The sequence below is a fragment of the Bufo gargarizans genome, chromosome 2, assembly GCF_014858855.1.
Source record: "Bufo gargarizans isolate SCDJY-AF-19 chromosome 2, ASM1485885v1, whole genome shotgun sequence".
Classification (NCBI taxonomy): Eukaryota; Metazoa; Chordata; class Amphibia; order Anura; family Bufonidae; genus Bufo; species Bufo gargarizans.
This window is the reverse complement of record NC_058081.1, coordinates 536,257,189-536,401,367: the sequence shown is the minus strand read 5'-3', so window position 1 is coordinate 536,401,367 and position 144,179 is coordinate 536,257,189. Positions and strand designations below refer to the sequence as shown.

General features: G+C 45.0%; 1 protein-coding gene across 2 annotated transcripts; it reads left to right on the top strand.

Moving 5' to 3' along the window:
- The first annotated feature begins 46,927 nt into the window (after positions 1-46,927).
- Positions 46,928-138,167, top strand: LOC122926630 (toll-like receptor 13). 2 transcript variants are annotated; one of them, XM_044278062.1, is made up of 4 exons: positions 46,928-47,150; positions 72,595-72,717; positions 102,672-105,396; positions 137,886-138,167. In XM_044278062.1, exons 3-4 carry the CDS (start codon positions 102,713-102,715, stop codon positions 138,046-138,048), a joined length of 2,847 nt encoding a protein of 948 aa, XP_044133997.1. In that variant the 5' UTR covers positions 46,928-47,150; positions 72,595-72,717; positions 102,672-102,712; the 3' UTR covers positions 138,049-138,167. The 2 variants fall into 2 exon arrangements, with proteins under 2 accessions (XP_044133997.1, XP_044133999.1); XM_044278064.1 differs by lacking the exon at positions 72,595-72,717.
- Positions 138,168-144,179: the final 6,012 nt, after the last annotated feature.

Sequence of the window (144,179 nt, the reverse complement as noted above, 5' to 3'; positions counted from 1 at the left end):
TTCTATCATGTGCCTGGAGCTCTTTGCAGGATAATTCGTCTGCTTGCGGCTTTGTAATGTGGCAGGAATTTATATCTTCTGTGCTTACGATCTTCTGCTATCTTGAGGACTGACTAGCTGAGAAGGAATTTGGCTTCTCCTGGTCTCTGGACGGTACTCACAGTTGGCTTCACAGGGTATGCTTCTTCCTGGAATACTGGAGGTGGCTGCTTGCTTCTACCAGCTGAGGCTGAAAGGCTCAGGCTGGGGATGGTGATCAATGTCTCAGCTGAGACAAGATTCTGGCTTGGATCCCAATATCTGGGAGCTCCTACTCGCACAGCCTTCCCCTAGCCGGGGTGGCTGGCACACTAACTGAACTTTCTTCTTTCCCCATGAGGCAGGACATGGGTCGAGCCCACTCTGCTTAAATAGGGGGAGATAAACTGGAATAAAGTATTCCAGTCTAGAAACACTAAACTGTCTCTAAGTCTCTGCTAACACATTGCTGCCACCTGCTGGTGAACACGAAAATTGCAGCAATATATATGTAACAAGACTTTAAATGCACATTTGTGAGGAAATAAAATCACATTAGATGACAGTATAAATACACTTAACAGGTTGTAGCGGGGTAAAAGAGTTTCGTAACATAACTCTGGGATATTACAGAATGATTTGCAGCTCTTCTGTATTTTTGACCAACCCTTGGTTCTTGTGCAAGCCATGTACCGGAGTAGGCTCCCCAGGATACAGCAAATTCACGAACGAGGAAAGCAACTCTGAGATCAGTTTTACCAAAACCGTATTTTACTTAATCATGGTAATGAACGCGACCACAGAAGATGCTGGTTACACACAAATACATTTACATACACCCAGCCAGGAGGCTGAGACCCTTGTGCTATACAGCGCAGCACCCTCCAGTAAATGCTGGAGTTAAAAGTGGTGAATTTACCTACTGGCGGGCTCAAATAGACCAGTTAGGCTTTACTTGTTATTACAATAAAATCAGGAACAATTATTTTGGCATGTGATGCAGGCTAGCCTGCAGTACAGCACAAAAGCTTACAATCTTATTACATACATCAGTATTCCCCTTGGTCAAATAACACGTGCCTATAGTGTTTCTCCTGAATAAACACCAGCCTGGCTTGAATTCGTTGTAAAGCTTATTAGCTCTCCAGTGTGAACTGACACTTTAAATGTGAAGAGCAGTTAACAATACTTGTGGTGGCCAGACACAAACAGCAAACCTAACTAACTAACTACAGGCCTGGTTTGAGTCTCTAGGATCCTAGGCACCAAAACTGTGATGAAGTACGTGCACGATTAGTCTTACCGACCCGGGTCTGTTCTGTGTAAGCTGGTGACTGTGGATGGAACAAGGGTTTCTCCAACATGCGTGCGGTGCCACAGTGTCTGTGGCTTACATCTCAGCATTACTGGGAGCAATTTCCCTTCCTCTGGACAAGTTCAGGGTCATGGACACGATCAGCTCCACTTGGCTGCCGCTCTGGTCCTTGAGGGATGCTCTCACGCCTAGATATTAAGGGATTCTCCTCACATACAGCTCCTGTAGCTTCTCCCAGGCTCACTCTAAGATGGCCGCTGCTTTACTTTTCCAGGCTTGAGACCCCACCTCTCAGAGTTTTGCATACATGAATATTGTCTATATTGCAGTCTGTTAGCTGTGCTTAGGAAATAACGACCCCTTGTGTCCAAACAGCAGAATGTCAGTTAAAATAATTTAACTTCATTTAAACAAATACAATGTTCACACAATGGGAGCTGTTTCCTCATTTCACACTTGTAATATGTAAGTCAAAACCAGTAATAGAACCTACAGAAAACCGAAACATGTTCAACCTCCTCTGTGCTTTGGCTCACAAATAGTGAAGCAAAATACTGACTAAAATAACACCTTGTGAAAATGACCTTAGATGTGTTTTTGCAAAAAATGTCATCTGACCACAATTGTTAACACCCCAACACTACTTTCACACGACAGCAGTTTGGTCAGTATTTTGAAAAAAGCTCACAATTTAGGGTATTAAAATTAAATATTATATTTACAGATAATGTTATGACACTAAAATAACACAAAAAAATTTGTCTAGCATGAATGCGCTAAAAACGGGTCAGTATCACCAACTAAGGTCCAATAATAAAATATCAACCGTGAGTGAGGCAGACAGCACATTGCACCTGCACCTCTAAATGTGCCAATATTTGCAGAAGATATGAAGATATATCGCTGCCCAATCGACACGTAATCATGTCATTGCCCTGCTCCGTATTGCTGCTTCCCTAAACATTGGCTAGATGCGTTTCTTCATCAGGAGATGTGCCATCAGGAGATGTGCCATCAGGAGTAGGGTTGAGCGAACCCGAACTGTAAAGTTCGGGTTCGTACCGAACTTTATGATTTTTGGACCCTGGACCCAGACCCGAACCTGAACATTTCAGTAAAAGTTCGGGTTCGGTGACTTAATGGCAGTTTTTTAAAGGCTGCAGAGCAGCCAATCAACAAGCGTTTAACTCATGTGCCCTTAGAAGCCATCACAGCCATGCCTACTAATGGCATGGCTGTGATTGGCCAGTGCAGCATGTGACCCAGCCTCTGTATAAGCTGGAGTCACGTAGCGCTGAACGTCACTCTGCTCTGATTAGTGTAGGGATAGGATGCTGCTGCTGTGAGGGAGAGAATAGGACCGAATTTTTAATCAAAGTGCTTGTTAACTCAGCGATCTACAGTCATGTGAAAAAATTAGGACACCCTTTGAAAGCATGTGGTTTTTTGTAACATTTTTAATAAAAGGTTATTTCATCTCCGTTTCAACAATACAGAGAGATTAAAGTAATCCAACTAAACAAAGAAAACTGAAGAAAAGTCTTTTCAAGATCTTCTGTAAATGTCATTCTACAAAAATGCCTATTCTAACTGAGGAAAAAGATAGGACACCCTCACATGTATTCCCTCTTAAATTGGCTCAGATCTCACACAGGTATATCACACCAGGTGCACATAATTAGTAGATCGTTACTCTGCATGTTGAATGAGGCTTGCCCTATTTAAACCTCAGACATTTAGTTTGGTGTGCTCCTGACTGTTGAAGTGAGAGTGAGCACCATGGTGAGAGCAAAAGAGCTGTCAGAGGACTTCAGAAAAAAGATTGTAGCAGCCTATGAGTCTGGGAAGGGATTTAAAAAGATCTCAAAAGATTTTGAAATCAGCCATTCCACTGTCCGGAAGATAGTCTACAAGTGGAGGGCTTTCAAAACAACTGCCAACATGCCCAGGACAGGTCGCCCCAGCAAGTTCACCCCAAGAGCAGACCGCAAGATGCTAAAAGAGGTCTCCAAAAACCCTAAAGTGTCATCTCGAGAACTACAGCAGGCTCTGGCTACTGTTGATGTAGAAGTACATGCCTCTACAATCAGAAAGAGACTGTACAAGTTTAACTTGCATTGAATTATTTGGACACAACAGCAGAGGACATGTTTGGCGTAAACCAAACACAGCATTCCAAGAAAAGAACCTCATACCAACTGTGAAGCATGGAGGTGGAAGTGTCATGGTTTGGGGCCGCTTTGCTGCAGCAGGACCTGGTCAGCTCACCATCATAGAATCCACGATGAATTCTACTGTGTATCAGAAGGTGCTTGAAGAACATGTGAGACCATCAGTTAGAAAATTAAAGCTGAAGCGGAACTGGACCATGCAACATGACAATGACCCAAAACATACTAGTAAATCAACCAAAGATTGGCTGAAAAAGAAGAAATGGAGAGTCCTGGAATGGCCAAGTCAAAGTCCAGATTTGAATCCCATTGAGATGCTGTGGGGTGACTTGAAAAGGGCTGTACGTGCAAGAAACCCCTCAAACATCTCACAGCTGAAAAAGTTCTGCATTGAGGAGTGGGGTAAAATTTCCTCAGACCGATGTCGAAGACTGGTAGATGGCTACTTGTCCTATCTTTTTCCTCAGTTAGAATAGGCATTTTTGTAGAATGACATTTACAGAAGATCTTGAAAAGACTTTTCTTCAGTTTTCTTTGTTTAGTTGGATTACTTTAATCTCTCTGTATTGTTGAAACGGAGATGAAATAACCTTTTATTAAAAATGTTACAAAAAACCACATGCTTTCAAAGGGTGTCCTAATTTTTTCACATGACTGTACCTAGATTTTATTTTGTGGGTGCAGTGCGCAATCTTTTTACCCTGCCCTGAGCCCAGTGACCAAGAAAAATAACTTTTATCCGTCTGTTAGTTAGGTGGGCGGCGGTGGCTGCCATTTTATGCAAGTTCTGTGCAACAGCAAATAGATGCTTGAACTACTGCAATTATATTCTGGGTTAAAAAAAATCACTCATTTTTGGCAAGACCCTACAGCTGTGGCCTTTGCAGCATCTGTCAGTGTGAAATTTGAGTGTTATTTACTGCTGTAATATTCTGTTATTAAAAAAACACCCATTTTGGGCAAAGTACTTACAGTTGTGTTCAAAATTATTCAACCCCCACTGAAATTGAGTGTTTTGGCCAGTTTGACATTGATTTTGATCATTTCAGTCATCTTGTTTACAATTAAATCAAAGAGGCACTTGTAAGTCAGAGAAATATCACATAACATTTATAATGAAATAACCACAAATGTCTTTTCTGTTCTCACATCATTATCAGTTTTATTCAACCCCCAAGTGACATTCAATCTTAGTACTTAGTACAACATCCTTGTCCAGTTAAAACAGCTTTTAAACGTGAAGCATAGCTTGACACAAGTGTCTTGCAGCGATCTACGGGTATCTTCGTCCATTCTTCATGGGCAACAGCCTCCAGTTCAGTCACATTCTTGCACGCTGCAACTGCTTTCTTTAAGTCCCACCAGAGGTTCTCAATCGGATTTTAGTCTGGTGACTGTGATGGCCACTTCAAAATGTTCCAGCCTTTAATCTGCAACCATGCTCTAGTGGACTTTGAGGTATGCTTGGAATAATTGTCCTGTTGAAAGGTCCAACGTCTCCCAAGCCTCAGGTTTGTGACGGACTGTATCACATTTTCATCCAATATCTCCTGGTACTGAACAGAATTCATGGTACCTTGCACACGCTGAAGCTTCCCTGTACCTGTAGAAGCAAAACAGCCCCAGAGCATGATTGACCCCCCCGCCATGCTTCACAGTAGGCAGTGTTCTTTTCTTCATAGGCCTTGTTCTTCCTCCTCCAAACATAGCGTTGATCCATGGGCCCAAACAGTTCTAATTTTGTTTCATCAGTCCACAGAACACTATGCCAAAACTTTTGTGGTTTGTCCACATGACTTTTGGCATACTGCAGTCGACTCTTCTTATTCTTTGGAGACAGCAAGGGGGTGCGCCTGGGAGTTCTGGCATGGAGGCCTTTATTACGCAGTGTGCGCCTTATTGTCTGAGCTGAAACTTCAGTACCCACATCTGACAAATCTTTTTTCAGTTCCTCAGCAGTCACACGGGGACTTTTCTCCACTTTGCGCTTCAGGTAGCGCACAGCAGTCGAAGTCAGCATCTTCTTTCTGCCACGACCAGGTAGAGTTTCAACAGTGCCCTTTGCCTTGAATTTGCGAATGATGCTTCCTATGGTGTCTCTTGGTATGTTTAACATCTTTGCAATCTTCTTATAGCCATTGCCCTTCCTGTGAAGAGAAATCACCTCTTCTCTTGTCTTCCTGGACCATTCTCTTGACTTCACCATGTTTGTAAACACACCAATAAATGTCTAGAAAGAGCTGAGTATCACAGTCCTTTTAAATCTGCCTAATTGGTGCTTATTATGCTTGATTGCTGATCCTTGACATCCACAGGTGTTTTCAATACCTGATCGAAAACACTTGAATGAACCTCTGTTCTTAAGAGTGGTAGTGGTCGGTGTCATGCAAATGCTGCGGGGCGGTGCGGTCACTGTACTCCGGCCCCACCGCTCACTCACTGCTTTATTGCTTAAACATTTTATAATAATAGCTTTCATTGCCCGCCCTGCTCTGCCTGCTACAGGACATTTAGTAAGTACGGTAGTACAGATGGGGCTGGGGATCGCAACATCAATTAAAGCTATTATTATAAAATGTTTAGGCATTAAGGAAGTGAGTAAGCGGTGGCAGGGCCGGCGCTACCATAAGGCAGACCAAGCGGCTGCCTTAGGGAGCGCCCAGAGGAATGAATAAATGGCTTTTTTTTCACTTACTTGAACACGCCATCCCGCCCTGCGTGTGCCGTAGTCAGATCGTTGGATTGGATACCACCCACCCGCCCCGCCCCCAGCCTGCGTGTGCGGACAGTACGGCTGTGCCTAAGGGCAGGCAGATTCTTTATTAGGCTCAGCGCGCCACTCAGCTGCCTCAAGTCACCTGGCTGCACAGAGGACGTGACTGGACTGGTGTGTGAGAGCAGCGGCGGGTAGCGCGGCCGCAGGTAATGATAGGCGAGAGGCCCGCGCCAGTAAGATAATTAGATCAGATGATTCAGAGTTCAGACCCATTCAGATGATCAGATCACCAGAGACAAGTCAGACGCACACTGGCAGCCAGCAGCAGAAGGAGACATGGTCAGGACAGGTCAGGACTTGTTAGGGTAGGTCCCAATTGAATTTTGAATGTTATTTTATAATAATTAATATGATCATTTGATTTAAAATTAATTCAAAATGATGAGATGACCGCCCATGAGCGCAAAGCGCTAGGCTAGCTAGCGCACACACAAACTAGCGCCAGAGCAGAGGCGCTCAGGCTTAGCACGGCATCAATGACGTGTTTAAAATTTTTTATAACGAAACAACAATCATTAATATTGGGGGGGGAAAGGGGGTGTCACACACCCCAACCGCCTCGCCCCCCCCCCCCCCCCCCCAATATTAATTGTTGTTTTGCAATGCAATTGTTGTTTCGCCAAAATGTAGTTTCGCTTGTGTTAGCAAAAATCCTTGCACCGGCCCTGAGCGGTGGGGCCGGAGTACAGTGACCGCACCGGCCCCACCGCATTTGTATGAAACCCGCCCTCTCCCACAGGTTTAGCTATGGTATATTAGGGCATCTGTGGATGCCACTATTATAGGGTGGGAGATATATGGATGGCACTGTTATCGGGTGGGGGATCTGTGGGTGACACATATATAGCAGTGCCATCCACAAATCCACCCCCTATAACAGTGTCATCCACAGATCCCCCTCCATAACAGTGCCATCCACAGATCACCCCCCATAACAGTGCCATCCACAGATCCCCTCATAACAGTGCCATCCACAGATCCACTCAATAACAGTGTATCATCCACAGATCCCCTATAATAGTATCATGCACAGACCACCATTAGTTCAATGGGCAAATGTCGTGCCCATTCACAAGAAAGGTAGTAGGGAGGAATCGAGCAACTATAGACCAGTGAGTCTGACATCAATAGTAGGCAAATTAATGGAAACCCTATTAAAGGATAGGATTGTGGAACATCTAAAATCCCATGGATTGCAAGATGAAAAACAGCATGGGTTTACTTCAGGGAGATCATGTCAAACAAATCTTATAGATTTTTTTGACTGGGTGACTAAAATAATAGACGGTGGAGGTGCAGTAGACATCGCATATCTAGATTTTAGTAAGGCTTTTGACACTGTCCCACATAGAAGACTTATCAATAAACTGCAGTCATTGAGCATGGACTCCCATATTGTTGAGTGGATTAGGCAGTGGCTGAGTGACAGACAACAGAGGGTTGTAGTCAATGGAGAACATTCAAAACAAGGTCATGTTACCAGTGGGATTCCACAGGGATCTGTACTGGGACCAATTTTGTTTAATATCTTCATAAGTGATATTGCAAAAGGCCTCGATGGTAAGGTTTGTCTTTTTGCTGATGACACAAAGATATGTAACAGGGTTGATGTTCCTGGAGGGAAACGCCAAATGGAAAAGGATTTAGGAAAACTAGAAGAATGGTCAGAACTCTGGCAACTGAAATTTAATGTGGATAAGTGCAAGATAATGCACCTGGGGCGTAAAAACCCAAGGGCAGAATATAGAATATTTGACACAGTCCTGACCTCAGTATCTGAGGAAAGGGATTTAGGAGTAATTATTTCAGAAGACTTAAAGGTAATAAAGCAGCACGAAATGCCAGCAGAATGCTTGGATGTATAGGGAGAGGTATAAGCAGTAGAAAGAGTGAAGTGCTTATGCCGCTGTACAGATCACTGGTGAGACCTCACTTGGAGTATTGTGCGCAGTAGTGGAGGCCATATCTCCAGAAGGATATAGATACTCTAGAGAGAGTTCAGAGAAGAGCTACTAAACTAGTACATGGATTGCAGGATAAAACTTACCAGGAAAGGTTAAAAGACCTTAATATGTATAGCTTGGAAGAAAGAAGAGACCGAGGGGATATGATAGAAACTTTTAAATACATAAAGGGAATCAACTCGGTAAAGGAGGAGAGCATATTTAAAAGAAGAAAAACTACCACAAGAGGACACAGTTTTAAATTAGAGGGGCAAAGGTTTAAAAGTAATATAAGGAAGTATTACTTTACTGAGAGAGTAGTGGATGCATGGAATAGCCTTCCTGCTGAAGTGGTAGCTGCAAATACAGTGAAGGAGTTTAAGCATGCATGGGATAGGCATAAGGCTATCCTTCATATAAGATAGGGCCAGGGACTATTCATAGGATTCAGATATATTGGGCAGACTAGATGGGCCAAATGGTTCTTATCTGCCGACACATTCTATGTTTCTATGTTTCTAAGTTCAAAACCCACCAAAAGCACACCTTTTGGTTACAATTTTTTTTCTTATTTTCCTCCTCAAAAACCTAGGTGCGTCTTATGGGCTGGTGCGTTTTATTGGGGGCGAAAAATACAGTATACTACAGCGCAATTGCTTATTGTTGTATTTTGGATATTTCACACTCTTTTGAAGTGTACCCTAATAAAAAAAAAAAATAATAATAATAATAATAATAATTAAAACCAAAAACCAGTGTTGGCTACCTCGTCCTCCTCGAATGCCGCTTCCACCTACACTGCTACGTCCACCGCCTACTCAAACTCCTACTCCATATGGACCTCCAACTCATAAATCAAGTAAAAAAAAATTAATTTGTACATATTTTATTTTATATCAGTTGACTAATTTGTCTGTTACATTTTCGGGTGAAAATCACCAATTTTGGGGTGTGATATACCACTGCTATACCTAGTAGACAGGTAAAAAAAAAAAAACACAAATTTGTCTGTTACATATTTGGGTGAAATTCACCAATTTTTTGGTGTGATATACCCCGGCTGTACCTAGAAGACAGGTAAAAAATTTAAACTAATTTGTCTGTTACATATTTGGGTGAAATTCACCAATTTTTCGGTGTGATATACCACTGCTATACCTAGTAGACAGGTAAAAAAAAAAAAATCATTAATTTGCCTGTTACATATTCGGATGAAATTCACCAATTTTTGGGAGTGATATACCCCTGCTGTACCTAGTAGACAGGTAAACAAATTTCACTAATTTTTTTGTTACATTCTTGGGTGAAATTTGACCATTTTTGCCATGATTAAACCCCTGCTCTGCATAGGTGATAGGGACATAAATTTTAAAATATCGTCTGTTACATTGTCAGGTGACATTTTACCAATTTTGCCGTATACAAACCCCTGTTCTGCATAGGTGACAGGGAATTAAATTTCAAAAATTCTTCTTTAATTGATGCGCGCGCCCTCCTTTCATTCAATGCTTAAACTTTAACAACTTGTCCCACATTTGTGCTTCAATAATTTGTCCCACTTTTCCGCTCAATCATATTTAATGAAAAAAAAATTACCTCCCTTGGATGTGGTCTCTCTTTCTCACGCTCCTTCTCCAGCGTGGAACCCTGATTTGCCGATAACCGGGTAGGCTCAGAAAAGAACATCGAAAGTTGATAGTGAAGATATCCAAATGGATCGTGGATGTCACGGTGACGTGCGATCAGGCAGATGTTATCTAGAGTTAACAAAGCGTCAGCAGGGCCTCTCCTGTCTAACGTTTCCAAATCCTAAATACCCCAGTGATATTCCCTATAATTCTTTATTAATCATTCCAATAACAGGGCATCTGAAGAGTCCTGTATTGTTATTTATCGTCACTACCTCCCCGAGTTGGGAATGGGTAATTGCCGTGTGCCCCCTACATTCCTTTGATTCTTCCATTTTAATAACTTCTCCCACATTTCCGCTCGATCACAATTAAATTCCATCCATTGATCTCCCTTGAATGTACTATCCCTTTCTCACGGTTCCTCTCTGGCGTGGAACCTTGGTTCACCGCTAACCATGATTAACATGGTAGGCGCAGAAAAGAACATCGAAAGTTGATAGAGCAGATATCAAATTAGATCGTGAACATCACAACGACGTGCAACATGATGGGGCAGTATGTTTGCACACGCCTACACGAACTGACTGATGGGTCTGCCCCCTGCAACTTCTGGGTCTCCAAATTGGGCACATGGCCTGAGCTTGCCCTTTACGCCTTGGAGGTGCTGGCCTGCCCTGCAGCCAGTGTATTGTCTGAACGTGTGTTTAGCATGACTGGATGGGGTTATCACAGGTTGTATTTCCCAATGTTTTGGGGTGTACCCTAATTTAAAAAAATTAAATTAAATTAAAACCAAAAACCAATGTAAGCTACCTCCTCCTCCACCGCTGCTTCCACCTACACTGCCACATCCACTGCCTCCTCAACCTCCTACTCCATATGGACCTCGTCCTCCTAGATCAAGATTATTATTTTTTATTTTTACGTATTTTATGTTATTTGAAGTTATTTCCCTATCGACATTTGTTTGCAGATCACTTGCCATGCTCTTAACCACATTTTGCTGGCATTTGCAGCCCTCTAGCCCTTTCCATGACATTTTTAGAGCCATTTTAGTGCTCAAAAGTTTGTGTCCCCATTGACTTCAATGGGGTTCGGGTTGAGGGTCAAGTTCAGGTCAAGGTTGGGTCCCGAACTCAAATTTTTTTGTCAAGTTCGGCTGAACACGTTGTAGCGGAGAGCTGATATTCCACAGCCAATCTCCACCTAAGATCCCAGTGAGGCTCAGGAACAAGTATCATAAATCCATAGAGTAGTAATTCCAGCAGGCAAAATAGTCCAATAATATCCCAACAGCAATCCCAATGACTGGACGACACACAGCATCAGGAGCAGAACTAACTTTATTTGGACATGGCACACACTTTAAACCCCCCAACAGCCTTATTTACATACAATGGGGCACATAGATGACTATGGTACAAGGAAGGGTGGGGACAGACAATAGCAAGGGCTGATGGGAGATGGAGGAGGGACAGAACAGCTAGATTACTGGTCTCCCAGTGTCCCTGAGACCACACCCGGCTGGGAAAAGAATGGGACAGGAAAAAAAAGGGGGAGGGGAGGAGGCACAGAAAAGCAATGCATCCAACACAGTAAACATTACAGTTTACAATACATAGCCATACAATCAACCGAATGTCGTCCTACATGATCCAAACAGGCCAGGCTAAATACAATCCGCTACACTGCTCCCCCTTGCCCACAAGCCGGCATACACAGTCTGATCCAGCACGGATCGGCTTGGGGATGTCCGGGGTGCTCACGGATCATTTCTCCAAATCAGTTTGTCTCGACAACCCGTCAGCGTTTCCATTTTGTTTGCCCGGGCGGTACTGAATATTAAAGTCAAAAGGCTGCAGCGCCAAACTCCAGCGCAGCAGCCTGGCATTGTCCCCAGCCACCCGGTTCAGCCATACTAACGGGTTGTGATCCGTGAGCAGGGAAAAAGCCTGTCCATATAAATACGGCTGTAACTTCTTTAGGGCCCACACCACAGCCAGGCATTCCTTCTCGATGGCGGCGTAGCTTACTTCTCTGGGTAACAGTTTGCGACTGATGTAAGCCACGGGGTGTTCTCGGCCCCAACTTGGCTCAGCACTGCCCCCAATCCAAACATAGAAGTGTCTGTGTGAACAAGAAAACGTTTAGTTGGATTGGGAGCTGCCAAGACAGGGGCATTAATAAGTGCATTTTTCAGATGTTGGAAGGCCTGCTCACACTCCGGGGTCCAGGTTACTTGGCGGGGAAGGTTCTTACGGGTCAGGTCAGTAAGGGGTTTGGCCAGGGTGCTATAATTGGGGACAAACTTTCTGTAATATCCTGCGGTCCCTAGAAATGCCAACACCTGAGTCTTAGTCCTAGGGGTAGGCCATTGGGCTACAGCCTCTACTTTGGCTGGTTCTGGCTTCTGTTTCCCACAACCCACTCGATGGCCCAGGTACTGTACCTCGGCCATTCCTATACTGCATTTGGCCGGTTTCAACGTCAAACCGGCCTCCCTAATCCTGTCTAGAACCGCTCCTATATGGGTTAAGTGCTCCTGCCAGGTATTGCTAAAAATTGCAATATCGTCGAGGTAGGCACAGGTGTAGTCCTGGAACCTATCTAGAAGTCGGTCCACCATCCGCTGGAACGTAGCCGGAGCGTTTTTCATCCCAAATGGCATAACCTTAAAGTGGTATAGGCCGAATGGGGTGACAAAGGCTGACTTAGGGATGGCATCCGGAGCCAGGGGTATCTGCCAGTACCCCTTACACAGATCAATAGTAGTGAGGTATTGGCCTCTGGCCATCCGGTCTAGCAGTTCATCTATCCTGGGCATCGGATAAGCGTCTGATACAGTCTTTTCATTCAACCTCCGGTAGTCTACGCAGAGGCGGGTTGTACCATCCCGCTTTGGTACGAGGACTACCGGAGATGCCCATGGGCTGTCTGAGGGCTCAATCACCCCCAGCTGGAGCATCTCGTCGATCTCCTTACGCATATTCTCTCTCACCGCTTCAGGGATGCGGTACGGGGTCTGGCGCATGGGTAGTTGCCCTGGGGTTTCTACTCTGTGAGTGGCCAGAGGAGTGTACCCAGGCACATTGGAGAAGGTCTCCTGCTTCTCTCTTAGCAGCTGTTGTACCTCGGTACGTTCCTGTGGGCTCAGCCGGTCCCCCAGTACAACTTCTCCTAAATCCCCAGACAGCTGACCGTCCCCCAGTAGATCCGGCAGGGGAAGACTGTCAAACTCTTCAGAGCTGGGTGCACAAATAGCGGTCACCTCTTCTGAGCGTTCCTGGTAGGGCTTCATCATGTTCACATGGAGCATTCGTCGCCCTCCGGTCCCTGCGCAGGGGCCAATTATATAAGTGGTGTCACATCTCTGTTCCACTACTTTATAAGGGCCTTGCCAGGCGGCCTGTAACTTATCATGTCAGACAGGTTTCAAAATTAAAACTTTCTGCCCAACCTGGAAGCTACGGTCCCTGGCGCCCCGATCGTACCATGTGCGCTGGCGCGTCTGAGCCGCCTGGAGGTTTTCCTTTACCGTCTTGTTTAGAGCTTCCAAGCGATCTCAGAGCGCCAACACATATGGTACTATGGGGGTGCCGTCTGCACTCCTGTCTCCCTCCCAATGCTCCCTAATTAAGTCCAGCGGTCCCCTTACTCTCCTCCCAAACAACAATTCGAATGGGGAGAATCCTGTGGATTCCTGCGGCACCTCCCAGTAAGCAAAGAGGAGGTGAGGCAGGAATCGTTCCCAGTCTCGGTGGGTCTCAGCAAAGGTTCGGAGCATTTGTTTTAAGGTGCCATTGAACCGCTCGCAGAGCCCGTTGGTCTGAGGATGGTAGGGGGCACTGATTATAGGTCTGATTTTGCAAAATTTCCAGAGGTGCTGGGTGACCTCTGCAGTGAATTGAGTACCCTGATCCGAGATGATCTCCCTGGGTAATCCCATCCGGGAGAAAATCTGCATCAGGGCCTCTGCCACGGTTTCTGCGTGGATGTTTGTCAAGGCTACGGCCTCTGGGTAGCGAGTGGCGTAATCCACCACCGTCAAAATATACCTCTTGCCAGAGGGGGTAGGTTTCCGGAGGGGACCTAGTATATATCTACGGCTATTCTATGGAACGGTTCCTCAATTATAGGTAGCGGGTGTAACTTAGCTTTCCGCCGGTCCCCCCTCTTCCCTACCCTCTGGCACGTATCACAGGTGCTGCAATATTTGCGTACTCCCTGGCTAATTCCTGGCCAAAAGAAACTTTGGGTCAGCCGATATCTAGTACGACTGACCCCCCAAATGTCCGGATAACGGAATATCGTACGCTATCCAGAGCAGTTCGGCTCGGTACCTCTGTGGTACAACTAGCTGTCTCATAACGATCGGGTCTGACCCAGCTACCTGCTTGTCTGACTCCCTGTATAATAGCTGCCTATCCCATACAAATCTTTCCCCCTCCGCCCCCGGTTGGTCAGAGGTGACTTTGTCTCTATATACCTGTAGAGTAGGGTCAGTGATCACCTCTGCCGCAAATTCGTCAGGAGGGGCCCAAGGGACACAGTCTAGGGAAGGGGAAGGTTGTCTTACCTGGACCTCCGGCAGTGTGTTGTAGTCCTGGGTGCGGGCCTGTTGCCTGGTGACCACTGGATGTGCTTCCTCAGTGGTTGTGGTTTGTGGCTCAAATGCAGATGTGAGCTTTCCCAGGTCATTTCCCAGTATCACCTCTGCGGTTAATTGGGGCATCAACCCCACCTCCACAGTCCCTGACCCCGCACCCCAATGCAAATGAACCCTTGCTGTATTCAGCCGATATACGGCTCCCCCAGCAACCCTGACAGCCACAGTCTTATTGGTTTTAGCTTTGTCCTGCGACCAAGTGGCTTTGGACCAAGGTTATGGTTGCTCCCGAATCTCTGAGTCCCTGCAAAGGTTTCCCCTCCAGGTATACTGTTTGCCTGTGGTGCTGCCGATTATCCGCCTGTGCTTGTAGTGGGTTGGCTTCGTGGAGTACTTCCCACTGTTCTATAGTGGTGACTGGAACTGCAGAGCCATAAGCGGTGGGTGTCTCCTCCTGATAGTGGTGTGCTGCTGCTCTCGGTGGTGGTCCTGGTCGAATCCAGGTGGATCGGTCTCTAAGCTCCGGGCATTCCCGCTTGTAGTGTCCCCACCTCTGGCACTGGTGGCATTGCACAGAGGAGGGTGGGTGAAACCTCGGTTGAGCCGCTGTAGGAGCTGGTGGGAGTAGCGGTCTCAGTGGTGTGTTGGTGCTAGCTGAAAATTGGTTTCCCCCTAGATGTCGCACAGCTGGTTTAACACCCACAAGCTTGTGCTGCCTGCGGGCATCCAAATAGTCATCAGCCTTTTTAGCTGCTTCTGTGATAGACGTGGGGTTACGGTCTCTCACCCATTCCTGCAGGTCTGCGGGTATCCCATCATAGAACTGTTCTAGTAGCAGCATTTGTAATAGGTCCTCCATGGACCGTGCCTGGTTCGCCTGTACCCATCCGAGGGCTGCCCTTTGTAAACGGCAAGCCCATTCTGCATGCAAGTCTTTTTCAGTTTTTTTTTCAATTCCCTGAACCGTCTCTGGTATGCCTCTGGTGTCATAGCATATCGGGCCAGGATAACCTCTTTGACACGGCTGTAATTCCTAATTTCCGTATCTGGTATCGTACGGTAGGCTTCAGCTGCCCTCCCAGTTAACCGTCCTGCTAAGATGGGTACCCAATCTTCCATATGTATTTTATGTAACGTGCATAGTCTTTCAAAGTCTTGGAGGAATGCATCTATATCTTCCTCCGCTTCTACATACATTTTAAATGCCTGGTATGGAATTTTTGGCTTACCCTCTTGCACCATAGACACTGCTGGGCTTGGTGTTTGTGGTCTCCTTTGCCGCGTTATAAATTCTTGAACCTCTGTCATTGTCTTGGAGATAATTTCCACTGGTGGGTTCTCCCCATAAAATGACAATCTGAATAAGAGCTGCCTTTGGAACTCTGCTTGCTCTGTTCCGTCTGTCTCGTCCCTCTGTGCAGTGACCGAATCATCCTCTGTTCGGATTTCTGCCATTATTTCAGAGATAAGTGTTGCCTTTGTTTTGTTGCTGGCTGAAATACCTCTGGCTTCCAGAAGATCTTTAAGTGTGGATTGTGAGGCTCAGGAACAAGTATCATAAATCCATAGAGTAGTAATTCCAGCAGGCAAAATAGTCCAATAATATCCCAACAGCAATCTTAATGACTGGACGACACACAGCATCAGGAGCAGAACTAACTTTATTTGGACATGGCACACACTTTAAACCCCCCAACAGCCTTATTTACATACAATGGTATTTACATGACTATGGTACAAGGAAGGGTGGGGACAGACAATAGCAAGGGCTGATGGGAGATGGAGGAGGGACAGAACAGCTAGATTACTGGTCTCCCAGTGTCCCTGAGACCACACCCGGCTGGGAAAAGAATGGGACAGGAAAAAAAAGGGGGAGGGGAGGAGGCACAGAAAAGCAATGCATCCAACACAGTAAACATTACAGTTTACAATACATAGCCATACAATCAACCGAATGTCGTCCTACATGATCCAAACAGGCCAGGCTAAATACAATCCGCTACACACGTCGAACCCGAACATCCAGGTTCTGACCATCTGACAGTGCTCTCCTACTTGTATTTTGTGTTTGCCTTGGATTTGCCTGTGCTCTATCTGGTTAAGAATTATGCCATGTCTGTTTCTCTGCTGTTTTCACCAGTGTCTCTGACCACAAAAGGTCAGCTGCCAAGTACACTGGAACCATCCCAGGAGGTAGCGGTCTGGTTGCTAACCCACAGCGAAGTCCATATCTCTCTACATGGGTTAAAGAGTGAATATATAACACCCTTACGGTTTGGCCCAACATCAAACCGGTTACTTGGCACAGTGGTTCCACAACCATTGTCCATATGCATGTCTGTAACAGTGAGACACACAACCCAGTTCTCCTTCCAAAAGAAAAAGAGTACTGAGTGTGTCAAGAGAAAATTGCCCTGGTTAACTGAGTGGCTTTGGGGGCATTAGGTAGGCTTATTTTTATTTTATTTTTTATTTTTAAAGTATACAAATTAGCTTTCCTTCCAAAAAGAAAAAGAAAAGAAAGCTAAGGCTATCTGATGCCAGCAGTTGTAAGATATGCTAATGTGCATATATTTTTCCCACAAATTTAGGGCAGTGTTGGATGGAATACAATACTTCTCATGCATACTAGGTGGTCTCCCTAATTAAAAAGAGCACCCCCAAGGCCACTAAGCTAACAAGGGCAATTTTCTCTTCAGACAGTACTTTTGTTCTTTTAAAAGGAGGAGTATTACTCATGGGTATTTCTCACAGTTGAGAGAAAAAGAGTCCTAGACCTTAGAGTGTTATATACCAAATTTTAGGACGATTGGAGCATAATTGATTTAGGCCTGAATCGATTTAACAAAAAAATATTGGTGAATCAGAGACAAAACAGATTACAAGAAGAGCTTCAGATCCAAGATCCAAAATCAATTTGTTCCAAAACTTGCCTCGCGGAAACACATACATTTTAATGCTGTATGGAGGCAGGTCTCTGTACAGCATTAAATAAAGTTTCTTAACGAATTGACTTTGTAATACCTCAGAGTGGTATTACCATTCCTATACCCTGTTACTGTCTTTTTTTTTTTTTTTTTAATTTGTAATTTTTTTATTTTGAGCACATATAGCAATACATATGTCAATGCATTTAAAACAGTGTGTCTAATTACATATTATGGTGACATACATATATAAAAAACATCTATAGCCGAGGTTATCCTGACAATAATATCTTTTCCTAATCACATGTCGAGGTTCATCAACTCTATCCCCAGGATAAGAAACAGTAGAAAAGTGAAAGACCCATTCCCCCCCCCCCCCCCCCCCCCATTATCCCCCACCCGCCGATCCCATCTAGTCTGGTCTGGTGCGGCGGCCCCGCGCGGCGATGGAGCACTCCTACCCCCATCTAAGATATCTATCAAAGTTTTATAGTATCCGATCCCGTTAATGTGGGCCATGTTCAGTGACATTTTTATTCAAGAAGATCGGGTATATTTATTAATGTGGGAGTGTAGCCTCACTGATAGCACTAAAGGAGCATCAGTTCCAGTCAGGGAATTTCCTCTCCCCATATCAACTTTCTCTATATTCCCATTTCAGTAGCAAAATGCACCCCACATCGTTTCATACTCTCGAAATTTGTTATTCTTGTCATTAAGGTTTGCCATTCATTAATTGTCGGAGGTCTATCTTTCACCCACTGTCTCAGGATTATTGCCTTGGCCAATAGAAAGCCCCTCAACCAGTAAGCCTGTTCAGTTTTGGAGGTTTTCTTTTTGTATTCAAGGGGGAGAAAGCCAAGCACAGCTACTTGAATGGTTAAGGGGGGGCTGATCCTGTTTTGTGCCGTCATTATCTGAAATATACTATCCCAAAAGGTCCTAATCACAGGACAGTCCCACAGCATATGTACGATCCCGGCGGCTACAAGGGAGCATTTCAAGCAGCTAAATTCTAAACCCTTATTGCTATATACTTTGGATAAAAGGCTCGGAGTGACATATAAACGGTGTATTATTTTAAATTGTAACAATTGATGTTGTCGTGAAGAGGAGGCCTTCTTGATATTTTGATATATTTCCCGCCATTGTGAGGGATTACATTCCCCTATGTCCGCATTCCACTTATCTATACTTTTAAATTTAGTGGTAATACTTAATTCCTCAATAAATCTCTTATATATTAGTGAAATCTTAATTCTCTTCCCGACTAAATTATAACAAAATACTAAAAACCCTGGGGTGTCTTTTATGGGTATTTTTTTAAGCGTACATGTTAGTGCGTGATATAGTTGAGAGTATCTATAGTGCTCTAGTGCAGTTCTTGGTGTCAATTGATTCAGTTCCCTTATTGGTTTAATTTTCCCTTTCATATATATATGTGAAACTAGTGTGATGCCTTTTTGCGTCCAATATTCCTTTGCATTAAGTGTCGAGAATTCCATTAACGCGGGATTATCCCATATCGGGGAGAAGTCCAGAATTTTCGGAGCCAGAGTCAATTTCTTAATCTTATTCCAAACTTTCTGCAGCACAGCCCCAATGGGACAAGACTGATTTGTGCGCTGGAGAATTCCAGTTTCAAGTATATTAAATATGTTATACGTGGGTTGATGTCGTTGCCCTAGAATATGGGGCAGTAATGCTCCATCTCCGTTGTTACCACACCACTGTAGTTGTGCACACAAATAATATAGTTGAAAATGGGGCAAGCCTAAGCCTCCATTGCTAGCTGACATTCGCAAGTATTGTAGTTTAATGCGAACCCTTTTCCTGCCCCATATCAGGTCGTTTATCAATCGATCAATCAGGTTGAAAACGCTGTCCTCAATCCAAGCCGGGCAAGAGCTTACCGTATATAGTATCCATGGCAGTAAAATCATTTTAATCAACGCAATCCTATTTATCTGCGACAGTGGGAGTTTCTGCCAAATCCTTATTTTTTCTTTTATCTTCCCGACTAAGGGGATAATATTTAACTTATTATAGTCGCTGATGGTATTACTAATTTTTATCCCAAGATAATCTAAATGATCAGTTGGAGCAATGATTCTTACCCGTAGGTCGTTCGGGGGGGGCGTCCGATTAATGGGGAAGAGCACAGACTTTGCCCAATTTATCGCATAGCCGGAGACTCTACCGAATTCCTCTGTTATCCGTATGACATCGGGAACATTTCTCCATCCGTCATTCAGGTAGAGTAACACGTCGTCTGCATACAGACAGATCTTATCATTCGTACCCTTCCCCCCAAAGCCCACAATGCCAGGTTCTGCGCGTATCCTGCAAGCAAATGGTTCCATAAAGATCGAGAAGAGGAGCGGAGAGAGTGGGCACCCCTGGCGCGTCCCCCGCTTTAGGGAGACGGCAGGGGTGAGTACCCCATTGACCTTGATTCTAGCAGTGGCGCCACTGTATAGCAATTTGACCCATCCAATAAATGTCTGACCCAGGTTCATCCTATGCATAACACGCCAGAGGAAGGGCCACTCCACCCGATCAAACGCCTTAGCGGCGTCTAATGACAGGATGGAGCGGTCCTCCCCCCCCCCAATCTGGATGTTGAGAATGGTCCGACGTATATTAGTCTGTATCTGTCGCCCTGGTATAAATCCAGTCTGGTCAACATGGACCAACCGGGTCATTACTTTTTTTAGCCTATTAGAAAGAGCTTTAGCAATAATTTTATAGTCCGCATTAAGCAGTGATATAGGCCGATAGTCCTCAACCTTATTGCCGTCTTTTCCTTTCTTTAGGATCAGTGTGACTGTTGCCTCAGTCATGGACGGGGGCAGTTTTCCACATTCACTGGATCCATTCAGGACTTGTAATAACCCGGGGAGAAGTACCCCCGCGTGGCATTTATATACGCCAAACGGGAGCCCATCCGACCCGGGTACCGAGGAGCCCCGAGTCTCTTGTAAGGCCGCCTGTAGCTCCCCCAAAGAGATGGGGGAGCCCAAGGCGGCCGAGTCCAAATCCGACAGTACCGGGATCTTAACTTGTTTCAGAAATTCATCTATCTGAGGTCCTGCATCCGCCACGCCAGAGCGATATAGATTATCGAAGTATTTAAAAAACTCTCCCTCCATCTCCACTCCACCTCCCAGTCTATGCCCATCATCTGTCAATAATTGTTGGATCTTTTGGGAGGGTCTTTGATTCGCAATAATGGAGGTCAATAATCTACCCGGAGTGCCGCACTCACAAAAGTCTTTATATCCCATAAAAAACAGTTGGTTCTGAGCTTTCTCCCGCATAAAGATGGAGTATTGATCTTTAGCAGATTTTAACTTAATGCGTGTGTTAGCATCATTTTGTATGCGAATACAGCCCTCCAGGTATGCAATATTTACCTCCAACTTCCTTTGTTCCTCAAAGAAGACTTTTTTTTTCTTTTTTATTCGGGAGAAGTATATCCCGCGTATAAATGCCTTCATGGCATCCCAGACATAGTGAACATGTGTTGTACCGATGTTTTCCTGCCAAAATTGTATAAGTTCTTTATCAATCCCTACAGAGTCATTTAATATAGTTAACCAGTGTTCATTCAATCTAAACGGCCTACTACCGACTTGTTGTCCGGTCTTCATCACCAGTACAATTGGTGAATGGTCAGAGATGCCATGTATCTCATATGTCATTTTTAGAATAGATTCAAGCATCTCGCCATTAGCCAAGGCAATATCAATCCTGGACATAGCAGTATACGCTCTGCTAAAACAGGAGAACACCTGTCTATTACCATAGAGCCGTCTCCAGACATCTATTAGTCCCATCTCCTCACAGAACCCACGAAATAGGGCATACTTTTCCTGCGTATTTTTCCGGGCAGACGAAAATCTATCTAGCGCCGGATCCAGTACGCAGTTAAAGTCGCCGCATATTAATACCGGAGACCGCTCCCTACTATGCAAAAAGAGGGCAAGTTGCTTTAGAACATTCATTGTAAATGGTGGCGGGATATACAAAAAGGCCAGGACACACTTTCTACCATTCCATTGGGCGTAAAGGAAGATGAATCGCCCATCCCTATCGATCAACTGATCAAGCGGAATAAAATCAATATTCTGATGTACATACACACTGATCCCACGGGAATATGGCGAGAAGCCAGAGTGGAACTGATGCCCCGCCCATCTCTTTATTAAATATTCTGGAATGTTTGGTGTGGCATGTGTCTCCAATAGGGCCACTATTGCAGGGAGGTGACGATTAATCAAATCAAAGACCACAACCCGTTTCGTTCTATCCGCCAGCCCACGTACATTCCATATCATAACTCTATTATTAATCATCATGAATTATGAATGAGGCGTCCATCGCCCCCCGCGGGCAGCCGCACCCAGACCAGAATCCACCCCCACCTACCACCCACCCCTCCCAATTGACACCCGCCCCCCCATACCCCCATTACTGGTTCACGGATGCGAAGCATCATTGTAAACCTCTTACATTTCGCCCCTCCATCCGTGGGCCGCCCCAATTGTTCCCCCAGCCCCTACACCCGATCAGCCTCCTGCCATATCAGTCAAGACTCAACATCTAATTCCTAACAGTGTCTAACCACTCCAGGGTTTCTTCGGGCGAGTAGAAAAACATTACAGTATCTCTGTATACTACTCTTAGCTTAGCCGGGTATAGCATAGAGTATTTGATGTTTCCATCCCGTAATCTTTTTTTAATGTCATAATACTCCCTACGCTTATTCTGAGTGTCTTTCGAAAAATCAGGGTATATCCGTATCATATGGCCGTCCAGAGTTACCTCTGCCAATTCCCGCTTACGTCGAAGAACCCAATCTATATCACTAGTCGATAGTATCCTAATCAAGAGGGGGCGGGGGGGGCTCCCCGGCGGGGCCTTTTTTGCAGGGACTCTGTGCGCTCTCTCTACACAAAATCCAGGAGTATCTCCACAGGGTCCCAGCATTTCAATCAGCCATTTTTGCATAAATACCGCGGGGTTCCCCCCCTCTACTCCCTCTGGGAGACCCAATATTCTAAGATTATTTCGGCGTGCTCTATCCTCCATATCAGTCAATTTTATATTAATCCGTTTATTTTCCTTATCCAATTCATCTATTTTTTTTGACATTTGTCGCTGTTCTATTTGGACCTTGGATAGTTCGGTTTCAACTATTGAAACGCCGGCCCTGATTTTATTCATGTCTTCTCTGATATGGATAAGCTCAGTCTGTAATGTCTGTACTGTGCTGGCAACATCTAAAACCGATTGGTTGGTAGTCTGCACTGCCGATAGTATATCCACTAATTTATTCTCAATCATGTCAAATCGCGCAGACTGCTCAATCTGTGCAGGCAGATCTATTTGTGTCTCCACTGGTTCAGGTATTTTTTTTCCCCCCCTCTGTTTAGATGGAGGCGATTTTAGATATTTGTCCAATCTCGCTTGTGAACTATTCTCATCACCAGCCCTCGGGGATCCCATACCCCCAGATCTCCTATTATATTTAGCGGGCATAGTTCCAATATATGAGTCACGGATAATCCGTACAAGGAAAAAAAAGAGGTGGGATGGAAAGGAAGGAAGGCAGGCAATTCAAAAGGCAGACGCACTTATAATATCGCCCCCTGACGTGAATATCCTAGCACTGTACCCCCTTTTTTTTTTTTTTTTTTTTTTTTTTCCCTTTCCTTCCCCCTTCCCTCCCCTCTCTCTCCCTCCTCCCTCCTCCCTCCCTAAAGCATTAATTTATCAAAGACCTTTTTAGAAGGGGTATAGATATAGACTGCTATTTAGAACATATATATATGCATGTACACATAAAATAACAACAGCAATTATTAACATAGCAATAGGTCCAGTAGGTACCCAGGTCTTGCAAAAGGTCAAAAAAAAGAAAAGGGGAGAGCAGGCGGGGGGAGGGCGCCTAATTATATTAATAACACAAAAAAGAAAGAAAGGAAGGGAGGGGAGAAAAAAAGTTAGTAAATTAGTAAGGGGAAGAGGTCGCAACTCCCCTCGTCACTCTCTGCGCATGCCAAAAGTTCGCCTAGTAGTCATTTAACTGCCCAAGAGTAGAGCGATGGACCAGATGGACCAAGTCCTTCCTTCCCTCAGAATTTTCAGGGTAATTGGCAATAGTCTCCAGTAGTCACCGGAGGTTTATATCAGGGATAGTCCAGCGAATCCAATGTGTCGCCTCAGGAGGCCTCTATTGGCTTGTTGTAGGAAAAATGTCAAACATGTCCAGCAAACCGTATTAGCCCCCCGTATTCTTCTATAATACACATTTTATAGATTTTTTTTTTTTTTTTTTTTTTCCGGTGATGTAACCAGTGCACGTTCACTGTATAGGGGTGTATATATGTTACAACCCTTGAACAATGGTGTATAGGGGTATATATATATTACAACCCTTGAGCAATGATGGAATCACATGAGGCCACAGAGTACCCCTATATCCCCTGTATCCCCTATATCCAAGGAGAACGAAGGTTATGTCCGGCTCTTATTCCCAGGCCGTCAGCCTCACCGAAGGCGACCACAGAGTCCTCCCCTATCGCCAATCAGCAGAGACAAACCGGAGGCACACACCCGACCAGCGTGGCACCAGGGGCAGCGAGACGAAGGTAAGTAGGAGAGCCGGGTCGAATGGATCAAGGGGGGGGCAAATTTCTATGTGCGCAGGGTGGGTATACAAAACGCTAATTAGCTGGAGCGGATGTCAGTAGGTAAAACACACAGGGCCGATCTCACCAGGTTTTCAGCCAGCCGGCCCGTCCAAGTGTAACGTCACACTCCACCGCGTATACCTCTCCACTGCAGATTTACTTGTAGGCAGCGACCCCCTTCATTACAGCGGACGACTCCCAGTGCTCTTTCCACTCCGGCCTCGAGACAGGTAAAGCGCCCAGCGCCCAGCGCCCAGGATCACATCAAGTCCATAGGGAGGGGTACCTCTAACTGCTGTCGCCCGGTAGATTAGCAGGCATCAATGGTTCCCAGCTCGGTCGATTTATTCAACAGGCCGCGCCGAGAAGAGGCAGAGCGGGTGCAGGAACCAAACGCCGAGACGCCGGGTCAAGGCGGGCGAACAAGGGGGCGGTTCCCATACGGACGTGCAGCACGTCTACGTAGCGTCTCTGCTACGTCATGCTGTCCGGCTTTCTAATCTAATCTGTTACTGTCTTTAATTTCTAACCATAATATTATATGGAGTGTGTATCTGGCCGAGAGAGAAATCCTTAGATAGAATGGAATTTACCATTCCATTCTCACCCTTTTGGGTAGAAGTGGGCCAGTCCTGTTTCCTACCAAAGGGAGGGGTTGCAGTTCTAGTTTATCCTAGTCTAGTCTAGACAGTGGAGCTGAAAAGATGTGCCAAGATATAGCAGCGAGAGGAAAGTTCCCCCTGCTGTAGCAGGAGTCTCTCCAGAGGGAAGTATGTTCATAGAGCACCATGTGTCTTTACAGATCTACAGACAGAGTGTCACTAGGTGGTCAGCAGCCAGTGGCGCACCTACAGGGGGGGTCCAGCGGGTCTGGAACCCCCCTATATGTCCATTTTTATTTTTTTATTTTTTTTTACTTTTGCTGCTTAGCCTGCTTTCCATCCCGGCAGCATTATACTCATTTCCCCTCCCCCAGGCTCTCAGCTCAGCCTGGCACCGCCTACCGGATTTCTCCTGCTGCTTGCTGGCTCCTGGCTCCTCCCCGCCTCCTCCTTCTAACCGCCGGAAGCGCTGTTACCGGCGCCATCTTCCAGTCAGTGCATGCAGCAGCAAGGCACTGCGGCCGCCCTCACGATTTCGCGCCGTTCCGCCGTAAGATTCAATTCACATTCATTAAGAGCAATTCAGCTAGGTGGTGGATCATTCGTGGGCCATGGCTAGACTTCAGACCCCACTCCAGTATCTGCTCTCACCTCTCTCTGCACCTTAGTTTATGATGAGTATAGTGCTGTCTGACACGGTGACACCTCCTGCAGGGCAGATACTGGAGTCTGGAGGTGTCTATAGGGGTGCAGGTAGGGCAGATACTGGATGTGTCACATGTTCACATGATTCACATCATATAATGTAAGGGTGCAGGAGGAGCAGATACTGTCTGGAGGTGTCTATAGGGGTGCAGAGAAGATACTGGAGGTGTCACATTATATAATGTAAGGGTGCAGAAGCAGATACTGGTGTCTTTAGGGGTGCAGGAGCAGATACTGGGGTCTGGAGGTGTCCTTAGGGGTGCAGAGCAGATAATGGCATCTGGAGGTATCATATACTGTAGGGGTGCAGAGCCTCTGCACCCCTACAGTATATGATGTGACTGTGACACCTCCAGACCCCAGTATCTGCTCTGCATCCCTATAGTATATGATGTGACTCCCCCTGACTCTGGTATCTGCTCTGCACCTCTATAGTATATGTTGTGACTCCCCCTGACTCCGGTATCTGCTCTGCATCCCTATAGAATATCATGTGACGACTGCAGTATCTGCTCTGCACCCCTATAGTATATGATGTGACTCCCCCTGACTCCGGTATCTGCTCTGCACCCCTATAGTATATGATGTGACTTCCCCTGACTCCGGTATCTGCTCTGCACCCCTATAGTATATGATGTGACTCCCCCTGACTCCGGTATCTGCTCTGCACCCCTATAGTATATGATGTGACTCCCCCTGACTCCGGTATCTGCTCTGCACCCCTATAGTATATGATGTGACTCCCCCTGACTCCGGTATCTGCTCTGCACCCCTATAGTATATGATGTGACTCCCCCTGACTCCGGTATCTGCTCTGCACCCCTATAGTATATGATGTGACTCCCCCTGACTCCGGTATCTGCTCTGCACCCCTATAGTATATGATGTGACTCCCCCTGACTCCGGTATCTGCTCTGCACCCCTATAGTATATGATGTGACTCCCCCTGACTCCGGTATCTGCTCTGCACCCCTATAGTATATGATGTGACTCCCCCTGACTCCGGTATCTGCTCTGCACCCCTATAGTATATGATGTGACTCCCCCTGACTCCGGTATCTGCTCTGCACCCCTATAGTATATGATGTGACTCCCCCTGACTCCGGTATCTGCTCTGCACCCCTATAGTATATGATGTGACTCCCCCTGACTCCGGTATCTGCTCTGCACCCCTATAGTATATGATGTGACTCCCCCTGACTCCGGTATCTGCTCTGCACCCCTATAGTATATGATGTGACTCCCCCTGACTCCGGTATCTGCTCTGCACCCCTATAGTATACGTGACGAAGGAACCCGTAGGTTCTGAAACACATTGGATGGAAATTTGTCCCTTGGAGGCACCCAGAGTGAAGTTGTGACGTCACACAAAGATGCTCCTGAACTCATCCCTGCAGGCTCCTCCATGTGTGCGCTAGCTACCGGCCAGGGCAGCAAGCTAGGTGAGAGTTAGAGCAAGAAGCGTCTCATCAGATCTAGACAGCGCTTCCTGGAACAACAGGATAGCACCACATCACGGAACGACTATTCACCAGATACAGGTAGAGATCTCGTAATTAGTGTCCTGTATATACATGTAATAATTCTCACCCTCCCCTACCCTCTCTGTATGCCACTGCCGGTATTATATATATATATACAGTATATGCCAAAAACGACTGTGTCCAGGAGGCGGTCGATTGATTCCTCCTGGACGCATCCGGGCACACAGGCGCGCGCGTTCACAGGATCGGAAGGTAAGCGAGTGGATCTCCAGCCTGCCAGCGGCGATCGTTCGCTGGCAGGCTGGAGATGCGATTTTTTTTTTAACCCCTAACAGGTATATTAGTCGCTGTTTTGATAACAGCGTCTAATATACCTGCTACCTGGTCCTCTGGTGGTCCCTTTTGCTTGGATCGACCACCAGAGGACACAGGCAGCTCAGTAATAAGTAGCACCAAGCACCACTACACTACACCCCCCCGTCACTTATTAACCCCTTATTAACCCCTGATCACCCCATATAGACTTCCTGATCACCCCCCTGTCATTGATCACCCCCCTGTAAGGCTCTATTCAGACATCCGTATGATTTTTACGGATACACGGATACATGGATCGGATCCGCAAAACACATACGGACGTCTGAATGGAGCCTTACGGGGGGTGATCAATGACAGGGGGGTGATCACCCAATATAGACTCCCTGATCACCCCCCTGTCATTGATCACCCCCCTGTAAGGCTCCATTCAGACATTTTTTTGGCCCAAGTTAGCGGAAATTGTTTTTTTTTTCCTTACAAAGTCTCATATCCCACTAACTTGTGTCAAAAAATAAAATCTCACATGAACTCGCCATACCCCTCACGGAATCTAAATGTGTAAAATTTTTTATACATTTATCTTCTCACGCTTTAGGGCCCCTAAAATGCCAGGGCAGTATAAATACCCCACATGTGACCCCATTTCGGAAAGAAGACACCCCAAGGTATTCCGTGAGGGGCATATTGAGTCCATGAAAGATTAAATTTTTTGTCCCAAGTTAGCGGAAAGTGAGACTTTGTGAGAAAATACAAAAAAAAATCTATTTCCGCTAACTTATGCCCCAAATTTTTTTTTATATGAACTCGCCAGGCCCCTCATTGAATACCTTGGGGTGTCTTCTTTCCAAAGTGGGGTCACATGTGGGGTATTTATACTGCCCTGGCATTTGAGGGACCCGAAAGCGTGAGAAGAATTCTGGGATCCTAATGTCTAAAAATGCCCTCCTAAAAGGAATTTGGGGTGCTTTGCGCATCTAGGCTGCAAAAAAGTGTCACACATCTGGTATAGCCGTACTCAGGAGAAGTTGGGGAATGTGTTTTGGGGTGTCATTTTACATATACCCATGCTGGGTGAGAGAAATATCTTGGTCAAATGCCAACTTTGTATAAAAAAAATGGGAAAAGTTGTCTTTTGCCAAGATATTTCTCTCAACCAGCATGGGTATATGTAAAATGACAACCCAAAACACATTCCCCAACTTCTCCTGAGTACGGCGATACCAGATGTGTGACACTTTTTTGCAGCCTAGGTGGGCAAAGGGGCACACATTCCAAAGAGCACCTTTAGGATTTCACAGGTCATTTTTTACACATTTTGATTTCAAACTACTTACCACACATTAGGGCCTCTAGAATGCCAGGGCAGTATAACTACCCCACAAGTGACCCCATTTTGGAAAGAAGACACCCCAAGGTATTCCGTGAGGGGCATGGCGAGTTCCTAGAATATTTTATTTTTTGTCACAAGTTAGCGGAAAATGATGATATTTTTTTTTTTTCTTACAAAGTCTCATATTCCACTAACTTGTGACAAAAAATAAAACATTCTAGGAACTCGCCATGCCCCTCATGGAATACCTTGGGGTGTCTTCTTTCCAAAATGGGGTCACTTGTGGGGTAGTTATACTGCCCTGGCAATTTAGGGGCCCTAATGTGTGCGAAGTAGCTTGAAATTAAAATCTGTAAAAAATGGCCTGCGAAATCCGAAAGGTGCTCTTTGGAATTTGAGCCTCTTTGCCTACCTAGGCTGCAAAAAAGTGTCACACATCTGGTATCGCCGTACTCAGGAGAAGTTGGGCAATGTGTTTTGGGGTGTCATTTTACATATACCCATGCTCTAGCGCTGGCCAATCGCATTGCAGAGCTCACAGCCTGGGAGGTTATTTTCTCCCAGGCTGTGAGCTCTGCAATGCGATTGGCCAGCGCTACAGAAGAACAAGGGCAGACTCCGCCTACCATAACTTTGTGACCGGAGATACCGGAGCTGGATGCCTAGCTCATATATATAGGAGGGCATAGCAGGAGAATGGAGCGGTGCCCAGGGATAATAGTAAGTGCAGTGAGATCCCCGGGCGCCGCTCTCCATGTCTGTATTCTTAGTTCACAATGTCAGGATCGGTGAAAGGTCCTCTTTAAAGAGGCTGGAACCTGCCAAGGGAGGAGGGCTTTGTGCTATCCTTAGTTGGCTTTCCTATTTATTGCAAATGGATTATTGATGAGATTACTTTGACTATCTCCTGCTCTTGTAGGGATAGGGGAGGGGGGAGGTTACTTGTTAATGGGAGGTTTTATTGTCCATTCTAAAAGTGTTTTCATAATAAGATTGTATACTTGGATGTATCACTTGACTATGTCTATTGTGTACTACACTTATTGTATGTCTTTGACAGTGAATAATTTTTAGTTTTATTTTGTCTACAAACATGACATAATGATGTTAAAAAGACGAAAAACAATGATAAAGAAATATCTGATTCAAAAATAAAATTATCCTTACCATCCATGTACTCACTAGTCCTTGATATGCATAAGTTTCTCTCCCCCACAATCTTGTTGCCTGTAGAGAGCAGGATTATTATAATGCTGCTCTATACAGGCAGCAAGATTGTAATAATTTCCTGACAGTGTCTAGCCATAAAATACGTAACATGTTGTTCTGTTAATCCTGCTGTAAGAACAGTTTCTAATTTCAGCTATATGGTGGGAGTGGCCTAGTAAACATGGGAGTGGCTTATAATAATGGGCGTGGTCTAGTTTTTTTACCGCATCATTTTTTTCACCAGGACCCCCCCTAGACAAGATTCCTGGGTGCTCCCCTGTCAGCAGCCAAAAGTACTCCACTGCAGAGATACCAAAACAGTCCAGAACTCCAGCTACCAGGCTAAAGCAGAGTTTAGCACAGCAGAGAGAGAAAGCAGAGTTATCAAGTTTGCCTGGCAGTTTATGCCAAAGCCTGAGGGAACCAAGAGAAAGCCTGAATATTGGCTAATAGAAAAGATCCAGCACCAAGGAAATGTAAAGCTGTGCGTTCCTTTATTAGTGGTAAAATGAATGCAGCAAATCAACGACATCCAGTAACATCCATCTGTTAAGTCAACGCATTTCAAACAAAACTGTTCTTAATCATGATGATGTGCAGAGTTTACCCTTTTAAATGGAAGGGTGAAAGCTGCAAAACAATTGCATCAAATCTGCACAAAACCCCCCCCCCCCCCACAATAAATAGTGTGGAGTTATGTGTAACATAGTAACATAGTACATAAGGCCGGAAAAAAATACATTTGTCCATCCAGTTCGGCCTGTCATCCTGCAAGTTGATCCAGAGGAAGGCAAAAAAAAAACTATGAGGTAGAAGCCAATTTTCCCCACTTTAGAGGAATAAAAATTCCTTCCCGACGCCAATCAGGCAATCAGACTAACTCCCTGGATCAACGACCCCTCTCTAGTAGCTATAGCCTGTAATATTATTACTCTCCAGAAACACATCCAGGCCCCTCTTGAATTATTTTATTGTACTCACCATCACCACCTCCTCAGGCAGAGAGTTCCATAGTCTCACTGCTCTTACCGTAAAGAATCCCCTTCTATGTTTGTGTACAAACCTTCTTTCCTCCAGACGCAGAGGATGTCCCCTCATCACAGTCCTGGGGATAAATAGCTGATGGGATAGATCTCTGTACTGACCCCTGATATATTTATACATAGTTATTAGATCTCCCCTCAGTCGTCTTTTTTGTTTTGTTTAGGTGCAGATTTCATGCAGATTTTCTGCACACAAATCTGCGCTGTGCTCATTCACCCTTGCAGTGTCCCACTCAGTGATGGTCGTGGGCACATCAAACTTTTGTATATGCCTATATAATGTATTTCTGTGTAAACTGTAATTCCTTTTAGCAGGCTGGCAGTGTCATTACATTTATTCACCCCTAGGTGGTGCTGCGCCACTGATATATATATATATATATATATATATATATATATATATATATATATAGTCGGGTATAATACTACAGAGAGGAAGTGTGGATTCAGTGTGGTTGTTGAGAGGAGAAGGTAGGAAGTTAATGGAGGAGCAGAACAGGCCTTGTCCACAATATATTGCTATTTTGGCCCCTTGGCTCTGGCCAGGCTAAGGGAGTATAGCGAACAGTATTCCAGTGTCATGGAACCATGAACCAGACGTACAACAAGAGATGAGTGGAAATAAGAAGGCTTTATTGAAAATAAAGCTGTAAGGCAAAAGTCCAAACGGATGGCTAAACCGAAGCAGGGTCTTGCGAAACCAGAGATCAGGAACCAGAAGGGTAGTCAGATGAAGCCAGGATCAGGAACCAACAGGGTAGTCAGACGAAGCCAGGATCAGGAATCAGCAGGGTAGTCAGACGAAGCCAGGATCAGGAACCAGAAGCAGCAGCAGTCTTAGAAGCATGTGAGCACAGGAGGACCAAGCAGGGAACTGAAGCCACAGACCTCCTATATATATGAGCTAGGCATCCAGCTCCTCCCAGTGGGAAGGAGGAGCCGCAGGGTGGGAGGCTACAAGAAACCCAGAAACCAAGATGGCCGCCAGCACATGTCAAACGAAGGAGAACAGCAAGGAGGTAAGACCATGACATCCAGCAGCATAGCACAGACCAGTGAGTCTACGTCTGGATATAGAGAGAGTCTAGTGGAGGTTAGAGCTAAATTAGCCAATGGACTTCACAAGCAACAGTGACCAGGAGGAACCTAAAAGTACCTGGACACAAACGGATGATTAAGGTGCAAAATTACCCATTAACACATGCCTCTATGGACATAGTGGACCGTATTTCTTCAGTGAGCATCCTTTCCAAAGAATGGAGCAGAAGACTGATGCCTGCCATTAGGGAGATGCCCTGTGGATTGCTACTGATCAGTGAGAAGCTTAATATATCCAGTGCTAGAGAGTGGACAAGGGATAGACAGGAATAGAGGGAAGGAAAACTCCTCAAATTATAATTGCCAAGCCTGTTATAAGGGATACAGCCGAACCAATATTTATATTATTGCTTTACCATATAAATGAACAGACTACCTGAAGACAAGTGATTACTAAGTAAAGGTTCAACTGTTCTACTACAACCGCCTCCTCATCAGGGGCGTCGCTAGGTTAAAACATTCGGGGCCTGGGCCCCGGATGTTTTGTCCCATGCCCCGAATGTCCTGCCTGCCTGCTAGATACAACTGTATTGCCGTACACAGAACGGCAATACAATTGAATCTTACACTGTAGTGATGTCCGGATCATGAACAAATCGTTCTTTTGAACCGATTCAGTTCACTGATCCGGACGAGTCGGTTCCTCTGACTGAGCTGATCCGAATGAAACGGCTCAGTCAGATCAGCATAGAGGCAGCAGCAGGCAGTGTAATAGGAGCCGACAGTGGACGCTAGCCCCGCCCTCCAACCAATCAGAGGCAGCCAGCACTGCCTACCAGCACAGGGGGAGTCGCAGGGACTCAGAGAATCGTCTGAGAGTTTATTAGTTAAAAGAATCGAATGAGTCAGAGATTCTTTGAGTTTAAAGAACCGTGAGTCACCGAGTCCCTGCCAGGCTCCCTGCTCTGCGGCTCCCTGTAAGTCCGTCCGTCCGGGGGGAAAGGGGGGCATTAATCTAGCATGTAGCAGAGCAGGAAGTCTGGTAGGGACTCGGTGACACGATTCTTTTAACTAAAACTCTCAGACAATTATCTGAGTCCCGCAATGACTATAGCCACTACATCACAGTCTGCTTCACTGCAGCAGAGCTGTGTTTGCCAGGAGCCAGTCCCTCCTGACCTTCGGTTCACTTGAGAGCCGACTCCGCAAGTGAACCGAAGATTCGATGAGCTGAGCATGCGCATTGATCTTCAGTTCACTTGCTTCTGCCGGCTCAGGAAGTGAACCGAAGATCCGATTCATGAATCGGTTCATTTGAATGAGCTGATTCAAATGAACCAATTCATCTGAAAGATCCGAACTTCCCATCACTATTACACTGGGAAGAGGTGAAGGACCTGTAGGTGACATCACAGGTCATGTGATCAGCAAAACGGGCTGTGATAGGATGACCTGGATGATGTCACCATCATGTGACCAGTGCAGGATTGGACCGGAGTGAAGAGGAGAAGGAGCCTAAAGCTGATGTCTGTACATGAGGAGAGGTAAGTTAAGGGAGAGGCAGATGCTGGGAGTTGTAGTTATTTAACTGGGATGTATGTTAGGGCTGAAGGGAGGGATGTTATTGACATGGAACTGTGTGCTTCAGGTGGCTGGGGGAGGGAGTGATGTTATTTACATGGGACTGTATGTGGAAAGTGGATGGTGGGGGGGGAATGATGTTTATGTACATGGCAATTAATGTTTAGGCTACGTTCACACTTGCTTTTGGGGATCCGCTTGTGAGATCCGTTTCAGGTCTCGCACAAGCAGCCCCAAATGCATCAGTTTAATCCCAATGCATTGTGAATGGATGCGGATCCATTCAGAATGCATTCGTTCGGCTCCGTACGGCCCCCCGTTCCGTTTTGGAGGCGGACTCCAAAATGCTGCAAGCAGCGTTTTTGTGTCCGCATGGCCTTGCGGAGCCAAACGGATCCGTCCTGACTTACAATGTAAGTTAATGGGGACGGATCCCTTTGCATTGACACAAAATGGTGCAATTGTAAACAAATCCGTCCCCCATTGACTTTCAATGTAAGTCAGGACGGATCCGTATTGAGACTTAGAAATTCAAATCTAATACAAACGAATCGGTCCTGAACGGATGCATTTGTTTGTATTATCGTACAGGACAGATCCCCACGAACGCAAGTGTGAAAGTAGCCTTAGGGGGTGATGTTTAGATGGGATTGTGCCTTGGAGGCGGCTGGGGAGGAGGTGATGTTATTTACATGGGACTGTATGGTGGAGGGAGGATTATAACTGCAGGGGGCACTGCAGATCCAGGGGACATTATAGGCGTTCTTATTACTACTGGGGGCTCTATAGGAGGGTCTTATATCTCCGCCTTATTTCTACTAAGCGCACTATGGGGGCCTTATTACTACTGAGGGGTCTGTAGGGAGCTTTATTACCACTGGGGGAACAATAGGGGGCCTTATTTCTACTGGGGACTCTTCTAATAATGGGGGCATTGTTGAGGAGCATTATCACGGTTGGGGCAGTGTTACTAATGAGGGCATTCTAGAAGGAAATTACTATTGGTGGGACTATGAGGAGCACTATTACTATGGGGGGAAGTAATGTTTCCTCAGGATAGTATTTGGGGGTATTGGGGGGGGGCAGGGGTGTAACTAAAGGCTCATGGGCCCGGTGCAAGAGTTCAGCTTGGGCTCCCCTTCCTTGAGTGCTTTGTGTGTCTTCTTATGCGGCACAAGTGTCTTTGGGCCCCTTCAGGCTCCTGGGCCCGATAGCGACTGCTACCTCTGCACCCCCTATAGCTACACCCCTGGGGGGGGGGGGGGGGGCACAGCAAGCAGCAGGATAAGACTGTGGGGACTCCAGTTGGGGGATAATGATAGAAAGTGAGGAAGCTAAGATGTCTGTGTGTCACACTCTGCAGAGACGAGGCGGCTGAGAGAAGTGTCCGGGCCGAGTGGAGAAGATGATGAGAGAGAAGATCTACAGAGAAGATGATGACAGAGAGGAGACGTCACCTGGAGGCCCTGGATGTGACAGGTAAGTGCTGCTGTATAGCAAGTACAGCAAAGTGCAGGGGGGGGGGGGCGCAACATATTTATTGGGGCTTGTGCCCCGGATCTTTTGAGACCCTATCAACGCCCCTGCTCCTCATCTTTTCCACTACTAGTCTTTGCACCTAACGGTACTGGCGTCACAAACAACCGGGGGCCCAGCCGCAAAAGCACGCTACACACACCTATACCATCAAGGGCACCTCAACTACCATCTGGCTGGTGATCCCTGTACTGGAGAGGGCCCCAGAGGATTTAGTGCTGTCTTCCCCTTCACTGCACGCCAGCCCAGGGAGGCTCTGCTAACCGTGAGTAAAACTACTTCTACCCTCATCGGCCCACCGTGACCTCACAGATTGCCCCTGCGGTCCGGTTCGCTGCACCCTTATAATTTTTCTATGTGTACTGTAGGTTCCACTTCTGGTTTTGGTTTACAGCAGCTCATGGAAAATGCTGACCAAAGTACATGTGTAAAAGTGGCCTAGTATTTTCACTTCTTTCTTTCTAATACAGATGGGAAAAAACTGCCTGTGCTGTGTAATATGAATAACTTCTGGCACAGTAAAAATAAGGGGTTAAAATGCTGCAAATATTAAAAAGCCATGATTGAAATGCATTTATTTTACTAGTTTGGGTGTTAATCCACACTCATAGTAACAACAGGCTTAAAGTGGTTTTCTCACAAAAATATTTTTGATTTTTAAACCTTGCACCTGGATGTAAATACTTTTGTAATTGCATGTAATTAGAAATGTACTACATCCACTGAGTTATTCAATAAAATGTATCTGTATAGTGCCACCTGCTGTTTGTTCTTTTCCTTATTTCTATGTCCATCTGCTGAGGTGAACGCACATGTTTAGGAGAATATCTATAGGTGCATAACTATTGGGCAACTATTAGGGTTCGTTCTCATAACGGATTTTGAAAACGCACTAAAAAAATCTGATTTTCTATGAGGTTTTGGTGCGGTTGTTGGTGCTTTTTTCAGCTTCCCATTCATTTCAGCCTGGATTCTGATCCAAGATAGACCGTGGTGCTTTTAATGAATGGGATACTTCATAGAGCTATTTTTTTACATGGATTGCACACAGGGCCGTCTTTGCCGCAGGGCAAAAGGGGCAGTTGCCCCGGGCCCAGTTGCTCCTGGGGGCCCATAGGAGCTCCGTTTCCCGACTCCCATTCACTAGTCCAGGGGCGTCACTAGGTTAAAACATTTGGGGCCTGGGCCCCGGATGTTTTGTCCCAGGCCCCAAATATCCTGCCTGCCTGCTAGATACAACTGTATTGCCTTACACAGAATGGCAATACAATTGAATGTAATCCACTGGGAAGAGATGAAAGACCTGTGGTGACATCACAGGTCATGTGATCAGCAAAACAGGCTGTGATAGGATGACCTGGATGATGTCACCATCATGTGACCAGTGCAGGATTGGACCGGAGTGAAGAGGAGAAGGAGCCTAATGCTGATGTCTGTACACGAGGAGAGGTAAGTTAAGGGAGAGGCAGATGCTGGGAGTTTTAGTTATTTAACTGGGATGTATGTTGGGGCTGAAAGGAGGGACTGTATGTTGAAAGTGGATGGTGGGGGGGAATGATGTTTATATACATGGGACTTAATGTTTAGGCTACGTTCACACTTGCGTTTGGGGATCCGCTTGTGAGATCCGTTTCAAGGCTCTCACAAGCAGCCCCAAATGCATCAGTTTAACCCCAATGCATTCTGAATGGATGCGGATCCTTTCAGAATGCATTCGTTCGGCTCCGTACGGCCCCCCGTTCCGTTTTGGAGGCGGACCCCAAAATGCTGCAAGCAGCGTTTTTGTGTCCGCATGGCCTTGCAGAGCCAAGCGGATCCGTCCTGACTTACAATGTAAGTAAATGGGGATGGATCCCTTTGCATTGACACAAAATTGTGCAATTGTAAACGGATCCGTCCCCCATTGACTTAATGTAAGTCAGGACGGATCCGTATTGGTCCTGAACGGATGCATTTGTTTGTATTATCGGTGCGGATCCGTCCTGTACAGGACAGATCCGCACGAACGCAAGTGTGAAAGTAGCCTTAGGGGGTGATGTTTACATTGGATTGTGCGTTGGATGCGGCTGGGGAGGAGATGATGTTATTTACATGGGACTGTATGGTGGAGGGAGGATTATAACTGCAGGGGGCACTGCAGATCCAGGGGACATTATAGGCGGTCTTATTACTACAGGGGGCTCTATCTGAGGGTCTTATAGATCCGCCTTATTTCTACTAAGCGCACTATGGGGGCCTTATTACTACTGAGGGGTCTGTAGGGAGCTTTATTACCACTGGGGGAACAATAGGGGGCCTTATTTCTACTGGGGACTCTGTGGGGGTATTATTAATATGGGAGGGCTCTTCTAATAATGGGGGCATTGTTGAGGAGCATTATCACGGTTGGGGCAGTGTTACTAATGAGGGCATTCTAGAAGGGAATTACTATTGGTGGGACTATGAGGAGCACTATTACTATGGGAGGCAGTAATGTTTCTTCAGGATAGTATTTGGGGGTATTGGGGGGGGGGGCAGGGGCGTAACTAAAGGCTCATGGGCTCCGGTGCAAGAGTTCAGCTTGGGCCCCCTTCCCTCAGTTCTTTGTGTGTCTTCTTATGCGGCACAAGTGTCTTTGGGCCCCTTCAGGCTCCTGGGCTCGGTAGCAACTGCTACCTCTGCACCCCCTATAGCTACACCCCTGGGGGGGGCACAGCAAGCAGCAGGATGAGACTGTGGGGACTCCAGTTGAGGGATAATAAGAGAATGTGAGGAAGCTAAGATGTCTGTGCGTCACACTCTGCAGAGACGAGGCGGCTGAGAGAAGTGTCCGGACCGAGTGGAGAAGATGATGACAGAGAGGAGACGTCACCTGGAGGCCCTGGATGTGACAGTTAAGTGCTGCTGTATAGCAAGTACAGCAAAGTGCGGGGGGTGGGATCCAGGGGCCCAAGTAAATTCTTGCCCAGAGTCCAATCAATATTAAAGACGGCCCTGATTGCACACGGAAAATGAGTGAAAAACAGTGACAGGAAACGTGTGAATGGACCCTTAGTGTGCAGAATTAGTATGTAACTAAATGAAAAAGGGGCATTTTCCCCCATCTAGTTTCATCTGTTAAAGTGAGAATAATAAAGAAAAGACTCAAAATTTACAAAGCAGTATTTGTCCGTCCAATTCTCGGCATATTTGCAGGATTGTGGCCGGATCTCTGCCGATCCCCATTACGGTTAATGGGACTGGACGCCATCCCTGTAGCTTCCTACAATGCCGGATACAGAGGGATCCAGCAGGCTATTCCAGCAGAAAAACGCAAGTGTTAAACTAGCCTTAATCTATTGATCATTAACTTTTTGTGCAGCAGCAACCACAGCCTCCCAGAGAGATGGACTATTTTCCTTCACCGTTTAAGGCTACTTTAACACTCGCTTTTGGTGCGGATCCGTCATGGATCTGCACAAACGCATCTGTTCAGATAATACAACCGTCTGCATCCATTCAGAAAGGATCAGTTTGTATTATCTGTAACATAGCCAAAACGGATCCATCTTGAACACCTTTGAAAGTCAATGGGGGACGGATAGGATCTATTGTGCCAGATTGTGTCAGTGAAAACGGATACGTCTCCATTGACTAAGGCTACTTTCACACTAGCGTTCGGGGCTCCGCTTGTGAGTTCTGTTTGAAGGCTCTCCCAAGCGGCCCCGAACGGATCCGTCCAGCCCTAATGCATTCTGAGTGGATGCGGATCCGCTCAGAATGCCTCAGTCTGGCACCGTTTGGCCTCCGCTCCGCTCAGCAGGCGGACACCCAAACGCTGCTTGCAACGTTTGGGTGTCCGCCTGGCCGTGCGGAGGCAAACTGATCCTTCCAGACTTACAGACACAATATGGCTCAATTTCAAACGGATCCGTCCCCCATTGACTTTCAATGTAAAGTCTGGATGGATTCGTCTAACTTTCACACTTAGAATTTTTTCTGAAATATAATGCAGAAGGTTCCGTTCTGAACGGATCCCATCGTCTGCATTATAGGAGCGGATCCGTCTGTGCAGACACCAGACGGATCCGCTCCGAACGCAAGTGTGAAAGTAGCCTTACATTGTATGTCAGGACGGATCTGTTTGGCTCAGTTTCATCAGACAAGCAGCGTTTTGGTGTCCGTCTGCAAAGCGGAATGGAGGCGGAACGGAGCCAAACTGATGCATTCTGAGCGGATCCTTATCCATTCAGAATGCATTAAGGGCAAAACTGATTCGTTTTGGACCGCTTGTGAGAGCCCTGAATGGGGAAACCAAAACGCCAGTGTGAAAGTAGCATAAGAAGGGCCCACAAGTTCTCAATAGTTTTTAGATCAGGTGAGGAAGGGGGCCATGTCAGAATTCTTTCATCTTTACGGTCTTTACTGGCTAATCATGCAGTGGAGTACTTCGATGCATTGTCCTGCAAAGAAAAAAATCATGGTTTTCTTGAAAGATGCACTTTTTCAGGAACCACTACTTGAATAAAGTGTCGTCTAACAAACGGCCATAGGTTTGGGAGTTGATTCTTCAACACGTTCATCTTCAACACGAAAAGATCCAACAAGCTCATCTTTAATAATACCAGCCCAAAGCAGCTTGTAGCAAAGAAGGCAATATGGACAATCACAATACACAATGCGGAAATGCTGAAATAAGACCAGCCCCCCACACAGTAGTTTCCCCCACACTGGCCCCACACAGTAGTTTCCCCAACACTGCCCCCACACAGTAATTCCCCCCATACTACCCCATATAGTAATTTGCCCCACACAGTAGTTTCCCCCACATTGCCCAATATAGTAATTTGCCCCCCACATAGTAATCCCTCCCTTAATTATTGCCCCCACATAGTATTACCTCCCATAATAATTTGCCCCTTCATAGTAATCCTTCCCATAATAATTTGCCCCCACACAGTATCCCACCATAATATTTTGCCCCCACATGTCCTCCTGTGCCCCCCCATGCCCCCCAAAGTTGGTACATAAGATTAAAAACAAAAACAAAAAAACTAAAAGTTAAATACTCACCTACAGTCATGTGAAAAAATTAGGACACCCTTTGAAAGCATGTGGTTTTTTGTAACATTTTTAATAAAAGGTTATTTCATCTCCGTTTCAACAATACAGAGAGATTAAAGTAATCCAACTAAACAAAGAAAACTGAAGAAAAGTCTTTTCAAGATCTTCTGTAAATGTCATTCTACAAAAATGCCTATTCTAACTGAGGAAAAAGATAGGACACCCTTGCCCCTAATAGCGAGTGTTACCTCCTTTGGCTGAAATAACTGCAGTGAGACGGTTCTTGTAGCCATCTACCAGTCTTCGACATCGGTCTGAGGAAATTTTACCCCACTCCTCAATGCAGAACTTTTTCAGCTGTGAGATGTTTGAGGGGTTTCTTGCACGTACAGCCCTTTTCAAGTCACCCCACAGCATCTCAATGGGATTCAAATCTGGACTTTGACTTGGCCATTCCAGGACTCTCCATTTCTTCTTTTTCAGCCAATCTTTGGTTGATTTACTAGTATGTTTTGGGTCATTGTCATGTTGCATGGTCCAGTTCCGCTTCAGCTTTAATTTTCTAACTGATGGTCTCACATGTTCTTCAAGCACCTTCTGATACACAGTAGAATTCATCGTGGATTCTATGATGGTGAGCTGACCAGGTCCTGCTGCAGCAAAGCAGCCCCAAACCATGACACTTCCACCTCCATGCTTCACAGTTGGTATGAGGTTCTTTTCTTGGAATGCTGTGTTTGGTTTACGCCAAACATGTCCTCTGCTGTTGTGTCCAAATAATTCAATTTTGGACTCATCTGTCCAAAGAACATTATTCCAGAAGTCCTGGTCTTTGTCAACTTTATCTCTGGCAAATGTCAGTCTGGCCTCGATGTTTCTCTTGGAAAGCAAAGGTTTCCTCCTTGCACACCTCCCATGCAAGTTAAACTTGTACAGTCTCTTTCTGATTGTAGAGGCATGTACTTCTACATCAACAGTAGCCAGAGCCTGCTGTAGTTCTCGAGATGACACTTTAGGGTTTTTGGAGACCTCTTTTAGCATCTTGCGGTCTGCTCTTGGGGTGAACTTGCTGGGGCGACCAGTCCTGGGCATGTTGGCAGTTGTTTTGAAAGCCCTCCACTTGTAGACTATCTTCCGGACAGTGGAATGGCTGATTTCAAAATCTTTTGAGATCTTTTTAAATCCCTTCCCAGACTCATAGGCTGCTACAATCTTTTTTCTGAAGTCCTCTGACAGCTCTTTTGCTCTCACCATGGTGCTCACTCTCACTTCAACAGTCAGGAGCACACCAAACTAAATGTCTGAGGTTTAAATAGGGCAAGCCTCATTCAACATGCAGAGTAACGATCTACTAATTATGTGCACCTGGTGTGATATATCTGTGTGAGATCTGAGCCAATTTAAGAGGGAATACATGTGAGGGTGTCCTATCTTTTTCCTCAGTTAGAATAGGCATTTTTGTAGAATGACATTTACAGAAGATCTTGAAAAGACTTTTCTTCAGTTTTCTTTGTTTAGTTGGATTACTTTAATCTCTCTGTATTGTTGAAACGGAGATGAAATAACCTTTTATTAAAAATGTTACAAAAAACCACATGCTTTCAAAGGGTGTCCTAATTTTTTCACATGACTGTATGTTCAGGCGCTTGCACGCAGACACAGGCGCGTGCGATGACATCATCATACACGCCTGGGCCGGGATTTCACTACCGCATAGGCCTCAGGCCTACTAGGCCTGAAGCCTATGGTGGAGATCGGCGGCAGGGCAGGGAACTATGTGCTCCTGTGCCCCGCCGCAGTATGTGGGCATCAGTGCTCCAGCAATGAGCGCTTCCATCTGTATTGATGGAAGCGCTCATTGCTTCTGGCACCCCCCTAAGACCCGGCACCCAGGGTGGACAGCCCCCAACCCCTCCTAGGCATGCCACTGGTTCGTACCCAGATGTAGGATTGCCAGAGTGGTGTAGCGTGGCCTACAATGTCTCTGTAGATGTTGTATGCATACATCACAGTGCTCCTACCTAGATATCCTTGGATCCCAGACGTAGTGTAGTCCAAAGCAAGTGCAAAGGGGGGTTGTTGAACTTGGCTGATGAATAAGTAGAATAAACGGAGTCCAGACTTTGTATCAACGTAGAACACTACTTTACTTGGCATAAAACGGTAATCCAGTTTCCAAATGGTATCTTGGTCATCAGCAGGTATTAGTTTAACTTTGGCAGGCAAACACTTTTGAAACAATCTCAGCTCTGCTATGTTAGCTGGAGTAAATAGGAACTTTCCTCTTCTGCTGGAACTTAGTTTAGCTGTCTGCGGTCTGTCTCTTACTTTATCTTTAGTCCTAGGAACTTCTTCCTGGCTTCAAGATCTCTTAGATTGGCTTGTAGGCAATGTGAGCACAGGAGGGGACAAGCAACCATGTAGACTTTAGAGGCTGGGCCTCTGGGCCTAGCAGAGCAGAGAGTGCTCTGCTAGCCAACACACAACCTTTCCCCAGGAGGGGGTAGGCTAGACTGCTTCAACACAAACTAACTCCTCCCTTTCTATAGAGGGCTGGAAGGAACTAGAAGGTTCCTCTCCATGGAAACTAACACACTTCCAATGTTGCTGCCACCTGCTGGTGAACCAGGCACATTACATGTTAACATTACATATGTAAGGAAATACATACACACATTGCAGGAAATGGCAATACAGGATACAGGATCACACAATGCAGATAGTGGGGGGTACAGAAGGAGGTGGTAATGCCACTCTGGGGCATTACACATGTAAATGCACGCTTCAACCCGGCTGAATGAGCCGCCAATCTGCTCGTCATTGGTACATGTAAATAAACCTTAATGAAGGTACAACCTGTGTGCAGATTAGAGAATTAGCAACTTGATAACATGGACTAATATAAGGTCAGTATAGTGGTGCATGATTTACCGGAAAAAAAAAAATGTCTGTTTAAAGGACCAGGGGCATCCTTTATGTTCTAATCCTAACATCAGTATAGGACTGCTAATGAATAAAAATGAAATAGCAGAGGAGTTAAAATGTTCACCACAGCACTGAGCCAGCCCTACCCTCAGCATTATGCCCTCAGTATTAATAATGCCCATCATCATACCTCCAGTAGTGATAAAGCCCCCCCATAGTTCCCTCAGTAGTAGTAATAAGCAGCATAGACAATATTCGAATTCGCTATTTCGTGAATTTTTGGCCGAATATTCGCCAGAATGACTGGAGATCACAAATTCTTAAATTTGCTAATTTATGGTGAATATTCGGGCCATCACTACTACTGGGGAACTATGGGAGGAAGGGCTTTATCACTGCGGGAGATCCAAAGCAAACAAGCTCTAGCAACTCCAACAGGAAATATCAATCGCATGGTCAGCAGTGTGAGGCGCACCTAAATAGAGCTTCCTTATCTTTTGAGGCCTAGACTGTTGTCTATTTCTTTTGTGTGTATCTATTTCTTTTGTGTGTATCCTTCCCCATTACCCGTGACACTCAGGAGTCTTGTCTTTTCGGGATGCTGTGGCCAGGGCTGAGTGAAACATGTGGAGCGGAATCCATAGCACCACAGCACGTACAGTGAAAGAGCCTAGGACTGCAGCGGTGAACGGAAGAATAACCGCTAAGCACAACACCCAGGGCCAAGGTGGTAGGCGGGAAAACAGCGGCGTACAGCAGCTGCTGTTACAGTAGCTCAACTGCACTCTCCTAAATGGTGCCAAATCATTTAAAATGGAGTGTGGCAAAATGGAAGACTGTTCTGTGGTCAGACGAGTCACGATTCGAAGTTCTTTTTGGAAATCTGGGACGCCATGTCATCCGGACCAAAGAGGACAAGGACAACCCAAGTTGTTATCAACGCTCAGTTCAGAAGCCTGCATCTCTGTTGGTATGGGGTTGCATGAGTGCGTGTGGCATGGGCAGCTTGCATGTCTGGAAAGGCACCATCAATGCAGAAAAATATATTCAGGTTCTAGAACAACATATGCTCCCATCCAGACGTCACCTCTTTCAGGGAAGACCCTGCATTTTTCAACAAGATAATGCCAGACCACATTCTGCATCAATCATAACATCATGGCTGCGTAGGAGAAGGATCCGGGTACTGAAATGGCCAGTCTGCAGTCCAGATCATTCACCTATAGAGAACATTTGGCGCATCATAAAGAGGAAGGTGCAACAAAGAAGGCCCAAGACGATTGAACAGTTAGAGGCCTGTATTAGACAAGAATGGGAGAGCATTCCTATTTCTAAACTTGAGAAACTGGTCTCCTCGGTCCCCAGACGTCTGTTGAGTGTTGTAAGAAGAAGAGGAGATGCCACACAGTGGTGAAAATGGCCTTGTCCCAACTTTTTGGGGATTTGTTGACACCATGAAATTCTGATTCAACATATTTTTCCCTTAAAATGGTACATTTTCTCAGTTTAAACTTTTGTTCCGTGATTTATGTTCTATTCTGAATAAAATATTAGAAGTTGGCACCTCCACATCATTGCATTCAGTTTTTATTCACGATTTGTATCGTGTCCCAACTTTTTGGGAATCCGGTTTGTATGAACAGAATATACAACTTAGCCCATGTCCTGTATATGGAGGTCAGAGTTCACCTTCCTTACATTATGACCTCATGCACACGACTGTTGTGTGCACCCATGGCCGATGTTCCGTTTTCCGTGATTTTCTGCAGACCCATTGACTTTCAATGGGTCCGTTGAAAACTCGGAAAATGCACCGTTTGTCATCCGCCTCCGTGATCCGTGTATCCTGTCCGTCAAAAAAATATGACCTGTCCTATTTTTTTTACAGACAACGGTTCATGGACCCATTCAAGTCAATGGGTCCGTGAAAGAACACGGATGCACACAAGATTGGCATCCGTGTCCGTGATCCGTGGCCGTAGGTTGCTTTCATACAGACGGATCCGAAGATCCGTCTGCATAAAAGCTTTTTCAGAGCTGAGTTTTCACTTTGTGAAAACTCAGATCCGACAGTATATTCTAACACAGAGGCGTTCCCATAGTGATGGGGACGCTTCTAGTTAGAATATACTACGAACTGTGTACATGACTGCCCCCTGCTGCCTGGCAGCACCCGATCTCTTACAGGGGGCCGTGATCAGCACAATTAACCCCTCAAGTGCTGCACGGGCCAGGGGGGGCGCACACTGTGCCACCAATGTTATTAATACAATAGAGGGAGGGAGGGGGGGCCGCACTGGCCACCAATGATATTCAAACTGGGGAGGGAGGGGGGTCTGCCCCCTGCTGCCTGGCAGCCCTGATCTCTTACAGGGGGCTATGATACGCACAATTAACCCTTTCAGGTGCGGCACCTGAGGGGTTAATTGTGCCGATCACAGCCCCCTGTAAGAGATCGGGTGCTGCCAGGCAGCAGGGGGCAGTCATGTACACAGTTTGTAGTATATTCTAACTAGAAGCATCCCCATCACCATGGGAACGCCTCTGTGTTAAAATATACTGTCTCATATGAGTTTTCACGCTGTAACTCAAATCCGATGGTATAATCTAACATAGAGGCGTTCCCATGGTTATAGGGACGCTTCAAGTTAAACTATACCATCGGATTGGAGAAAACTCCGATCCGATGGTATAAAAGGGACTCCTGACTTTACATTGAAAGTCAATAGGGACGGATCCGTTTGCAATTGCACCATATTGTGTCAACGTCAAACGGATCCATCCCCATTGACTTGCATTGTAATTCAGGGCGGATCCGTTTGGCTCTGCACGGCCAGGCGGACACCAAATCCTCCAAAAATCAAGGAAGACCCACGGACGAAAAAACGATCACGGACCAACGGAACCCCGTTTTGCGGACAGTGAAAAAATACTGTCGTGTGCATGAGGCCTATAGCAGTGAATTAGCTGTTAATAAATTCCTTGTGATCTAAGGCAGAGAAGGAGTTACTAGTTACATTTTTGTTGGTCAAGAGCAGTGAAGTATTTAGTAGTGACTTCCCTGGTGGCCCGGTTAAAGGAATTATACAAGAATAAGTAGGGGTCATTAATTTTAATTTCTATAGACCTTTCATTTTGTAATATACTTTATTTACCTTTCTACTCTGTATCTGATGTGAACTCCGGTCACACAACCCCATCCACAAAACAAGATGTGCACTTCTCTTTCAGTTTTTTTGGTCAGGGGAGTCTCAGATTGATTCACCACTTTACTTATTTGTATGGACAGTAAGCAGGTGGTGATGGACTCCTTTCCTGTCCTATCTATGGACCATGCATGCATCATGACTGGGGAAAAGATTCTGGAACCACCTCCTGACGGCCCCCATGCAAATAAGTGGTCATGTTCTCTGAAACTCTCCAAAAAACAGAAAAGGAGACCAGTGATGTGAAGTTGGTGGAAGGACCATCTTGGTTAGTGGGTGGGATCATGTAACCAGAGTTTACATCGAGGGATACAGAGCAGAAATTTTTTAGTTTTTTTTTAAGTGTATTACAAAATGAAAGGTTTATACTGACCCCTACTTATTGTTGCCCAACAATCTTAGTGATCGCATTCTAATTTCAGGTTCCCTGCTGGTGTATGGTTTCAGGCTCTGACAATATTCAACTGTAACAGGAAACTGAACAGAACAGGCTGATTGCTTTTAGCTTCCTCTCTCGTAGTAACTGTATTTTACAAAACCCAACGGGTGAAATCCCCTAAAAAATACCCATCAAAATCTGTCGAAAATCCATATGTAAAACATGATTTTTGCCTCAGATTTCAAGTGATCTCCAAGTGCACTGACAATGATGCTATAACTACAGTTGTCTAAGAATTTGGTCACTTAATGAATATGCATTTTATGGTCAACTGAATAAAAGCAGAAGAGTGACATCATTCTTGCTTCTGGTAACTGCATGATGACTTATTGTATTAGTTATTGCAACAGGGTAATTCCGTGTTTCTTTTTTTTAAGGAAGTCTTGATTATTATACATAGATTTTAGACAGATTGGAGCTGTGGCAAACAGTTCATATTGAAGGGAGAACTCACCTGAAATCACCATTGAATCCAGGAGGAACATCATTCCCTTGCATTGCACACTGTGGAACAGCAAGTTTGTATTATATCTATACATTTACACATCGCTCCTCACCAAGCAATATCTTTCAAGTTCAAAACTGAAAGCCCAACAGCTGAGGGGAAAGAAAGACCTGCTCTTTATGGTAAGTCAGTAATCTGTATACAATTAATAGGGCTAAGCTACAGGTCTCCTTCACCCTGCTGATTTGATGGGGGTCTGAGGGGTTAGACCCACACTATTCAAACACTTATAGCCTATCCTAATAGTTGTATCCCCCTAGGTAGAACATTCTTTACTGGTGTTTTAACCACTGATAAGTGGTGTTTTAACCACTGAAAAGGGCATTTTTAGTTGCCTGTTGAAAATGAATATGGGTTGTGAAGGCACACAACATATCCCTCTTTAAAGGGTGTCCTAGCTGCCAAACCCGAACTGTTCCACATTGTAATACATGTTTGATTACAAGTCACCATTTCCTTCTGGATAAATGACAAGCATTTGTGACTTGAAGGTCACCTTGTCTCTTGGGTACTCTCTATGAGTGGCGTAGAATGCGCTTCCAAGCCAAGTAATGCATCTCCTAACCTGTGCACATGCCCCTTTTTAATAGATTCATGCACCACAATTTACCAAGACGAATATTACCAATAACAGCACTATATAAGAGACAAATATAACCACCAAAATCATGACCACGTATTACCACCTCATCGTGACTGAACATTACACCATACTGATACTGCATATAATACGCTGTGCAAAGACCAATATTACCACCATGCAGTGACCATACAGGGCTCTCTGGATCTGGCATTGCCTATATTATAATGGGGTGAGGTTTAGACATATTTGTGAGGTAGTGGCTGGATCTATACCTGGGCCCAATTGTAGCCAATGGGGCCAGTGGGCATTCCGGTAACATCTGGCAATGCCCGATCCATAGGGTTTAGACAGAACAGAGACCAGCCTGCTGAAACTTCTAAATGACAGTGTGAAACTAGCCTAACAGTTCTACACAAGTGTATACACAGTTAATACAATGCAGGTGAATCCATTTATTTTTAGGTGCTATCTACTCTACCTGGAACTGAAGTCATTCTCTTTTCTGCTCTATTCAGGCCAAACATCCATGATGATTTCTAATGACCGTACTCATTCATTTAAAATTGTGTCACGGTGCAGAGTTCCGGGAGGCGGGGACGGCCGGGGCGCGCCCGGCGTGGCCCATTCCCGTGGCAATCGCATGAGGGCTGAGCGCCGAGCGGTTCACTCGGCACTCGGCTGTATTGGAACTCAGGAGTCATGTGATGCTGGCCAAGTCACATGACTCCACTCGCGCCCTATTTAACCACTTCAACCCCCCTAGCTGAAACACCCTTAATGACCAGGCCACTTTTTACACTTCTGCACTACACTACTTTCACCGTTTATTGCTCGGTCATGCAACTTACCACCCAAATTAATTTTACCTCCTTTTCTTCTCACTAATAGAGCTTTCATTTGGTGGTATTTCATTGCTGCTGACATTTTAACTTTTTTTGTTATTAATCGAAATTGAACGATTTTTTTGCAAAAAAATGACATTTTTCACTTTCAGTTGTAAAATTTAGCAAAAAAAACGACATCCATAGTAACATAGTAACATAGTACATAAGGCCGAAAAAAGACATTTGTCCATCCAGTTCGGCTTGTCATCCTGCAAGTTGATCCAGAGGAAGGCAAAAAACCCCTGTGAGGTAGAAGACAATTTTCCTCACTTCAGGGGAATAAAAATTCCTTCCCGACTCCAATCAGGCAATCAGAATAAATCCCTGGATCAACGATCTCTCTCTAGTAGCTATAGCCTGTAATATTATTACGCTCCAGAAATACATCCAGGCCCCTCTTGAATTCCATTATTGTACTCACCATCACCACCTCCTCAGGCAGAGAGTTCCATAGTCTCACTGCTCTTACCGTAAAGAATCCTCTTCTATGTTTGTGTACAAACCTTCTTTCCTCCAGACGCAGAGGATGTCCCCTCGTCACAGTCACCGTCCTGGGAATGAATAGATGATGGGATAGATCTCTGTACTGACCCCTGATATATTTATACATATTAATTAGATCTCCTCTCAGTCGTCTTTTTTCTAAAGTGAATAACCCTAATTTTGATAATCTTTCAGGGTACTGTAGTTGCCCCATTCCAGTTATTACTTTAGTATACATTTTTCACTAAATTTATTGTTCTACATGTCTTTGATTAAAAAAAAAATGTTTGGGTAAAAAAAAAAATGGTTTGGGTAAAAGTTATAGCGTTTACACACTATGGTACAAAAATGTGAATTTCCGCTTTTTGAAGCCGCTCTGACTTTCTGAGCACCTGTCATGTTTCCTGAGGTTCTACAATGCCCAGACAGTAGAAAACCCCCACAAATGACCCCATTTCGGAAAGTAGACACCCTAAGGTATTCACTGATGGGCATAGTGAGTTCATAGAACTTTTTATTTTTTGTCACAAGTTAGCGAGAAATATCTTGGCAAAAGACAACTTTTCCCATTTTTTTATACAAAGTTGGCATTTGACCAAGATATTTATCTCAGCCAACATGGTTATATGTAAAATGACACCCCAAAACACATTGCCCAACTTCTCCTGAGTACGGCGATACCACATGTGTGCCACTTTTTTTCAGCCTAGGTGGGCAAAGGGGCCCAAATTCCAAAGAGCACCTTTAGGATTTCACCGGCCATTTTTTACAGATTTTGATTTCAAACTACTTCGCACACATTAGGGCCCCTAAATTGCCAGGGCAGTATAACTACCCCACAAGTGACCCCATTTTGGAAAGAAGACACCCCAAGGTATTCCGTGAGGGGCATGGCGAATTCCTAAAATTTCTTATTTTTTGTCACAAGTTAGTGGAATATGAGACTTTGTAAGAAAAAAAAATCATCATTTTCCGCTAACTTGTGACTTGGGGTGTCTTCTTTCCAAAATGGGGTCACTTGTGGGGTAGTTATACTGCCCTGGCATTCTAGGGGCCCTAATGTGTGGTAAGTAGTTTGAAATCAAAATGTGTGAAAAATGACCTGTGAAATCCTAAAGGTGCTCTTTGGAATGTGTGCCCCTTTGCCCACCTAGGAGGCAAAAAAGTGTCACACATGTGGTATCGCCATACTCAGGAGAAGTTGGGGAATGTGTTTTGGAGTGTCATTTTACATATACCCATGCTGGGTGAGAGAAATATCTTGGCAAAAGACAACTTTTCCCATTTTTTCATACAAAGTTGGCATTTGACCGAGATATTTATCTCACCCAGCATGGGTATATGTAAAATGACACCTCAAAACACATTCCCCAACTTCTCCTGTGTATGGTGATACCACTTTTTTGCAGCCTAGATGCGCAAAGCGGCCCAAATTCCTTTTAGGAGGGCATTTTTAGACATTTGGATCCCAGACTTCTTCTCATGCTTTCGGGCCCCTAAAATGCCAGGGCAGTATAAATACCCCACATGTGACCCCATTTTGGAAAGAAGACACCCCAAGGTATTCAATGAGGGGCATGGCGAGTTCATAGAATTATTTTTTTTTGGGCACAAGTTTTGGTATTTTATCACAAAGTCTCCCTTTCCACTAACTTGGGACAAAAATTTCAATCTTTCATGGACTCAATATGCCCCTCACGGAATATTTTGGGGTGGGGTGTCTTCTTTCCGAAATGGGGTCACATGTGGGGTATTTATACTGCCCTGGCATTTTAGGGGCCCTAAAGCGTGAGAAGAAGTCTGGAATATAAATGTCTAAAAAATTTTACTCATTTGGATTCCGTGAGGGGTATGGTGAGTTCATGCGAGATTTTATTTTTTGACACAAGTTAGTGGAATATGAGACTTAGTAAGAAAAAACAAAAACAAAAATAAAAATAAAATTTCCGCTAACTTGGGCCAAAAAAATGTCTGAATGGAGCCTTACAGGGGGGTGATCAATGACAGGGGGGTGATCAGGGAGTCTATATGGGGTGATCACCCCCCTGTAAGGCTTCATTCAGACGTCCATATGATTTTTACGGATCCACGGATACATGGATCGGATCCGCAAAACACATCCGGACGTCTGAATGGAGCCTTACAGGGGGGTGATCAATGACAGGGGGGTGATCAGGGAGTCTATATGGGGTGATCACCCCCTTGTAAGGCTCCATTCAGATGTCCGTATGTGTTTTGCGGATCCGATCCATGTATCCGTGGATCCATAAAAATCATACGGACGTCTGAATGGAGACTTACAGGGGGGGTAATCAATGACAGGGGGGTGATCAATGACAGGGGGGTGATCAGGGAGTCTATATGAAGTGATCAGGGGTTCATAAGGGGTTAATAAGTGACGGGGGGGTGTAGTGTAGTGGTGTTTGGTGCTACTTTACACAACTACCTGTATCCTCTGGTGGTCGATCCAAACAAAAGGGACCACCAGAGGACCAGGTAGCAGGTATATTAGACGCTGTTATCAAAACAGCGTCTAATATACCTGTTAGGGGTTAAAAAAATCGCATCTCCAGTCTGCCAGCGAACGATCGCCGCTGGCAGGCTGGAGATCCACTCGCTTACCTTCCGATCCTGTGAACGCGCGCGCCTGTGTGCGCGCGTTCACAGGAAATCTTGGCTCACGCGAGATGACGCGTATATGCATCGCTGAGCGCAGAGCTGCCGCCTCCGGACCGCGATCCTGCATTAGGAGGTCCGGAGGCGGTTAAACAGGCAATCTGCTGGCCACAGATTGCCTGTTATTGAGGTCCTTCCTGCGATTATACTTGGTTTGTTGGTCTACTGCTTGTGATGCTACTTCCCGTCTGTCTCATTCCTTGGTCTTGGCGTTCCCTCCTGGTTTTGACTTCGGCTTTCTCCCTGACGATCCTCTGCTTGCTCTTCTGGTAATTTGCTGCTCTCTTGGTTATTGACTCGGCTCGTTTGACTTTGCTGCTGTATGTTTGTCTGTCTTCCCTGCACTTATACTAGTTTAGGGTTTGTTGACTAGTTGTCTCTAGTCACTAGAACTTGCGAGGCAAGTAGGCAGGGACAGGGGTGCGTTCACTTCCCCACTCCCTGTGTGCGTGACAGAATAACAGGCCCATTTACCACTGTTACCATGAATCCTTTGGTTACCCTGACGGAGCATGTTTCTAATATGACTCAGAATTGGTGGAGAAACTCTGTTTACATGAGTCAGGGCAAAGTGCCTCCACTCCGCATTCACTTAGTCATCAGTTGGAGCCCCAGATAAAGCTTCCGGAACCATTTTCTGGTGACCATAAAAAGTTCTTTTCCTTCAAAGAAAACTGTATGGTTTACTTCAGGTTACGCCCCATGTCATCCGGCTCTGAGAGCTAACTAGTGCAGAGGGACCCCCAGGATTGGGCTTTTTCCTTGCCTTCCGATGCTAGTTGTCTCAGTTCCGTTGAGGGGTTCTTTCAGGCTCTGGGAAGTCTGTATGATGAATCTGACTAGGCCATGGTAGCTGAAACCGCTCTTAGAGCTTTGGTTCAGGGAGATCTACCTGCAGAAGAGTATTGCACCCAGTTCAGAAGATGGTGTTCGCCTCTGGCTGGAATGAACCAGCCCTTAAAAGCCAATTCGGGGTCAGGCTTGTCCAAGAATCTTAAAGACCTATTAGTCAACTATCAGCTTCCTGAGACATTGGAGGAGACTATGACACTCGCTGTTCGACTTGACAGACGTGTTAGGGAGAGACGGCAGGAACATTTGTTTTTCCCCAGGAGATGGTTCAGCCAGAAGTCTGTCCTATGAGCCGAGCCGATATCTCTTCAGAGGAACCCATACAGGTCGGGATGACTCGTAGAGATCAGCGTCGCCGATGTGGGGCCTTGTTTCTATTGTGGAGGAAAAAAAGACGTGCTGATACTGAGCCATTCTATATTTTAGTCCCAGAATATCATTGCCCTGTGATTTGTTAGTAAACGTGCCCTAATTTAGAAGTTAGATCACCAAATATCCATTGTCTACTTTCTGGCCACTTTGTTCTATTTGGTCACTGTGGCTGCACCATTAACCAAGAGACTAAGGGGGAGATTTATCAAACGGGTGTAAAGTAGAACTGGCTTAGTTGCCCATAGCAACCAATCAGATTCCACCTTTCATTTTTCAAAGGAGCTGTGATAAATAAAAGTGGAATCTGATTGGTTGCTATTAGAGATAAGCGAATCGAAGTTGACGAAGTGGAATTTGATCCGAATTTCAGGAAAATTTTTATTTGCACCAAAGTCACCAAATTTTATTTGCACCAAATTTCCTCATGCTTCGTGGTAATGAATCATCTTTTTTCCTAAAATGGCTGCTGCACATGTTAGGCAATGGAGCAAAGAACTCTGGGAACGAGGGATAAACCACAATGCCTTGCATACAGCCAATCAGCAGCCAGCCAGCCCCTGTGATGTCACAGCCCCATAAATAGCCTCAGCCATCTTGGTTGCTGCCATTTTCCAGTGTACTTAGTGCAGGGAGAGAAGTACAGGCGCTAGGGACAGTGTTAGAAAAAACTTTGTTGTGCTGAAAAAACGATTTATAAGTTCAGGGAAAGATTATTCATAGTGTAGGGAAAGGATAGGGACTAGGGAGGCCTCATCCACACTATAAAAGAAGAACAGGGTTCAAGAGGGGAGTGTACAGCCAGGGTAATAGGAGCGATTCTATTACATTTTGCTGCACTAATTGGGGATCCAAATTGCTGTTATACTGCTGCTTTTAGGTTTGCACTATATGATAGCTTAGTAATTCCAGCAAACCTTGCTTGTTATTGGAGTGTAAGTGCTGTTCGATACAGTCATTTATGGGTTGTATTAATAGAAACTATACGTACATCTTATTAGCCGTTCTGCAATGAACGTACAGGGTTTTACACCCATTCTTGTGTTGTATTAATAGGAAAAAAAAGTATGTGTTATTAGCCATTCTGCGGTGAACGTACATTGTTTTACAGACATTTTTCCGGTGTATCAATAAGAAAAAAAGTATGTGTTATTGTCACGGCTGTAAGTGAGCAACACACAGTAAATAGCAACTGACCGGACCCAACCTAGGGAGGATAAAGGATGACCCCTGTCAGACCCTAAAAGCTCTCCCTAAGCTGCTATGCACATGTCCAGATCCATATGGTGGATCGAGACATGCCCGCGTGCCTCAGGCTGATGACCACTGAAACCCCTACAATAGTGGAAGGGGCACGGCCACCGGTGCCCTGCTCAGTATATGGACGGAACCGGGGTCGCCTCGGATGCAGTCAGCAAAGAAATAGAAACAGAAACACACAATGTCTGAACACTTATCTGAAGGAGCTGCGGCTGCAGTGAAAACAGATCCAAAGTCAGCAGACAATATCCGAAGTACTTGCTTCAGCAGAACACAGATCCAGAGAAAAGATATCACACAGGTGAAGCTACTCAAGCAAGAGATACAGCTCAAATGAAAAGTATAATCCGCACCTCTACAAAGGAGGAGGGGTGATTTAAAGGCAGCAAAATCAAACACAGGAGAGACAGCTGGGAGGAAGGAAACCGAAAGTAAAGACCTCATCACAGGGGCGGAGAAACAGGGCAGAGGGAACTCCTCCAAGCTCTAGTAGTGACATCATCACAGGGGTGGAGAAACAGAGCTGTGAGAACGTCTCAAAGCTCTGGTAGTGACAGTACCCCCCCCCCCCCCCTCTACGGGTGGACTCTGGACACCCAGGACCCACCTTCTCAGGATGAAAATGCCCTGATGAGGCGAGTGGCTTTAATGTCCGACACCGGAACCCACATCCTCTCCTCAGGACCATAACCCTTCCAATGAACGAGGTACTGAAGAGAACCGCGGACAATGCGAGAGTCCACAATTCTGGAAACCTCAAACTCCAGATTGCCATCAACCAAAATCGGAGGAGGCAAAGAGGAGGGTACAGTGGGCTGGACATATGGTTTTAAAAGAGCCCTGTGAAATACATTATGTATCTTCCAAACCCGTGGAAGATCAAGACGGGAGGCAACAGGATTGATGACTGACAAGATTTTATAAGGCCCGATAAACTTGGGACCCAATTTCCAGGAGGGAACCTTCAGTTTAATATTTCTTGTAGACAACCACACCAGATCACCCACATTCAGGTCCGGACCAGGCACACGTCTCTTATCAGCCACACGCTTATATTTCTCACTCATCTTTCTAAGATTACTCTGAATCTTTTGCCAAATGGTAGACAAAGACGAGGAAAATCTCTCCTCCTCAGGCAAACCAGAGGGAGCCCCTCCCGAGAATGTCCCAAACTGCGGATGGAACCCATATGCACCAAAGAATGGTGATTTATCAGAAGATTCCTGACGACGGTTGTTCAGAGCAAACTCTGCAAGAGGGAGAAATGAACACCAATCCTCCTGGTTCTCTGCCACAAAACAGCGCAAATATGTCTCCAGATTCTGGTTGACGCGTTCAGTCTGACCATTCGACTGCGGGTGAAAAGCAGAAGAGAAGGACAGCTGAACCCCCAGGCGAGAACAGAAGGCCTTCCAGAATCTGGACACAAACTGCGTGCCTCTATCGGAAACAATATCCGAGGGAATGCCATGCAATTTAACAATATGGCCGACAAAAGCTGGGTAAACCAGGGAAGGGTACGAAATTAGCCATCTTGCTAAAACGGTCCACCACCACCAGGATCACCGACTTCCCTGAGGAACGAGGAAGATCCGTGATAAAGTCCATGGAGAGGTGTGTCCAAGGACGGGAAGGTATGGGTAACGGGAGAAGGGAACCTGAAGGCCGTGAACGAGGGACCTTAGCGCGAGCGCACGTCTCACAACCTCCACCGACTTACGAAGAGCCGGCCACCAAAATCTCCGAGCAATGAGATCTACCGTGGCTCTACTCCCGGGGTGACCAGCAAGAACAGTATCATGATGCTCCTTGAAGAGTTTGTGACGTAACTCAGGAGGCACAAACAACTTCCCAGGAGGACAACGGGCAGATACGTCAGTCTGGGCAGCCTGGACCTCGGCCTCCAAATCAGAATACAGAGCAGAAACAACCACCCCCTCCGCCAAAATGGGACCCGGGTCCTCGGAGTTTCCTTCTCCCGGAAAACAGCGAGAGAGAGCATCAGCCTTCACATTTTTGATCCCAGGGCGGAATGTAACGACAAAATTGAATCTGGAGAAGAACAGAGACCATCTGGCCTGTCTCGGATTCATACGCCTGGCCGACTCCAAGTACGCCAGATTCTTATGGTCGGTAAAAACAGTGACAGGGTGCCTGGCCCCCTCCAACCAATGGCGCCATTCCTCGAAAGCCAACTTGATGGCCAACAACTCTCTATCTCCCACATCATAGTTTCTCTCTGCCGGGGAGAGTTTTTTTAGAGAAAAAGGCACAGGGTCACCACTTGGCAGGAGAAGGGCCCTGGGACAAAACCGCACCCACACCCACCTCGGAAGCATAAACCTCAATGTTAAAAGGTAAGGAAACATCGGGATGCACCAAGACGGGAGCAGACGCAAAACTCTCTTTAATCTTAGAAAAAGCTGCAAGCGCCTCCTCCGACCAAGAGGAAAAATCCGCCCCCTTTTTTGTCATGTCAGTGAGGGGTTTGACAACAGAGGAATAATTCAAAATGAACTTTCTGTAATAGTTCGCAAAACCCAGAAAGCGCATCAATGCCTTCTGATTCTCAGGAAGCTCCCACTCCAGCACAGCACGGACCTTCTCCGGATCCATGCGAAAACCAGAAGCAGAGAGGAGAAAACCCAGAAATTGAATCCCCAACAATTTGTTTGAAGAGGTCCGGGATCAGAGGAAGGGGATAGGGATCGCGAATCGTGATACGGTTGAGCTCCCTAAAATCTAGGCAAGGTCTCAGAGAGCCATCTTTCTTTTTAACAAAAAAAAAAAAACAGCGGCAACAGGTGATTTTGAGGGACGAATATGCCCCTTATCGAGACTCTCAGAGATATAAGTTCGCATTGCGATTCTTTCCGGTTGTGAAAGGTTGTAGAGGCGTGCTTTTGGCAGCTTGGCGCAGGGAATGAGGTTAATGGGACAGTCAAACTCCCGGTGAGGAGGTAGCTCCTGAACACCGCTCTCGGAAAACACGTCCGAGAAATAAGAGAAATGATGGCACCGTTTTAGTAGACACCTCTGCAAAAATTGCTGTGAGACAATTCTCTCTACAAAACTTACTCCACTCATTTATTTGCCTTCCATGCCAATCAATAGTGGGGTTATGTCTAGTGAGCCAGGGTAACCCCAAAACTAGAGGAGAAGGCAATCCGTTAAGGACAAAACAAGATATATCCTCCACATGAGTGTCACCTACCGCTAACCGGATATTGTGAACAATGCCCTTCAGGGATCTCTGTGAGAGTGGAGCAGAGTCAATAGTAAAAACAGGTATATCCTTTTCTAATATGCAAACCTGAAAACCATGCATGGCTACAAATTGAGTATCAATAAGATTGACGGCCGCTCCACTATCGACAAAAATTTCACAAGAAATGACTTTGCTCCCTAGCGCTACCCTGGCAGAAAGGAGAAAACGGGAACTGCAGGTCAGAGGAAAAGCATCAATTCCTACATTAACTTTGCCCAAAGTAGCAGATGAAGCAGAGTTTGATGATTTACCTTTTGAGGTTTTTCTCTTATTATAACTCTTAGTACAGTTCAAGAATTTCCTAGACGGACAAACATTTGCCAAATGACCTATGCCCCCACAACAAAAACACACCATTCTCTGAGGACTAAATCCTCTTTTATCAGGGGCAAGTCGACCTAGCTGCATGGGCTCCTCCACAGAGGGAACCGAGAGAGGATGAGGCCCCTGCACACTGAATGAGTCCGCACCACTGCCCCTAGACTGAAAATGGCTGGACAGAGAGGTCTCGTTTCTTTCTCTTAGACGCCTGTCAAGGCGTACCGCCAATGACATGGCAGACTCTAAGGACGTTGGTCTCTCATGGAAAGCAAACACATCTTTAAATCTCTCTGAGAGACCATGAGAGAACTGACTCCGGAGAGCAGCATCATTCCAACCTGAATCAGCTGCCCATCTCCGAAATTCAGAACAATAAAGCTCCGCAGACAGTTTGTTCTGGCATAAAAAACGTAAGTTAGATTCGGCCAGAGCAACACGATCCGGGTCATCATATATCTGCCCCAGGGCCACAAAAAATCTTTTCACGGATCGAAGGGAGGGATCCCCCGATGGCAACGAAAAAGCCCAAGTCTGAGCATTACCCCTGAGCAGGGAGATGACAATCCTCACCCTCTGTTCCTCATTACGAGAGGAATGGGGACACAAGCAAAAATGGAGTTTGCATGCCTCTCTGAAACGAACAAAATTCTCACTGCCCCCGGAGAACGTTTCCGGAAGTGAGACCTTTGGCTCGCAACAGACTCCATGGGCCGGAGCAGAGCCCAATGCTTGAAGCTGAGTCATAGATTGACGGAGATCCGCTACCTCCAAAGAAAGAAACTGCATGCGGTCAACCAGGTCAGAAAGCGGATCCATGTCAAAAAAGGACGGTTTGGCTGATTATAATGTCATGGCTGTAAGTGAGCAACACACAGTAAATAGCAACTGACCGGACCCAAACTAGGGAGGATAAAGGGTGACCCCTGTCAGACCCTAAAAGCTCTCCCTAAGCTGCTATGCACATGTCCAGATCCATATGGTGGATCGAGACATGCCCGCGTCCCTCAGGCTGATGACCACTGAAACCCCTACAATAGTGGAAGGGGCACGGCCACCGGTGCCCTGCTCAGTATATGGACGGAACCGGGGTCGCCTCGGATCCAGTCAGCAAAGAAACAGAAACACACAATGTCTGAACACTTATCTGAAGGAGCTGCAGCTGCAGTGAAAACAGATCCAAAGTCAGCAGACAATATCCGAAGTACTTGCTTCAGCAGAACACAGATCCAGAGAAAAGATATCACACAGGTGAATCTACTCAAGCGAGAGATACAGCTCAAATGAAAAGTATAATCCGCACCTCTACAAAGGAGGAGGGGTGATTTAAAGGCAGCGAAATCAAACACAGGAGAGACAGCTGGGAGGAAGGAAACCGAAAGTAAAGACCTCATCACAGGGGCGGAGAAACAGGGCAGAGGGAACTCCTCCAAGCTCTAGTAGTGACATCATCACAGGGGTGGAGAAACAGAGCTGTGAGAACGTCTCAAAGCTCTGGTAGTGACAGTTATTAGCCGTTCACCGGTGATGGTAGCGCCAATGTGTGGAGCTGTAACTATGGTCAAGGACACTACATGTACTTTATGGCCCATTGGGTAAATGTGGTTCCTGCCCAGCAACTTGGCCAGGTGACGCCGTTGCCAGCTCCATGTTCTCACGCCGTTGGTCCTCCAAAAATGTCTGCCTCTGCCTCCTCATCCTCCACCATGTCCTCAGCCTCCACTGCAGGGACTATTAGCAGTGCTCCTCCAGCATTCCACATGTGCAGGGCACAGCGGTGTCACACTGTCCTGCACCTAGTTTGCCTGGGAGAACGGAGTCACACTGAGGAGGAACTGCTCCGCGTCCTTCATCAAGGAATCGAATACTGGCTTTCTCCTCGACAACTCAAAATCAGAACCATGGTCACCAACAATGAGAAGAACATGGTGTCGGCGCTGCATCAAGGAGGTCTGAGCACATGTTCAATCTGATTGTAAAGAGGTTCCTGAAGTCTTCCGACCATCTGCAAGACATCCTGAAAATGGCCAGTAAACTGTGCATGCACTTCAAACACTCTTACACTACAACGCACACCCTTCTTGAGCTGCAAAGGCAGAATGGGGTTCCCCAACATCAGCTGATATGCGATGTTTCCATCCGTTGGAACTCCACCCTCCATATGTTGCACAGACTATATGAACAGAGAAAGGCCATAAACGATTTCTTGATGATACAAGCGAACAGAGGTACTCCCATGTGTAACTTCGATGTTAGGCAATGGCAGCTCATGCGTGACTCCAGTCTGTCCTGGAACAGATGCTGCTAAATCTGGCTGGCCAGGGGACAGGAGACGTGGCGACTACAAATCACGGCCACATGAGCTTTGTGGAGGCTGAACTGGAGGAGGAGGAGGAGGAAGAAATTCGAGCTCAAGCAATACGTAGAGAAATGGGTCGCTTTCTACACAGGTGACAAAGGAGAAGGAGCAGGAGCAGCCAGAGGAGCTACAGGGCGATAAGGAAGACGAGGCAGATGACCCAGACACACCGAGGCAGTATGCAGTGGAGATGGAGGCAGGAAGTCACTTGCGCAAATGGATGCCACTTCGCCACTTCGCCACTCTGTGGTTTCCTCAAGCTGCTGACACCTCAACACTCTGTGGTCTCCTCAGGCTGCTGCCACCTCAACACTACTCATGCTGCTGCTACCTCACCACTCTGTCACTGGGCCACTCTGTGGTCTCCTCATGCTGCTGCCACCTCAACATTCTGTGGTCTCCTCATGCTGCTGCCACCTCAACACTCTGTGGTCTCCTCGTGCTGCTGCCACCTCACCACTCTGTGGTCTCCTCCTGCTGCTGCCACCTCAACACTCTGTGGTCTCCTCTTGCTGCTGCCACCTCAACACGTGGTTCCTCATGCGATTCCTAACTCAACACTCTGTGGTCTCCTATTGCTGCTGCCACTTCATCCCTTTGTGGTCTCCTCATCCTGCTGCCACCTCACTGCTCTGTGTTCTCTTCATGCTTCTGACACCTCAACACTCTGTTGTCTTTACTCAACACTCTGTGGTCTCCTCATGCTGCTGCCACTTCACCACTCTGTCACTAGGCCACTCTGTGGTCTCCTCATGCTGTGGTCTCATCAGATAAAGTACAATAATGCCATAGTCACAAAAAATATTATAGTGCTAATGCTACGCTTATTTATAAAGTGAGATGCTTGGCAAATGCATTTTGTACAAAACCATCTAAGGCCCGTCTGCCATACGTCAAGGCTATCTCTGTAAGATGGGTCCTAACACTAAATACTACCTGTTATGCGCCATAATGGCCACCACAAAGTTCAGGAAGTGTTGGATCCACATGCATGCTGGGTCCACTCTGCCTTTAATGGCACCAAAAATGGTAAAAGGCAAAGTGGACCCAGCATGCATGTGGATCCAACACTTTCTGGCGGCCATTATGGCACATAACAGGTAGTATTTAGTGTTAGAACCCGTCTTACAGAGATCGCCTTGTCGTACGACAGACGGGCTCAGATGGTTTTGTACGAAATGCATTTGCCAAGCATCTCACTTTATAAATAAGCGTAGCATTAGCACTATCATATTTTTTTGTGAGTATGGCATTATTGTACTTTATCTGATTTGCAGGGTGCTGTTGCATTGTCTTTTTTTCACTAGGTTTGTGCCATGGCAGCGTGCACCTGCGCACTGGGAAGTGCTGACTAACTTCCTTTTCTTTGCTGCTTCCACCTCAACACTCTGTGGTCTCCTCATGCTGCTGCCACCTCAACACGCGATTCCTCATGCGATTCCTAACCTAACACTTTGTGGTCTCCTATTGCTGCTGCTACTTCACCACTTTGTGGTCTCCTCATCCTGCTGCCACCTGACCGGTCTGTGGTCTTCTCATGCTGTTGCCACCTCAACACTCTGTGGTCTTCTCATGCTGCTGCCACCTCCACCTCAACACTCTGTCACTTGGCCACTTTGTGGTTTCCTCATGCTGCTGCCACTTCACCACTCTGTGGTCTCCTTATGCTGCTGCCAACTCAACACCCCTCATGCTGCTACTACCTCACCACTCTTTCACTGGGTCACTCTGTAGTCTCCTCATGCTGCTGCCACTTCACCACTTTGTGGTCTCCGCATTCTTCTGCCACCTCAACACTCCTCATGCTGCTGCTATCTTTCCACTCTGTCACTGGGCCACTCTGTGGTCTTCTCATGCTGCTGCCACCTCAACATTCTGTGGTCTCCTCACGCTGTTGCCAACTCAACACTCGTCATGCTGCTGCTACCTCACCACTCTGTCACTGGGCAACTCTGTGGTCTCCTAATGCTTATAGCACCTCACCACTCTGTGGTCTCCTCATGCTGCTGCCACCTCACCACTCTGTGGTCTCATCATGCTGCTGCCACCTGAACACTCTGTGGTCTCCTCATGGTGCTGCCAACTCACCATTATGTGGTCTTCTGATGCTGCTGCTACTGTTCCACTCTGTTACTGGGCCACTTTGTGGTCTCCTCATACTGCTGCTACCTCACCACTCTGTCACTGGGCAACTCTGTGGTCTCCTAATGCTTACAGCACCTCACCACTCTGTGGTCTCCTCATGCTGCTGCCACCTCACCACTCTGTGGTCTCCTCATGCTGCTGCCACTTTATCACTCTGTGTTCTCCTCATGCTGCTGACACCTCAACACTCTGTTGTCTTTACTCAACACTCTGTGGTCTCCTCATGCTGCTGCCACTTCAACACTTTGTGCTCTCCTTATGATGCTGCCACCTCACCACTCTGTCACTGGTCCACTCTGTGGTCTCCTCATGCTGCTAACACCTCAACACTCTGTAGTCTCCTCATGCTGTTGCCACCTGAACACTCCTCATGCTACTGCTACCTCAGCACTCTGTCGCAGGACCACTCTGTGGTCTCCTTATGCTGCTGCCACCTCAACACTCTGTGGTCTTCTCATGCTGCTTCCACCTCACCACTCTTTCACTGGGCAATTCAGTGGTCTCCTCATGCGGCTGCCACCTCACCTCTCTGTCACTGGGCCACTCTGTGGTCTCCTCATGCTGCTGCCACCTCATCATCTGTGGTTTCCTAATGCTGCTGCCACCTAAACACTCTGTGGTCTCCTCATTCTGCTGCCACCTCAACACTCTATCACTGTGCAACTCTGCGATCTCCTCATGCTGCTTAGTCCTCAACACTCTGTGGTCTCCTCATGCTGTTGCCACTTTTACACTCTGTGGTCTCCTCATGCTGCTGTTACCTCAACACTCTGTGTTCTCCTCATGCTGCTGACACCTCAACACTCAGTGGTCTCCTCATGCTGCTGCCACCTCAACACTCTGTGGTCTCCTCATGCTGCTGCCACCTCAACATTCTGTCACTGGGCAACTCTGTAATCTCCTCATACTACTGCCACCTCAACACTCTGTGGTCTACTCATACTGCTGCCACCTTTACACTCTGTGGTCTTCTCATGCTGCTGCCACCTAAACACTCTGTCACTGGGCAACTTTGTGGTCTCCTCATGCTGCTGCCACCTCAACACTCTGTCACTGGGCAACTCTGTTGTCTCCTCATGCTGCTGCCAACTCAACACTCTGTGACTGGGCTACTGTGTTGACGACTCATGCGATTCCTCATGCGATTTACACCCTCACCACTCTGACTGGGCCACTGTGTTGACGACTCATGCGATTCCTAATGTGATTCCCACCCTCACCACTCTGTGATTGGCCACTATGTTGATGACTCATGCAATTCCTGATGCAATTCATCATGTGATTACTCATGCAATTCCCACCCTCACCACTCTGTGACTGGCCAACTGTGTTGACGACACATGCGATTCCCACCTTCGTAACTCTGACTGGGCCACTGTGTTGACGACTCAAGCAATTCCTCATGAGATTCCCAACCTCACCACTCTGAGACTGAGCCACTGTGTTTACTCCTCATGCTGTTGCCACCTCACCACTCTGTCATGGTGGCATTACTTGTTTCAGCGTGTAACAGAACAGGTTCTGTGGAAATCTATGTGGAATCAGCTCATGACGGTGTAAAAGGAGTGCGCTTGTTCTTGACGCTAACACTGAACTGTAAAGCCAAGTTCACACTTATGTTTTTTGGTCAGTTTTGGCCCTGTAACTGACAAAATAAGTGAAGTGATTCTAACAGTAACGCCTATCATCTGCATTTCATACTGACTCACAGTACTGTTTCACTAGCACAGCAGGCTACCTATGCATGTTTCTGTAATGCACAGTGTTCTACACTAATATGCGGGCTCTCAGCAGCCAGGAAATAGCTGTTTGTTTAACATTCAACGAACCGGCCAAATCAAATTTTTTAGAAATTTGCTCATCTCTAGTTGCTATGGGCAACTAAGCCAGTTATACTTTACGCCAGCTTGATAAATCTCACCCTAATGCCTTACATGAGTGAAAAAATATTTGTATTTTGGTCACTTAAGATCGATGTTACCCTGCTTTGAGATTCTGTCACCAGATAGACATTGGTCACCTTATTGAAAGTAGAAACTGCTAAGAATCTCAGAGCTTTGGGAAGGCCCACCTAGAAACTGCACCATATACCTTTATATGTGCAACCTTTTTTTATTTCCAAATGTTGGAGAGAAATTTCTATGGGTGCACTGTATTTGTGGGCACTTGGCTGACACTGCTGTAAATGGGTTGGTTATCTCATGAATCAGTTTTAAAGTAAGTGTCGCAGTGCTGCTAACATAAATCATTTTTATAATAATAATAATTTTAACTAGATGGTGTCGTTTCTGAAGAAACCACAGGATGTTGTCTTGAAAATGCTAGAGTTATAAGCAAAGTCTGTTTGGTTTATTAAAATTTTAATTCAAGTCACCCAATGACTGACTGTGTCAAATTTGAGGACCCTGACATTAACAGTCTAAGAGTGGCGGCAATTTAAATTTTCCCATATAAAACGAATGGCTGAAATGTGATTGGCCTCTGGCTTTAAAACTGTAAGAATGGCAGTATTTGAAAGTTTTACATTGAAGTCAATAGGTGAAATCTGATTGGCTGTTTTAGGATCCACCAACTTTTCCAAAATTTTGACCGCAGTCACCCAGTGAGTAATTGTGCTAAGTTTGGGACACTTGGCATTTAAACTGTGATAATAGCAGCAGTTTATCAGTTTTTCATTAAGGTCAATGGCTGAAATCTGATTTGCTACTGTTGCCCACCCCCTTTTTTTCCTAATTGGGAACCACAGTCACCCAGTGACTAACACTTTAAGGTTTGGGAATTATGGCATTTAACGTGTAAAAATGGCAACAGTTTTTTTTTTTTTCTATTGATAATCAATGAGTGAAATTTGATTGGTTGTTAATGGCTCCACCCACTTTTTCTAACCTTGAAGTGGAAACACCCAATGACCACATTTATGATATTTGAGGTCCATGACATCAATAATGTGAGAATGGCAGCATTTTCAATTTTTCCTATTTAAATCAATGAAATAAATCTGGTTGTTTTTGGCCAGCCCACTTTTCTGAATTTTAATCCCGGTCCTCCAGTGACCATCTGTGCCAAGTTTGAGGACCCTGCCATTAACAGTCTAAGAGCAGCGGCAGTTTTACATTTTCCCATTTAAACAAATGGCTAAAATTTGATTGCCTGTTGTAGACTTCACCCACTTTTTATAAATTTTAACCCCAGTCACCCAGTGACCCACAGTGCCACGTTTGGGTACTCTGGCTTGAATACTGTGAGAATGATAGCTTTTTACATTTTCTCATTGAAGTCAATAGGGAAAATCTGATTGGTTGTTTGTGGCTCCATCCACTTTTTAGAGTCCCCGAAATGTGACAGAAACAATACGTGGTCCGAGTTTGGGGAGTGTAGCTTCAAAACTGTGCGAGTGGGAGCGATTTGAAAATTTTCCCTGTCAAAGTCAATAGCAAAAAAGGGGTCTTCGGTGTTCCGCCGCAGGGGCCCAGAGGGTGGGATCACTTATTAAAGCACAAGCAACTTACCTCACTCTAGGTAGAAGAAGTGTGGAAAGTTTGGCGTTTCTAACCCCAAAACTGTAGGAGGAGTAGCGTACAGAAAAGGGGGGGGGGGGGGGCGTAGAAGAATAATAAAACTGAATATTTAGCTGAAACTAGATGGTGTTGTTTCTGAAGAAACCACAGGATGTTGGCTTGAAATCTGATTGGCTGTTTGTGGCTCCACCTACTTTTGAAATTTGAACCCAAGTCACCCAATGACTGACTGTGCCAAATTTGAGGACCCTGCCATTAACAGTCAAAGAGCGGCAGTAATTTTAATTTTCCCATATAAAACAAATGGCTGAAATGTGATTGGCTGTTAAAGGATCCACCTACTTTTCCTAAATTCTATCCACACTCACCCAGTAACCCATGGTGCCAGTTTGGGGACTCTGGCTTTCATATTGTAAGAATAACATAATTTTACATTTTCTCATTGAAGTCCATAGATAAAATCTGATTGGTTGTTTGTGGCTCCGCCCACTTTTAAAATTTAAATTCCCATCACCCAGTAACCGAATGTACCAAGTTTGAAGACCCTGCCAGTGTAAGAATGACAGCATTTTAAATATTCCCATTGAATATCACTAGGTAATATTTGATTGGCTGTTTTAAGCTCTGCCCAGTTTTCCAAATTTTAAGCCCAGTCACCCAGACATGGTCTGTGCCAAGAATGGGGCCTCTGGCTTTAAAACTGTGAGAATGGCAGTATCTGAAAGTTTTACATTGAAGTCAATAGGTGAAATCTAATTGGCTGTTTTAGGCTCCACCTATTTTTCCTAAATTTTGAGTCACCCAGTGAGTAATTGTGCTAAGTTTGGGACACTTGGCATTTAAACTGTGATAATACACTACGTGCAGAATTATTAGGCAAATGAGTATTTTGACCACATCATCCTCTTTATGCATGTTGTCTTACTCCAAGCTGTATAGGCTCGAAAGCCTACTACCAATTAAGCATATTAGGTGATGTGCATCTCTGTAATGAGAAGGGGTGTGGTCTAATGACATCAACACCCTATATCAGGTGTGCATAATTATTAGGCAACTTCCTTTCCTTTGGCAAAATGGGTCAAAAGAAGGACTTGACATGCTCAGAAAAGTCAAAAATAGTGAGATATCTTGCAGAGGGATGCAGCACTCTTAAAATTGCAAAGCTTCTGAAGCGTGATCATCGAACAATCAAGCGTTTCATTCAAAATAGTCAACAAGGTCGCAAGAAGCGTGTGGAAAAACCAAGGCGCAAGATAACTGCCCATGAACTGAGAAAAGTCAAGCGTGCAGCTGCCAAGATGCCACTTGCCACCAGTTTGGCCATATTTCAGAGCTGCAACATCACTGGAGTGCCCAAAAGCACAAGGTGTGCAATACTCAGAGACATGGCCAAGGTAAGAAAGGCTGAAAGACGACCACCACTGAACAAGACACACAAGCTAAAAAGTCAATACTGGGCCAAGAAATATCTCAAGACTGATTTTTCTAAGGTTTTATGGACTGATGAAATGAGAGTGAGTCTTTATGGGCCAGATGGCTGGATTGGTAAAGGGCAGAGAGCTCCAGTCCGACTCAGACGCCAGCAAGGTGGAGGTGGAGTACTGGTTTGGGCTGGTATCATCAAAGATGAGCTTGTGGGGCCTTTTTGGGTTGAGGATGGAGTCAAGCTCAACTCCCAGTCCTACTGCCAGTTTCTAGAAGACACCTTCTTCAAGCAGTGGTACAGGAAGAAGTCTGCAAGGTAAGAAAAACATGATTTTCATGCAGGACAATGCTCCATCACACGCGTCCAAGTACTCCACAACGTGGCTGGCAAGAAAGGGTATAAAAGAAGAAAATCTAATGACATGGCCTCCTTGTTCACCTGATCTGAACCCCATTGAGAACCTGTGGTCCATCATCAAATGTGAGATTTACAAGGAGGGAAAACAGTACACCTCTCTGAACAGTGTCTGGGAGGCTGTGGTTGCTGCTGCACGCAATGTTGATGGTGAACAGATCAAAACACTGACAGAATCCATGGATGGCAGGCTTTTGAGTGTCCTTGCAAAGAAAGGTGGCTATATTGGTCACTGATTTGTTTTTGTTTTGTTTTTGAATGTCAGAAATGTATATTTGTGAATGTTGAGATGTTATATTGGTTTCACTGGTAAAAATAAATAATTGAAATGGGTATATATTTGTTTTTTGTTAAGTTGCCTAATAATTATGTACAGTAATAGTCACCTGCACACACAGATATCCCCCTAAAATAGCTAAAACTAAAAACAAACTAAAAACTACTTCCAAAAATATTCAGCTTTGATATTAATGAGTTTTTTGGGTTAATTGAGAACATGGTTGTTGTTCAATAATAAAATTAATCCTCAAAAATACAACTTGCCTAATAATTCTGCACTCCCTGTAGAAACAGTTAATCTGCTTTTCATTAATGTCAAAGGCTGAAATCTGACTGACTGTTGTTGCACCGTCCCTTTTTTATCTAATTGTGAACCATAGTCACCCAGTGACTAACACTTTAAGGTTTGGGAATTATGGCATTTAACGTGTAAAAATGGCAGCAGTTTTATTGTTTTCTATTGAAAATCAATGAGTGAAATTTGATTAGTTGTCGATGGCTCTGCCCACTTTTTATAACTTTGAAGTGGAAACACTCAATGACCACGTTTGTGATATTTGAGGTCCATGACATCAATAATGTGAGAATGGCAGCATTTTTAGTTTTTCACATTTAAATCAATTAAATAAATCTGGTTGTTTTTGGCCCCGCCCACTCTTCAGAATTTCAATTCCAGTCCTCCGGTGACTAACTGTGCCAAGTTTGAGGACCCTGCCATTAATAGTCTAAGAGCAGCGGTAGTTTTGAATTTTCCCATTTAAGCAAATAGCTGAAATTTGATTGGCCCATGTAGACTCCGCCCTCCGCGTGCGGCGTGCTATATCAGGCGGCCATGATGGAGGAACAGCGGTGGAAAGTATCGCAAGAGGCCCATCACAGGATGCGTCTGTGATGTGGGAAATAGAGGTGGAAGTCGCCTCCTCAGCACTCCCTCAGTGCGCCTGCGCCGATGACGTCTTCTCTTTCGGTGACGTCATCGGCGCAGGCGCATTAAGGGAGTGCTGAGGAGGCGAGCCTCCTTCTCTCAGAGCACCTGCGCCAAATTAAGACAGGCGTGGGATTTGAAATGCTGACAGGGCCAGCCGGAGGAGGAGAGTGTTCGCTGGCCCTGTCAATCAACAGGAGGAGGGGGCGTTTTTTTGCGGCGGCTACCAGCAAGTAGACGCCCTACTTGCTGGTAGTGAAGTGATTTGCATATTTTAAAAGATCGATTTTTAAGGAAAAGTAGCCACAGACAAAGGTAAGTAAATAAATAAGGATTTTAACAAGCCCCTCCAAAAATTTGTGTTTTGGGGGTGACAGAAGCCCTTTAAGGAAAGTCAAACTGGAGCATAAAAAGGTGAAGCTGCAGGAGGGCTCATTGCCAAAATGCAGACAATCTATTCTCTCTGCTAAGATAGAAAAGTTAGAAGAAGAGATAATGTTTCTAGAATAGGAAAAACTGGCCATAGAGAAAAACAGTGGCCCCTTCATGGAGAAATTTAATAACGACAAACTGTTTGAAAGCATGTCTGGAACTGAGTCTGGTTCTCCTGGGCTGTCAGGGCCACAGATCAGGAGTGAGGGTAAAATAGAGGTAATAGAGGAATCTGGGGAGGACTCCTTGCCAGCAGGGCAGGGAGAACCTTCCTGGAGCCAGGAAACAGTATCTGGAGAAGAAAGTGGATCTGGTGGAGGGCTGATTCTAAAAAAAAATAAAACAGTTGGAATCCCCAATGGGGAAATTTTACTTTTGTAATGAAGAGATTCCTGAAGATGAGACAGTAAAGGGAAAAAAAATAAAAGCAAGATTGTGGAGAGGGAGCTCCTGGTATATGAGCCTCTAAAACCCGCTGCTGGGCCCAGCCTTGTAGTGTAGCTAGGCCATACAGAGCGGGAGAGTCGCGGTAAGGGCGGACAAGGGAGCTCCTTCTGCGGTAGAAGGGGTGGTGGTGCCTGCAAAGGCACCACTGAGGTGTGGGGAGAACCTGGCCAGTCTAGGGGGAGTGAGTGGTGGTTCCCGGGAAAAAAGTGATAAACATGCGGTGAAAAGTGGAGTGGACAATGCAAAAAGAGATGTGAAAGGTAGTATGAAAGGGGAGAATGGAGTCGGTAATGCAGGACCAAGTGAGGATGCAGGTGTGGATGCATGTGGGAATGCAAATGTAAGTGAAAATACGGAAGTGAGTGGAAATGATGTAATGTGGATATGGAAGTGAGTGAAAATGTGGATATGGAAGAATATGATGAAAGGATTTTAAATGCTGAGGATATGGAGAAATTGAGAAAAGAGGAGGAGGAGGAAGAAAAGTAGAAATAGGGAAAAAAGGCAAAACGTACTGTTTCAAATATTGTTCAGCGGGGAACAAGGGACTCTTTGCCCACAGGATCTGGCAAGGGTAACTTGCAACGGCGCCTCTTGGGGGCCTTGAAAGAGGGTGCAGAGACCTCCATACAAGTAGAGGGTGAATCGGTTGACCTGTCTTTCTGGACGGAGAGACACGGGCTGAGAGCCTTCCGAGAGCAAAAGGGGGGTGAGACCGTCTGGTCAGTACCCGGGGGGACCGTAGGAATGTGGCCCGTCTGTTTTGGAAAGGTAAGGAAGCAACACCTTCCAGAAAGACTGTTGTGGAGCTTTTCCTGCAGATGGGTTTTGAGGCGAAAGACATCTATGCCCTCATCCATCTCTACGGGACCAAGTTCTTTGACGTTAGCTTTGTCCGACCAGAGGGGCTTGAGCTCTTCTGGTCCAGATATGAGCTGATAAAGAGCACCCCGGAGTGGCAGGGTTTTGCCGTCCAGGCTTTCACCCGTCAGAACAAGGTTAAGAACGTGACTGTGTTAACTTGTAGTGAGTCTCTTTCTAGTGTAGACATAGCGACCTGGCTGAGTCGCTACGGTGAAGTGGGCTACCCAGCCAAGGTCCTGGACGAGCACAGTATTTGGTCAGGGGCCTGGACCTTTAACGTGATGTTGAGGGCCCAGGGAAATTCTGTTACCCATATCCCCTCCTCGGCCTTCATAGGGAGGGATCGGATAATGTTTTTTTACCAGGGGCAGCCAAAGGTCTGCCACAGGTGCGGCAACCCCACACACTTCAGTGCACAGTGTAAGACGAGAGGTGCGTGAGGTGTGGAGGGAGTGACCATCTTGCCGCAACCTGTCGGAAGATCAGGTGTAACCTGTGTGGAGACCTGGGTCACCCGTTTAGTCGCTGTCCGCTTGCCTTTGCCAACCAGGCTCAGGGACAGGCTCAGAACCAGGCAGATACTAGCCGCAAGGCTGGGCCTGCAGTTGGTGAAGAGTCTGCTGCCAGGACTTGGCAGGCTGGTGAGTGGACAAGTGCCAGGGATCCCAGCACTAGAGGAAGCAAAAAGGATTCCGATAAGGTAAAAAGAAATTACAGTGGCTAGGGCCAGGCGGCAGGAACAACGCCGCAAACAGAGGGAGCAGGAGGCAGCTAATCCCTCAACTGGTACCCTAGTTGAGAATCCGGCCAATAGTGGCCAAGATGACAGTGATGATGATGGGAACCCCGGAGTTCATACCGAAGAGGCCAACCTCTCCGCTGTCTCTGTCTACTCAGGTGGGGATAGTGTGGATGAGGAGGACAGTGAATGGTTGGTGAGGAGGAGGAACAAGCAGGGTAAGAAGAGAAACAGCAAGAGAGAGGGCAGGAAGGCCTCTCTTGAGTGGGATCCGTCCATCCCACTCTCCCTTGACCAGATACCAAGGAAGGTTTCGGCTGGTGCCCCTCTTGTGGAGGTCTCGAACCGGTATGGCGTCCTAAGCGATACCTCCGAGGCTGGCTTGGCTGAGGGGGAAGCAAGGGATGCAGTGCCGGAGGGTGAGAAGGCCTCCTCGCGGGTTGCCGGGCCCTGCCCTTCAAAGAGGAAACCTTCTGGAGGGGGGGGCCAAGTCAGATCCTGTGGGCAAAGAGAAATGTGATATGGATGTCTCCAAATGCCTGAAAATGCAGAAAGAAAGTGAGGAGTCAGATGGTTGTGATGGTGAGTGTGGCGGTGGGGTTAAGAAGAAAGCTATCTAGTTCAATCACTCATTATGGCGGAACTCACCCTGTTGACGCTAGCAAGCATTAACGTTGCTAGAATTAAGTCAGACATGGCTCGTTATGCGGCCTTTGATTTTTTTCAGCCATCTTGATGCTGATATTTTATTTTTGCACGAGACCTGGTTGACTTCCATGGAGTTGATGGAGAAAGCAAAGAGAGAGTGGAGGCATGGTCCATCTTTCTGGTCTCTTGCGGCCGAGCCACGTAGCGGGGTAGCGGTACTTTTTAAAACTGCTGGAAGAGTGGAATGCAGGAAAGTAATTGAACTAGAAATGGGAAGGTGCCTGATCCTGGATGTGCTCATGGGAGGACAAGAGGACAAACCAAGTGGGACCGTAAATGTCTTCTCACGAGGATTAAACCTTACCTTTTTTCCAGCCGTCCCGTGATCTTTGGTGGGGACTTCAACAATGTGACAAGAGTCTGTGATAGGGGAGGCTCCAAAGTCAGGCTGGATACCGATAGCGTCGTATTGAGTAAGATAGTTGAGGAAGCTCGTCTGGTGGATGCTCACTTAAAGCATCAGCCAGACCACGTGGACTTCACCTTTCATCGAGGTAGCCAAAGGTCTAGGATACATAGGTTTTATTTGAAGGGGGAAGCTGTTTTCTCGGTCTTAAAAACTGAGGAAGTGGTTTTCTCCGATCACTGTTTAATTCGTTTTTCTTTGAATGTTGCAGAGACCCCCTGTATGGGCAAAGGTTTGTGGAAGTTGAATTAATCTCTCCTGGAAGATGCGACAATAAGACAATCCTTCGAGGAGTTCTTTCAGGGCCAGGAACCGTTAGTGGACCTCTGCAACAGTAAGTCTGAGTGGTGGGAGATGTTTAAAACAAGGACGGCAAGGTTTTTCCAAGAGCTTTCGTACCTCAGGTGCCAGGACAGAAATCATCTGTACCAGGAACTGAGGAAGAAACTTGAAAGTCTGGTCTCGACGGGAGGTAGCCGTGAGAATATCTCTCGTGTGAAGTCCTTACTTAAGAGGTGTCAGTACGATAGGTACGCATCTTTGGTTGTCGAGAGGGATTTCGGGAAGTACCGCTAACCCAACCCTTACGGCAACTGTAAGATGTCAGTAAAACGTAAGCTGGTGACAGTACAGGATCCCTGAATAGGTCCAAATCACGGATCCTGGAGGTGGTCAGGTCTTTATACCCTCATTCTTGGGTAGGAAAGAACTAGATTGGGACAAGTTTTCAGCTTTCTTGGCTGAAGCTGTTCCCAAGGCAGAAATGGACCCCTCTCTTGACGTTTTGTCTGAACCAATCAGGGAAAAGGAAGTGAGACTGGTCATTGAAGGGCTTAGGCCCAAGAAATCGCCAGGTCCAGATGGCTTAACATCTGAGTTGTATAGGACTTTCAAGGAACAGTTAGTTCCTCCATTGACTGAGGTGTTTAATGAGTGTCTTTCCTCGGGCACTTTACCAAAGTCAATGGGTAAGTCAGCCCTGATTATTCTGTCAAAGGGCAAAAATCCATCCCGTATTGAGAATTGGAGACCCATATCGCTTCTCAATAGGGACAGAAAGATCCTGGCAAAAATACTTTTTAATAGATTATTGAAGTTTGCACGAGACTTCTTTTTCTTTCAGGGGCTCAGCACTGCACAGTTCCCGGTCGGAGCACTTTTAGCACCGTTCTCAGTGTCCGAGAAGCTGTGGAGCGAGGCAGGACGGGCCTTTGGAAAGGGTTTCTTTTGAATTTGGATCAGGCTAAAGCTTTTGACCGGGTGAACCACGAGTACCTGTGGTCTGTCCTTTTGTGGTACGGTCTGCCGGAGAGGTTTGTAAATTGGCTAAAGGCTTTGTACAAAGGGGCTGAGAGTTTCCCGTTGTTCAATGGTTGGTCAGGACAGCCCTTCGAGGTGACTTCCGGGGTCCGTCAAGGATGTCCCTTAAGCCCCTTGCTGTATGTTTGCTATCTATCCCTTCATTAGAAGGGTAGATTGTGGACCGTTAGCAGGAGTAGGGATGGAACTGGCGGGGACAAGGGGGCCGTCTTTGAGGGTGGTAGCGTATGTGGATGATGTCACCATTTTTGCCTTTTCTGGTGAGGAGGTGGGGTGGGTGATGTCGGAAGTGGATCACTATTCAGAGGTTTCTGGGTCTCAGATCAACCGTGATAAATGCGAAACTCTCTGGTTGGGAGAAGGAGATCCTGCTTTTGATCTCCAGGGCACTCTCCCAGAGCCTCAGAAAACTATCAAAGTTCTCGGCATCAATTTTGACCAGGATGAGGACTATCATCAGAAAAATTGGGAAGGCAGACTGAAAGATGTCGGTCAAAAGGTGGACCGCTGGAAGGGTTGGTCTTTGACCCTCAGGGAAAGGGTTCACCTGTGCAAGGCTTATCTGATCCCGGTACTATTGTACTTGGGCACTGTCTGTGTCCTGCCAGGCTCTCTCTGGGCAACGGTCTACAGCCTGTTTTTCCAGATGTTATGGGGAAACAGGCTGAACCTAGTCAAGAGAGATGTCACTTACCGACCAAGGAGACTAGGTGGATTGGATATGGTCAACCCAGTGGTATTCCTAACAAATACAATCTTAAAAGCTAACATTGCAATCCTCTGGATGGAGAGGGCTCCTTGGTGGGTGAATTCCTGTAGGGAATGGTTTCGGCCCTTCTTCCAGGAATGGGAGACAGGAGGGCGTGTGAAAGACCTACGCTCGTCAAGGCAGAGATATCTCCCGGCTTATGTTGCCCCGGTCCTGAGAATTATAAAGCGATGGGGACTCGGGAGGGGAGAGATAGACACCAAGTCGAGGTTCGACCTTGATTTTAAGGTCCTGTCTACCTTCTTCCAGCCTCCGTTGGCCTTGAGGGATTGCCCAAGTCGGGATCTAGAGGGCGGGTTGACTTTATTAAATTCGGTGAGGATCCCCTTGAAAGTTTGGGATGTGGCTTGGCGCTGCTTCCATGGTAAGCTATATGTAAGGGATATTGTGAAGTGTAGAAACTCTGAGGAAAGGGGTTGTCCCTGGGAGAAGTGTGGTGCTGTGCTGGAAAGTATGGACCATTGCTTCACTGTCCTTTTAAAATAGAGGTCTACAAAAGGGTGGGGATTTCCATCGGCTGGCCTAGGCTGGCTGCCCTATTCTATGCAGAGTGGGCCTATGGTGCGTTCAAAGATCTGGGTGAACGGGACTGTTGCCACTTTATTCCTAGTTAGCGCAGTGGTCAGGTATCACATTTGGTGCGCAAGGTGTCTAGTGTCAATGGGTTCTAAAGCCCTCCCAGTGGAGACGGTATATAGGAGCATCATGAGTGACCTGGATAAAGTGCGCTCTCTTGAGAACAAAAGGTTGGGTGGCCCTAAAGTCTCTCATCTGTGGAGGGGCTTTTGTTTCAGGGTACACTAACCGAGTAACTCTCAGCCCTGGTGGTGGGCTGGCATGACACTATTAGATTTTTGTTTTGTTTTATGATAAAGCAGGATGGTTTGGTTTACAGGCACTGAACCATAGCTGAAAAGTTGGATTTTGTGTCATGTATTATATGATAAGTATATTGTATATGTATAAGTTGACTATATAGGGACTTAATGTTTTGGTGTTAGTCACGTTGGGAGGGAGGTTTTGGGGGGGTTATGTATATATATTTATATATATATGTGTGTGTGTATAATCAAATAAAAAAAATGAAAAAAAATTTGAGGAAAACCGGTCAGCCCCAGTCCGACTGGGGAGAACTATGGAACTGGAGAAGCTCGGGGTTATCCTCTTAAACTTCTGTGGGAGACCGGTTTGGTGTGTTATGTGGGGACGGGTGATGGGTTATAAGTTAGATTTAGGGTTATGGATAGGTCCTGTATATATTGTTGTCTTTTAATTTATTTATTCTTTTAGTTTTGTCTTAGTTATCTAAATATGTTGATATGTAAATATGTAAATAGTGTATGGATGTGCATGAATGGGTACTATGAATGTAGAAGGGGGGTGTGGGGTGGGAGACTGGCCGGGTTAAGTCCTTTATTGGGAATGGTTATTGTATTGTTTTGTTATGATTTAAAATAAAAAGTTCTGGCTTAAATACTGTGAGAATGACAGCAATTTAAATTTTCTTATTGAAGTCAATAGGGAAAATCTGATTTGATTGGTTGTTTGTGGCTCCGCCCACTTTTTAGAGTCCCCAAAATGTGACAGAAATTTTCAGGTTGACCCCATGACTAAATGACCCAAGTTTGGTGAGTTTAACTTCAAAGCTGTACGAGTGGCAAAAGTTTACAATTTTCCAATGACAGTCTATGACAAAAAGTAGGGTCTTTGGGGGAATGCCCCAGGGGCCCGGAGGGTGGGATTCGTTAACAAAGCACAAGCAACCTATTCGGGTAGGTGCCGAACAAGTGTGCAAAGTTTGGTAATTGTACTCCTAAAACTGTGGGAGGAGTTGCGTATAGAAAATAGCAAAATTTTCATTGGCCTTTGCTAGCTCTGCCCATTTTGGGGTGTCACCTCAAAATTTACCCTTTTATTCGGGTTGACACTAACAATATGTGGTCCGAGTTTGGGTAGTGTAGCTTCAAAACTGTGCGAGTAGGAGCGATTTTAATTTTCCCTGTCAAAGTCAATAGCAAAAAAGGGGTCTTCGGTGGTCTGCCGCAGGGGCCCGGAGGGTGGGATCGCTTATTAAAGCACAAGCAACTTACCTCACTATAGGTCGAAGAAGTGTGGAAAGTTTGGCGTTTGTAACCCCAAAACTGTAGAAGTAGTGGGGGGGGGGCGGAGAAGAAGAATTAAACGGAATAATAAGCTGAAACAATCGAACAACAGGATGTTACAGGCTTTTTCAAGCCAACATAACTGGATGGTGTCATTTCTGAAGAAACCACAGGATGTTGGCTTGAAATCTAATTGGCTGTTTGTGGCTCCACCCACTTTTTAAAACATGAACCCAAGTCGCCCAATGACTGACTGTGCCAAATTTGAGGACCCTGCCATTAACAGTCAAAGAGCGGCAGTAATTGGAGATTTTACTAGATATTGTGCTGGAAAATATAGATTTTATTAAGTACACGAGGCGAGCATTATGCGTAACTTTCTTTTACTGAATCTGCAGCTAAAGAGTTAAATATCAATACATAAAGAAAAAAATTGTTTAGGTACAACCTAGCATGCTTGAACATATAGTAACCAATGAAGATGTATCAGAGAACATATAAGCAATATGAAGATAAACTCCACCCTCTTTCTTTAGTAGTATAACATGGATAAACAGTTAGATAATGAAAATCACAGGAACAGGAATTTCTCTGCATCAGATAACAGTAGAAGTCCGGGTATGGAGAGTCTAAGGAAGGAAGTCAGAAGATTTTTTTACAGTACACGAGGCTCCCATTATGCGAGTTCAAAGCTTGCTATATATCATATACATAATAATGTCTATTACAAATTAAAAATAGCATAATAAATAAGCAATTAGAATAACAATGACTATGAAACTATTCTAGTAAGGCCTCATGCACACGACAGTTTTTTTGGGCGGTCCGCAAAAACGGGTTCCGTAGTTCCGTGATCCGTGTCCGTTTTTCCTTCCGTGGGTCTTCCTTGATTTCTGGAGGATCCACGGACATGAAGGAAAAAGTCGTTTTGGTGTCCGCCTGGCAGTGCGGAGCCAAATGGATCCGTCCTGACTTACAATGCAAGTCAATGGGGACGGATCCGTTTGACGTTGACACAATATGGTGCAATTGCAAACGGATCCCTCCCACATTGACTTTCAATGTAAAGTCAGGAGTCCCTATTATACCATCGGATCTGAGTTTTCTCCAATCCGATGGTATATTTTAACCTGAAGCGTCCCCATCACCATGGGAACGCCTCTATGTTAGAATATACCATCGGATTTGAGTTACATCGTGAAAACTCATATCCGACAGTATATTCTAACACAAAGGCATTCCCATGGTGATGGGGACGCTTCAAGTTAGAATATACTACGAACTGTGTACATGACTGCCACCTGCTGCCTGGCAGCACCCGATCTCTTACAGGGGGCTGTGATCCGCACAATTAACCCTTCAGGTGCCACACCTGAGGGGTTAATTGTGCGTATCATAGCCTCCTGTAAGATATCAGGGGCTGCCAGGCAGCAGGGGGCAGACCCCCCTCCCCCAATTGTATTAATTTCATTGGTGGCCAGTGCGGCCCCCCCTCCCTCTATTGTATTAATTTCATTGGTGGCCAGTGCGGTCCTCCCCCGGCCCCCCCTCCCTCTATTGTATTAATTTCATTGGTGGCCAGTGCGCCCCCCCCCCCCCCGGCTACTGCATTCCTGGTTGCCATGGTTACTTAGCAATATCATACTTACCTGCTGCGCTGTCTATGACCAGCCGGGAGCTCATCCTACTGGTAAGTGACAGGTCTGTGTGGCGCATTGCTTAATGATCTGTCACTTACCAGTAGGAGGAGCGCCCGAAAAGCTTTTATGCAGACGGATCTTTGGATCCGTCTGTATGAAAGTAGCGTACGGACATGGACACGGATGCCAATCTTGTGTGCATCAGTGTTTTTTCACTGGCCCATTGACTTGAATGGGTCCGTGAACCGTTGTCCGTCAAAAAAATAGGAATGTAGACATTCATAAGAATGTAGACATTTGACCACACATAGGTGCTCATTGTGTGGAAAGGCTGGGTAGAAGATGGAATTAACGTTGGTCTTATTTCATCTAGTTACAGTAAAATGTATGCTGTTAGGGGAATAGGATCTGTAAGAGATATCCAGGGTTTTTAATGGATATAAGACATAATAAGACAGTTTGAGAGAGAAAAGTTTTAGAGATAAAGAGTCATTATCTCCCCAAGATGATATAAGGTCCAGGACAACGTTAATGTCCCAAGTCCATAGGTATTTTGGCAAGGGGGGACGTTCGAAACGGATACCCTTAAGTAATCTACAGACGAGGGGGTGTTTCCCTATGGGCAAAGATTGAATGGAAACAAGAGATGCAGATATAGCCGAACGGTAAAGGTTTATTTTGCGGTATGCTTTACCGGCCTCAAAAGAGGCAGAAAGAAAATTTAAGATGTGGGATAGAGAGGCATGTGCGGGATCCAAGTCCCGTTGACTGCACCAATCAGCCCAAATTTTCCAGGCTGATCTGTAAGCCTTTCTGGTACCCAGAGCCCAAGCTTCAGAAAGGAGATCTTTAGTTGATTGAGAAAGGTTTGGGACACTTTCGGAAGGCCGAAAATGAGCCAGGCTACTAGAGGCAGTTGGTGGGACAGTATTAGCCGGTGTTGTTCGCCGAAAGGGTTCAACAGAAGATTTAGAGAATAAGGGAGGATTTTCGGGAAATCTATAGACATCCCCAGAATTTGGGGAAACTACTATTGCGTCGGCCACCAAGGGGTAATGAGAACAATTTTTTTTATAGAAACCTGAAGGAGAACTCTGGGAATCAGAGCGAAAGGAGGAAAATCATAGTTTTTGTCTCGAGGCCAAATCTGGAGAAAAGCATCCACTCCCGAAGTTTCAGGGTCAGGACGCCAATTGAAGAACCTGGGTACTTGCCGTTTGAGGCTAAAAGCAAATAGATCTAGGTGAAGAGGCCCCTAAAGAGTATTGAGGAGATGGAAATGGCCGGATTCAATGCCAATCACTCACATCTATGAGATACCAAGAATTCCAATCCGCTATGGAATTGGATAAACCTGGAAGATACTCCGCCTTGAGGACAACATTCCGGATCAGACAAAAGTGGCAAAATTATTTTGCGATACTGTCCAGCATTTCTGATCTTGTGCCGCCCAGACAGTTGATGTATTGGACGGCAGAAATGTTGTCCATCCGGAGGAGTATACAACAATGAGACCTGTTGGCTGCGAAGCTCTTGAAAGCAAAGAACCCGGCTAGAAGTTCTAAGCAGTTGATGTGTAAAAAAGCTTCCGAATGAGACCATTTGCCTCCTCTGGAATTGGATCCGCATCTGGCGCCCCAGCCAGAAAGACTGGCGTCCGACTCTATGACAAGGTCTGGAACGGAAAAAAGATCGTTTTCCCGTTCCACTCTTGAATTTGAAATTCTTCTCTGGCGTCTGAGGAGAGGGGAACCTTGTCTGAATAAACTAGACCGTTCCGAAAGTGCTGAATTTTCAGCCACTTAAGCGCCCTGTAGTGTAAATGGGCTGAAAATATGGCTTGTATGGAGGCCGATAAGAGGCCAACTATACGATCAATGGTCCGAAGGGAAATGATATGTTTGTTGAGAATCAAACAAATCTCTTTCTGGATTACCTTCAACTTCTTGGAAGGGAGGCTCATGGCCGATTGGGTATTGATCATAAAACCCAAAAATTCAACCTCTTGAGAGCGGGTTAATACTGATTTCCTCGTAATTGATGAGAAATCCAAGGTCCATCAAAAGAGATAAGGTCCAATTCATATAAAGATGTGCCAGTGATATGGATTCTGCTAGAATCAGTATATCGTCCAGGTATATAATGAGGCGCACTCCATGGGAACGTAGGGAGGCTACTACCGGTTTCATTAACTTGGTGAAGCACCAAGGGGCTGAAGAAAGGCGAATGCGGGCAGGTAAACTGCTATCTCTGACCTTCCCAAACTAATTGGAGAAATGGCTGAGAAGAAGGATGGACTGGTACCATCAGGTAGGCATCCCTTAGGCCTATTTTTACCAACCAATCGTTTTTTAATAAAAGGTCCCAAAGTAAGTGAATCCATTCCATTTTGAAGTGTCTGTTTTGTATGAAATTGTTCAATAGACGTAAGTTTATTACTGGGCGAAATCCTCCGTCTATCTTCTTGACCAGAAACAAGTTGCTCAGAAACCCGGAAGAATGGGAGGGAACTTGAATTATTGCCTGTTTGAAACATAATTTCTTGATTTCTAGGTCTAATAATAGTCGATCTTCGGTCGACAATTGTATGGGATGAGGGAGATGTGATTGTATTGGACAGGACATGAAGTCTATTTAGAAGCCCTGAACCATATTGAGGATCCAGCAGTCTGCAGAAATCAAAGCCCAATGATGGGTAAAATGTCGGAGTCTGCCTCCTAGGGGTATCAGAGAAGAATGAAGGGAGTGTGGACTTACCGCCAGATACTCTCGGACATTTGTGAAACCGCGTTGTCCTTGGCCACGCCAGGATCATCCCTGATAGGGGAAGAAAATAGGCTAGGTCAGTGGTCGGCAAAGTGCGGCTCGCGAGCCACAAACGGCTCTTTAGACCCTTCAATCTTTGGTGCAGGCTCCCACGCCAAAACCAACCCATCCTGCACTACAGAGGAATCTTGCCTGTGGGACGCATTTGCGTTCCACAAAGCAAGAGAGGGCGTGTTCGCTAACTAGTATTAGCGCATGCGCATCATGACAGTAAGCAGTACGCACCTCCTTCCAGACGCACCTCCTTCGGAACGAGGAGGAAGTGACGAGGGGTAGTGAAAACTTCCCGGGCAGTGAAATCTGCCAGAGACAGAACACCGCTGCAGGTGCTTTCTTTGAACGTGACTACAAGTCAGAGTCAGTGTACCTCCTTCTACAGGTGATTTAATTATTTGGCATCAGCATTTACTTGGCATCTGTTTAAACAGCAAAAGTAATGTCTGCAGACAAGTTTAATAGAAGTAAAAAATGATAAAGATAAAATGAAATAATAATCAAGATCCAAATAAAAGAAAGTACATATAAAAGTATGTAAAAACACACTCTGGGCTCATGCCCACGAATGTAAGGGCACCGTGACAGTGCTACGGACCGCAAATAGCGGTCCGCAATGCACGGACACAGACCATGGGGCAGCTGCATGAGGATCGCGGACCCATTCACTTGAATGGGGTTCGCGATCTGCATTGACTGCCCGTACCCTGCTTAAAATATCCATTACATCCTAGGTGTGAGCCCCACTAATTTTATATTACTTTATATTACTATTTACACAGACACTGTCATGGGGAGGGGAATCTGTGGATGACACAAATATAGCATAAGATGCTATATATGTGTCATCCAGAGATCCCCCCCCATAACAGTGTTATCCACAGATGCCCCCATAACAGTACGTCATCCACAGAAGCTTTACAGTGGGTCATCCACAGATGCTTAGCAGTGGGTCATCCACAGATGCTTAACAGTGCATCATCCACAGAAGCTGAACAGTGGGTCATCCACAGATGCTTAACAGTGCTCTATCCACAGATACATGACAGTGCGTCATCCACAGATACATAACAGTGCGTCATCCACAGAAGCTTAACAGTGCGTCATCCACAGATACATAACAGTGCGTCATCCACAGATACATAACAGTGGGTCATCCACAGAAGCTTAACAGTGCGTCATCCACAAATACATAACAGTGCGTCATCCACAAATACATAACAGTGGGTCATCCACAGAAGCTTAACAGTGCGTCATCCACAGGTGCTTAACAGTTCATCATCCACAGATGCTTAACAGTGCGTCATCCACAGAAGCTGAACAGTGCTCCATCCACAGAAGCTGAACAGTGCGTCATCCACAGATGCTTAACAGTGCATCATCCACAGAAGCTTAACAGTGCGTCATCCACAGATACATAACAGTGCCTCATCCACAGAAGCTTAAAAGTGCGTCATCCACAGATGCTTAACAGTGCATCATCCACAGAAGCTAAACAGTGCTCCATCCACAGATACATAACAGTGCCTCATCCACAGAAGCTTAACAGTTAAAGACAGAAACATGCAATGCAACAATAAACTGCAATATAGAGTACAAAATTGCATAATAATAACAACAAGTGCTACACTATAAGTGCGAGATACTTGGCAAATCGTTTTGTACAAAATTATTTGAGCCCGTCTGCTGAGCGTCAAGGCGATCTCTGACGCTCGGCAGACGGGCTCAAATAATTTTGTACAAAACGATTTGCCAAGTATCTCGCACTTATAGTGTAGCACTTGTTGTTATTATTATGCAATTTTGTACTCTATATTGCAGTTTATTGTCGCATTGCATGTTTCTGTCTTTAAATGTTGTTACCTGCCATAGCAATGTGCTACTGCGGTTTGGTATGTGCTGACTGACCCCCTTTTTGGGTTTTTCTTTGCAGTTTGTACTGGAGGTGTGGTTGCCTCCTCAGTCATGCACTCCTGACCATCCTGTCTGCCCTATAGGCTGATTTTAATTAGTGTTAGTACATAGTCAGGCCTGCTCCCCCTCACTCACTGAAGCCATGGCACCAGGAGTGAGATAGTTTGTGGACGCTCACTGCAATCCTTGGTAGCCATTTGGCGCCGGTGGTGTTGTGGAGTGGGCCTGCTGTGTAACCTGCACTCCCTGAAGTGTATGGTAGCCGTCATGGCACCTAACAGGTAGTATTCAATGCAGGAACGTGGAACCTACACTCCCTGAAGTGTATGGTAGCCGTCATGGCACCTAACAGGTAGAATTTAGCGTAGGAACCCGTCTAACAGAGATGCTTAACAGTGCGTCATCCACAGAAGCTTAACAGTGCGTCATCCACAGATACATAACAGTGCCTCATCCACAGAAGCTTAAAAGTGCGTCATCCACAGATGCTTAACAGTGCGTCATCCACAGATACATAACAGTGGGTCATCCACAGAAGCTTAACAGTGGGTCATCCACAGAAGCTTAACAGTGGGTCATCCACAGAAGCTTAACAGTGCGTCATCCACAGAAGCTTAACAGTGGGTCATCCACAGATGCTTAACAATGCATCATCCACAGAAGCTTAACAGTGCGTCATCCACAGATTTCCCCATAACAGTGCGTCATCCACAGATGCTTAACAGTGCGTCATCCACAGATGTCCCCATAACAGTGCGTCATCCAATATTATTTGTTTTATGTGAGTAAGGGTGCTGGTTTGGTGTTTGGTGTTGGTGGCTTTTTTAAAAAATGAAGCATTTTTATAGGTGCCCTGTTTGACATGGCTACAAAGAAAAAACTACAAAAAACGGAAGACAAAAACTGTGAATTTAAAGTGGAATGGACCGAGACCTTCGCGTTTATTCAAAACGTAAAATGGCCTTCCGACCTGTCTTATTTGTAAGGAAAAATTTGCGCATAACAAGAAATCAAATTTGGAGAGACACTTTACAACTAAACACTTGTCATTTAGTAATAAATATCCTGTCGGTGATGCAAGGAAAAAAGCAGTTGAGGAACTTCTGAAGAGTCAACAAAAATCAAGTTCTGTGTTTAATCACTGGGTGTAATCTTCCAACTATGTTAATTTTGCAAGTTTTGCGGTTAGTCAAGAGATTGCTAAGAGAGGCAAACCATATACAGATGGCGAATACATAAAATGTTGTTTTATAAATGCATCGGAAGAGTTATTTAGGGATTGTAAGAACAAAGAAGAAATTCAAAAAAAAAATTAAGAGTTGTCATTGTCTGCTAAAACAAGTGAAAGCTAGAACAGCCAAAATGTCTTCCAATATAACCAACCAACAAGTTGTTGATCTTAAAGGGGTTTCAGCTTTATCAATAGCAGTGGACGAGTCTTGTGACATAAATGATACCGCGCAAGTTTCACTTTTTGTAAGATGCGCAAGTTTCACTTTTTGTAAGATTTATCTCAACTACAGGTCCTAAAGAAGAACTTTTAGGATTATTGCCACTGAAAGGTCAAACACGTGGAGAGGATATAGCAAATGCTGTAATTGATTGCATTGAAAAACATCATATTCCACTCGATAAAAACGTCTCAATTGCAACAGACGGGGCAAAAAGTATGACCGGCGTAAAAAAAGGTTTTGTTGCTATTATGAAAGAAAAAACGAGATACTTACATACCATTGCATCATACATCAAGAAGCACTTTGTGCGCAGACATTTCCAGAAGAAATGTGCAAAGTTATGGAATTGGTGATTAAGATAATCAACTCCATTATAGCTAATGCTCTTAATCATCGCCAATTTAAATAATTTTTAGTTGAAATGGAGAGTGAGTACGCAGATCTTCTGCTGCATAACAATGTACGTTGGTTATCAAGAGGAAACGTTTTGAAACGTTTTGCTTCCTTATTAACAGAAATGAAAGCATTTTTCCTTGAGAAGGGCGTTCACAATCCAGAATGAACAAACGACCAGTGGATCCAAAAACTGTATTTAATGGTAGATGTTACGTCCCATCTAAATCAGCTTAATCATAAACTACAGGGGAAAGGAAACATCATTTTTTCGATGTTAGAAGTTATTTTGTTTGAAAACAAATTATCTGTTTTTGCTCAAGATTTTGACAGAGAAACTTTGATTCACTTTCCAAGCCTGTCAAAACATTGCTGTAACGGATCTCCTGGCACCCCGACCGGGTACCTCTGTCGATAGATGCTCCTAGTGCTTCCCGAGGACTCCAAGCACTCCGCTTGATACCGTAAGCACTGCAGACCCCACGAACCGCCGAAGCTTGGTTGAGGTCTCGCCGTCTCCTACCCACCCTGGACCTACGACAAGGCTCTAGGCTCCAGTGGGTGAACCTCTCTTCCTTCAGAGAGCGATGCAGGAACAAGTAACTGGAACAAGCTCTTACAAGAGCTAGTAGTTATAACCAGGGGTTCAAAGTTAGTGAAAGTCCTTTGTGAACAAAGGAAGCCTGGCTGATGAGAGGGCCCATAATCCTGGGGCAAGGGGCTGGTAGCCAGGCTTCTCCACCACCCAGTGTGCTCCCAATTCCTTGTAGATCACATGGCCGCTGGGGAATGGAGACTGGGCTCCCAATTCCCTGTAGATCACACGGCCGCTGGGGAATGGAGACTGGGCTCCCAATTCCCTGTAGATCACACGGCCGCTGGGGAATGGCGACTGGGCTCCCAATTCCCTGTACATCACACGGCCGCTGGGGAATGGAGACTGGGCTCCCAATTCCCTGTACATCACACGGCCGCTGGGGGATGGAGACGATGCTCTCCTCTCCCTGCCGCTGGGGAGCAGGACCGACTGTCCCTACTCCCTGAAACTCCGGCTGCCGTTGGGGATCTGGGCCGACTGCCCAGCATCCCTGTAGGGCCGGTGGAGAGACCTTGGTCCCATCTCCACCTGCCATATGGGGTTCCCCCCAGGACCAGTCTATGAGGTCCCCTACCTGTGTAGCTGGTACTGAAGCAGGGGATACTTCAGTCGGGTTTTCCCAGTAAACCTCCACACTATCCTCCCAGCTGAAGGGCTCTGGACCTGGGTCTGACACTCTGCTCTCTCGCTGAGCCCTCTCAATGGAGTAGAAGAGATCTCGGTAGTCCTGCTCCAGTTCCCACTCCAGGGTTGCTAGGTGAGCCAGGTCTTTCTCTACCTCGTGGGGGTCATCCCAATCCTGCCTAGCTTCCCTCTCGTAGAAAATGTTCGGAAGTCTGGACTGTGCAGTGCTCCCGAAGTCAGGCTCTGCAAAGGACTCCCATAGCAAGCCAGGACCATCAAACTCCTCTCCCTCTGGCTTGTCATGCTCAGCTGTCCAGGGTATATACTGTGCCATATACAACCAGAGTGCCTGGTAGGCCTCCTCCAAACATAGCTCCTGCCATACCCGGTGCTCTAGTTCCTTCACCCATTCCTCCAGGGGCTGCTCTCCCAGGAAGGGCATCCGCAGAGCCACTTGCTTCTGCAATCGCTGCTCTCCACTGGGGAGACTCTCACCTCCCTGGTATTGTACATTACCCAGGGCCTGGTACCAGATGCCTTTACTTAATGCATCCCGGCCATCCAGGCCATCTTTCTCATCGTATGCCACTGCTGGTTCCATCTTGCTGCTGTAGCCAGGGGTGCTGTATGGATACTAGTGTCGCCCTCAATTTTGTCAATCAACAAACGCTGTCTCCGAGCTCCTTCTCCTCTCACTAGGACGCCGTCTCCTACCCACCCTGGACCTACGACAAGGCTCCAGGCTCCTGTGGGTGAACCTGTCTTCCTTCAGAGAGCGATGCAGGAACAAGTAACAGGAACAAGCTCTTACAAGAGCTAGTAGTTAGAACCAGGGGATCAAAGTTAGTAAAAGTCCTTTGTGAACAAAGGAAGCCTGGCTGATGAGAGGGCCCATAATCCTGGGGCAAGAGGCTGGTAGCCAGGCTTTTCCACCACCCAGTGGCGAGGTTGGTTTTGTCACAATCGCCAAGAAAATAATTCTGATATTGACATTTGCTATTTTAAAACAGCACTTTTAAATATGAGGGAAGCTTTTCTCAAGAGGTTTCAGGAATTCAGAAACAGCAAAGCGACGTTGGCCTTTGTTAAAAAACCTCTGGATGCAACTGTAACAGAATAAAAATTTTCTCCCTTTAATATCGACATTGGCAACTTTGAAATGCAATTGCTGGATTTAAAAAACAAAGAACTGTGGAGCTCGAAATTTGAACGTCTTTGTGCTGATTTAGAAATATTGGAGAAAAACAAATGTGAACTTAGTTCACAGCACAAGTGGTCTGCTTTGAAAGACCTGGAGAAGGAAGATATGTTGATTTTTAACACCTGGAATAATATTCCTGACTCATATAATCAACTGAAAAAACGTTTACTGTTCTTTCCTTATTTGGGTCTACATATATATGCGAACAATTATTTTCAAGCATGAACCTTATCAAGAGTGAATTGAGAAATCGTCTCAATGATGAGAACCTCGAATCGTGCCTAAAATTAAAAACAACAACATACAAACCTGACTTACTCAAACCTTCCAAAGAGATGCAAGGCCATTGTTCACATTAGTGTTTGTGACTTTGTCAGTCATTGTCAGGATGTAATTTTCTCTACATTGTAAGGCAAATTTTACGGAATTTAACGCTATCGATAAATAATATCTTTCTAAAGTCTTTGTTTTATTAGTTGTGTTATTTGTATTCTCCATGTGGATACTTACATGCAGAATATTCTCAAAAAATACTTATTGAAACTAAAAACAATGTACCTTCCGATATATTTTAGGTTTTAAAAATGTGGCTCTCAAAAGAAATTTCAATCGTGGTTTTGGCGATATTTGGCTCAGTTGACAAAAAAGTTTGCCCACCACTGGGCTAGGTGGAGCAGCGAAGCTGTTCTCTCAGGTTGGTAGGAACCTCTGTTTCTATAATTTTGGTATGTCCGGCTGGGAAAGCGGCTCCTAATTCCTTTTCCCGAGATGGCTAAAAACCTTGTTCAGAAATACTTTCTTTTAAATTGGTCTGTGCCTGGCCTAGAGAGGAAAATAATCCCACATATTAATTCATTTCTTTTATAAACGGTTCACCAAAGAGAGCCGTCCGTGGGAAGATTCGTTTCTGAGGTAGCCGATTGGGTCAGTTGGGGGTCTAAGCGCATCAGCACTGAACGGCGTTGTTCCGCACAGAGAGCGGCATTAGCGTTGCATAATAATACATGGCTCTTTGATACCAACCTTTCATGGTAGGTATATCAATAGCAGTTCCAGAGACTGCTGCCTCTTCTGTCAAGTCAAGTATTCTGGTAAGAGGTCCTAAAACATCCATGAGCTTTATCTTGACACACTCGAAACAAGCGGTCTATCCCCTTCTTGGTTTTTTTTTCCCGATTTTAACAGGTACTTTATAAGGATACCATCTATGTCGGGAGTAGCAGCCGCATTTCTCGGTAATGTAGGTCACGGGCATTCAGCCCTTAATTTGTTTCTAGAGGCACAATCTAGCCCTTTTTTGATCCATAGGGAAATAAACTGTTGGACCTGTGGATTGGGGACCCACTCTCCGGAACAGGGATGCTTAATTAAGGAGGGGTCAAAGTAAGGAGTCCCCATGCCATCTAAAATTAAGGACTCTGACGAGGGAGGATCTTGAGAGACACCTTCCTCAAATTCTGATTCTTCCTATAGGTCAAAATAGCCCTCATTGTCTGAAATATCGGACTGATCTAGAGAAGACCTGTCTGAAGACTCCATATAGGACTCTAGTTTAAGTCTTTTAAGGGCAGTCCAAGCCCGTCTATTTGTATCGTCCTCACGGGCGCAGGGTCTTGGATGCATAGCATGAGCATCAGTATGGGTACTGCATGATAGCTGTGAGTCGTCATGAATTGCTTGACCTTTCCCGGTATGAGCAGACTTAGTCTGTGTGTTGGGAGTATTGTCATCATTCATTAAATGCCGTTTGAGGGCAGGTTTATGTGATATTTTTTAAAACCTTTTGCCAAATTGGTTGTAGAGTCAGTCGCCGACCAAAACACCTCAGATGGATTTTGTAGTGTAGCCTGAGGGGATTTTGGAGGTGCCGACTGGGCAATCGCCCTAGTGACCGACCTGGAAATTGTCCTGTACAGAGTGTGACACAGACTGGTCAATTAAATTTCATGATTTTCCTATTCCATGACGTAAAGTCATGATTTTATAAAGGACACGGAGGCGAGTATTGCTTTCTGTCTCTTTACTGATTCCATAGCAGCAAAGAAAAAACACTTTAAACATGCAGTAACCATGGCAACAAGCCCAACCCTCTCCCTCCCAGTGTCCATATAACCCACGGTCACACTGGGACAGTCCTCTTTCTTTGTGGTCAGTAAAACTCCAACCTGGTGTTCGCCCAAACATGAAGGAAGATCAACTTCTGAAAGGTCTCCCGACTACTAGAACCGACAACTGGAACGTAGGACCGGATCCAACTTGTCAACAAAACTTTGCATACTCCGGACATCCGGTCTGGAACATCAACCTAGGGAAACAAGCAAACAAGGACGGTAGCATTCAAATCAGAAGTGAAGGCACATAACATTTGATTCACATCAAGGAAAACAAACCAAAATAACAAAGTGTCAGATATAAAACAACTAACACAGTAGGGAGGGAAAACTTGGGTGTGCAATATTCGCCTCCGTGTCCTTTATAAAATCATGACTTTACGTCATGGAATAGGAAAATCATGAAATTTGATCCCAGGACACGGAGGCTCATATTGCAAGTTTAAAGCTGGGCCACCACAGAAGAGAAGGCGTGAGATGGTGGCCTAAAGTAAATCTCGCGGAAGGTAGATGCCCTGGACCAGTCCGCTAATCTCATAACGTCCTCTAAACGGGTTCCGGAAACTGTCAGAGGTGGCAGAGGCGCTCCAAACCGAATGAGCTGTAAAAATCAAGGTATTAATACCCGCGAGGGACAAAACCCATTTGACCCATCGCGAGAGGGTAACACTAGTTACCGGATGAAAGGGTCTGCGAAAGGAAATAAAGAGATGAGGGAAATCAGGAGCACGCAAATCATTGGTGCGCCGTTCGTATTCCTGCAGACAATTACCAGGACAAAGCTGCGGAGACGCCGGGAAATACGGATACGGCACTGAGCGGATGTTCGTCTTCGTGCGCCGGGAGATATTAAACGTCACTCCCTCCGGCGAAAAGTTGCCGTAACGACAAGGCATCATTAGAAGGCCGACCCTGAAGAAAAGACAAAACGATGGAAACATCCCAGGTAGCGGAGAAACGTGGTCTCGGAGGACGGGACACGGAGGAGCGCATGCCGCCCATATAGTTGATGTATCTGACCGTCGACACATTGTCCATGCGGAGCCTGACACAAACCCTGACCGTGTTGTTGACAAAGCTGCGGATCGCCAGGGATCCCTCCAGCAGTTCCAGTGAATTGATGTGGAGTCGGGACTCGCTCTGGGACCATGGACCCCCGGTGGAGACGCCGTTGCAATGTGCGCCCCACCCGTGGAGACTGGCATCCGACTCGATGATAAGATCTGGCTAAGGACCAAAAATGGTTCTGCCGTTCCACATCGAGAGGTTGTGAATCCACCAACTCAACTTGTGCCTGGTCTCTGTATCCAGAGCGATGGTATCGGCGTAAGATGCACCCTCCCGAAGGTGAGCAATCTTGAGGCACTGAAGTGCTCTGTAATGGAGCGGTGCTGGAAAAATCGCTTGGATAGAGGAAGCAAGGAGTCCTATTATCCGGGGCAGATGTCTGAGGGATAATCGAGGTAACGATAGAGCGCGCCTCAGCTCTTTTCGAATACTCCGTACCTTCAATTGCGGCAGACTGAGAGATTGTGAAACGGAATCGATCTGGAAACCCAAAAACTCCATCGTGGTGGAAGGAATCAAGCAAGATTTCTCCTGATTGATGACAAACCCCAGATCGTAAATGAGGGAGGTGGCCAACCAAAGATGGGACAGAAGGGAAACCGGACTCGACTCCATGAAGAGTATGTTGTCCAGGTATATCACCAAACGTACCCCACGACTGCGCAACCAGGCCACCACCGGGCACATCAGCTTGGTGAAGCACCATGGGGCGGACGAGAGGCCGAAGGGAAGGCAAGTAAAACGCCACACTTGACCTTTCCAGGCAGGGAATGGATGACTCACCGTATGGTTTCCTGGAGCTAGGATGTCCACGGAATCCTCTGCCGCGGTTCTAACCGCCACGGGTGGGGAAGAAGGCGGGCTGATGTTGCTGATCCTGCAACGAAGGTCTGTGGACGAAAGAGCCTCTGCCCGAACCACGGGCATAAGAGCATTGACGCCTGTGCCTTATCAAGGGCGGTAAAAGCCCCAACGTATTTACCAAGCTCTTTTATAAAGGGCTCTCTGAAGAGGAGCCCCTGGGCATCCTTGCCCGCCTCGGAAATAGCCAGATTTGCCAGTTTTGTCTCAATCTTCATCAGGAGCGCCTTGCGCCGTTCAATAGCCAACGAAGTGTTAGCATTGCCCGTAAGGCAAATAGCTCTCTGAGCCCAGCCACTTAACTCTTCTGGGTCGACCTGATTACCAGCCGCCCTGGCCGATTCGGCCATATCCAATATTTTAGCCAGTGGCCCCATGATGTCTAAAACCTTATCCTGGCATGCTCAAAGGGCTTTTGCGGGGATTGAACCCGGTCTTAGTTAAGAACTGGACCATTTTGGGGTCCACCACCGGTGTCTAACAAACTTTATAAGGGATCAAGAGCCTAGGGCACATCAGCACGCAACTTAGTACATGCCTCCTTGGTGAGGGGCTTGCGGGTCATCGACTCAATGTACTGAGCTATATGCGTGGCGGGAAGCCACTCAGAGGACCGCAGGTGGTGCAGCGCATTGGGATCAAATATAGGATCCCCCAACGGATCCACAAGAGGATCAGTGGACCCAGAAGGGGCCTCAGGGTATGCATCAGTAGGAGGTGGTGGCAGATCCTGCTCAATAGGGTCAACAATAACAACCATCAGATCCTCCTCTGAACCATGCAGGGAGTAGTGCTGCGCCTCCTCATCAGACTCTCTATCAGAGTCGGAAACATGTTCGGGCTGTGACCGCACCGATTTCCAACCTCGCGCACGTTCCGCCTGGCGCGGGCAGGCTCTTTTACGCGACCTTAGCGCGTTGTCCGTGGATGGGACAAAACCATCATTCTCTGTTGTTCTGGAGGCAGGAGGGGACTGTATGGCTAGCGCTTGGGTGACTGACTGGGAAATAGCCGAGGACATGGAGCCCATGGCTGACATAATAGCGCTAGATATGGAGCGCTGAATAGCCAAGGTCTGGGTGTCCAGAGCGGGAGGATCCCTGGAAGGGTCACTAGACTTCCTGGAGGAGGGGGAAACATGGCCCCTGGACTCCAGGTACTGAGGGGGGCCGACATTGGGAGATCGGAAACGTGACTGACGAGACATACTGAGGGTTAGTCACCCTGGAGGAGCAGAACGCCGTAGACACACAGTACAGGAGAAAAAAATCCCAAACAGACCGAGGGCACAGGACCGGCGCTGCAGGAAACGAGCCCGTGAGACGGAGGAAGCCCGCGCCGGAAGCAGTCACAAGCAGGCGAAGTCCCGCGAGATCTCGGCGGTAAGCGCCAACTCCCGAGATCTCGCGAGAAAAAGGAGGGGGGAACGAAGAAGACGGAGAAAAGTGGCGCGCAAAATGGCACCGCCTCCCCCTCAGCAGCGCGGAACGAGACCGTGCGCAGGACTGGAGACAACAGAAAAAGGGTAGGAAAAAACTCCTAATCCCCACCGGAGACTAGGGAAGGAAGCGACCACCCCACTCCTCTCCCGCCAGAGCCAGAGAGCCGCAATGGCAGGAAAGAGGCAGGTAGAAAAAAAAAAATTATATATATATATATATATATATATATATATAGTAAGGAGGGAACCGCAAACCCAACCAAATAATGGGGAACCACAAGGCAACCCAAAATAAAATAGTACCACAATACAATGCCCCAAGGAACACCCAAGGGGAACACCTCAGGGCATACAGAAATAAGCTGCTAAGGACAGGTGTATACTTAACTGGAGCAGCAAAGAAAGAGGACTGTCCCAATGTGACCGTGGGTTATATGGACACTGGGAGGGAGAGGGTTGGGCTTGTTGCCATGGTTACTGCATGTTTAAAGTGTTTTTTCTTTGCTGCTATGAAATCAGTAAAGAGAGAGAAAGCAATATGAGCCTCCATGTCCTGGGATAAAATTTTGGATTTGGTCCCCTGACAAAGTCTGTATCCTCATCTTGATTTGGGGCAGACATGACCTATATATATATATATATATATATATATATATATATAGTGTAATAACAGAAATTCACAGTTTATATTGAGGCCTTTAAGAGTAGATAATTAACTACCGGTAAAATAATATAATATATGTGTATATATTAAAAGGATAGAGATAGAGATAGAGCAGTCACTAATATGGCCACAGAGAGTAAATTATGAGGAAACCTGTGAGGTAAAAATCTTTCTACATAGCAGATTGCGTCCGTCCAGTCTGAGAGCAGCCCTAGCACTGACCGGAACGGGCGGGAGACGAAGGCTGACGACCAACCAACGTCTGAAAGAAAAATTAGGACACATATGTTAAAGTAAGAAAGATGAAAAAAGATTAATAAAACCACAAGTTCATTCTGGAGGAGCTAAGAAACAAGGAGGGAATATAGAAAATAAGGACAATAATGAGCAAATATGATAGAATGATATCATTAATATAACAAGAACATTTTCACTCAGCTGTTATCACTGCGGACGCAGCTAAAGAAAGAGGGCAGAGTTTAGTCTCATATTGCTTATATGTTATCTGATATATCCTCATTCGTTTTGCTCAATGCCAACGATTTACAGAAGACCGCAGAAACCACCAATTAATTTAATACTGGGGAGGGAGGGAGGGAGGGGGGGCCGCACTGGCCACCAATGAATTTAATACTGGGGAGGGAGGGAGGGGGGGCCGCACTGGCCACCAATGAATTTAAAAACTGGGGAGGGAGGGGGGTCTGGCCTCTGCTGCCTGGCAGCACCTGATCTCTTTCACAGGGCTATGATACGCACAATTAACCCCTCAGGTGCGGCACCTGAGGGGTTAATTGTGGTGATCACAGCCCCCTGTAAGATATCGGGTGCTGCCAGGCAGCAGGGGGCAGTTATGTACACAGTTCTTAGTATATTCTAACTTGAAGCGTCCCCATCACTATGGGAACGCCTCTGTGTTAGAATATACTGTCGGATCTGAGTTTTCACGTTCTAACTCAAATCCGATGGTATATTCTAACATAGAGAAGTTCCCATGGTGATGGGGACGCTTCAAGTTAAAATATACCTTCGGATTGAAGAAAACTCCGATCCGATGGTATATTAATAGGAACTCCTGACTTTACATTGAAAGTCAATGGGGGATGGATCCATTTGCAATTGCACCATATTGTGTCAACATCAAACGGATCCGTCCCCATTGACTTGCATTGTAGGTCTGGACGGATCCGTTTGGCTCCGCACGTATAGGCGGACACGAAAACGCTGCAAGCTGCGTTCGGGTGTCCGCCTGCTGAGCGGAACGGAGGCCAAACGGAGCCATACTGATGCATTCTAAACGGATCCGCATCCATTCAGAATGCATTGGGGCTGTACGGATCCGTTCCGTTGTGAGAGCCTTCAAACGGAACTCACAAGCGGAACCCCGAACGCAAGTGTGAAAGTAGCCTAAAAGGAGGTCCTCCGCTTTTCTCTAGATGTTGCCCCAGTCCCCTTTTCTACTCAGAAGTAGTACCTCATGTTTAATTGATTCTCATACCTCAGAAGTACCACATTATAACTGAGAAGTATCTCATATCTCACTCATACATAGTACTGCAGACAGCTACAACCCCCAATACTTTATGTACCACACACACACTGACCATAATGTATAACTGCCCACATATATCTGTACCCACAGCATCTATCATACCTTGTACCCTACATATCAGTACACTGCTGTATATACTATATTCGTGTACACACTGCATTCATTATACCTCACATACCAATACATTGCTATATCTACTATATCTCTTCACACGCTGCATCTATTATACCTTGTACCTCACATATATGTGACTGCTATATATACTATATACTTGTACACACTGCATCTATTATACCTTGTACCTCACATGGCAGTACACTATTATAGTGCTTCTATTATACGTCATACCTTACATATATGTATAGATCTGTACATACTGCATCTGCAATGAGCAGGACACTGGTACAATGCAGTGGGTCAGGATTTGTGTATATAAGTCTATAGTTTGTTTGTGACGCCAATTGCAGCTTGCGCAGGTACTGTAGCAGGGCCCTTTAAGATGTTATAACTCACGTACCAGGTGAGGAATGCCAGAGGGGGATAATGTCTCTGTATAGCAGATATGGTAGTGTCAACGGTGTCTCCTACCTTGGTACGGCTGGACTCCTGGCTCACTTGCAATAAAATGAGTGTTGTTAATAGGAGTAATTGAGGAATGATTGAGATCCAGACAGGAGATATAATCCAACTTATCTTTACTGAATGACAACAGAAATCCATACACGTTACAGCTCTAGTCTTGGGTCCCAGCAGGTATTGGCAATAATGGGCAGGAATCTATATATATTCTGCTTCTTATCATATGCCTAGTGAATCTGGCAGGTATCTATCTTCTGCTCTGTCTGTCTTCTGCTTAGTATGGGCCTGACTAGCTGAGGAGGGATTTGGCTTCTCCTGGACTCTGGATAAGTACTCACAGGACTGCTTGCAGGGAATGATGTCTTCCTGGAGATCTGTAGTTCTGGAGGTGTTGCTTGTTTGTCACCAGCTAAGGTAGATGACTCAGGCTGGGAAGAGTGATCCTTGGGCTCAGCCGAGGCTGGATCCTAAGTTGGGATCCCTGTAACTGGGAGCTCCTACTAACACAGCCTGCCCCTGGCAGGGGTGGCTGGTACACTACCTAATTTCCTTCTCCTCCTCATGAGACAGGACATGGTAACAGCCCACTTCTGCTCACACAGGGGAGACTAGATTGGAATGAACTATTCCAGTCTAGGTATACTAAACTAGCTATGGTCTGCTGAACATATTGCTGCCACCTGCTGGTGCACATGGAAATTACAGCAAAATACATCAAACAGTCCTAGAAAATGTATATACAGGGAAATGCAATGTTAGATTACACAAGATGACAATACATATACACCTGACATGTTGTAGCAGGGAAACAGTTTAGTAACATACTCTGGGATGTTACACATCTATTATACCTTGTACCTCACATATCAGTACACTGCTGTATATACTATATATCTGTACATACTGCATCTATTATACCTCGTACCTTATATATATGTATACTGCTGTATATACAATGTGTACACACAGCATCTATTATACCTTGTACCTCATATATTCGTACACTGCTGAATATGCTATTTATCTGTATACACTGCATCTACTATACCTTGTACCTCGGATATCAGTACACTGCTGTGTATACTATATATCTGTACACAGTGCATCGATTATACCTTGTACCTCACATAGCAGTACACTTCTGTATATACTATATATCTGTACACACTGCATCTATTATACCTCGTACTTTACATATATGTATACTGCTGTATATATATATATATATATATATGTACACACTGCATCTATTATACCTTGTACCTCATATATAGTACACTGTTGTATATACTGTATTCCTGTACACACTGCTTTTATTAAATCTTGTTCCTTACATATCAGTACACTGCTGTATATACTACATATCTTTACACACACTACATCTATTATACCTTGTACCTCACATATCAATACAGTACTCTGCTGTATATACTATATATCTGTACCCATGGCATCTATTTTACCTTGTACCTCACAAATCAGTACACTGCTGTATATACTATATATCTGTACACACTGCATCTATTATACCTCGTACCTAACATATCAGTACACTGCTGTATATATTATATATCTGTACACACTGCATCTATTATACATTTTACAAAGTATAATAGATGCAGTGGCTGGATATTTATTTTGTGCTGTAATGTGGTATTTATATGGTGATGTTGTGGAGGTATTTGCTTGTATCAGATGCTGCTGGGGAGGTATTTTGTCCTTTATCATGGCATGTGTTGTGGAAGGTAACGTATGTCCCTGACCATGTGGTTAGGCATGTTTGTATTCAATACTTATTTCCTTTTATGTATTGATGATTTATATAGGGCATGACCAAGTAAAGAAAAATTTACCTTCTCAGTCTAGATTGTGCACCATTATTTTTACGCAATATCATATGTGGACTGGTGGGGTTTGTTTGCCGGGGCTGTTTTGTAATCCCAGTCCAGCCCTAATGGCAAACTATATAACACATAGCATGGAGCAGGAGGAAGGGTTGGGAATGGATAGTGGGATGGGCAATGGATGGGGCATGGAGCCCCAATTCAGACAATTCAGATTCTTGCTATGGGGCTCAATGATTTCTATGTATGCCTCTGGGCGTAGGTTTCAAACTCAAAAATTTTAAAATTATAAGCCCCTACAAATCTGGCTTGGTGCAAGAAAAAAATACAATATGTACTTCACAAATTTTAAAAAATTAATATTAAAACTGTAAGTCTCCTAAATTTCACAAATATAAATGTTTTTGAAAGTGCGGCCAAAATAATTGATGTATGTATATATGTGAAATATTGCAGCTGTAAATTGTTGCAATATATGCAAATCATTTCAGTTACATTTTACCACTTAAAGGGGTTGTCCAGTTTCAGAGCTGAACCCAGATATAGCATTTCATGCTCCGATACTCTCCCTTGCCCTGAGCTGCATCGTGCAGGGCAAGGGCTTTTTTGTTTATAATTGTACACTGCTAGGCGGAAGATTTCGCCCAGCAGTGTTTCCGGGGACGTCATCTGCACTAATGGGCGGGCTTTAGCGCTGCCTTAATTAGTGCCGGTGACATCACCGGTAACACTGCTAGCACTGCTCCGCTCTAGCAGAGACCCGGTAGGTCCCCGGATCTGCAGAAAAAGCCTTGAGTGATTCCGCGCAGGGCAAGGGAGAGCATCACAGCATGAAATGCTCCGATGCTAATCTCAGAAGGGCTGCATGGGTGAAGAAGAGTATATGTCCGGGTTCAGCTCTGAACCCGGTTAACCCCTTTTAAATAAAGTACAATATGTGATGAAAAAACAATGTCAGAATTACTTGGTTGTGCAAAATTTTTATGTAGTTATTGTCTGTTAAAGTGACACATGCCAGATTTATAAAATCTGGCTTGGTCATTAAGGGATTAAAAAAGGGGCAAGCGTAGGGGGGTTAATGGAGGACTGGTTGCAGTGGGAATGCAGGGCACAGTGCAATGCAGGGGTTAATGGAGGCAGGGGCTGGTGGCAGTGGGAATGCAGGGCAATGCAGGGGTTATACTCAGCCAAGAATGCTCTGCTCCGTCCCTCTGGCTGCTCGGGGCGCAACTCTTCTGGTCTGGGAGCCTGAGCCCTGGCTGCGCTTTCACTTCTGGCTCAGCTTGCTGGAGTTCAGGGCATCGCTCCTGCGCTCTCTTCTTCTGGGAGGTGGGTGTGAGGGTCGGGGGGTCACTCCTGAGTGCCAGCTGCACTCTTCTTTCTCCTCCTGAGCAGAGCACAGCTCTGTGCAGGGAGGCAGGTAGGGATGCTGTCTATGGCACAGCCTGTCAGGGGGGGTGTCTCTTCTGTGTGCCAGCTGCGCTCTTCTCATCTTCTGAGTGCAGCACAGCGCTCTGCTTCCGGGAGGCGGGTAGGGGTTTTCTCTGTTAAACGCCACACGGCATTTAAACCCGGCCTTGCCCACTCCCGTATTCCCGCGCTCAGCCCAGTCCACGTGGGCTGGCGCGGTGATATGACGTCACCACGCCAGCCCGCACATCCTGGAGCGCACTTCCAAGCGGGGGGATCCTTTCATCCTCCTGCCTGTAAAAATAATGCATACCTCTGTCCCTATTAGGCACACCTTTGGTGACAAAGGGCAGAGGATCTTTATTGATCCTCTGTCCTTTGAAGGGGCTGAAACTGGACATAAATGTCCAGTTGTCGGTCTCTCCCCCTGCCCCCCCCCCCCTCCCCCAAGCAGGCACATTCCAGAGGGGGAGGGGGGCAACCATGGGAGCTTCTAGCCACAGTTTAACTCTACAGTACATACATATTTATAGATGCTTGGGGCACATCTATAAATATAAATATAACTACATAGATATAAAACTGGGGGTCTGAATGGGCAGCAATAAGCCCACCTACACATATATATTGTATACATAGAGATGTATGCTGACAAGGGGGCATACATACATCTCTATGCATATACAAACTTGGGCCCATACTGGCCATACAGGGCCAATATATATGTATATATTAAAAGGCATATATACATATATTATCATAATACTCCTTCCCTCTACATATACATATAAATATATATATATATATATATATATATATATATATAAAATGGAAGATGAAGACGCAGCACACTTATCGGTTCAATAAGAAGGAAGAAGCCAGCAGCACACCATTGAGATAAAAAAAAACACGTGTGGTTTATTCACCCAGTGTCATGTAGCAGCGACGTTTCAACCGCTTGTTGCGGTCTTTCTCAAACTATGTGCACATGTGTTACAACCACAATATATATAGGTGTGCCAATTCATGATACAAAAGATCCAATTAATTTTAAAAATGAACAAAATTCGTGATAAAACACATTTGGAAAAATTACAAACTCATCAGCATCAATGTGAAAATTACATAATTTGAATAAAGTGACAGTGCCTTATAAACAATACATGATATATAGTGACAATACATAATAAGGTATAATTGATGATTAAGAAATACAGGTGTTCCCAATAAATGATGTGTATTAAAAACTCACACAATCAGCTGATACACTGCGCTCGCCAAGCATAGTGGTCTCGGAGGCGTCCACATTCGGTTACTGCGCATGAGCGAGAACAATAGATCTCGCGATATCTCGGGCGCAAGAGAACTTAATGGAGACCTCATCAAAGATGGCCTAATCCAAAGGTGCCCACATGTGCGCATGCTTACGCAATAGAGGCCATCCACTCTAGAGTCATGTGATCCTTGTCACATGATCCAAACAAACACAGATAAACAAACCTATGGGGATTTAAAGGATTCAAGCGGTAGACTGCAGGTCATGACCGCGCAAACAGCCCATGATTCCCCAGTAATCGGCGGTAGAAACGCTGCCATGGAACCCCAAGGTCAAGTGTCTCACCATCAAACCGCCCATGTACCCTGTGAGACACTGACCAAGTCCACACGTGTGCCCTACATAGATAAAACCAGAGCTGGCGTGACCCCTTGTCAAAGAGGGGGCAGCACCTTTTCAGGTGTTACATGTTCCAAATGTAATCAATATATAAGTGGACCTAAAATTGCAATATGCAGCACGTCACATGTATAGCACAATACAGACACGGCCATCATACAGGTTATTAACAAGATGTGTAAAACAGAATGTGGATAGCTGATGGGGACCAAGATGCTCTTGTCTTCATGCAGAATATCAGCCAAGATCGTGATTAGTAGCTGAATCTACAAATGGTACAGAAAAAAGAGAAAATGTTATTCAATAAAAACAATTTATATTTCAGCTTGGTTGTATTATACACATGTTCACTATATCCATACCAGGGAATAAGGACAACACGGTACACGGGGAGAGACACCACTAATCCACCCTGAAGTCAACATTTAAACCATTTGGTCTTCAAGGTAAAAATCCAAAATAGTTCTTGCTTTTTGAGGAGAGCCTTCCTATCTCCACAACGTCTGCCCATCTGTATCTGCTCTAATATGCGGAACCTCAAATCTTTTTCCGAATGACCCGCCTCCCTAAAATACTTGGAGACTGGCAAATCTATTTTTTCTTTTCTAATGGAGTATCTATGCTGATTTAGGCGTGTCTTAACGTCCCACGTGGTCTCACCAACATACCACTTCTCACATGGGCATGACAGTAGGTAGACCACGGAGGACGAATCACACGTCAAATACTGAGTGATTTTGATAATTTTATTGGTCGCAGGATTATGGAACGAATCCCCCTTAAGCACAAGGCAGCAATTCACACAGTGATGACATGGGTAGCAACCAGTCCGCGTGGAGCCACATAATGACCTTACACTGGTCCTGCTGCTATCCACATCAGACTTAACCAACCTGTCACCCAGGTTCCGCCCTCTTCGGTAAGAAAAAAGTGGGGGTGTGCGAAACTCTTCAAACTGAGGAAAACTGTTCCCTATAATCTTCCAATGTTTTTTGATGACAGACGCAATTTGCGGGCTATCAGCAGAAAATTGTGAAATAAAAGGAATCCGTGGGACTCTTGTAGTATCATTGCATGGGGTTTGTGCATGATTACTATCAGCTCGCAAAATACTCCCTGCAATAAGTTTCTTGGGATATCCTCGAGCAGCAAATTTCTTGTTCATTTCCCTAAATCATAAATCCCTAGTCGGTTTATCCCTCACAATCCTCTTGACTCGGAGGAATTGACTATAAGGTAACGACTGAAACCGCTTGGATTCTTTACATCCCCATAGTTTTGTTTATCTGGCTTTGTTTGGATCATGTGACAAGGATCACATGACTCTAGAGTAGATGGCCTCTATTGCGTAAGCATGCGCACATGTGGGCACCTTTGGATTAGGCCATCTTTGATGAGGTCTCCATTAAGTTCTCTTGCGCCCGAGATATCGCGAGATCTATTGTTCTCGCTCATGCGCAGTAACCGAATGTGGACGCCTCCGAGACCGCTGTGCTTAGCGCGCGCAGTGTATCAGCTGATTGTGTGAGTTTTTAATACACATCATGTATTGGGAACACCTGTATTTCTTAATCATCAATTATACCTTATTATGTATTGTTACTATATATCATGTATTGTTTATAAGGCACTGTTACTTTATTCCAATTATGTAATTTTCACATTGATGCTGATGAGTTTGTAATTTTTCCAAATGTGATTTATCACGAATTTTGTTCATTTTTAAAGTTAATTAGATCTTTTGTATCATGAATTGGCACACCTATATATATTGTGGTTGTAACACATGTGCACATAGTTTGAGAAAGACCGCAACAAGCGGTTGAAACGTCGCTGCTACATGACAATGGGTGAATAAATTACACTTGTTTCTTTTTATCTCAATGGTGTGCTGCTGGCTTCTTCCTTCTTATATATATTAGCACATTATTGTCACAATTTATAGTGATGTTTCAATAATTGGCCAGGATCAAGGTGTTACCATTGAGGTGCATCAATCAGACACAATCGAATGTAAATGCTTCACATAATAACATTTGCACTTCCTGTCACTAGATGATAAAAATTCTTCTGCTGTGTGAAACTAGGGAAAATAAAATAAAATATATTTCATCAGTGCTGATATAGCATACAAGAATATAACTTCAAATCTCAAAGCATGTAAATATTATTAATTGACTATTGCTTTCATATGATTTGTATGCTTTTTATATACTAATTACATAATGGTATCCATTTCTATTCTTTTCAGATCACAACTGATTATTTTATTTGAGGAAAAGAAGTTCTGACATGAATTATTATTGCACATCAAAACAAATAATCTTGTTACTAATATTAATACAGATTGCCACTTCTATATCTGCCTTTGGATATGCAAAGTGTTTTTTGGCCTATGAGAACTCACAATATGCAAACTGTATAGGACAAAGAATTGTGAATTTGACCCAAGCCATTCAACATCTCCCCAATAAAACGCAATGGCTGAATGCTTCACAAAATGACATAGTCAGAGTGGAACGCAAAAGTTTTTTCCATTTGCCCAATCTTTTAGGGGTTCAGCTGAACAGAAATCAAATCAGCACAGTTCAGTCTGGGGCATTCCAGAATTTGAAGTATCTTCATTGGCTGGACCTCAGTTACAATTCAATAAAAAGTTTGGACAATTGGGACATAAGTGATTTAACAAATTTAAGGATTCTCAACATTGGTCATAACAATATCAATACAATACAAAGCGTGAGTTTAACACCCCTGCTTCATTTACAAGAACTTGACCTTTCTTTTAATTATATTACAAACTTTGCAACTGTGGCAGAAGCTGTAAACAATTTAGCTGAACTATCCACACTGAATCTGAGTTCTAATTTGGTGACCAATTTATCTAATGCTCAGAGATTGATAACTCTACAGTCACTGAATATTTTAGACTTGAGCTCTAATTCCATTGGTGTCTTAGACCTTAATTATTTCTACATGCCCAATCTGAGTGGTCTCATGGTCATGAAAAATAATATGGGTGCTATAAATGCTAGCTCCTTTTCAAATGTACCAAAATTAGCTAAGATCAACTTTGATGAAAATCCATTAAACATTTCCTTCCTTCTGGGAATCCAGCTTCCTAATCTGACAGAACTTCACTGGTCCAGCATGAGACCCAACCTTGACAATAAGTTGACTATTCCATGCCAGGTTTTCAAGTCTTTACCAAAATTACAAGTTTTGTACATAATGCACTCAAAAGTTTCACATTACAATATTGGAAAAATTGGCGAGTGCACCAATCTAACAACCCTTGTTCTTTCAACAAGTTCTTTTAAGAACCTGATTAAGGGGGATCTTCAGATGTTTAAGTACATTAAGGTTCTATATCTTAACAAGTGTAAAATAAAAGAAATAAGGAATACCACATGGATTGGTCTTAAGTTTCTCCATACCTTGATCCTAGAGAGAAACAATATTTTGTATTTAAAAGACAGATTATTTAGCCCTCTAACTGGTCTTCAGTACTTGGACCTTTCAAAAAATTCTTTAACTTACATTAACAGCAGATCATTTGAAGACTTAAACAAGCTCAAAACCCTTATTCTGAGAAGTTGCAAAATAGCAGCCATTAAGCCATTTACCTTCAAATATTTAAGGAATCTAAGCTTCCTAGACATTCGTGACAACAGTATATCAAGAATTAGAGGGAAGTCATTTGACCATCTCAAAAGACTTGAAACGCTGTTATTGTCAGAAAACAAAATACAGTCAGTACAGGGTAATAGTCTTAAAGAGCTTGTGTTATTAAAGAAACTAACATTAGCTAATAATAACATTTATAAAGTTTCAAATACCACTTTTCATTCTCTAAAAACTCTCAAAATCCTGAATATCAGTGGAAATGCACTGAGCTTTAATAAACTTGATTCTGTTAGTCCCTTTCAAAGGCTTAAGTATCTTGAATCATTAGATATAAGCTACCAAAGACAACGCTACAAGGATCCTGTTTCAGAAGCACTTTTTCAAGGCCTACGATCCCTTAAACAGCTTTATATTCAAGGTATTCCAAGCTCCTTTTTCAAAGATGTATCTTTTTCATTTTTGACCAATTTGACAGAGATTGATATGACTGGGACCTTCCAAGGAGCTGATTTGTATTCCATGGTGGAATTAATCAGAAAATGTAATCAAATAAGATATCTTTGCCTTGATGACAATGAAATCACAAATATTCCTGTAGATACCTTTGTTGGGTTTAATCTGTTGGAAAACCTTTCTCTGAAATACAACAAACTTAAGAACATTAGTGAACACCTTGTGAAACCTTTGTCTAACTTAAGAAATTTTGATCTGTTTATGAATCCTCTCTTATGTTCATGCGAAAATTACTGGTTCCAGAACTGGTCTAAATTTGACCCTCAGGTGCAGATACCATTTTTAGAATCATACATTTGTTTTGGACAAATAACCCATGAAATCAGTTTTGTGAACCAGGATTTAAGTTTTTGTGGGACTGACATATCAGTTTTTTTTTTCATTGCATCTTTTATTTTAACATTGCTCCTCTTGGTTGCAAGTCTTGTAACAGTTAAACTGAAGTGGTCCTTACTTTACTTCTACCATATGATGCAAGTTTGGCTTCGATGGAGAATAAAAAAGGAGAAGAGACTCTACACATATGATGCATACATATCCTACTGCTCAGAAGATGAAGACTGGGTCATAAAAGAACTTTTGTTCCATTTGGAAAGCAAAGGACAACGCAAGTATAAACTTTGTTTCAAATCTAGAGATTTCATTCCTGGATCCTACCATATTGATAATATCCAAGAGTCCATTAAAAACAGCCGCAAGACTTTGTGTGTAGTCAGCAGAAATTATTTGGAAAGTCAGTGGTGTAAAGTAGAAGTTGAAATCGCATGTTCAAGAGTCTTTTATGAGAAGGAGGATGTATTGCTTGTGGTGTTTTTGGAAGAAATCCCAAACTTCAGGTAAGGGTAATCATATGATATCATGGCTTTTGACTTTAGATTTCATAGGAAAAATTTGTAGTACCTAATGACCTGAATAATTTGGAAATATCATATAGCAAGATATACAAAATATCAATGTTTCATCTAGTTATTCAGACAGGAAACAATAGAACTACAGGAGTAACTTGAAGCTGCTGATCCCCAGTGAAAAATTTACAAAAGCCTACTCCCGCACCTCCAATTAACATGTTCTATGTACACTGGTGTTCTCTTATGTGGCTGAGGGGAATTTGGGCCCCCTCAGGCACTAGGTTCTGCTCCAACTGTACCTACACCCCAGACTGGAACACTAGGATCATTTTAAGCTGTAGTATGCTTAGTGGCTACCGTCATTTTAAGTAGTACACAATATGTAGTGGTTACATTTCCACTTGGTGGAAAACTTGCAGCTGAACAACAGGAAGAGCTGCAGAACACCAATTAGGTAATGGAATTATTTAGAAGTCTCTTGTTGGGGGCCCTGATAGCTCTGACTCTAACTGACTGTGCACCTATGAGTCTTAAGGAGGCTACCTCTGACATAGCCTATCCTATCTAAGCATACTTTGCAGGGTTGCACATTGAGGTACCTCAAGACTACTAGGCCATTACCTTTCTCAAAGAATTCCTCCTGATCACTGATGGCTGCAGACATACAGAGGTTCACACAACTAAACACTAGTGTTTTTTTTACTACAGAGTGGTCCCTGTCCTCACATAGTGTTGTCAACACGGTTTGAGTACAAGAATAGAGATAAGGAGAAAACAGCTTGCTTAACCTGGACCAGCAGTAACAGTTCTGTAACTATGACATCATTGAGAAATTTCTTTACAATTCAGTTTTTGTTACATTTTCAGCTGCAACCAGGGAGAATCAGATTGAGGATGGGAGTGGTAGTAGTTCTGATACACAGATCGCAGTGGCAGTCCACACACCAATCCTCTCACCAATATCTCTCTAGTGCTGTACAGCAACAGGAGGGCACACCCTTTCTTCTCCCTGGAAACACCCTGGCAGTGGGGTGCAGGGCTCCAGATGGCGACCAAAACGGTCGCCAATGCGCCTTAAAATTTGCAGATGGCGACAAGACTTTTTAGTCTTGTCGCCATTTGCGACTGTACCGCCGCGATCCTGCGCAGCCCAAGTTCTCTTCACTAGCACAGTCAGTGGAGAAGGAAGGAGTCCCTCCCCCTCCACTGTGACGCGGCCGCCACTACCACCAATGGGCAGATAGCAGGGAGGAGGAGGGGAGGAGCTGTCGCCACTGCGCCACCAATGAATGTAAAACATAAGTATAGGCAGCTGGATCACAGACCCGGCACCCGGCCTCAATAACAGGGCATGCGATACATGGCAATTAACCCCTCAGGTGCCACAGATCGCATGCCCTGTTATTGAGGCCGGGTGCCGGGTCTGTGATACTGCTGCCGACAGGAGTTAAAGAGGACCTTTCATGGGTACAAATATTAACTTATTAGTAGCAGGCTACATAGAGCAGGCTTACTATTAGTCCTGGGCGCCGCTCCGTTCACCCGCTGTGGCCCCGGTAATTTCAACATTCAGAGCAAGGAGGAGGAGACGCCAGTGTCTGTCCTTCCCCCTGACAGCAGCGCTGACCAATCACAGCGCAGAGAGAGGGAGTTGTTTTTTTCTCCCTCTCTCTGCGCTGTGATTGGTCAGCGCTGCTGTCAGGGGGAAGGACAGACACTGGCGTCTCCTCCTCCTTGCTCTGAATGTTGAAATTACCGGGGCCACAGCGGGTGAACGGAGTGGCGCCCAGGACTAATAGTAAGTGCACTTAGATCCCTGGGCGGCGCTCTATGCAGCCTGCTACTAATAAGTTAATATTTTTTTTGGACCCACGAAAGGTCCTCTTTAATTACATTCATTGCTGATGCAGTGCGCCCTCCCAAAGCCTCACCGCTCCCCCCCCCCCCATTATCACTGGCCACAAGTCTTCTCCCCCCCCCCCATTATCACTGGCCACAAGTCCCCTGCCATTGTTATATGGTGGCCACAGGGTCCCATCCCCTCCATTGGTGGCAGTGGCAGATTACACTGCTGGGGCTCAGAACATTACCATGGCAGCCAGGACGCTACTGGAGCCCTGGCTGCCATGATAAGCTCCATGCTGCTGTGTGCACAGAGCACAGGGCAGCAGGGAGATGTGTGAGATCCTATTCACCCTGATAGATCTCTATCAGGGTGAATAGCACAAGGGATGAAAAGATCCAGGTTCTAGTCCTAAGGGAAGAAATGGTTATTAAATAAAAAGTTAAACAAAAAAAACACCAAAATACTAAAAGTTTAAATGGCCCCCTTCCCAGTTTTACATATAAAATTTACAAACAATAAAGAATTAACATATTACATATCGCCACATCCCAAAAAGTGTGAGCTATTAAAATATAAAAAAATATTTCCGCTCGGTGAAGGCCGTAACAGAAAAAAAAAACTCTAAACCACGCAATTCGCTATTTTTAGTCACCTTGTCCCCCAGAAGATGTCCCTGGATGTGAGAGGTATGTGGTGTTGTATTCTCCTATATGTAGTGCTGGCTCACTACTGTGACCTGCGTCTCATCTTCTCAAAGTCCTTTTTTTTTAATTATATGCATTTTAAATTTGGCGACTAAAAAATGTAATTTGGCTCCTAAATTTTTTAGTTTAGGAGCCAATGGCTCCTGGTCATTTTTTTTTTGTCTGGAGCACTGGGGTGCCCTTGCTGTTAAGTGTTTTTTCAGGGTTGAAGGCAGGAGATGGTGCAGCAGTTGGTGAAAAGTGATAGCATCAGTAACAAAGCCAGTTTGGGCAAATAAATAGGTCTCTCTTGCAGAATAGGAGTGGTAGAACATCCAACAGGATCAAGACACAATTCCAACACCTATTCACAGTGCAATCCTTTCTCAATATCAATGTCTGGTTAGAAAGCAGCAATGAAAGGGTGTTGTGGTAATTTTTCTCTCTCTCCTTACACACATATGGTTCTCAGACCCCAGCAACACTACACACATATGGTTCTCAGACCCCAGCAACTCAGTTTTCTGGTTCCCATATTCCACATTCCAATTTCTGGTGCCATCTACACAAACAGGTGGCAACACCAGCATGTACAGCAGTTTACCAGCTCTTAACCAACATGCTAGGCAAGCTATGACTTCCATGACCTAAACTGTTCTCTAGGGCCTACTATCTTTAGTTTTCCAAGACACTGCTTGTGGCCACTGTGTGTGTGTGTGTGTGTGTACCGGCAGGCAAGGCCCAGACCCTAATGGATGAAACAGTAGCCAGAATTAGGCCCTAAATTCAGGCCCGAGTCCAGATGCTGTAACTGTCATTTATTACTTCCCTGGCCTCATTCCCCTACCTCTCCATAGCAGCAGAAGTAATACAGTGATCATCATGCCTGCTAGGCTGAGTAGCACACACGTTTAATCTCCGGTGAGTTCCTGTTCTCCGCCACCCTCTGTGGGCCCTTGGACCTTGTTTTGTACTCACTTGGTTCATTATTGACTGGTCTGCAATATATTCTTACTTTCTTTATATATATTTTTGCATACCATCTATTGCCCATTTGAGGTATATGTGGTAGCGGGAACTTCACCGGGGACCTATATACTCTATTTATGCATGGGTTTGGATTTTCCATTTTGTACTTTATTCCCATGCTGCATGTATACGATACTCCACCATTTTGATGATCCGTGTGGTTTTTTTCTCCCAGGGTGGCGCGTTTAACTTTTTTATCCTCCGCTCCTTTTTTTATCATGTTTAGGGCATCATACCTCTTGATTATTTATGTCATTTTAATCATGCTTTAATAAAAATACTTTTTGGCATTTTGAGCTCCTTTTTCCTCTGTTTCTATTGAGTAGCACAGAGGTCTGGGATCATCCTCCAGCCTGTGCGTCTACTGCTCAGCTCAGCAAGTATGATGACGTCACTACATCACGCCTGCTGCTGGGGAGAGCATGATGTTTTCCATTCATCGGCGGGACGGGGTTAGGTAAATATTTATTTTTATTTTATTAACACTACAGGGGCTTCACTATTGTAAGATGAGCACTGTGGGGCCAATACTACTGTAATGGCACTAAGGAGCCAGCACTACTGTAACTGGGGGTATAACTACTTTTTGGGGACACTAAGGAGGCATTTTACTTTGTTTGGTCAATAAGGGGGCTTGACTACTGTGTGGGGGCACTAAATGAGCATGACTACTGTGAAGGGGGAACTAATTAAGCATTCTACTGTGTGGGAGTATTAAGAGGGCATCTCAACTGTGAAGGGGCACTAAGGGAGTATTCTATTGTGATGGGGAACTAACTATTGTGTAGAAGCAATAAGGGTACTGTGGGGGATTAGCTCTTCTCCGGGGGTTATTCACACAAGTATCTTCGCCAGACACCAAGTTTCAGGTCCAAACATCGCTTTATTTGGCACCTCAGCAAAACAAACATAAATTATACTAAATAAACACCGGCCCGGCTGGGCTCTAACTAAACATAACATAACCTGACTCACCTAAAGCACCGTTCACACATGGTCATAACATGCGGCTTTCCCAGCCCAATGTCCATCAGCCTCCTGGCTGTACAGAGCACCGTTTACACACGGTCTAAAGTCCAGTGCCTTTATGGGGGAGTGTGGCCCAGTAGTCCTCCCGACTCCGGCCTTGTGACCACTTGCGCCCAAGCGTCACGGCGTCCCCCAACAATCTGGCTAGCACCTAGCCCCGTGGCCCCTCAGCCAGCCCAACTGAGACCACTCTTCCAGAGCCTTCAGCAGGACTGTGTTTCACAAAAACTCTGTCTCCTTCCCTAGACTGGAGCCACACCCAAGTCCAGTAACAGAATTAAATACCATCCCTGGACATGGGCATATTCCAAAATCCCGGACTGGAGCATGGGGAACAGGTACCCACCCAACACATAACCTGTTCCCAGTAAAAGCCCGCCCTAGGCTAGCTGGAGCCAGCTAAGTTAACTGTCTTGGTGTCCACCAACTAAATTGGTGGCCAACTATATCTAGGGCCTTTACTTCACCAAGGGCGGGCCCCTTGGTGACATACTCCTGGTACAAACAACACCCCTTTTTTATGCTTCCCGGGACTTTACTGCACCCATCACTATTCACATTGCCACAGTACATATACAGCCCAGGCCGCATATTTTCCAGTTCTGGACTTTTCCTGTCCAGCATTAGCAATCATTTTGTTTTCATATTTTTGGACTGGTGGGGGTTTATATGGTGAGCATGAGCAATCTAAACTAGCTGCAGGAGGAGGGGTTGCGGAGAATTGGCTTAGCCCGCCCTGACTATTGAACTGTGTTCAGGCTACGCTTTTTCCGTGTTCTTGGTGCTTTGCACTGGTGTCTCTGACCTGTGTGGGTCAACAGCCAACCACACCAGGACTACTCCAGGAGGTATCGGCCTGGTTGGTTCCTTGCAACGAAGTCCAGATCCCTGTACAGAGGTTAAAGGGTGAATACCAGGTAACCACCAAGACAACGCCCTTAGGTTTAGCATAAAGCCAAACTGGTTAGTTGGCACAATGGGTCCACATCTACTGTCCTTAACATCTTGAATGGCCAAAGAAAACTTTTTACCCATGGATTCGTCCATTTATATATATATATATATATATATATATTATATTATCAAATTTTGTGTTGTTCTTTTAGACTTGATAAAGGGGTCTGCGTACCCCGAAACGCGTCGTCTTTGCTAACCAAAAAATAATAAATACTTTGTATCCTCAACTGGGTTGTGAATTGCGCCTTGTGTCCATCCGCTCACCGCATGAACCAAGTGCAGACACTGCTTGTGGCCACTGTGTGTGTGTGTGTACCGGCAGGCAAGGCCCAGACCCTAATGGATGAAACAGTAGCCAGAATTAGGCCCTAAATTCAGGCCCGAGTCCAGATGCTGTAACTGTCATTTATTACTTCCCTGGCCTCATTCCCCTACCTCTCCATAGCAGCAGAAGTAATACAGTGATCATCATGCCTGCTAGGCTGAGTAGCACACACGTTTAATCTCCGGTGAGTTCCTGTTCTCCGCCACCCTCTGTGGGCCCTTGGACCTTGTTTTGTACTCACTTGGTTCATTATTGACTGGTCTGCAATATATTCTTACTTTCTTTATATATATTTTTGCATACCATCTATTGCCCATTTGAGGTATATGTGGTAGCGGGAACTTCACCGGGGACCTATATACTCTATTTATGCATGGGTTTGGATTTTCCATTTTGTACTTTATTCCCATGCTGCATGTATACGATACTCCACCATTTTGATGATCCGTGTGGTTTTTTTCTCCCAGGGTGGCGCGTTTAACTTTTTTATCCTCCGCTCCTTTTTTTATCATGTTTAGGGCATCATACCTCTTGATTATTTATGTCATTTTAATCATGCTTTAATAAAAATACTTTTTGGCATTTTGAGCTCCTTTTTCCTCTGTTTCTATTGAGTAGCACAGAGGTCTGGGATCATCCTCCAGCCTGTGCGTCTACTGCTCAGCTCAGCAAGTATGATGACGTCACTACATCACGCCTGCTGCTGGGGAGAGCATGATGTTTTCCATTCATCGGCGGGACGGGGTTAGGTAAATATTTATTTTTATTTTATTAACACTACAGGGGCTTCACTATTGTAAGATGAGCACTGTGGGGCCAATACTACTGTAATGGCACTAAGGAGCCAGCACTACTGTAACTGGGGGTATAACTACTTTTTGGGGACACTAAGGAGGCATTTTACTTTGTTTGGTCAATAAGGGGGCTTGACTACTGTGTGGGGGCACTAAATGAGCATGACTACTGTGAAGGGGGAACTAATTAAGCATTCTACTGTGTGGGAGTATTAAGAGGGCATCTCAACTGTGAAGGGGCACTAAGGGAGTATTCTATTGTGATGGGGAACTAACTATTGTGTAGAAGCAATAAGGGTACTGTGGGGGATTAGCTCTTCTCCGGGGGTTATTCACACAAGTATCTTCGCCAGACACCAAGTTTCAGGTCCAAACATCGCTTTATTTGGCACCTCAGCAAAACAAACATAAATTATACTAAATAAACACCGGCCCGGCTGGGCTCTAACTAAACATAACATAACCTGACTCACCTAAAGCACCGTTCACACATGGTCATAACATGCGGCTTTCCCAGCCCAATGTCCATCAGCCTCCTGGCTGTACAGAGCACCGTTTACACACGGTCTAAAGTCCAGTGCCTTTATGGGGGAGTGTGGCCCAGTAGTCCTCCCGACTCCGGCCTTGTGACCACTTGCGCCCAAGCGTCACGGCGTCCCCCAACAATCTGGCTAGCACCTAGCCCCGTGGCCCCTCAGCCAGCCCAGCTGAGACCACTCTTCCAGAGCCTTCAGCAGGACTGTGTTTCACAAAAACTCTGTCTCCTTCCCTAGACTGGAGCCACACCCAAGTCCAGTAACAGAATTAAATACCATCCCTGGACATGGGCATATTCCAAAATCCCGGACTGGAGCATGGGGAACAGGTACCCACCCAACACATAACCTGTTCCCAGTAAAAGCCCGCCCTAGGCTAGCTGGAGCCAGCTAAGTTAACTGTCTTGGTGTCCACCAACTAAATTGGTGGCCAACTATATCTAGGGCCTTTACTTCACCAAGGGCGGGCCCCTTGGTGACATACTCCTGGTACAAACAACACCCCTTTTTTATGCTTCCCGGGACTTTACTGCACCCATCACTATTCACATTGCCACAGTACATATACAGCCCAGGCCGCATATTTTCCAGTTCTGGACTTTTCCTGTCCAGCATTAGCAATCATTTTGTTTTCATATTTTTGGACTGGTGGGGGTTTATATGGTGAGCATGAGCAATCTAAACTAGCTGCAGGAGGAGGGGTTGCGGAGAATTGGCTTAGCCCGCCCTGACTATTGAACTGTGTTCAGGCTACGCTTTTTCCGTGTTCTTGGTGCTTTGCACTGGTGTCTCTGACCTGTGTGGGTCAACAGCCAACCACACCAGGACTACTCCAGGAGGTATCGGCCTGGTTGGTTCCTTGCAACGAAGTCCAGATCCCTGTACAGAGGTTAAAGGGTGAATACCAGGTAACCACCAAGACAACGCCCTTAGGTTTAGCATAAAGCCAAACTGGTTAGTTGGCACAATGGGTCCACATCTACTGTCCTTAACATCTTGAATGGCCAAAGAAAACTTTTTACCCATGGATTCGTCCATTTATATATATATATATATATATTATATTATCAAATTTTGTGTTGTTCTTTTAGACTTGATAAAGGGGTCTGCGTACCCCGAAACGCGTCGTCTTTGCTAACCAAAAAATAATAAATACTTTGTATCCTCAACTGGGTTGTGAATTGCGCCTTGTGTCCATCCGCTCACCGCATGAACCAAGTGCAGACGAGCCCCCCCCCCCCATATATACCTTAACATCTTGAAAGCTGGCAACAAGGAATCTGTTTCCTTTTGCCCAGTGACACCTGCAACATCTAGCGGTGCCAGCCTGTACAGTAGCCCATTGACTATTATATACATAAGGCAGCATACATTATGGAAGTTACACAGCCACAGCAGTTAGGACACACAGCAGGGTTAACAACCAGTGGAGACTTCTCCCCGCTTCACCATTCAGTCTGCAGGCACAGATGGCGCTGTCGTCGTGTGTGGGCGGAGCCTGCAGCCCAGTAATCTGCATAAGCTCTGCCCACACAGTGGTGCAGAGCGATCTGTGTCTGCAGGGAAGAGAAATATGTGAGCTTCAGGAGCTGGACAAGGTGAGTAGTTACTGTGGGTTTTTTTTAAAAGAGAGGGGGCACAGAGGGCTTTATAACTATGGAGGGGGCACAGAGGACTTTATTATTATGAAAGGGGCACACAGGACTTTATTACTATGGAGGGAGAACAGAGGGCATTACTACTATGGAGGGGGCACAGAGGGCATTACTAATGTGAAGGGGGCACAATGGGCCTTTCTACTATCGAGGGGGCACAGAGCCAGAGGGCATTACTACAATGAAGGGGGCACAGTGGGCATTATTACTGTGAAGGGGGCACAATTGGGATTTCTACTATGGAGGGGGCACAGAGGTCATTACTAGCACAGTGGGCAATACTACTATTAAGGGGGCACAATGGGCATTATTACTATAACAGGGGCACAATGGGCATTATTACTATTACGGGGGCACAATGGACATTATTACTGTAAAGGGTGCACAATGGGTATTACTATGAAGGGGGCACCGTGGGCATTATTACTGTGAGGGGAACACAGTGGGCATTATTACTGTGAAGGGGGCACAATGGGGATTTCTACTATGGAGGGGCACAGAGGGCATTACTAGCACAGTGGGCATTACAACTTTTAAGGGGACACAATGGGCATTATTACGGTGAAGGGTACTGGGCATCATAACCATAAAGGGGACACAATGGGGATTATTACTATGAACGGGGAACAATGGGGATTATTACTGTGAAGGGGGCACAAGGGGGATTATTACTGTGAAGGGGGCACAAAAAGGGTATTACAACTGTGAAAGGTGCACAGAGAGGGAATAACTACTGTGAGGGGGTGACAATGTGGGCATAACTACTGTGAGAGGGCACAATGTGGGCATAACTACTGTGAGGGGGCACACATCTGTACAAAAGTACTATGAAGGTTGTACAATGAGGGTAATACTACTGTGAGGGGGTACCATTTTTTTTAAAAGTGTTGGGGGGCGCCAGAGAAAGGACCCGCCCCGGGTGCCAAACACCCTAGGTATGCCACTGTCAATAGCAAAGAAGAACTCAAGAGTACCATAAGGGTGGAATGAGTGCTCCACTAGATTTTTTCCAGTGGTAGTATTACTTCACAAGTTCATGTCTGGTAGCTTAGTGTACCTCCCCCTGATGTTGCAGTTTAGACATCCAGTTACTGTTTTATATAGCGCTGAGTGACTTTGTGCATTACCCCCAAGTGGTTAGTTGCCTCTGGTGTGGAATAGTGTACTTGTCACCATATAATTACAAAATGTGAATTTTCATTCTATGAAGTATGTAGTGAGTCAGAATTGACGATGGACTTTCTTCTGAAGTGAAGGACATGTTCAGAAATATGCAAAGTGGTAAGAAGAACAATTACATCTAGAATAAAGCAGCAATAACGTGTAATATCCTCTAGGTGGCAATATACCTTTAGGTATATTTAACAACCAGACCTATATACAGTAGTTGAAGACAGGAAACACACCCAGGGACGTTTTTCTGTAAGTCAACCGCAGCCATAAAGCTTCTCATGGGTAAGCATCTTCTTCGCTAGCAGACACCCACATGCATTGTCAAAACTGGTACACATGATAAAATACAGAGAGAAGGATGGGGTCACTATTTTAAAAAGAATCTAAAAGAATAAATATAATAGGAAAATTCTCCCTCACAACAAAAACATATAAGAGGGTTCCTAATAAATTAAAGGGGTATTCCCATCACAATGATCACTGTTAAATCTGTTAATGATTTGACAGTGATCATTTTTGTAAATACATTTTATTACCCAATTCCCACCCTTTTTGAGAAAATAAGTCCCCTCTTACCTGATTGTTGTCTTTCGTCTCCCCTGTTTACGGCCACCTCTCGCCTGTCGCATCCTGTGGCCGTGCTTGCCCAGAAGACTGAAGATTTTCTCCTGGCCGGGCAGCGCAATGTCCTGAACGCGTACGCCGCCACACATGCGCCATGATGACTTCTTCCTGGTTAGTATAGTACAGGCCAGGAATAAGTCACCATGGCGCATGCGAGGCTGCATGCGTGTTCAGGACATTGCGTGGCCCGGCTGGGAGAAAATCTTCAGTCTTCTGCACAAGCGCGGCCCGGCCGGGAGAAGACGTCAATCAAGCTGACTGAGCCCGCCCAGCCGAATCCAGGAAGTGAACGTCGCACTCGCCGCAGGTAAGTATGAAAACTGCTGATAGGAATACCCCTTTAAAGCCACCCATACTCATGAGAGAACAGTTGGCAAAATTGCAAATCATAGCCGATCATTGCTTGAGATTGAGAACTGAAAATAAACTTTTTTTTTTCACAATAGCTGAAAATGTGAGTCAGGTTATAAAATGTTGGTCATGTTCACCCAGAACTATGTGTGCATTTGGCCAATCCTTTGCCACTTTGCACAAGCTGCAGGGGGTCTGTTCTTTTTAAAACTGACTCCCTGATCAGAGACTGATCGGCTGAATATCTTATGTGACAGCCTAAGGGGCGATCTGTACTTTTCATTGATACCATTTTGTGGTGTATATAACTTTAATTATTTTTTTTTGTGTGAAGTGACGCAATCGGCTAATCGGCCATTTTGACTTTTTTTTTCCATTTCACTGTTTAGGATAAATATTTTTATATAGTATGGGTGTTTTTGCACGAGGAGATGGCCATGATGTTTATTTTTTATTGTTGATCTATTTTGATTTTGTGGAAATTGTGGTGAACTTTAACAAGTAATTACCATATTGCTTATATCATAGACGTCAATGCATTAGCATTGGAGACTGAGGATCACACTGTGTTCCTTTGGAGCCCTGCATAGGCTGGGTCTACATAGGAACTTATGTGTGTCAGCCTCATATCATTCAGGAGGACCGAGACTGTCGCACACACTATCCGGCTCCCACGATCCCCACTAGGGGGAGCGGGTGCTGGTCATGTTTGACCACGGCATCTGAGGGGTTAAATGTATGGGATCAATGTTATCACCAATCGCATTCATTGGCCCCAGGTATCTGCTGTTTAAAACATAATACGGCGCTAGGCGGGAAGGGATTAATGGATTCTCCTATTACTTACAATTGATTTTTTTTCTGGCCAACTGCAATGAAAATCACTGTATTTGTTTTTCTGCTGCAAAAAATCTAATACTCACCCGGGTCCTGTTCTCGGGCCCTGGAGCATGCTGTAGGTCTAGGCCTGCTAGGCCCCTGCTGTTTTACTGCCTTATAGGCTCAGGCCTAATAGCCTGAGACCTATGATGGTGGACGTCAGGACATGGAGCTATGAGCTCCCGTGCTCTCCCACAGTGTTCAACTGTATCACTGTCCTGAGAATGGTGATACAGTTGAATCTAGGCGGGTACCTACAACAGCTGAGTACATAAGAATCTGAGGTTCCACTGTTAATTAAAGGGGATCTGTCACCAAGTACCTCCATCTCGAACTCTTTGCATAGACACACAGTTGTAACTCACCTGGTTTTCTTTTGTTGATCTGAGGCTCCCTTTCCGAGTTATGATACTTTTTCTTAATATGCAAATTAGGCCTTTGGCGCAACAAGGGCATCACCATTGCCCTTGTTGCACCCAAGCTTCACCATCTGTGACCAACAGCTCCATCGCTGCTTTTCCACTGCCTGGCCCTGTCAATCAAAGCCAAGTAGGGGCTGGCCACAGAAATTAGTGGAGCTTGAATGCAACAGTGATGTCCTTATTGCACCAAAGGCCCATTTTGCATATTAAGAAAAAGTATCATAACTCAGGAACAGAGCCTCGGATCAACAAAAGAAAAACAGCATTAATCAGGTGAACCACATCCATGTGTCTATGCAAACTGTTGAATAGGGAGGTCACTGGTGGCCAATTCCCTTTAAAGCTGAGAGTGTCTGAATGTAAGGTAGCCGGCCAGTGGCCATGAAGAAGGCTCAGGTGGCCCACTGGGTATCAGTTTACAGAAATCTTCCCGGTAAGGTCTATGGCCAGTTCGCTCCTGGGGCACTTAGTATCTTGCACTATTATATTTGGGGTAATATCTATTTGCCAAATTTTTTGTGAAATAGGGTTAATTATAGATATTTCTGAACTACGGTATTTGAGGACTTGAAGCCATACAGTACTGTAAATACCTTAATAGGGGAGGAATGGGCAGCAATAGGAATACAATTAGGGGTATCAGCAGGATTGGAAGTTTTTGTAGATTGGGAAAGGTAGGGCAGGTGCTAGAAAAGTGAGGAGACAGAGATGTCTGTGTTGCAAACTGTGCAGACACAAATCATAGCGAGAAAAAGTTTGTCAAGGTGGTCTGGGCTAGATGGGAAAGATCAAACTCCAATCAGAGAACACATGCATTAAATGAAGTAAGTGTGGGTCCACCTCTGGGACCTGCTCCTATTTTAAGAACAGGGTCCTGCTATGAACAGAGAGGACATTGTACATGCACAGTGTCCTCTTTATTCACTCCTGTGGGACTTCCGAAAACAGCCAAGCCAGCACATTCAGCTATTTTCCAGAAGTTCCACAGCATGGATAGCAATACCAATCGATATCAAGCCACGCATGTGTGGCTACCCCTTCAATCTGGAAATAACCAGAAGTTCATGGGAGTGAATAGATAATAATGCATGCTCCGCTTGCTTTCCATTGAAATCAGGGCCTTGTTCTTGAGATAGGGGCAGGGCTCAGCAGGACTCGCACCTATTGGACATATATGGCTTGTCTTATCAATATGCCATAAATGTCCCAGATGGGAATACCCCTTCAACGTTTTCACCCATGTTCCTCTTTTATGGTACCACATGGGTACAGTTCAGTGGTTTTAGGCATCAATGTCTGTCTTCTTTTAGGAATAGTAAAATGTTCTATTGGCTATCATTCTTTGTTTGTTTGTTGCTTGGAGTTCGTTTGCTTTGTCTCACACTTTGTTTTGAGGTGGGTTTACACCACATGGTACACCACCACATGGCAATTTCAATGCCGGTTGTGATATACTTTAGAATACTTCAAAAAAGTAAATATGTCGGCACTACCTTACTCTGCTCCAATCACTGAGATACCATCGAACTCTATGGAACTTGTCCAGGGACAGCAAGCAATGCATAAGTCGTACTCTGCATCAAATACTTCACAGTCCAAACAATGCGGCACTCACTATAAAATCTTTTCTTTATTCATGAATCCATAAAATACATAGGCTTTGAAGTACAAGATGCCAGATCCCCTCGCCCAACCCCAGTGAGGAGGGAAGAGTGAATGGCATGCTCTCCTCTGGAACCCCTCGTGCCCCTTGCTCTTCCCTGCTCACAGGGGGATCCCACGGGGGATGCGGGGTCCTTTTTCACCTCCGTTTGGCATCTTGCACTTCAAAGCCTATGTATTTTATGGATTCATGAATAAAGAAAATATTTTATGGTGAGTGCCACATTGTTTTACCTGTTGAAGATACTTTCGAATACTGCTTTGGGGTAGTCCAGTGGTGTATCTTGATTTTGTGCTGCCCTAGGCGAGACAAAACTCAGGCACCCCCCTAATATAAATTTTACCCACCCCTTCCTGTCACGGCCAAACCCCTTCCTCTTTAGGCTCTACTCTTTCCTGTTTTGCATAACAATATTAAGAAATTTATCGCGATAAATACCAGTTTAACCACCTCCCGACCGCTGTACGCACCGATGCGTCCGGGAGGTGGTTGATTTACTCCTCCTGGACGCATCGGCGCGTCATCTCGCGAGACGCGAGATTTCGGTCACAGCCGGCCCGCGCATGCGCATCGCGGGCCGGCATTTCGTCAAGGAGTATTTCGTCAGCAACCTGCCAGCCAATGATCGCGGCTGGCAGGTTGCTGATTTTTAAAAAAAACAATCAGAGTGCCAGATAGCAGATCATATTTGTAAATATGATCTGTTATATGGCTGGCCTGCACCTCTGCTGGTCCTTTTCGTCGGTTGGATCCAGCAGAGGAGCAGGCTACACAGTGAGTACACCAACACCACATACTAGCCCCAGATCACCCCCCTGAACCCCAATTAACCCTTTGATCACCCCTTTGATCGCCCCTGTCAATCACTAGTGAAAGGAAAAAAGTGATCAGTGCAAACTGTCACTTTTTTTTTCACTGGTATTGACCGTTAGGTTTTAGGTATAGTTTAGGCCCCTTGGTTAGGTAGTTTAGGGATCAGTTAGCGCCCAGCCCACCGCACCGCAGTCACTGATTCGCTGATTAGCGTATCGCTAATCAGCATTTGTACTTTTATAGTATCTGGAAGTGTTCAAAACTGATCACGGTCAGATCTATAATTGTATTAGTGTCACTTTAGGTTCGCCCTCCACCCAAAACGCAGTGTTTGCCCGATCAGGCCTGATCGGTCGCCCACACGTGCGTTCACCCACGCCCGCCCCACCGCAGTGACAAAAATATATATTTTTTGATCACTGCACATTCACTTTAAACACGCTGCGGCGATAAAAAAAATCAGTTTTGATATTTTTTATCAACCGCAGCGGCCTCCGGTACTTCGCTAGCCTCCCATTTGTAAGACAGGCTTGCTTTTTTTTCTTGGGTAGTCTCAGGGAATACCCCTAAATTTAGTTGCCCAAATGTCAAACAGGGGGTATTCTTCTGAAGAGGCCTACAGGCTTCTGACCCAGTCGGATGAGGAATGGGAACCCTCATCTGATGAATCTAGCGGGTCAGAATACGAACCTGTAGAAAGCAGTGGCAGTCTGACCCAAAGTTCGGACGAGGAGGCTGAGGTCCCTGATAGCACCAGGCGTACCCGGCCCCGTGTCGCTAGACCGCAGGTTGCGCAGGATCCGCTTCAAGAGCAGCAGAGTGGGGCTGGTGCTGTCGGATTACGTGGTGAGGCATACACCAGCAGCCCAGCCCTCCCTGGACCTAGTACCAGCACTGCCGTACAACCTGGTGAAGTAGCGAGCACCAGAAGGGCAGTTGAAGCTGGTACGGTGGCACGTGCAGTAGTGACCCCGTCGCAGCCACCGCAAAGACGTGCCCGTAGAGCCCCTAGAATCCCTGAGGTGCTGGCAAACCCTGATTGGCAGTCCCCAACTTCAGCCGCACCTGTAGTTCCCCCTTTCACCGCCCAGTCTGGAGTTCAGGTTGAGACAGCTCAGATCGGTTCGGCCCTGGGATTTTTTGACCTGTTCTTGACTGCGGAGCTCTTAGACTTAGTTGTGGCAGAGACAAACCGGTATGCCACACAATTTATAACCGCTAACCCGGGAAGCTTTTATGCCCAGCCTTTCCGGTGGAAACCAGTCCAAGTTTCCGAAATTAAAATTTTTTGGGGCCTTTTCCTCAACATGGGTCTAACTAAAAAGCATGAATTGCGGTCATATTGGTCCACGAACCCAATTCATCACATGCCCATGTTCTCTGCTGCTATGTCCAGGACATGATTTGAGACCATCCTGCGTTTCCTGCACTTTAGTGATAACAGCACCTCCCGTCCCAGAGGCCACCCTGCTTTTGACCGGCTCCACAAAATTCGGCCCCTCATAGACCATTTCAACCTGAAATTTGCAGATTTGTATACCCCAGAGCAAAACATCTGCGTAGACGAGTCCCTGATACATTTTACTGGGCGCCTTGGCTTCAAACAATACATCCCAAGCAAGCGCGCCCGGTATGGGGTCAAATTGTATAAGCTCTGTGAAAGGGCCACAGGCTATACCCACAAATTTCGTGTCTATGAGGGAAAAGATCAGACCCTGGAGCCGGTCGGTTGCCCTGACTACCTGGGGAGCAGTGGGAAGATAGTCTGGGACTTGGTGTCACCCTTATTCGGCAAGGGGTACCATCTTTATGTGGACAATTTCTACACAAGTGTGGCCCTCTTTAGGCATTTGTTTCTAGAACGGATTGGCACCTGTGGTACCGCGCGAACTAGTCGCGCGGGCTTCCCCCAACGGCTCGTTAGCACCCGTCTTGCAAGGGGGCAGAGGGCCGCACTGTGTAACGAAGAACTGCTCGCGGTGAAATGGAGAGACAAGCGTGACGTTTACATGCTCTCCTCCATTCACGCAGACACGACAATACAAATTGAGCGAGCAACCCGTGTCATTGAAAAGCCCCTCTCAGTCCACGACAAGAACCTTCACATGGGAGGGGTGGACTTCAATGACCAGATGTTGTCTACGTATTTAGTTTCCACCAGAACCAGACGCTGGTATAAGAAGGTGTCTGTATATTTAATTCAATTGGCTCTGTATAATAGTTTTGTTCTCTACAGTAAGGCTGGGAGAACTGGATCCTTCCTCAAATTTCAGGAAGAGATCATCGCGAACCTCCTGTACCCAGGAGGTTCCGTGGCCCCATCCACCAGTGTAGTTAGCCGTCTACACGAGCGACATTTCCCCAGTGTCGTTCCTGGTACCTCAAACCGACCGCCACCCCGAAAAAAATGTCGTGTCTGTAGCAGCAGTGGAATAAGGCGTGACACCCGCTATTTCTGTCCTGACTGTCCTGACCACCCTGCACTATGCTTAGGGGAGTGTTTCCGGAAGTACCACACACAGGTACACCTAGCATAGGGATCACATCTCACCAGGACAGGCACACAGGGCTATTAGGGCCCATTCACTCACACAGCTGCTGCAAACGTCTCCTTTCACCTAGGACAAAGTGCATAACGCACTTCGCCACATCTTTGGGCGATTTGCGCTTTGCACATTGACCCATGGGGAAGGAGAGGTTTGTTCTATAAAGGTAAAAAAAAACAAAAAAAAACACCAGTAAGCAAAAAGGTTAATGTTTAGTTCAAAAAGTTAAAGTTTATATGTTCTGTTCCAAAGTCAATAAAATTGTTGCGGCCTGGTTTTTTCTTTTTTCTTTTTTTACCTTCCAGGTGGACCAACCGATCAACTAGCTGCAGCACTGATGTGCATTCTGACAGAAGCATTGCGCTGCTGTCAGATTACGCGCAAGTCGGTGTATGCGGCGCTGCAAGACGAGATTTCTACTCTGCAGTAACAGATACGTTTGCCGAGGCATACGAGCTGAGTGCTTTGGCAAACACTTTGTATGTAAAAAAAAATAAAAATCCCGGCAATGATTTATTCATCCACATCGATTGATGTGAATGGAGAAATCTGGTTTGCCAGGGCATACGAGCTAAGTGGGTATGGATGTTGGGCGGAGCTCCTATGTCCTGGCAGACACCTAAGGAAAAAAATAAATAAAAAATCATCAATTTCCGCTAACTTGTGACAAAAAATAAAAAGTTCTATGAACTCACTATGCCCATCAGCGAATACCTTAGGGTGTCTACTTTCCGAAATGGGGTCATTTGTGGGGTTTTTCTACTGTTTGGGCATTGTAGAACCTCAGGAATCGTGACAGGTGCTCAGAAAGTCAGAGCTGTTTCAAAAAGCGGAAATTCACATTTTTGTACCATAGTGTGTAAACGCTATAACTTTTACCCAAACCATTTTGTTTTGCCCAAACATTTTTTTTTAATCAAAGACATGTAGAACAATAAATTTGGTGAAAAATTTATATATGGATGTCATTTTTTTTGCAAAATTTTACAGCTGAAAGTGAAAAATGTCATTTTTTTGCAAAATAAATCGTTACATTTTGATTAATAACAAAAAAAGTAAAATGTCAGCAGCAATAAAATACCACCAAATGAAAGCTCTATTAGTGAGAAGAAAATGAGGTAAAATTCATTTGGGTGGTAAGTTGCATGACCGAGCAATAAACGGTGAAAGTAGTGTAGTGCAGAAGTGTAAAAAGTGGCCTGGTCATGAAGGGGGTTTCAGCTAGCGGGGTTGAAGTGGTTAAAAGAAAATAAAAAACACAAGGGGATGTTATACTGTATGGGGCAGCCTCAAGGAGACGTTATACTGTATGGGGCAGCCTCAAGAAGACGTTATACTGTATGGGGGCAGCCTCAACGAGACGTTATACTGTATGGGGCAGCCTCAAGGAGATGTTATACTGTATGGGGGCAGCCTCAAGGAGACATTATACTGTATGGGGCAGCCTCAAGGAGACATTATACTGTATGGGGGCAGCCTCAATGAGATGTTATACTGTATGGGGGCAGCCTCTAGGAGACAATATACTGTATGGGGGGTGGGAGCAGCCACAAGGAGACATTATACATACTGTATGGGGGCAGACATAAGGAGACGTTATACTGTATGGGGGGGCGCGGGCCGCCGGGGCAGCCACAAGGAGACCCTAAACTGTATGGGGGCTGCCACAAGCAAATAGTGCACTCTGCAATGTGTCATAAATAAAGGTGGTATGTGTGTCAGACTGTCTATGGTGGCCCTGGCGTCTCCTTGAGGCTGCCCCATACAGTCTGTATGGGGCAGCCTCAAGGAGAGGCCAGGGCCACCATAGACAGTCTGACATACCAACTTTATTTATGACACAGTGCAGAGTGCACTATTTGCTTGTGGCAGCCCCCATTCAGTTTAGTTTCTCCTTGTGACTGCCCCCATAAATAAAGGTGGCATGTGTGTCAGACTGTCTATGGTGGCCCTGGCCTCTCCTTGAGGCTGCCCCATACAGTCTGTATGGGGCAGCCTCAAGGAGAGGCCAGGGCCACCATAGACAGTCTGACATACCACCTTTATTTATGAGTCTCACTCTCACAGTGCACTATTTGCTTTTTAACTCTCGTCTCACTCACTCCTGTTCCTCTGCCTGGACTGGATCTGGACATTCCTCGCAGGGCAGGCCAGGAGTCAGGCGAAGTGGCCAACTCTGTTCTGTGGCTGTGTGAGGAGGGAGGTATGTAGAGACTTTTCCTGTGGCTGCCGCTTGTGTTGTGAATATTCCGGCCCACTGCGCATGCGCGAAAAAGACGGCTCGGCGCAGGCGCAGTAGTTGAAAATTACGGAACACCTGAGGTCGGGAGGAAGTCAGGAGCACTCGAGAGGAGGGTCCCTGCTTCACTATGCGGCGCCGACGATTCGGCTCGCATAGTGAAGGATCGGATTCGGATCGGCAAGCAGCGGACAAAGGGGAAAAAAAGTTTGGCACATTTTACTATCACTAGGCAAACAAGGCATTTTGCCGCCCCATTGGCAAGTGCCGCCCTAGGCAAATGCCTTGTTTGCCTCGTGATAGATACGCCTCTGGGGTAGTCAAACAAATACCACCCCGACAGGCGGTCCGAACTAGGTCATAATCCACTGTGAACCCAGCTTAAGAGAAGCAAGTTCCAAAAACAGTGTCAGAGGCAAAGAAGAGTCATACCATGAAGGAACTATAAGTGACAGAATGGCAGGCAAATGGGAAATCAGACAGTGCAAGGTCAATACAATGAGGAAAGGGAAGGCGTAATAAAAGAAAGCAGTCAAGAAAGAGCCGGATCAGAACAAACAATATTAGAGCTGTATTAGACCTGCAGATAGTTGACCAGATCATCGTTAACAAGCGTTCATAGGAACGCTCATTATTGATAATCTGCCTGTGTAAAAGTGCCACCAATTACCTGATGAACGAGTAAATCCTCATTCATCAGGCAATCACATCTTTTATGCATGCTAAAAAAAATCATTGTTTGTTGGTGGTAGATCGTACTATCTACCGTAATCACTGTCTGCTGCAGGCAAACAATGATTCTGTATCAGGACGAGCTCTGACATTAGTGATCGCTCCTCCTCATACTGTGGAGAAGATCGCTGCATGTAATAGCAGCAATCTCCTTCACTGACGAGCAGGCGATTGTTGGTAAGGAACGCTTTCTTCCCGACAATTTAAATTCTGATCTGCAGGTCTAATACAGTCCTTACACTTTAACAATAGTGTAGCACCAGGATGTGTGACACAATCAGGCAGACTAAGCTCAGACAGGCTGTCTAGACATGCACTAAATGTATCTCAGGGTCTCAGGTTGGATGATAACTTTTGTGAATGAATAGACAGTTTTAGACTGTACACAAACTATTGGTTGGCTTAGCTGGAGACAGAATTTTACTCCAGAGCTGTGGCACAATTTTCACACAAAATGTTGCATATTAGGCCACTTCCCCTTTTCTGTGAAGTTACATCCCCTTGGTAGGCTAGGTGTAGATAATTTCCCTAAACCTAAAAGTGCCAGAGATGTCAGGGCAAGGCAGGTTTCAGTAGAATTCTGGGTGGCTTGATTGGTTACCCTAACAGCCTCCTGATTGGTCTGCTGACTGAACCTCCAGATTGGCCAGTCAGTTAGACCTCCTTATTGACAGAAATGCAACAAAGATTGCTCCCCATGATCCCCTCTTTCTAACACAAACTACTCCAACTCCTCTTCCTCACTCAGGATACTCCCCATGCCCCTCTTCCTCACACAGAACACTCCCCATGCCCCTCTTCCTCACACAGAATACCCCCATGCCCCTCTTCCTCACACAAAATACCCCCCATGCCCCTCTTCCTCACAAATAATACCCCCATGCCCCTCTTCCTCACTCAGAATACTCCCCGTGACCCTATTTCTTACACAGAATACCCCCATGCCCCTCTTACTCACACAGAATACCCCCATGCCCTTATTCCTCACATAGAATACCCCCATGCCCTTATTCCTCACATAGAATACCCCATGCCCCTCTTCCTCACTCAGAATACCCCCCATGCCCCTCTTCCTCACTCAGAATACCCCCCATGCCCCTCTTCCTCACTCAAAATACTCTCCATGCCCCTCTTCCTCACTCAGAATACTCTCCATGCCCCTCTTCCTCACTCAGAATACTCTCCATGCCCCTCTTCCTCACTCAGAATACTCTCCATGCCCCTCTTCCTCACTCAGAATACTCTCCATGCCCTTCTTTCTCACTCAGAATACTCCCCATGCCCCTCTTCCTCACTCAGAATACCCCCCATGCCCCTCTTCCTCACATAGAATACCCTCATGCCCCTCTTCCTCACACAGAATACCCCCCATGCCCCTCTTTCCCACTCAGAATACCCCCCATGCCCTTCTTCCTCACACAGAATACCCCCTATACCCCTCTTGCTCACTCAGAATACCCCCATGCCCCTCTTCCTCACTCAGAATACTCCCCATGCCCCTCTTCTTCACACAGAATACCCCCATGCCCTTCTTCCTCACACAGAATATCGCTGATTTCCTTCTTCCTTACTCAGAATACTCCCCATGCCCCTCTTCCTCACTCAGAATACTCCCCATGCCCCTCTTCCTCACTCAGAATACCCCCCATGCCCCTCTTCCTCACTCAGAATACCCCCCATGCCCCTCTTCCTCACTCAGAATTCCCCCCATGCCCCTCTTCCTCACTCAGAATACCCCCCATGCCCCTCTTCCTCAGTCAGAATACCCCCCATGCCCCTATTTCTCACTCAGAATACTCCCCATGCCCCTCTTTCTCACACAGACTACTCCACGTGCCCAGTTTTTCACATGTAGACTACTCTGAATGGCCCTCCCTTTCTCACACAGTCTGCTCATCATAGTCTAGTCTTCCTCTCGCAGACTGTTCCCCAAGCCCCATTAAACAGAAAGCTCCCAAACCCCGTTTCACATAGAAGTTCCCTTATGTATCTCACTCACAGACTTCTTCCCATCACTGCACATTCTGAAATACTGCTCCCCAAGCCCCCTTTCTCACACAGACTGCTCTCAACATTGCCCATTCATAGACAGCTCCCTATTCACCTCTTTCTCCCACAGACTTCTCCCCATACCCACCTTTCTACCGCTCCCTATGCTCTCCACAATTTTCTCACATATGTGCTTGTCTTCTTCCAGTCTGTGTCTACCTCCTCTCTGGTGCTGATAAAGACCATGATATGACCAAAGATTGTCTACTCATTTTAGCTGGATTTTTTTCTACCATTTGTGCAAGATCATGGCACAAACCATAGCATAACCACATTTTAATAGAGATGAGACAGGTAGAACTCACACAGACGGGATGGGACAGGTAGAACACTGTGATTGGACCACCAGGAAATTGGCAGGCTGGGCCTGTTTACTATGAGGTCTACATACAACTGGCCAATTGGTCAGTAAATTTGGCACAAAGTAAAAAGGGTGCACAATATTCTGCCCCAATATTCTAAAGCCTTTTTACTCAAAGTACAGTACAATATACCGGTAAGTGAATGGCGATTTACAAACTCCCATTTACAAGAAAAAAAATCTGCATGGATTTTAGGGCATACTAGGGATTTCCAAATATACAGCATACTCATATATGTGATCAGGGCCAGCGCAACCATATAGGCGAACTAGGCGTTCGCCTAGGGCGCCAACCTGCTGGGGGCGCCCTGGTGGGCTCCCCCTGACTGGGGCTGCAGCCCTGGATGAGCGGCTCTTGAGCCGCCCCCAGCGCTGTTACAGGGGAGCCAGAAGGTGGAGGTCCTTTTTAAATATGGCAGAGCAGGCATCTGCTTACCCTGATGGCAGGTGCCTGCTCTGCCAGTAAATTACCGGTGGAGAGGAGGCGGGCGGCAAGGGAGGCTGTTCTAGTAGCTCCCCACTCCTCCCTCGCGCGCCCTCTGTGATGCCGGAATATGACATTATTCCGGCCCCGGCATACTAAACGGCGCGCTGGAGGACTGAGGAGCTGCACCACACTGGACCCCAGGGAGGTGAGGGTTTAAGTGTTTGAGTGAGTTTCTGCCTGTGTTTTCATGTCAGTGAGTGAGTGTATGTATGTCTGTCTTTCTGTCAGTAAATGTATGTGTGTCTGTCATTGACTGTCTGTGTGTGTATGTCAGTGAGTGAGTGTATGTCAGTGAGTGTGGATGTCTGTCGGTCAGTAAGTGTCTGTGTGTTTGTCAGTGAGTATATGTGTGTGTTTGTCTGCCAGTGAGTGAGTGTCTGTCAGTGAGTGAGTGAATGACATGAGGGGGTGGCAAAATGGATCGTTGCCTAGGGCGGCAAAAATCCTTGCACCGTCCCTGTATGGGATTAATTTTATTGCAGACTTTACCATCGCAATATTCTTACATGTATGACTTACCAGAACATTACTTTCACTGGACTTCCTCTGAATACTCCAGATCCATATGCAAACTGTGCATGCAGGTAATCCACTTTTTAAAGATCCTGTAAACTAATCAGTATAATGAGAGCCAAATAGATGCAATAGGATTACATTCAAGTACATTTAGTGTGTGGATGTCATTTGAAAGAAAATGGAGAGTGGAAATCACGCACAAAGACCCTGATCTATCAAGACTGACATGTACTATGCCAGTAGGGGCATAGATGTAGGGGTGCAGAGGCCTACCGGGCCCAGGAGCCTGAGGGGGACCAAAGAACCTTGTGCCACATAAGAATACACTGGTATTATAGAAAGTGCATGTCAAGTTACACCTCTGGTTGGAGTGAAGGGGTTAGATCAAGAATTTGGCATGGGGGGTGCTGTTTAAATGTTTACCTCATGAAAGCTATGTGCTTCCCTGCCACTGGCCACAAAGCACTGAGGGAAGGGGGGCCCAAGCTGAACTCTTGCACCAGGGTCAATGAACTTTTAGCTACATCCCTGTATACCAGTCTTGATGGGCCCTTCGCTGTCGGAGATATTTAACCTCTTCAAGACACAGTCCTGGTACTTAAGGACACATGATGTACCGGTACGTCATGTATGGTTCCGATCACCGGCGGGCGGTGATCGGAACTTAGCGCCTGCTCAAATCATTGAGCAGGCACCTTGGCTAGATGCGCCGGGGGGTCCTGTGACCCCCCCATGTCTGCGATCACAGCAAACCGCAGGGTCAAATTGCGCTTTCTGCAGTTTCTGATCCGCGGGGATCAGAAACTTTAAAATGACCCAAAAATTTATTTTTCACCCCCCCCCCTGCCTCCCTGAATGGTTTTATACTGGCGGGAGGGGGGGGTAGCAGGCGGTGCGGGAGGCGGGCGGTGCAGCAGGCGGGATTGCAATCCCCCGCCCACCTCCTCTTGAATATTCATTGGTGTCCAGTGGGTATACCAGAGTGTCAGCACATTGCTGACACTCTGGTATAAACGGCTGATATCTGTGCTGTGATGTTAGCCGTTTAACCCTTTCCATACCGCGGTCCTTTCGTTGTATGGAAAAGGTTAACAGTCAGGGAGCTCCCCTCCTTCCCCTTCCCCGTCTGCTCAGTTGTGGCAGACGGGGAAGGTTCCCATGGCAACAGGACGCCTTCTCAGGCATCCTGCTACAAAACGGTCATGTTACTTTACTCGAACAGTGAACGTCATAAAAATAGAAAACTATGATGAAATTAAAATTTTGCCCACCTTACTTCCCAAAAAAGGTAATAAAAGTGATCAGAAAAGTCGTAAAAATAGTACCAATCAAACCGCCACCTCATCCCACAAAAAATGAGACCCTACCTAAGATAATCGCCCAAAAACTGAAAAAACTATGGCTCTCAGATTATGGAGACACTAAAACTAGATTTTTTTGTTTTTGTTTCAAAAATGAAATAATTGTGTAAAACTTGCATAAATAAAAAAAAAGTATACATATTAGGTATCGCCACGTCCGAAATAACCTGCTCTATAAAAATATCACATGACCTAACCCCTCAGGTGAATACCGTAAAAAAATAAATAAATAAAAAAACGGTGTAAAAAAGCTATTTTTTTGTCACCTTGTCATCTTACATCACAAAAAGTGTAGTAGCAAGCGATCAAAAAGTCATACGCACCCCAAAATAGTGCCAATCAAACCGTCATCTCATTGCAAAAATTATACCCTACCCAAGATATTTGCTCAAAAACTGAAAAAACTATGGCTCTCAGACTATGGAGGCACTAAAACATGATATTTTTTTTTGTTTCAAAAATGAAATCATTGTGTAAAACTTACATAAATAAAAAAAAGTATACATATTAGGTATCGCCGCGTCCGTAACAACCTGCTTTTAAAATACGGTGTAAAAAAAGCAATTTTTTGTCACCTTACATCACAAAAAGTGTAATAGCAAGCGATCAAAAAGTCATACGCACCCCAAAATCCTGCAAAAATCATACCCTACCCAAGATATTTGCCCAAAAACTATGTCTCTCAGACTATGGAGACACTGAAACATGATCTTTTTTGTTTAAAAAATGAAATCATTGCATAAAACTTACATAAATAAAAAAAAAGTATACATATTAGGTATCGCCGCGTCCGTGACAACCTGGTCTATAAAAATACCTCATGATCTAACCTGTCAGATGAATTTTGAAAATAACAAAAAATAAAAACTGTGCCAAACAGCTATTTCTTGTTACCTTGCCTCACAAAAAGTGCAATATAGAGCAACCAAAAATCATATGTACCCTAAACTAGTACCAACAATACTGCCACCCTATCCCGTAGTTTCTAAAATTGGGTCACTTTTTTGCAGTTTCTACTCTAGGGGTGCATTAGGGGGCTTCATATGGGACATGGTGTCAAAAAAAACGGTCCAGCAAAATCTGCCTTCCAAAACCGTATGGCTTTACTTTCCTTCTGCACCCTGCCGGGTGCCCGTACAGCGGTTTACGACCACATATGGGGTGTTTCTGTAAACTACAGAATCAGAGCCATAAATATTGAGTTTTATTTGGCTGTTAACCCTTGCTTTGTAACTGGATTTTTTTTTATTAAAATGGAAAACCCGCCCAAAAAGTTAAATTTTGAAGTTGTATCTCTATTTTCCATTAAATCTTGTGGAACACCTAAAGGGTTAACACAGTTTGTAAAAATCAGTTTTGAATACCTTGAGGGGTGTAGTTTCTTAGATGGGGTCACTTTTATGGAGTTTCTACTCTAGGGGTGCATCAGGGGGGCTTCAAATGGGACAGGGTGTCAAAAAAAGTCCAGCAAAATCTGCCTTCCAAAAACCATACGGCGCACCTTTCCCTCTACGCCCTACTGTGTGCCTGTACAGTAGTTTACGGCCACATATGGGGTGTTTCTGCAAACTACAGAATCGGGGCAATAAATATAGCATTTTGTTTGGCTGTTAACCCTTGCTTTGTTACTGGAAAAAATGGATTAAAATGGAAAATTTGCCAAAATATTGAAATTCTGAAATTTTATCACCATTTGCCATTAACTCTTGTGGAACACCTAAAGGATTATCGACGTTTGTAAAATCAGTTTTGAATACCTTGAGGGGTGTAGTTTCTAGAATGGGGTTATTTTTGGGTGGTTTCTATTATGTAAGCCTCACAAAGTGACTTCAGACCTGAACTGGTCCCTAAAAAGTGGGTTTTTGAAAATTTCATAAAAATTTCAAGATTTGCTTCTAAACTTCTAAGCCTTTTAACATCCCCCAAAAATAAAATATCCTTCCCAAATTGATCCAAACATGAAGTAGACATATAGGGAATGTAAAGTAATAACTATTTTTGTAGGTATTACTATGTATTATAGAAGTAGAGAAATTGAAACTTGGAAATGTGCAAATTTTTACAATTTTTTTGTAAATTTGGTCTTTTTTTTATAAATAAAAATTATTATTTTTTACTTCATTTTACCAGTGTCATGAAGTACAATATGTGACGAAAAAACTGTCTCAGAATGGCCTGGATAAGTCAAAGTGCTTTAAAGTTATCACCACTTAAAGTGACACTGTTCAGATTTGCAAAAAATGGCCTGGTCCTTAAGGTGAAATATGGCTGTGTCCTAAAGGGGTTAATTCATAACGAGGTACAAAATTTAAAGGGGTATTACTGTTAGATGAAGTTATAAATAGGATATAAGTTATAGATAGGTGGTGGTATTACCACTAGGGTCCCCTCCGATCAGGAGAAAGGGGACCTCATAACCTGCGTTGCCCCATCGATCTAATAGCTTTCCCTGTGGATAGAAAATAACTTCATATAACCAGAATACTACTTATGATTAAATACCTCCTTTGTCAGTCCATGCGCCAGACTGAAATGTACTCCAGCTCATTGCTGGCATAGATTTCAGTCATTATTTATGCCACTTTTTGGCAGAAATTATGATAAATGTGCTGTGGGTGATGGCCTTGCCCAAACACTGCCCCCTTTTTAGAAACTAGGCGCAACCGCCTTAAAAAAGTCGCAAAACAAAGTTGTGTGACTTCTCAGTGCCAAAACCATGGTGTAGGGACATGGAAACATAGAATGTGTCGGCAGATAAGAACCATTTGGCCCATCTAGTCTGCCCAATATACTAAATACTATGGATAGCCCCTGGCCCTATCTTATATGAAGGATGGCCTTATGCCTATCCCATGCATGCTTAAACTCCTCCACTGTATGTGCAGTTACCACTTCTGCAGGAAGGCTATTCCATGCATCTACTACTCTCTCAGTAAAGTAATACTTCCTGATATTACTTTTAAACCTTTTCCCCTCTAATTTAAAACTATGTCCTCTTGTAGCAGTTTTTCTTCTTTTAAATATTCTTTCCTCTTTTACCTTGTTGATTCCCTTTATGTATTTAAAAGTTTCTATCATATCCCCTCTGTCTCGTCTTTCTTCCAAGCTATACATGTTAAGGTCCTTTAATCTTTCCTGGTAAGTTTTATCCTGCAATCCATGTACCAGTTTAGTAGCTCTTCTCTGAACTCTCTCCAAAGTATTAATATCCTTCTGGAGATATGGTCTTCAGTACTGAGCACAATACTCCAAATGAGGTCTCACTAGTGCTCTGTAGAGCGGCATGAGCACCTCCCTCTTTCTACTGGTAATGCTTCTCCATATACACCCAAGCATTCTGCTAGCATTTCCTGCTGCTCTATGACATTGTCTGCCTACCTTTAAGTCTTCTGAAATTATGATCCCTAAATCCCTTTCCTCAGATACTGAGGTTAGGACTGCATCACTGATTTTATATTCTGCTCTTGGGTTTTTACGTCCCAGGTGCATTATCTTGCACTTATCAACATTAAATTTTAGTTGCCAGATTTTTGACCATTTCTCTAGTTTTCCTAAGTCCTTTTCCATTTGGTGTATTCCTCCAGGAACATCAACCCTGTTACAAATCTTTGTGTCATCAGCAAAAAGACACACCTTACCATTGAGGCCTTCTGCAATTTCGCTGATAAAGATATTAAACAATATGGGTCCCAGAACAGATCCCTGAGGTACCCCATTGGTAACAAGACCTTGGTCTGAATATACTCCATTGACTACAACCCTCTGTTGCCTGTCCCTCAGCCACTGCCTAATCCATTCAACAATATGGGAGTCCAAGCCCAATGACTGCACTTTATTGATAAGCCTTCTATGTGGGACAGTATCAAAAGCCTTACTAAAGTCTAGATAAGCGATGTCTACTGCACCTCCTCCATCTACTATTTTAGTCACCCAATCAAAAAAATCAATAAGATTAGTTTGACATGATCTCCCTGAAGTAAACCCATGTTGTTTTTCATCTTTCAATCCATGGGGTTTTAGATGGTCCGCAATCCTCTCCTTAAGTATGGTTTCCATTAATTTCCCCACTATTGATGTCAAGCTTACTGGCCTATAGTTGCCCGATTACTCCCTACTACCTTTCTTGTGAATGGGCACAACATTTGCTAATTTCCAATCTTCTGGGACGACTCCTGTTGCCAGTGATTGGTTAAATAAATCTGTTAATGGTTTTGCTAGTTCACCGCTGAGCTCTTTTAATAGCTTTGGGTGTATCCCATCAGGCCCCTGTGACTTATTTGTATTAATTTTAGACAGTTGACTTAGAACCTCTTCCTCTGTAAAGACACATGCGTCAAAAGATTCATTAGTCTTCCTCCCTAACTGAGGTCCTTTTCCTTCATTTTCCTTTGTAAAAACTGAACAGAAGTAATCATTGAGGCAGTCAGCTAGTTCTTTATCTTCTTCCATATACATGGTAAATCTCCCCCTGAGTCTCTTGGTAAATAATTTGCTCAAACATAAAATAAATCATAACCTCCCATTCTGCCAATATCAGTTGTTATATCAATAGTGATTCTATGTTTTAGCAGATCTGAGAATTCTCCATTACTAACCCTAACTGAGGGCACTGCATTATAGAGGGGAAGATGCTGAACTCAGAATTTTATTTAGTATTTTTTCCTCCCAGGACACTCACAGTATTTGATGGGAATAATAGACATGTTCTGTTACTAGGAATGCTTCCTGTTGATATGATGGACAGACATCATGACAGAAACCAGAAAGACCACACTGACTTTTGGTCAATCAGGCATCAATTAACCCAGCACTACACTATTTTCATTTTTTTGCTCCAGTGAAATGAAAATATTTGCAGGAATATGAAGAGAGCCTTAATGACATATATTATCCAGCATATTATTTTTTTACATAAAAGAAGAGACAGTACAGAAACCAGATGTTAAAAGGGTTGTCCAAGATAGTTAAACATCTTGGACACACCCCCAATTGGCTAGAATATAAAACAATGTTATACTTATTCTGTCTCCAGTGCCGTTCTCTGCGCCTCTGGTCCGGTCCTCCCGCTGCTGCTTGTTTACAAACAGCAGGGGTGACCACATGACCACTGCAGCCAATCACTGGCTTCAGTGGTCTACTGCTTAGGACAGTGATTGCCTGCAGCAGTCACATGCCGTAAACCTGCACATCACTGACATGGCAGTTTGTAAACAAGTAGCAACAGGAGGACCAGACCAGCGGAGCAGAGAAGGGCAGTGGAGAAAGCGTCCAGTAAAACACTTTTTATTTTAGCAAATTGAGGAGCTTGTCTGACATTTTTTATTATCTCGGACAACCCTTTTAACCTGTCGTTGAACACAGTGTATGAGTTGCAGCATGTTATAGAGCAGGAGGAGCTGAGCAGATCGATATATAGCTTTGTAGGAAAATATTCAGTAGAACTTCTAGTTTACTCATTTATATCCCTGCTCATTCTGGGCTTTGAAGTCACTGACCAATGGAGGTATATAAAGGGGCGTAACGATCACGGTCTCGGAGGATGCGACCGGGCTTGGCGGGGGGAGGGGGTCCGCTGCGCTCACATGTTACGCGGCCTGGCATTTTCACTGTACTTAATGCCAGGCCCCTGTCAGAGCGCTCATCTCACCTGCATGATATGCACTTCTGCAGTCTCTAGGCCTCCAGCATCAGGCCCCGGCGCTGCCAGACTAAAATTAGTCACAAATTAAGCAGGTTGGTGGAGCCTAACCTATGTGGGTAGTCGGGGACACTACAAGGGGCTGTGGGAGGCACTACTGGGGGCAGGGGGCACTACTGGGGCTGTGGGAGGCACTACTAGGGGTAGTGGGGGGCACTACTGGGGCCATTACTGGAGGCAGTGGGGGACACTTCTAGGGGCTGTGGGGGGCACTAGTGGGGTGCACTACTAGGGGCTGTGGGGGTGTTTAGTATCCAGATCCCACCACTTATTGCTACATCTCCTGTTGTGATGGAGGTAGGTTAAAGATTATCCAAAATGAGGGCTGTTTTCCCAGCTGCTAATCTTCATGTGACTGCCACGAGGCCTGGAGGAAGGAGATGCACAGCGCTGAACATTTCTTTCTGTATGAGAAATCCCAGCAGCTGTGTCTTCATAAATGCATATACTTTATTCTTTGTTGAAATCATAGGTCCCAAACAACCCAGGACACGTTTCGGCAATGTGCCTTCATCAACGAGTACCAAAACGCGTCCTGGTTGTTTGAGACCTATGATTTCAATAAAGAATAAAGTATATGCATTTGTGAAGACACAGCTGCAGGGATTTCTCGTACGGTATGGAGTGGAGTTCGCTCCTTCCCTGTCCAGCGTGCACACACGAGCGAGTGCCGGCCGTCTCTGCTGTTTACCTTGAACATTTCTTTCTGACATGAAAGTGCTCAGTGCAAAGATATTATTACAACAACTGTATAAATTCTTATGCTCCTAGCTCCCCCTAGTGGTGGCTGCAGACAGCCAGTTTAGTAATAAATTATGTGAAGGGAAGCAGTGATTTAGGGCTGTAAGGGGGAGATGTATCAATGTATTCATGCCAGTTGTCTGGTCTAAATACATTGATAAATATGGTGTTCAGAAGGAGCGCCATATTTGTGAATTACCTTTTTCCCACATAGACCTTGGATAAAGTAGGTGAGGTGGAGGGAAACTTCTATTTCTTACAGTTTTATTAATTAAAATTTCTTCCACTGAACTAAAATAAAAATTAAAAAAGTCATAAATCTGGGGCATTGAGCTTTGTGTTCTGCGTTGCCTGGCAGTTATAAAGCACGTGTACTTGAAAGCTTGGGGGGTGGCATGCTAAATTTTGGTATGGAAACCAAAGTCTGTGTGTAAACCCAAGTCTGTTTTCTTTATCTGTAGAATAGGTAAGTGCTCTGTGAAGTCTATATCCCCCACATGGACAAGTGTATTTATGCTTGAAGATGGGGATGGTGGTCCAGTCCTCATCCCTAAAATGTCTCTGATCAATTTATGCAGATCTCCTTCATAGGTATCATGCATCTTTATGAATTCTTACATAGTTGGGACATCTCCCAGGCGTTTGTATACTGCCAGAAAAGCCTGAAACGCTATTTATAGTAGAACTAAGCAATCACAGCAATAAGCTCTCCGAAAATGTGTTTCCTGTCCTCTGATGAACTCCAGTAGCTCGAGACATCCGAGTGTGTGAGACCGAGATTGCATCTGCTTTTTCTTGTCTGGATTATGCCAGGTCCTGTTTCTTGATGTTTTAGCTTTTTGAAATCCCATTAGTAGAAAAGCCATTGAGGCATCTGTGTGATGAGAACATCTTTTGTGTTATGATAGGCTTTTATTCCCACAGCCAGAGATCCTCACAGCTCATAATGTTGTTCAATTTCTTTCTAGACTTTCCGCCTATCACAAATTAAGGAAGCTGATAAAGCAGAATACATACATTAACTGGCCTGAAGACCCCAAAGGCAATGAATTCTTCTGGTTCAAGCTTCGGAAAGCATTAGATGCTGGTGTATATGAAACGGACACAATGCAGCTTTCTGTGACTAACTGACAACATGGATAAAAAGAAGCATCTGTACTAATGGATTGTATTTCCAGGATCGGAAATTGTGCCACATCACATGTAGCCTGAGATGGGATATATATCAGTAAACATTTGTCTAGACAAGATGTATCAAACTTCATCATTTATCAATACTGTCTAATGGTGAATCAGAGCTCAGCTTTCATTTTTCCAGAGCAGCTTAGAAAATGAAAGCTAAGCTCTGAGTTGTTGCTTATTTTATGTGTAATAATATTTCAGAGACCCTTTGGACCCGGGATATTCAAATAATAATGTATTTCAAATAGCCTAGTTTCCTAGACTAATAGACTCCCGTTTCAGGTCAATTTAAAACGTAACATTTATTAAGTTTGATAGTAGCTCCATTCCCCTGAAGAAGCCACATTCAGTGGTGAAACATGTTGGGGGAGCTCTAGTCTTAGTTTTTAGATCAGGTGCAGGCAGGACCAAGTGTCACGGCAAAGAGTGACTGCAGACTCATCTGCGCCCTGACCATAAGTGGCAGAGAGTTGTGCCAAAGAAATAGAGTTATAGGAAGCAATTGATCTAATGCGACAGAATAGGTGATCCTCTAGCACGGATTTATCTAGGTGAACAATGTATACCGCTAAATGATAAGTAAAAGGAAGGATGGACGAATGTTAGGAGGCAGAATATATGGGTGAAGTAACCCCTATCTCTGCCACTAGAGTCCTGCCGCACCTTGGAATTTTAAACATTTTCCTTGTTCTCCCGCTTTCTTTATTATTCCTAATAAATAAAATAAATGTTACGTTTTCAATTGACCTGAAATGGGAGTCTATTAGTCTAGGAAACTAGGCTATTTGAAATACATTATTATTTTATGTGTATTTTATGTATATATTCACTCACCTAAAGAATTATTAGGAACACCATACTAATACGGTGTTGGACCCCCTTTTGCCTTCAGAACTGCCTTAATTCTACATGGCATTGATTCAACAAGGTGCTGATAGCATTCTTTAGAAATGTTGGCCCATATTGATAGGATAGCATCTTGCAGTTGATGGAGATTTGAGGGATGCACATCCAGGGCACGAAGCTCCTGTTCCACCACATCCCAAAGATGCTCTATTGGGTTGAGATCTGGTGACTGTGGGGGCCATTTTAGTACAGTGAACTCATTGTCATGTTCAAGAAACCAATTTGAAATGATTTGAGCTTTGTGACATGGTGCATTATCCTGCTGGAAGTAGCCATCAAAGGATGGGTACATGGTGGTCATGAAGGGATGGACATGGTCAGAAACAATGCTCAGGTAGCCCATGGCATTTAAACGATGGCCTATTGGCACTAAGAGGCCTAAAGTGTGCCCAGAAAACATCCCCCACACCATTACACCACCAGCCTGCACAGTGGTAACAAGGCATGATGGATTCATGTTCTCATTGTATTGTAGCCTCTTTTTCCTATTTGTAGTGGAGATGAGTGGTACCCGGTGGGATCTTCTGCTGTTGTAGCCCATCCGCCTCAAGGTTGTGCATGTTGTGGCTTCACAAATGCTTTGCTGCATACCTCGGTTGTAACGAGTGGTTATTTCAGTCAACGTTGCTCTTCTATGAGCTTGAATCAGTCGGCCCATTCTCCTCTGACCTCTAGCATCAACAAGGCATTTTTGCCCACAGAACTGGCGCATACTGGATGTTTTTCCCTTTTCACAACATTCTTTGTAAACCCTAGAAATGGTTGTGCGTGAAAATCCCAGTAACTGAGCAGATTGTGAAATACTCAGACCGGCCCGTCTGACCCCAACAACCATGCCACGCTCAAAATTGCTTAAATCACCTTTCTTTCCCATTCTGACATTCAGTTTGGAGTTCAGGAGATTGTCTTGACCAGGACCACAACCCTACATGCATTGAAGCAACTGCCATGTGATTGGTTGACTAGATAATCGCATTAATGAGAAATAGAACAGGTGTTCCTAATAATTCTTTAGGTGAGTGTATAATTTTATTTATATATATATATATATACACACACTCACTCACAGTATATGCACACATATCTGTAAATACAATCACAAGTAAAAACAGGAAATAAACCATTTCATGACAAGTTATTACCATACTTCTTTTCAAAGAATGACGATAGCAAGACATTTTTCCCATTGTCACTTGTTTTCTTGATTTTATTTTTCCACAACTGCCAAAATATTCATAACCAAAGGTTCGAATCTTGTAGGGGCAAATGCAATAGTTCTTCTTACTTACTCTTAATCCCACAATCACTCTCTCCCGCCTCCCTTTAAAAAGGTTGTCGCACTTCAGCAAGTGGCATGTATCGTGCAAGGCACTTACTAATGTATTGTAATTGTCCATGTTGCTGCCTTGATTCATTTTTCCATCACATTATATAGTTATCATTTCCATGGTTATGACCGCCCTACAATCCATCAGTGGTGGCCGTCCTTGCATGCTATAGCAAAAAGCGCCAGCCCATGTGAGCTCCCACGGTCGAGGCCACCAGAGAGGCCGGCACTTTTTTCTATAGTGTGCAAACATCACCACCGCTGCTGGATTGCAGGGTGGTCGTAACCATGGAAAAGAAAAGTGTATATTGTGATAGAAAAATGAATCCAGCCAGCAAAGGAAGCAATAGTGACCATCACAATACATTAGTAAATACCTTGTATTAACTTTCTCTACATGATAAATGCCATTTGCTGAAGTGACACGACCCCTTTAATTCCCATACCATTCCCGAGAAGAACATTTGTGGGATCAAAGAAAATTATCTGAAATAAGGCATTTGTTTCTTCAATGATTTTTGACCAACAGATCTACAGCTTGATGCACGGTCATATTATATATAAATAAGAATTGTATTAGCACCTCTGCTACAGCGTGAATCTGTCTTGGAATCAAATTTGCACAATGGGGTTTGATACACATTATATAACATCTGCTTTTCTTTAGATTACATACCCAGAAATAGAATTTAGCCAAAGCCTTTTGTTATGCAGTTGCTTCCTGAGGACAGGCCATCAATATAAAAATCCCAGAAACCCCCTCTAAAGGCATCCTAAGCTCTCTTGTTGGTTGAGTTTTATTTCAAAAGAGCCACATTTCTCTTTTCTTCTCATACTGATCTATTAGTTTCAACTCATGGATTGAAGCTAAAAAATCTTAGTCCATACTGATGTACCGTTTTGATGTCCACTATAGGATCAGATACACTTCTAGGGCCATATTCTATTTTCTCCAAACAATCTTTTAAAAAATCCATTTGTGACATGGCCTTACTGCCTCTGCAAAAACATGAATACCTAGCATTCTCAAGGTTATGCAGACATCATAAGTTGATCCGTCTTATTTCTCCCCATATTCCCGAAAATGCAGTAAGGCCACTCTGATTTTGGCTTTCTATCCCCTCTCTTACGTGACATGGTCTCACCACCTCCAAAGAAACATGATTACATAACTTAGGTATTCTGGATTTCACAGACGCCATACATCGTGAATTCTATTTAGATCTCTTCAGAGAAAGAGGGGGAAGCTCCCGGGCAATATAAAACAATGGCAAAACACATTTAAGATATCCTATTAACCCTTTCAGTACCAAGCCACCTTTTCACCTTAAAGCCCAGGCCAATTTTTGGAACTCTGACATATGTCAATTAAAGTGGTAATAACTTTGGAACACTTTTACTTATCCAAGCCATTATGAGCTTGTTTTCTCGAGACACATTGTACTTCATGACAGTGGTAAATTTGAGTTGATATATTTCACCTTTATTTATAAAATAATCCAAAATTCACAATTTTTGAAATTTGAATTTCTCTACTTTTGAGACAGATAGTAATACCTCATAAAATACTTATTAATTAACAATCCCCATATGCAAAGAAAAAGGGGGTCAGTCAGCACATCCCAATGCGCAGGGGCACGTTGCTATGGCTGAAAACACTGTAAAACAAAACATGCAATGCAACAGCTCTCTGCAAACCAAATAAAGTACAAAAATGCATGATAATTGCTAATACTATACTTATAAATTAGAGATGTTTGGCAAATACATTTTGTACAAAATTATTCGAGCCCGTCTGCCACACGTCAAGGTGATCTCTGTAAGACGGGTCCTAACACTAAATACTACCCTTTATGTGCCATGACGGCTACCATACAATTCAGGGAGTGTAAGTCCCATATTCCCCATATGTCTGCTTTATGTTGGCATAATCTTGTCAATGTCATTTTATTTTTTTAGGACGTTAGAAGGGTTTGAATTTTAGAAGCAATTTTTCAAATTTTCTAAAAAATTTCCAAAAATCATTTTTTTAAGCACTGATTCAGTTATAAAGTGATTTTAAGGGGCTTACATAATGGAAACCACCCATAAATGACGCCATTTTAGAAATTTTGCTTTTTTGGTAGATTGTTTTTGTTAGTCAATTTTTTCTTGCAACACAGCAAGGGTTAACAGCAAAATAAACCTCAATATACATTACTCTGATTCTGCAGTTTACATAATCACCCCATATGTGGTCGTAAACTGCTCTATGGCCACATGGCAGTGGTCAGAAGGAAAGGAGCGCCATATGGATTTTGAAGGCAGATTTTGCTAGAATGGTTTTTAGGCACCATTTTGTATTTGAAGAGACCCTGACGTAACCCTAAAGTGGAAACCCTCAAAAAGTGACCCCATTTTGGAAACTTTACCCCTTAAAGAATATATTAGGGGGGTACTGACCACTTTGTCCACCTAAACGTTTTACGGAATTTGGAAACACTTGGCTATGAAAATGAAAAGTTTCATTTCCAATAAAATGTTGCTATAGCCCCAAATTATTAATTTTCACAAAGGGGTAACAGGAGATAAAGCACCCCATAATTTGTTACCCATTTTCTCCTGAATACGGCAACACCCCATATGTCGTGGTAAACTGCTGTGGGGGCACATGGCAGGACTCGGAAAGGAAGGAATGCCATATGGTTTTTGAAACGCAGATTTTGATGGATTGGTTTATGGGCGCCATTGTTTTTTATTTTTTGAGTGATTGTCTTTTGTGGGAGCTCATTTTTTGTGGGTTGAGATGACGGTGTGATTGGTACCATTTTGGGCTAAATACACCTTTTTGATCGCTTGGTATTACACCTTTTGTGAGGCAAGGTGACCAGCAGAAAATGGCTGTTTGGCATTATTTTTCTTTTACAGAGTTCACTTGACGGGGTGGATCATGTGATATTTTTATAGAGCCGTCGATATGGATGCGGCAATACCTAATATGTATACTTTTTTCCCCCTATTTTTTATTTTTTTTTACTTGAAACGTTTAATTTTTGTAAATTGCACATGCCGTCGGGCTCATAGAAGTGAATGGGTGTGGTGGTTGGTCATGCACGGTGCGCTCCTATTCACTTCAATGGGGAGAGTGCTTGGTTGTGTCTGAACCGGAGTCCTACAGCCACCTCTTTGGTCCGCTTTGTTCTCAATATAGGTGCGGGTCCCAGCGGTGGATCAGACAATTGGGGGCATATCCTAGTGATATGAATATCCACTGCGTTAATATACAATGTGTTTAAAAACACACCTCGCCATTGCACGTTTTATTTTTTTTCATATTCCAAAGCTTGCAAAAACTGTCCCTTATCAGGGGCAGATGATGTTTAAACACACATGGTGTTATGAGATTAAAAAAAGATGCTGGGGGAACAAGCGTCCTAAACTTATGCCTTTGCAGGGTCAGAATGTCATACAACATGCACAATATTGTATTGATTGTCAGAAGAAAAAATGGCTCATTGCTAGGGATGAGCGAACTCGAACTGTATAGTTCGGGTTCGTACCGAATTTTGGGGTGTCCGTGACACGGACCCGAACCCGGACATTTTCGTAAAAGTCCGGGTTCGGGTTCGGTGTTCGTCGCTTTCTTGGCGCTTTTGTGACGCTTTCTTGGCGCTTTTTGAAAGGCTGCAAAGCAGCCAATCAACAAGCGTCATACTACTTGCCCCAAGAGGCCATCACAGCCATGCCTACTATTGGCATGGCTGTGATTGGCCAGAGCACCATGTGACCCAGCCTCTATTTAAGCTGGAGTCACATAGCGCCGCCCGTCACTCTGCTCTGATTAGCGTAGGGAGAGGTTGCGGCTGCG

What these genes read in the sequence shown, in the direction of transcription:
- LOC122926630 (XM_044278064.1), top strand. Translation starts at nt 102,713, where the DNA reads ATGAATTATTATTGCACATCAAAACAAATAATCTTGTTACTAATATTA. An exon ending in GAAGAAATCCCAAACTTCAG is followed by an intron (nt 105,397 to 137,885) that starts GTAAGGGTAATC and finishes ATTTCTTTCTAG; the next exon opens with ACTTTCCGCCTATCACAAAT.